Source organism: Vidua chalybeata, chromosome 3 (assembly GCF_026979565.1).
Source record: "Vidua chalybeata isolate OUT-0048 chromosome 3, bVidCha1 merged haplotype, whole genome shotgun sequence".
Lineage (NCBI taxonomy): Eukaryota > Metazoa > Chordata > Aves > Passeriformes > Viduidae > Vidua > Vidua chalybeata.
Window position 1 is genome coordinate 73,268,378 of NC_071532.1, and position 144,179 is coordinate 73,412,556.

At 41.7% G+C, this 144,179-nt stretch overlaps 2 protein-coding genes across 2 annotated transcripts; one reads left to right on the forward strand and one right to left on the reverse strand.

The window, feature by feature from the left end:
- The first annotated feature begins 6,136 nt into the window (after positions 1–6,136).
- Positions 6,137–64,602, forward strand: FBXL4 (F-box and leucine rich repeat protein 4). Its single transcript, XM_053938610.1, has 9 exons — positions 6,137–6,161; positions 12,029–12,200; positions 12,792–13,381; positions 22,284–22,629; positions 29,295–29,539; positions 37,698–37,911; positions 50,083–50,154; positions 50,858–51,170; positions 58,919–64,602. The coding sequence occupies exons 3-9, from the start codon at positions 12,873–12,875 to the stop codon at positions 59,080–59,082; spliced, it is 1,863 nt and encodes a 620-aa protein (XP_053794585.1). The 5' UTR covers positions 6,137–6,161; positions 12,029–12,200; positions 12,792–12,872; the 3' UTR covers positions 59,083–64,602.
- A 17,779-nt stretch (positions 64,603–82,381) lies between these two features.
- POU3F2 (POU class 3 homeobox 2) lies at positions 82,382–84,691 on the reverse strand. The gene has a single exon (XM_053939472.1). The coding sequence runs from the start codon at positions 84,624–84,626 to the stop codon at positions 83,319–83,321; it is 1,308 nt and encodes a 435-aa protein (XP_053795447.1). The 5' UTR covers positions 84,627–84,691; the 3' UTR covers positions 82,382–83,318.
- Between the last annotated feature and the right edge of the window lie 59,488 nt (positions 84,692–144,179).

Here is a 144,179-nt window from a genome sequence, read left to right on the forward strand (position 1 = left end):
ATGTGGCAGCAATGGATGAGCCACAGTCTGTTTTGTAGCCATGGAACACAGCTGACCTATAAAAATATCTCTGGTCATATGAACATATTGTAGAGAGTTTAAAATAGTTATGTGATGCTTGATGAGAGGATGACAATGCCTTTTTGTGAGGCTAAATGACATATCTCTGTTGAGATCAATATGACTCAGATGTGCAAACACTGAAGTACTGCACTGCAGCTGTATCTATTCCCCTGGTTTTTGTGCTGAAAAATGCAATGTGGACATTATACACATCTATCTCAAAGCTACCCATCCTCTGCTCCTTGCTGCCAGACAGTTCATACAGTCATTATATATTAAAATATTAAATCACTGATAAATTTCTACAGAAAAATTAATGGCATGATAAATGATACTTGAGCTGATTAACAATTACTACCAATCAATATCATAAGTCTGATAAAACACTAATTGTCCTTCTAATTGTTAGAACTTTCTTTTCATCATGAAATGACAATGAAACATTGTTTAAATGTACCTTACAGCTCTCTTGTTATAAGGAAGGAATCAATTGTCACTGTTCCTTGAGTGTACCTGCCTGTGATACCTCTCTGCACTGCTAGCAGGCTGTAAGGAAAGCCTAGACTAGAAACAGCCAGCAGTGCACCAGAAGCAGTTACTTTTAGAAATTTGACATTCAGAAGGTTAAAGCAGCAGGTCTGGTTTGAAGAAAGTAGGTGTTTTGCCAGAATTGCCTCTGGGAAAATTTTTTATGGCATAGACACCTAGAGCATTTACTTGTCTGCTGGAAGAGAAAAATGGTGGTAGCCCAAGGGCTAAGGGAATTTCCTATTTATTCTTTCAATTGTTATTCAGGTTTCAACGTTACTGTATATCTTCCTAAAATGTTGTATGGGTTTTACAGCCCTGCTCTTAAATTTCAATTGAATGCAGGAACAAGCTGTGCAGTGTCAACACAAAAGCTTAATAAGATTATATCTATCTCTGTCTCTTTAGATCCCTATATGAAGCCTATTGCTCGTTAAAATTAGCATACTATCCTTACTGGATCCTACTGTTGCTGACAAAGGATTCTGGTCTAAAATTTGTATGAAGATTCTTGCACAACAACCTCCTTGTGCACAGTAGATTTTGCTATCTCAGATTCCCTAATCCTCATTAAAAATCTCATAAAGACTTCAGTCAGCACATTCTTTCCAGGCTTTCAGATTACTGGTCGTATTTCTGCAAAAAGACAAAAAGGAAAGAAGAAAGATGTCTGACCACGATATGTCCAGGTAATACTGTATTTTGATAAATCAGGATTTTCTCACTCTTTATGCTTTTTTCTTAAAGCTTAATTACATATCATGTGGAGTATTTACACAATAAAGGCAGTGCTTAGCATTCAAATGCTGAATCTGATACTGTCATATAATTTATAAATATATAAAATATATTACTAGGGACTTTATGGGAGACAAAGCAAGACATCACCCTTGCTCAATGAATCTATAGCCTAAATTCTATGTGATCTACCAAGGACTAGTAACAAGCAGCAGAGACACAGACAAAACACAGCAGTTGTTTAACAGCATATAAAATTTAAGCACATACTTGTACTGTGGCACATTCTTCTCTTTTATCTTTTGATAAAATACAAGAAGATAAAAATAAAATGCAGTAAATATGATCAACTACACAATACAGAATTTTCATAGAATATAGCAGAGAAAGAGAGAATGCTACACAAAATATTGTTACATGGGAAAAAACCCCACAGGGTATGAAAAATTTCCTTTTGAAAAAAGAGTTCCAGCTAACATAACAGCCAAAGAATTGTTAGGCCTGGCTCATGGAAACACCTACAAACTTACTCAGTCTCATTGACTTAGTATACACTTTCTCTTCCATTTCAAAGAATAGATGTAATTTCACATATCAAAAAGCAGTAATGCTGATCCAAAAGGCAGTGAGATGCTTTCCATGCTGGGTTAATATCCTGGGAGGCAGAGGAAGCCAGAAAGAACAATTCACACCAGTGGCAATGGTGTTATGCATACGCACTCAGTGCTGCTTTGCAGTTAGCACTTGGCTAACTTTCTTGTATTAAAAATAACTCACTGATTAAAATGATTTCATTATTTTTAGGGTTCAGTTTAACACTTTAATATACAAAGCTTTGCAAAGTGATAACAAAATTCAGATCAGCTCCTGGCTGGGAGCAGGACCTGGTGACTTAAAAGTCGGCTAATTTCCTGCATGAATTGTTTACTTACAAAACGTTTTCTCAAATGATATGTTAGAAATAACAACACAGGTTCCCTTGTTTGCAAACTTAACTAAACTGTTACCTATTTCCAGTGGGAGTTGTCTTGTAAGTGTTTGCACGAGGCTCAGGTAAGCCCCACTGCTTCATCAGCAGATTCTTTGTTCTCACTATAAATCCCTCTGCTACGTATGCTTTTCCAACAACCACTTTGCCTGGAAAAGTGGATCTGGACATCTTTTGTGAGTGCAGAATATAAATGAGCCTTTGACCTCTAATGACCAATAGCTGGTGTGTGGGATCTTTACCTCCTCCTGTGGAAAGTTTCCCTCTAGACATTTTAATAGGTTATCACAATGGTGCTTTGGGATGAGTTGAAGTACCTGACTGTGGACTCAAGGCTTAGTCACTTGTCTTGGGAGCAAAAAGTAATCGAAATGTCACCAGTCATATCACTCCTTTATGTGTCTCTGGTATAGAAACAGACATAACTTTTTATCCATGCCACTTACATGGTCTTTCCATGCTCTATGCCTGTTTTTGAAACAACAATATTCCGACTGACTTCAGTTAAGATTTTCCCTCATGAGCAATACATACCACTGCTTATAATAATGAGAAAAACTTGAAGGAGAAGCAGGATGCTGTTACGACATGAATTTGGTGATTACAAAGTTTGATTAGCACAGGGAAGCCAAGCATCACTCTTATATTACAAACAGAAGGTTTCCTGTACTGCTCTACCAGTGTATTTCCTTTCAACACAGGGGACTACTTCTGGGACATATTCTATGCCTAGTTTTACTGCTGATGTGGATATAGAAATATGTATAAAGTGTTCATGTGCCATAGCTCACTGGAAATTATCTGTCAGCTCCAGATGTGGATAACTGTTGAATAAAAACAGATCATCAATTGATTTTTGCAAAGGCTGTGCAATGACAATTTGACAGTAATTTGGAGCACATCTTGAATTCACATAGCATGACTTCAAGACAGCAACCTAGACAAAAAGGACACTGTCACCCAATGTCCTCTATCTCCTTCAATAAATACTAGTCTTTCTGCAGTTTTAAAATGCTACATGCCATTGGGAAGCCTTTGTGAATAATGATAGAGTTGGTTTTGTAATTTCTCTAGCTTGTTAAGGATGTGTTCATACATAGCACATCCTATTTTCTTTCTGAAAGCTTGAGGATGGTCTATGCAAAGTGAAGAGAGATGTACCTCCAAACAGTGACAACTTCTGTGCCCCTTAGGCACCTATCATAGGAGTGAAGGGGATATGCTGGATCACCTGGAGGTATCCATGTCTCCCTGTGATTTATAGAATAAGCCCAGCAGACTAGACCAAACAGAGAACTTTGACAATGCTAAATTTAAGAGCAATCTGTTCCAGCCTCTGTGAGCTGGCAGATGAGTGGACTGAGAGAAAAACTTTTCATATCCATCTGCATTTTGCACTGATACAGAATTCAACCTCCATACAGTATTAAAATAAACAAAGGATAGGAATGATTTGGTCAAACACAGACTTCTGTACAGATATCTCTTGCTTGCTTTCTCTTTATAGCCAATAATAGACAGAAATAGAAATTTTACGTTCCTCTTCTTAGGTGATTGAATGCTAATAGAAGGGGTTAGATAATTTGTTACATTAACCAATTAAATGGGTTAGATAAATTGTGCCTTCCAAGTGTTCCCTCTCTCTTCACTTAATTTGAAAAGGGAGGATAGCATGAGAGGTACAAAACCTTAAATGAAAGCAATAACATAAACAAAATAAATGACAAAAATTCATTTTCATGCCTAACCTATTTTCTGACTCATCAAACTTATTCATAGTCTTGTTTCCAATTTTATTTGGTGTTAAAAATTCAAATTCTGAGTTGGACACTCCCTGGGAAGGTGGTTATTGAAAACACCTTTATAAATATTCTTATAGCTTGCATAGGATTGAGGCGAGGGTACATGAGGTCAAAACTATCACTGAAACCTGAAGAGTCTAGCATCCTCTTCCATAGAAGCATTGCCTTAAAATTTGGGGCTTAAATTGTTATTTTAAAACAGTACAGTGATGTCTGAGGCACATAAAACATGTGTGTATATATGTGCATTTCTGTATGTGTGCACACAGGTGCATGCAGGTGTATGAATCACCTATAAAATAAGCTGGTCATCCTGGCAAGTCTCTTGTGGAAATCAGAGTTGTGTGGTGGCTTGTCTGCCACTGCAGTTACCAACCAAAATTTATTCTATCCTAAACTTGCAGATTTCTGTATTTGAAATTTATTATAAATGCATAGAATTTATATTAAAGCATTATACAAAAAGCACCTTACATAGCAATTATTTACACATTTTCTGGATTTTTAGAATTATATTTGACCACCTAGGACAAGTCAGCAATTTTATTTTCTACTGCAACTGAACAAACCCAGGTACCATCTAACATGGAGCCTTGCTGGAGACCTGAGGAGACCAGATGGAGTAACAGTAATTTTAGTGATCATGGCAGAAGCTCTGACTGGAAGGGGTGGTTGGGAGAGAAAGCACTCGTGCACCACATTAAATTATATAGCACTTCCTTTGCAATACACAGGTAGCAACCCAAGAGGCACCACAGTGTGCTGGAGTAAGTACTTGTTAAGATCAATTAAAAACAGGGCTGCCCTTATGACATGCTAGGAACTCAAACATGACATTGAATACATAACCCAGCTGGCCTGGGTCTAGGGCAAGACACACTGCCTGGTAAAAAGCTCTGTGAGAAGCCAAGCTGGAGCTCATCATGAGTGGGTGGGCTCATGGCACTCACCTCACCATGGCCCTCATGTCTGCAGAGGTAACAGGACACAAAGCAGAGTGGGCCTGAGTCACAAACCGCAACACGGCAATACTTCAACACCTCGGAGGGAAGGGATGCCGTCCAGAGGGCCCCTGGCACACTTGACAGGTGGGCTGGTGTGAACCTCATGAAGTTCAACAAAGTGCGAAGTTCTGCACCCAAATTGTGGCAATCCCGGGCACACCTACATGTTGGGCGGAGAAGTGACTGAGAGCCACACTGTGGAGAAAGACTTAGGTGTGATGGCTGGTGAAAAACTCAACACGAGCCAGCAGTGTGCACTCATAGTCCAGAAAATCAATGGAGTCCTGGGCTGCAGCAAAAGCAGTGTGGCCAGCAGGGTTAGGGGTGTGATTTTCCCTATCTACTCTGCTCTGCTGAGATCCCACCTGCAGTTCTGTGTACAGTTGCGGTGTGCCCAGCGTAAGGAGAACATGAAAGTTTTGAAGCAGACTAGAGCATCCCCCCTAACAATGCTGAGCAAGTTGGGGCTGTTCAGCCTGGAGAACAGAGGGTTTCGTGTAGACCTCATGGCAACCTTCCAGTAGCTGAAGGGAAGCTGGAGTGACTCTGCATCCGTCCTTATTGTGACATGACAAGGAGTAAAGGGTACAAACTGAAAGAGGCGAAATTTATCTTAAGACATCAGGAAGAAATTCTTAACTGTGAGGACAATGAGACACTGGAACAGGTTGCCCAGAGAAGCTGTGGATGGCTCATCCCTGACATTGCTCAACGCCAGCTTGGATGGAGCTTTGGTCTACTGCTGGGAGTCCCTACCCATGGCAGCGGGGTTGGGGCTTGATCATCTTTAAGAGCCCTTCCAACCCTTGTAATTCCAGGACTCTCCTACCCCAGAGCCAACCCTCCGCGCCCGCTGCCCGCCGGGCCCGCGCGGGCCCGCCCCACGCCGGGGCTCGGGCAGGCGCAGCCGGCGGCCCCGCCCCCGCCGCGCCGCTTCCCCCGGTTCCCGCCCCCGCCGCCCTCCGTGCGCGGTGCTTCCGGCGGCGCCCGGCGCGGCGGCGGCTCCGGCGGCCCGGGCAGCTCCGCCCTCCGGACGGGGTAGGGTGGCGGCGGCGGCGCTGCCGGGCGGGCGCGGGGGGGCCGCAGCGCCGGGCCCTGCGGCAGCCCCGGTGCGGGGCCGGCCCTGCGCGGCGGGTGCGGGCGGCCGCGGGTGTGCGCTCCCCGTCCGCCCACCCAGGGGACGCTGGCGGGGCCAGGCCTGGCCGGTGCTGCTGTCAGGGAGGGGACGCGGAAGGCAGCGGTGGCACCGGGCAGTCCCGCTCGCATCTGCCCGCCGCTGTCCCTAGGCCTCGGCGGGAGCTGCGTCCCGGGGAAGGGAACTGCCCCCCTGGGGAAGGGAGCTACCCCTGCCGGTAGAGAGCGCGGTGGCCCAAGGAGTGGGAAGGGGTCGGGATGGGATGGAGCAGGGAGGAGGGGAGGAACAGTGCTGGGACCAGACAAAGCGGGCAGGGCTGGGTACGGGTTGTGCTCCTCTCCCCTGCGGGTCTTCGCCGCTGCTCGGTCCCTGCGGTGTTCCGCACTTACACGGCTTCACCCAGTTGCCCGATCACAACACGACAGAAAGCAGGATAGGAGCTGAAGTAGCGGTACTATTTTATTTTATTTTTTAGCTGTGTACTTTGGGGTGCTTCACTTCTTGTGGATTGTTATTTGCTACCAGTGCAGGCTGACAAATGGACATCAATTGGATGTGAATGGACATGATTAGGACGAGAGAACACAGTCTTAAGCTGTGACAGGGGAGATTCAGGTTTGCCAGGAGGAAGAATTTCTTCACAGAAGGGGTGACTAGACACTGGAACGGGCTGCCCAGGGAGATGATGGAGTTACTGTCCTTGGAGGTGTTTAAGTAAACATGGCACTTAGTGCCGTGGTCTAGGTGACTTGGTGCTTTTAGGTCATAGGTTGGACTTGATGATCTCAGAGGCCTTTTCCAACCCAATTGATTCAGTAATTCTGTGACAGTGGGAGATACCAACTACATCCGTGCAGTGAGGAAGCAGCTGACTGGCAAGTAAATGCTATACTGAGTGTGCCAGCATGGAGAGGCAGTATGATATCTCAAGAGAAAAGTGAAAAGACAAATAAGACAAATGCACGCAAATTCCTTTTTAAAAGCACTGTGGAGAATTTTTTTTTTTTTTTTTTTAATATATTGCATTAAGGGAACGGTTTAACCACAGCTGGAAGGGTAGTTGGTCAGAATGAAGTGGTATAATGCTGGTAACTTTAGGCTGTTAATAGAAAGGGCTGCCTGATGATTACTCATGTTGAGAAATAGTTTCTGTTATCTGGGAAAGCCACCTCCATAAGACAGGGTGGCCACTTTGAATGTGGAACAGGTGCCAAAGAACTTTTGTCTCCGTTGTATCTCAGTGCTAAACCACATGGTGAGTCTGGTCCTAGCAGGGATGCAGTCAGTGAAGTCATCTGAAATTCTTGGATTTTGCATGTTTTGGTACTCATGAAGGCAACACAAGATTTTAGATAGATAAAATTGCCATATATTCCAATATTTTTCAAACAGTAAAATTATTAGTTAGAATGTGTGTGAAATGGCTTGTTTTAGTGCCAGAATATATTATGGGAAGAAACACAGCAAATGGGGCCTGAGTTTAAAGTATACTGTAACAGCTTATTCATTTTTAATTAATAATAGCTTCTAGTTTCAACAAGTTGAGTGTAGATGTTGGTACAATCTAGGTAATTAACAGCAAGAGATGCTAACCTGTGGTAAAAGAACTCTGTTTTAGACTGTAATGTAAGGATCCAGTATTCCCTCTGTGCATTAGTGTACAAAGATAATTAAGAGATTTCCCATTTACTGCCTTTTATCTAAGAGACACATATTAAATTGTATTAATCTATCTTCAGAGATCATACGAGCCCTTGTTTTTGTCATTTATACATTCTTTGTAATTTGTCAATGTTGCTGTTTCTTTTATAGTCAAATGAAGGAAAACTGCTCACTGCTCCCAAATGTGAGATTAGCAAAGCTGGTGTAAACAGGAATTATTAATTCACTGGCTTTAAAAATCAAACCTCGTGTATGCATGACTAGCATGTACAACATTTGCTTCTCTTGAAATAGTACAAACTCTTGCCTATCATGTGCTTTTCCAGGGATGGCTCAGGGATGAAATGTACCATATTTTTTTTCCTAAATCTAGTGTCTGTTACTTGTTATGTTTTCACAGACATCCTTCATTTCACAGCCCTTTGAAATCTCAAGTATTTTTCTGTGTACTGCCCACCTTTTTTCGGCAGTCTGGTTGGTGAATAGCTCTGTCCTGTTTCTGCTTGTATGGGATAAAATTATGAGTATTGAGGAGTTGCATTTGCCAAACTAACCAAAATGAATAGGTGGAATCATAGAAGATCCTGAGTTGGAAGGGACCCATCCAACTTCTGGCCCTGCTCAGGACACTCCAACTCCGTGTGCCTGAGAGCATTGTCCAAATGCTTCTTCGACTTGGACAGGACTGGTGCTGTCACCACTTCTCTGGAGAGCCTGCTCCAGTGCCCAGCCATCCTCTGGGTGAAAAACATTTTCCTCATACCCAGCCTAAACCTGCCCTGACTCAGCTTCATGCTGTTTTTTCAAGTACAGGACTCATTAATTGGATAGGTTGCTTCAAAGCTAGAAAATAGATTTGTATACAAAAACTCCCTGTAAAAAGAGGCAAAATAGATTGAAGAGATCTGGTGCTTTTGAATGCTTTAACTTAATTAATGCCTTTTCTCCTGAAATCTGCACAGGAGCTGTAAGGTATTTTACTTTGTCAAGGTTTTCTGTACTTGGAAGAAAGAATACAGTGAATTACAGTCTTAGAAGCCTTTCTGTATGTATAGCATGAAGAAAAGAAGGGTTAGAAAAAGAGAGTTTGCCCATATAATTGAAATAGTTATAAATTAAATAATAGTCTGGGTAGGAGATATTGTAAATAATGTGATGGACTCTAATGTATTTTGAAAGAAAATATCTCTTAAAAAAATTTTGTTCCAGGTCTAGTCCAAAGTGGTTTTCTGGAGTCCTGTCTGTCTTGTAAAAGTAGAGGTAACATTTTGGTAGTCCTTTGTGCTAGTCTGACTTGGGGCCTGTGCAGTCTTGCTCCTTCCTCAAGCCAGCACTCACACAAGATGATTTGGGGAGAAGAACAGACTGAAAACTGGTTCTGGTGTTTCATAGCACTATTTCAGTCCATTTAATGGTATTGACAGGAAATCAAATTATATAAAAGAAACAAAAGATGTAGAAGGCTGCTGCTTGGGAGGAGGATAAAAAGACACATTTTTATTAGGCTTTAGTTTAGCATAATTATGCCTGTACAAAAAAAAAAAAAAAAAATTAATCATATACAACAGGCCAAAGACCCAGCCAGAGTTTGGAAGGGCCTAAGTGGATCTCTTTAAAATAATCAAGCAATTTGGGGGAAGGGGGAGCTTTTGTAATAAACTTTGCATGTACATGAGCTCCAGGGCTGTTTATCTTGATACTTTGCACAGACCTGAGTCTGCATTTTTATCTTTTTTTTGCAAAGTTAAATCCTGTTAATTAGAAATCAGCTTGACTTCTGGTTGTTCCTGAAAAAAATCTCTTTGTATCATCTGGCCCTACTGATCTGTATTTAATGTAATTCTTTCACTAGCTTATTATCCTTTAACCTCTGAAGCAATTTTTCATTTGTCTTTTTAACTCCACACAATTCTTAATGCTTCTTTTAAAATGCCAGAGGAAGAATTCCTATTTGCACTGTAGTCCTAATGATTATTTAATCATTCTTTTATAGTAGTTTTGTCTTACTTGTTATAAGCTACTATATCTGATATTGTTTTTAGCTCTTTAAAACTAATTTGCCTCCACTTCTGTTGTTTAGACTAATAAGTATACATGAAAGCTTTCTGCTCCTACTTACTTACTTTTGGCCCTGTTGACTAATGCCAGCCAAAATTGACAAAGTTGTGTCAGTGTCAAGGATTTCAAATTTTTACAGGTTTTACAAAATTAGCAAGTTGCTAGAAGGCAAATGACCCAAATTAACATTACTGCTAATGGAAAACCTGCAGCATGATTTCAGGTTATTTCCTTTCTTAGACCTGGCTTAAAGTGGCCAGCTAGCTGACGTACAGCTCTGAGCTGTTGGATGGTTTTACTGCTGTTGGACAAGTTTAGATTAGGAGCACAGCTGGGTTTCACAGCAGCCCCACACGAGCTGCTGGCTGTGGCCAGAGGAATTTGCAGTGCAGATGTGAAGTTGTGTGGGTTGCATATGTGAGATAAGTGATTCCCACTGATCTTCGAGCACCACATCTGAATGATTCTTAAAATTGAGATGCGTAGAGTCATATTTTCTGTGGAGCAGTCTTCATGTTAATCAATAAAATTTTAAGTTTGAAAGTGGTGTATATGCTGATCTAGCCATGATTCCAGGGCTTGATAGCAGAACGTTTCTTGAAGTTTAATGTCTGTTGGCATATTCTTTAAATAGATCTTGTTTTTAAGAGGGGAAAAATCCAGAACGAGAATGTATTTGTAATCTTTACTTACATCTTACACCAAAGCATCTCTGCTTTGAAAAAATAACCACTTTTGGTTTGGAGTTGTTTCTCTTTAATTTTTAAGGAGCAGAGGTTCAGGGTTGTGCTATTTTTTTTTTCCAGCGTCTTTTCTGAAAGGTGGCTCAGGTTGTTTGTGGGAAATGTGACATTATTGGTTCTTGGTTCTTGGCATTCCAGGGGAGCTTGAAGTAAATCTGGCATAATGTCTTATGCACTCCCTTCTGCACTGAGTATCAAGAGTAATTCATGGTCTTGACAGCTACATCAACATGTGAAACTTAACAAAAAGCCAATAATAGAAGAGGCAAGAAAGTGAGAATTGAGCACTTCATTAGTAAACTTACTTTCTGTAGTGAGTAAAATGGGCAAATATTGCAGCCTGTTACCACAAGTGCCTTTTTGCTGGAAACATTCACGCAAAAGAGAGCTGTTTGTACATCTCTGTGTGTTTCTGAGTATGGGAATAAGCAACTGACCCAAAAAAAACCCACACTGTGGATCTGTGTAGAGACTTTAAAAAGTTTCCATTTGTTTAATAATTTACCCTACTTTAAACTTATGCTTTCAAAACCGCTATAGTAGGGTCTCACTTGTACCCACTGCAAACATAAAATACGTGGTTTGTCTGCCTGGCAGTGGGAAGCATTGTGTTAGTTGTTACTTGAGGTGTCTTCTGCAATAGAAGGATCACATCTGTTGGTTCCGAGATTACCACAGTGTGTGGTAAACTAAGCGGTAACTCCAGCACAGGCTACTGAAGAAACATTTATTCTATTTTGAGACATGCTTAGTCATCCCTGTTTGGCCTCTAACAGGTTACAGGCATTACTCCTTATTCTCTCTTAGTAAAGCTGATGGACAAGTTAATGAGAAGGCCAGTTTGTAGAGCTGGGGGATGGAAATTCATAGCCTGAGCGTGTTGTGTAGTGGCAGCGGAAATCGAAGAATACACTGCACATTTCGTTGTGTGTTGGTAAAACTCACAGTTTACATCACGCAGGTATGGAGCAGCTGCTCAATATGGGACAAGCATATGTAAGAGGATCTTTATTAGTAGGGAATATGATACAGCCCTCCTGTGTCCTGTAGAGAACATTCAGCTATAAATGTTTCTTCACTGTTGTAAACAGAAAACTTTAGTAAAGTTACTTACCTTTCATTTAGCTTTTTCTAATTGCTGAACCTGTTTATTTGATTGTTTTACTTGTATTGGTGTAGGCTGTGTAAACCATATTGTTATCCTTAATTAATAGTATATTTTGTGTTGGGTTTTTAAAGTATGCAGATCTAGTACATTTTGTGTTTAACTGAATTGTTACTTTAATGAAAATATTTTCTTTTGTCAGAATTAAAATGCTTTCTATGGGGACTTCTGCTTCTGATGCCAGGCCTCTTTTGAAGACCTCTTTTGTTGCATGGTTTAAAGGAAGATGATGTTGTTAGTGAATTCTGAGCATCCTTCGGGAGGCTGATGACCCTTCTGTTGTTGGTGTATGCTGTCATGGACAACTTCAAACGGTAAAAGCGGTATTTTTCTGACTCTGTTTCAGATTAGTGCTCTGATAGAGGAAGCGGTGGGTTAAGTTTAGATTAACAGCTCAAAAGCTTGTTCTTTTGACTCTTAAAACCATTTACACTTTTATTAAAGAAAGTAAAACCATTCACAATGGTTTTAAGAAGCTGTGTTTTCAAAATGGGAAGGTATATCTTCAGATATGCTTTCACAGTTGTTTACAGCATGGGCCAAATTTCATTTCATACTTGAATTCTTTTCCTTGAGTCACTGCAATTTTTTTTCTTGTAATAAATCCCTAAAGATAATGCTTATTTTGACCATTAGTTTTTATGTTGCTTGAGAGCTGGTTTTGGCTAATGTTTCTTCATAGTCTTCTCTTTTTTTAAACAAAAAATAAATGTGAAGTAAGGTAAAATGTAAATGGGAAGTCACACTTAGTAGCTTCCAACTAAGCAATTGTCTTACAATAAAATACAATAATTTATGAATATTTTAGTAGCAGTACTTTGTTTAAGATGATATTCAAAATAGCACAATTTGCTTTCTAAGAATCCTGTATCTGCTCACTGTGTTTATTCATTCTGTTTTATCAGCTCTTTTTCAAAACACCACAGGCAATTAATGCAACTTATAAAGGACTCCTGACTTTTGGCATCTTCCTAAGTCCTACCTAGATGCCACCAGTGTTTCCCATGTTAACAGTTCTGAGCATGTTTTACTACATGTGCCTTCGGCGCCGAGCTAGGACAGCGACGAGAGGAGAAATGAACAGTCGGAGGGCTATTGAATCGAACACCCGAGCCTTACCTATCAACGTTGAAATAGTTCAGTATGCCAAAGAAGTGTTGGATTTCAGCTCTCACTATGGCAGTGAAAACAGCATGTCCTATACCATGTGGAATTTAGCGGGGATTCCCAATGTGTACCCTAGTTCTGGTGACTTTACCCAGACTGCTGTCTTTCGAACTTACGGGACCTGGTGGGATCGTTGCCCGAGCGCTCGGCTGCCTTTCAAGAGGACACCATCCACCTTCTGTAGCCAAGACTATGTGGAACTTGCTTTTGAAGAACCAGTTTATCCCACTGCAGTGCACATTCTGGAAACATATCATCCTGGAGCTGTAGTCAGGATTTTGGCATGCTCTGCAAATCCTTACTCACAAAATCCACCAGCTGAAGTAAGGTAATTTTTTTCTTCTTTATGCTTTCCTGTAAGATGTTAAATGCTACAAATAGGGCTGCTTAGTGAACTTCCTAATACTTATCGGTTTTGTATCTGACTGGCTAAAATTTTATTTCCTCATGTCTTTAAAACTGTGGTGACTTGTTTTGATAGCAACTTCAGAGATGTAGACATTTTTTAGGAATTAATGCATCTCCTAACATCAACTTTAATTTGTGTAATGATAGTTTTGGTGCTGGAATTTTTATGGGCAATAATTACTATGTCTGTATAAAACACTATTGAAAGTGTTTTACTGAGCTCTTCCTTCAGTAGGAAGAGAAAATTGTGTAGAAGAGGTTAAGGATTCGTGGCTGCTGTATCATCCTGCTTCAAGTAGCCATGGACTCTTTCTTCTCTGCATGCTTTAGGTTTCATGTATAGTACAATTAGGCACTGTAACTATTCTTATGGAAATAAAGCTGAAACCAGAAGCACAGAACAGTCAGACAAAAGGTGATACCATTTGTCTCATCTTTTTTGGTCTGGTCAAAGGGTGGTGAGCTGCACTTGTTTTTACACTCACTTCATCTAAAAGAAGCAGATTTGATCCTGTTGGTTTTCCTTATATTAGGAAGTCTTGATGAAATTCCAGTTGCAGGATCAGGAGTGTGGTAACGTGGGGAATGGTGAGATAGTAAAGAAAAACACTGTGTGTGCAGTGAAAAGCTCTTAGTAAGGAAGTGAGGAAATAGGAATGGAAGGAGAAAGTGAACAGGTCAAAGCAGGAAAACATTGGGAAAAGCCATCAGTATATGCAATTGATGTATTCCATATTAAAAAGAGATTAAATTATACCAAAGATATAAAGGAAGGGAGGGCTGATAGAAGAAATACTTAACAAAATGTGTCTTGTAAAGGTTAGTATGCCAACAAATACTATATTGCTATGAAATACACACTTTGGTGGTATAAGCAGTGCTAGGATGTTGGGTGATTTTTTACTGACTTACCTTTAACAGATGCCACTAAAAAGTATATTTTTAGGTCTACCTTACTATCCCTTGCTTTCTAATACTGGGCCATTGATGTTAATTCAAAAACCCTTGGAAAATCAGGTGTCATGGTTTATATTTATATAATTCCCAGTTAATATATTTTGTATGCTTCTGTCATCTGCTGTGGTTAAGTGCAGTTGCTTGTTTTACAGATCTAAGGAGCATATGTTGCATAGCTCTAAAGTAAACATCTGAATTCAAGGAACAGTGATAGGTCAAAGTAATAATAACAGGCCACCTAACTTTAGAAGTATGAGTGTTTTTAGCACTGTAATTCAGAACTTACTTACAGAATGGTGTGTGGTGAAGGCAGCTTTAAGACTTTCAAATTCAGAACCTAATGTGCAATGACTTCTGGGCAATTACTCTGTGAGCTTCCATTTTACTTTTTTACTTTGTGATGTAGATTTTATTTCTTTATGGTGGAGCACAGATTGGAGGAAATCTCAAAAATAGTTAACTGAAACACCTGTTTAATTAGGTAGACAAAAAAAGAGAAATTGAAAATTGTACAGAGAGCTAAAGGGAGATGGAAGTGAAAATACTAATATAAAACTTGGGGGTTTGTGCTTTATGACTTCTCTTGAGGTGTGGTCAGAGTGTGAGCTCAGATGCCCTTCTTCATATTAAAAGATAAAGTTTCTGTAGGATCTTGCTTTTTAATTTGCAGGCAAGAATGACCCCTGTCCTGCCTGCATAGGTTAATATTTCTGATTGGAAAAAGCTTGTCTCAGGCATCCTTGGAAGGAGTTGTCTGTGCTGCCTCTTCAATACTTGTTAGTCTTGATGCTAGGGAAGGTTAGAGAGACCTTTTCTTCTCTTTGCTTACTTTTGCTCTGCAGGACTTGTGTGTTTGGAGCTGCACATTTGGTTTGTCTCTTGTCTTCTAAAGGAGGCAAATGTCTTATGCATGGTGTCTTGAAGGGAAGATAAAGGAACCCTTTCTCCACATGAGGGATACAGTATTTTTTTCCTCTGTTCATTTGCCCACCTTTATGAGAGGAATCTGAAGAGTTGCAAGAGCGCAGTCTCTTTTCTGCTTCTGTTCTTGGTCTCTTGTTTTTACTTTCAAAAATTCTCTCAGATACCAGAATTCTTTTTTTTGAAGATGGAATGCTGCTGTAATCTCAGGTGATTCCTTGTTTAACTGATATTTTGGTCTTGAAGTGCTGTTTCTTCTGTTAAAAAAGGCCGTGACCTACTTACTCAAAAGGCACTTAGAACCTTGTTTTCCTCTTCTGACTATTTTGATAGTTGGTTTATTACCAATGAAACCTTTCAGTGCTGCTTTGTTTTATCAGCTGATGCTGTATGTGTTTCTTAACACCAGTATAGAAAGGGCAGGTCATTAGGAAAGTTCTTTTTCACCAGCTCCTACTTTTGATATACAGAGAAGGCCAAACTGTTGGTGAAGTCAAAACTGCTGAGAGGAAAAAATCCGTTCAGACTTGCCTAAATGTTATGTTTAGTGGATTATACTGCTCCAACTAGGTAATATTTTTTAATTTTTGGTTAATTTTTAAAACATCAGCTCATTCAAAACTTAGCTGTGTATAAAAAATTCTAGGCTACAAGTCTCTATGAGGAGCTAGTGTATCACAGTTCTTGCTCAAGGGAATTTTACGTATTTTTGTTAAAAAATGGCAAACACCCACGTCCTTGGTCAATGTATTACTCACTTTATGCTTCAGTTGCATGAAAGAACAGCTCATGCAGGTGTTCAGAAAATGGTCTTTGGTCATGTTCCTTTGTTGCTGGTGCACTGAGTACTGCTGTCGCAGCTTTGTATGATGCTGTCTCAGGTGAGCTTTATTCAGTGTCTTTAGAGGCTGGGTCAGATCTTCATGGAGTGGGAATAAGCATTTACCTCTCAGAGGGTTTGTAATTTTTTTCTAAGTAATCCTCATGCTTAGAACCTGACAGTTAGTTTGAAATTTTTTTCATTATGCTTTAACCAGCATCCAGCAGCTGGACGATTCTCTGTCATCTCATATCTTTTCCTGCTTTAAACACAAAAGGCATTATATCACTTTTCTGTACGTGAAACAATTTTTTAAAATCATAAATGTCAGAGAAACTGCTGTTCTAACACATGGAAACCTTTTGTGCTTTTCATTTGTGCCTCTCATACCTTGACTGGTGAGAAGTGTAGGTAATTCCTTAAACTATACTAACATTCCATGTACAGATTTGTTACGTGAATTACCCAAGTGCAGAAAACCCAAGAAAAAATTAATAGCCTGAGATTAGGGAAATGTAACATAAAGTCTCAATTTTTATGTGGTGAAGAAATCAATCTCTATTTTTGATTGTGTTGTGTTATGATTATTTTACTAGTGTTGCCCTGGGACTTTGTACACATTAGTAGAAGAGCACACTCTGTGTTTGTAGGGTTTGGTGACAATGCTGAGTTGTCACCAAGCTTCAGCCAGTGGAAGAGGCAGAGCTCTACACACGTGTGGTGGGGACAAATGCAGCATGAGCTGAACCCAACCAAGAGAGTTTTCTTAGTTTTTCACAGTGTATTAGATTGATGGGTAAGTCATAGCTAGCCTCTGTGATGAGAAAAATGGGGGTTTTTTCCTGGTTTTTCCCTCCTTTTTTACCCAGAAGGCTTCCTCTTGATGATTCCCTAGTGGCTTCTTCAGTCTTAGCCCTTTTGATACATTTTGATATTCTTAATAGTTAGTTGTTGTTAGTCTTTGTTTAAATGGGAAAGTAAAAAATAATTGTTTCAGAACATTTTCAACTTTTTCCTTTTATAAAAATAACTTAGGTTTTAAAGTTTGTAATATGAAACAAAAACATGATCCCTATTCTCCTGCTGTGGTCTTTTAAAATTTAATTTGACTGTTGTTTTTATGTCATATATGTTATAGTGATACTGTATATTCACGTGCTTTTATAAATCTCAAAATCAGAGATTCCTAACAAGTCTAGAATCTGTGGCTGTACTTGGGGTGATATTTCATAGCATATGTCCTTCCTGCTACGCAGTGATTGCTTCTTCAATAATTAGAGATTATCTTGTGATTAATTTTTTCTTGTTTGCTACAGATAAGGTGTGACACTTACTAAGTTTTTTTCTCATGGATGAGCTACCATGATCATTTGTCTGGGAGCACTTCCATTCTGTCTTGTGTATTCCTGTGGTTTATTTCTATTTAATTTGTGTAATTTCGTGTAATTTAGAATTTTGCAAGAAAATTGAGCATGGCTTAGTATTTCCAAGTTCAACTGTGTTTGCTGTATGCAAAGTTTCTTTCTGTTTCTGAAAGTCTTAAAGCCTGTAGAGGCAGAAGCTGCTACAAGCCAGAGAAGCAGGCTAATGAAGACAGACAAAAGGCTCCCTCTCCTTCCAATGGGAAATTTATTGTATTTAAGCAGCCTGGACAGGGATCAAAATGTTTTATGGAACCTCTCTCTCCCCCTGCTCCCCCTTCCCCTTAAAAAAGGGGAGTGCAATCAGAAAGGCAGTGTACTGAATGTAAAATATCTTGAGTTCTTACTTGTAGAGAGTGGCATTCAGATGGTTCTTTCACTCTACCTTTTATTCCCTGAGAATCTCAGATGAAAACACCCAAAACACTGCTGATACCATCAACACATTTGAGTGTGATAAGGAACCTTCAGGCCTGTATCTCACCTATGTGTAACACACAAGTTCTAGACATTTGCATCCTTACTTAAAACTTGTTTTGACATCTTCAGGCAAACAGCTTTTTCCTGTTTCGATGCCTGTCATAGAAAAATGAATTCTGGGTTTGTGGAATACAGTCATTTTTGAGAAGCTCCTAAAAAGCTCATGTAGACAGAGCAGTTACTTGAAATACCTTTTGCTGTTTTAAATGTCCTGAGCATTCTTGGAGTCCTGTCTGCTGTCTCTGGTATTTCAGAGTTGAACTTTAGGTAGAAATGAAAATTTGCTTCATATTTTCTCATAATGAGTAGATTGTTTGAACTCTGCTTATCAGCTTAATCTGAATGATTCTTAAATTGTGCTTATGATCTTCCCAGTTTTCCCTGCCTTTTGTGTTCATGAGCTCACAGCTGAGGTCAGGGGTACACTTTTCCAGATTGGTTTGAACTAGTGTGCTGAAGCATCCCTGGCATGTTTGCAGGCAGGAGATGTTTTCTCCTAGGTAATCTACAGATTTCTGCTGTGCAGTAATCGGCTAAGAGCAGCATGTGATTATAACTGTTGCACAAGCTGCATTTTCATCAAAGGTGTGGTTATATTCTCTGAAATGCCTTATGTTCTCCTTGTTGGTCTATCTGGAACTCTCACTTCTATTGGCTTTTAACTCAGCTATTAGTTTCTTGAGGCAAGGCATTTATTGGATTGCTTGTAGTGCTTTTTTTTACTTTCTGCACCTATCTCGATTTGACAATACAAGAAACCTCAGCAATTGCAAGCAAAGTTTAATCTTGTATTGCTGGAGAGAAATCTGATTACTTCTCCTAGAAGCCCCTTTTTCAAAGACTCTCTCTTATTACATATATTTCTTCCAGGTCTGCTCAGGCATCATCTTAACCATTAAAAACCTTTCCAACAACATTAGGTCAAGAAAAAATTAGGCAAGCTTTAAATATGTGCTGTCATTTGACACAGACCTTCCAGGTATGATTCTCAGCCTACAAATCACCAGACTGTATTTTTCTTCATGGTAAAGGAAGAAGGATGGATTTTTTTTTTTTTTTTTTTTTTTACCACCTAGGTGTATGGAGTCTCTAGTGTCAGAGAAAATTGAGTTCCTGTCTGTCTTCATGGGACAGAGAGAAATTTAATGTGGAAACTGAGTCTGTGACTGAATGGCTGAATTGAGAAACTCACTTAATGTCCTCCTTTTCTTCGATCACTAGAGAAAATAATACAGATGTTGCTGACTTTTATTCAGGCTTTGCCTCGCACTCCTTGCTGGAAAGACTGAGGCTTTCTAGCACATTGCTGATGAAACCTTCTTATCAAAGCATTCTCAGTGTGACATCTTTGATCAGCTGTTACTATGTATCTACAAGACTGGAGGACAAACAATGTACTACCTGAATTCATTTGATTCTACTTGATTTTTTGAGAGCTTATTAATTAGCTCGGGGTGTGGGGCAGGCAGAAATCCTTTGACTTCTTTAAAGGTATTTATTTGGATTCAGTTTCTCTTTGTTTTGGGTTAAATAGCTTATTGAACATTGTAAGCTTGAAACAGATGCAGGCAACCTTCTTAGGGAAACTGATTTTGATATATATCCTCAAACCATGACTGACTGTAAAAATGCATTTCTTATGAAAGATTTTTAGGTGGATTACCATAGCAAAAGAATGTTCCAGAACAGAAGAATGAAATTCTTTCTGAAGCCTCTTGGAAATTTAGACTTTTTTGATCCTGATGTGAATTTCTCACTCCCATTCTGATTACCTGCAGCCTCTTTAAGTGTCACAGTGGTGATCCTAGAGGAAGAGATCACTTCCACTTGTATTAATAGGTTAAGAGCCTGGAAAGGATTTACCATGCCTACACATGGGAAGGATTTACCAGCAATTACTCAGAGCAACTGCTATTACCTGCTTGTTTGTGGTGCCACCAAGGCAGAGAATATCATCAAATCAACCTGATAGACTTGAGTTTTTCCAGATAAACCAAGAACTAACTTCTTTGACATTAGATTGGTGGGCTGATGATGAAAAGTAAACAGTATGACAAGGACTGTGGAAAACTGTCACTCGTTTGGCTGTTCATCAGCATTTGGTATGCAATGTGGAGCTTCATAAGATTGTGAAATCATGCTACGTGTCTTCCATTTTCTCTAGTTTATTACAAAGATTGGAAATTGGCTACTGCTAGTGCTGGTTATTGCACTGCAATTTGATGAACCCAGGTCCCCAGATACATTATTTTTTTTTTGAGAGCTCTGCTGCTGCTAGATAATCCTCTCTCCAGGGTCCAAAAGGAGAAGTCAATAACAGACACATTCTGCTAAAAGTTGATGGTCCATTGTGTGTTAGATGAGTGAAAAAATAGCCTTTGAGTTTCCCTAAGGGTACTTTGAGTGGGTACATGGAAGTGTCTAAGCAAAATGTCAGATGGTGATCTGGATGTGTTCAAGGAAGGTCATGTGCCTTGCCAGCACTAAGTATTTGCTTAGAGAATCGACCTATGTGAGAGGATGTGACAGTGGGACTACAGCTGTTACTTTGCCATGAGTTGACATTCATTTGTAAATTAATGAAATCTTTTCTTAATACTATGTCTCTCTTATGAAAACTGTTAATTTTAGGGTAGAGCTGTCCACTCTCCTATGTTAGTACTCTGATGTGCCATATGCTCACTACTCTTCTATGTTTGTTTTTAGTTCATTATGTTTTTGGGTTTTTTTTTTCCCTTGGGACATAAGAGTTCTGCAGGTCTCCTACTATAAGGAACTTGGAGAGCAGCATGATGTAGGATATGAAAATTTATCTGTGCATACCTGAAAATGTTCATTGTGAAATGGAAGTTATGACCAATATTGATTAATTTTCTTGATTTTCTTACTAGCAAATATCAAATTTCTAAACCTTACTTATGCTGTGTGCAGTGTTTTAATGAAAATCCCTACATTTCTTTTGCTTTCTGTTGTGATGGAAAAAGTTAAAGCGTTTGTTTCTGTTGTGAGTTCAAAGTAGTGGTGTCTGGTAGGGAAGGCCAAGATGCTGAGGTGCTGGGGAGCAGATAGAGTGCTTCTGAAATTCATGTGGCAGGACAGGAAGTCTGAGAGAAATCCTTGGAGCTGGGACTAGGCTGATCAGAAATAGGTGGTGTACACGTGGAAGTGTCTGGATTAGTATCAAGGTAAGCACGTTGTCAAAGGGAGTAGCAGTAGTAACTGCTCGAGGCTTTCTTCTTCAGGAATTAACTAGACTTGAGGGAGGAAAAGCATGGAAAAAAGGGAAAAGTGGCTGAAGGATCTCCAGTCACTAAGTGAGGACCTATGCAGCTATAAAAGAGTATGTTTCTGTTTTCAGGCCTTTGGGCAAGTTTGGGAGTGCTGAAGATATAAGGAATGTAAGACTTGATTCCTCCAGATTACTCAGTTGGCAGCAGGTTTCCCTGTCACTTAGTGGAGGAGATCTGGGGTCTATGTGTGAAAGTAAGGATGTTCTGTACATGCCTTGAACTTCTGTCTGTCACTGAACCAAAGAGGAGAAAGGCTTTTCAGTTCAGCAGTTTGGAAATTCTGGCATCTTTTGCAAAGGACCCTTTCAAAAATGACTTGAAGTTTCTACTTGCTTTGCTAATTTGTCACTGAATTACTCGTAAAAGGAACGTTTTGCTTGCCTAGGCAGATAAACAAAGTAAAATTTCAATTTTTTTAATAATTTGTAATACTGTAATTTAGGCAGGTTTGATATTAAAGAGTCTGAGTGGTGTTTTTTTTTTTTTTTTCTTTTGTTTTGTAGGAAATAAGAAGTCAAATGACTCTCTTTGGGTTACATGGCAAGACTGTTCCTTTAGTACTTACGCTAACATGACATCATTGTGGAGACATCAGCAATCCATTTGTTTCAATTACCTTATCTGTGAGATGTTAGAAAAACCTGGGCACAGATAACACTAACACAAGTGACTATGAGTCTACAGCTTTGTTATTCAGTGGAGAAAATATGCTAAGGTCTTGAATTAGTGTGTCTTGTTAAATTCATCCATAGGATATTTATCAAATCTAGGGAAAGCATAAGTATCATAAATCATCTTTTCAGCCTTTCTTATTACTTGTTAAATACTTCTGACAGATGATGTTGCCCTCTTACTGTGCTCAGGAATTGCTTTAGTAAATTTGTTTTTAATTCCTGTACTGTATGTATGTCTTTTTTTTTTTTTTTTCCACAGATGGGAAATACTTTGGTCTGAGGCACCTACGAAGGTGAATGGTGCTCAGGCTCGGCAGTTCACACCTTGTATCAAACAGATAAACTTCCCCACAAACTTAATCCGACTGGAAGTGAACAGCTCTCTTCTGGACTATTACACTGAATTGGATGCAGTGGTACTACATGGTGTGAAAGAGAGACCTGTGCTTTCACTTAAGACATCAATGATTGATATGAATGATATAGATGAAGATGAGGATGAAGAAAAATTTGCCTGTGGAATGGACACCCTTAATAAACAGTTCAGCATTGTTACCCTCAGGGAATGGCCAACTAATGGATATTTTGATAAACTGCCTTATGAGGTAAGAAAAGCACGTTTACACTCTCTCATTGTCGTGATCATTAAGGGTGCAAAGGTGCTTTACAGAGTATTGGTCAGGATTGTTGTTTTTTTCCCAGTTAGTTCTTGCATTCCTTGAATCCCCTACATTTACTGTATAGGTATGCCTGAATTTTCTAAGTCTGTCTGCTTCCATGGGTGGATGTTAGGTATTTGCATAGTTACTGCACTCTTAATTCTCAAGAATCTTTGCATTCACACACAGTTTTTACCCCAGTTATTCTAGCCTTGAATTTTCAGCTCTTGAACTTAGAGGCTTTTAGCAGTTTTCTGCTAAATTTTTAGTCCTCGTGCTTGACAAAGAAAATATACAGAAGAGATATGAAAAGATTCAGTCAACATCTGGAAGTGGAAAGAGTTTGCAATAGGTTAAAAGTTTGTTTTCCTGTTTTTTCTCTTAGAAAACTTGCAGAGCTTTGTTCTTGAAAGTGCCATAATATTTTTATATTATTATTAAGTGAACTTTTTCCATCCAGCTAAGTTTTGAATTGTGGTGCAGGTAAAATATCTTATAGCTGGACTTCAGCACACTCTCTTCTTTTTTACACTTGCTACTTTTTATTCTGTCATTAACACAGAAAACAGTTGTGAGTAAACTCCTTCCAGATCCCCTGGCACCACGATGGTTGCAAGTGTGCTCAGAGTCTGTAGATGAGTATTTTCTTTCCTCTAATTTCCAGTATAATGAAATTGTGGAGTGTGATTGCTGAATACCATGTGCAGGTCAGGCAGTTCTCAGTGGGGTACAGCTGTTTATGAAGGCTGGTACCCTGACTGGAGTAAGAATTGAGAGATGAAAGAGTTATCTTCACCTCTCCTAAGAGAAACTGTTGGCACATCGTGGAAAGGAGCCTTTACTTGCTGGTCAGTCCTTTGGATTTGGGCAGACACGAGATTATTCCTGCTCTTCAGTGTGCTGCAGTCTGGCAGAGGCAGCAAGTGTTCATTCAGTGTGGGAACTCAGCAAATGCTCAGAGTGCTTGTGGCTTGATCCAGACTCGCTTTTGAAAGGGAAGGTGAGCTGTGCTGCCATGGATTGGAGGGTGCTTGCAGAAATGCCTCATCTAATCAAAGAGGATTTCGGTCTTACCACATCTTTTGACTCTAAGTACCCCAGTTTGACACATGGAGGCTGTGGTTGGGTGACCATGTGCCCTAGTAGCCTGCAGAAGTTTGCTTGTAAAGAGGAAAGAGAAAGGAAGAGAATGTAGCAACTCTTGTGCTTATAAAGAGGAAAGAGAAGGGAAGAGAATGTAACAACTTTCCTGTCTTCTCTTGATACTTCTCTTGAAACCAACCCTCTTGAGTTTGATTTGAGGTTCTTTTTGTTGTTGATGCAATGGAATAATAGATAAGGAAACTAACTTTATCATGAGTTAGCTTTAGTGGTGTTAGTTTGTTTGGTTTTTTCCCCAGAGTACACATGATGTTTAATTTATTTTACTGTTGATGCTTGCACAGCAGTACTGAAGTAAAGAAAGTACTTCGCATAATTGTTTGAAAGTTGAAAACATGTTGGTTTTAGTAATTCAAGGAAATTAATTGTAGATAAAACTTCATTTAAATGTAGGAATTTTTCTTGTTTGAAAAGGCTAGATAAATAGATTTGTAATGTACTAGAATATCAGAGAGATTGATTAATCTCTTTTCTGTTCCACGTGATCATAGAATCATGAAGGTTGCAAAAGATCTCCAAGATCATTGAATCAGACCATAAATGGTTGGTAACACATATTAAAATTTTAATTTAGGAAGTATTTGTGTAGTCTTGTTACTGCTATGAGCTTCTGTCTCCATGTACTTTATTGTGTTTTTCTGCTCTCCTTTTTGTCTACCAGCTTTCTTTTTTATCCATTTTTTAACATGTTTGGTTTCATGAATAAATTTATATGGTCTGTCAATACCAAGACCATTTTTTTTTCTGCTTTGGTTTAAAGAAACTGAAAATATGGGTGGAATATTCGTCAGAAAACTATAAAAGACTATTTCTGTACTGGTTTTGTGATAGCAGAAATCTCAGTTTCCTACTTTCTAGTCCAGCTGGAAGGGATGGGCATCAGAACAACAAAAATGTTGTACTTGGTGGTGTAACAGTTTTTTATCACATTGGATATGGAAGCAGTACTCTGCATGCTGTATTTAAGACTGACAAATATCAGCTTTTTAGGGGAAGTGTTCAAACTGTGGGTGAAGTAAGGCAATTGCTGACTCCTTCCGGTTTTGATTGATGCATTACATGAAAAATTGTACCTTTTCTGTAGGTGTATATTGATTGTCAATGTGTAACTGTCCTAAGTTTTCATAAACATGCCTGTTCCTTATTTGAGCTGTTTGAAGCTTTTTCATACTATCCTATGTAATTTATGTAATTCATAAAATATACAAGCTGAGTGGGTTTTGCTAAGTAGGCAGAAGTTCCTCCAGCCTTTTTTTTTTTTTTTTCTTTTTGCCTTTGCTGAATTTCTGAAACTTCCATAGACTATCCTTTCTTACGATATGTTGTTCCTCAAAATGGCATTAGGAACGGTTTGCTGCATTGTGAACTCCAAAGACATTTTAGGATTGCTCTTGTCTAAAAAAAGAGAAAAATGCTCAACTTGCCAGGGCACAGTCTTCTGTAGAAGAAACTGTAGATTTTTGGATGATCTTAGTGAGAGAATTTTCCTTCCCTAACCTTGGATGGTGTTAACCAGCACTTATTAGCTGTGAAGTACTTGTACTATCTATGATCTCTTCTACAGAACTACCTTAAAATTGAGGAAGGATTTTAGAGGAGAGACTTCATGTCCTTGTCTTCCTTCCCAGTTCATTGACCAGCTTGTGCTGCTTGTAAAGTGGAAGGAGTAAGGCCTTAGTCTTAGTTGGCTTTGCAGGAATACTTGAGGACTGAAAGGCCTGACCAAATTCAAAGCTTTTGGGAAATCTGAGGAATACCTGCCACAGCATCCATGTTGTGCAGTTTGAGACTCACCAAGATGTGCTGGCTACTAAAAACCCAGCTTATTTTTCTCCAGAGAGGAGAGTCAGAAGACTCTGCATGCTCCAGTCCAAAACAGGTTTTTTGTGAAAAATTTGATATAGAAAGATATAAATGACATCTTTGTCATTCCTTGAAGCTGATTTTTCCAAAAGCTGCCTACAAGCTTTATGAGCTGTTCATGTCTGCTGGTGTAAATGTGTACTATGAAATGTGTGTGCATTTGCTGGTGCAAGTTGTACTGTTGTAGAACCACAGATGTGTGTTTTCTTAAACTATACTGAGAAATGTCAAAAGCCCTAGAATACCTTCTCTCTTTGCCTCTTTGTGCACATATCCTTTGTCCTTTACTTGAGCACATTTTAATATCAGTTCTAATTAAATAGAGTCTAAGCTGTAGCAGCCCTAGCTGCAAGAACCAAAAAATTGCAAGTTGTTCATTTGTCTGTTTCTGAATGAGTGGTTTGCATAGGCCAGTGTATTTTTTATTGGAAAACCATTTCATCTTCATGTGGAAGAACCGAAAAAGGAAATTTATAGAAAGTATGAGTATTGTAGCTTTGACCAGCATCGAGACATTCTCTTCTGACAAAACAGTTGTGTGTTACTGTGCTCTAGCCACAGAAAGTATTTTATAAGTATAGATGGTTGTTGCTTGCTGTTTTTCAACAAAAAAGCTTAAAAAGCCAGAGAAACTTCTGGTTCAGTAAGAATTATTAGAAACTACACCATTGGTAAAGTTTTGCTCCTTGTACTGAGGAGTGGAAATTCTGTCTGTGCTTATAGGCAAACTTTGTAGTGGGTGAGAAGCTTTTTTTTTTTCTTTTAATATGTTATGTTTTTTTATTTGGTAATTCAAAAATATGCCTAGTTTAAAGCTGGCATGTGCCATATTTGACCTGGAAATGGCAGAGGAAGTACTCTTGTACTCTTAGTCCATCATAGCCTGAAAAGGTAATGAGTGTTGTATAAATTATATTTTGTTTTCTTTCTCATTTTATTCCAATAAACTTTGTTTTTACTGATTGGTTTATAAGAAAGTGTGAAATAATAATGATTGTCATAATTTTTCATAAAATCACAGTAAAAACTGTTGTTTGTGAGAAACTACATTATGAAATTAGCTTTCAAAGCAGATTCTCAGTTCTGTAGCATTCTGGGAATCACCACGAACACAGCGTAGCACAGTACAGCCCATCATGTCATGTACTCATTATGATATCAAGTTGTACTTTATGCTAGGGTACACAGACACAAAAAGTGTGTTCCTGACAGACACCAGACTCCAGGCTAATGGTGATTAATGGTTATTAGCCTGTACGTTTTGAACCTGTTCTTTTTGTTTAATCAAAAGCCAGGAAAAAGCACTTTATAACATAGGAGTATAATATCATAGGAGTGACATTTCATTGTATGTTTTCATTCTAAATATTATGAAGTAGAACAATTTCAGTAAAAAATAAAGACAATTTTTTTTGATTGAGACATGGGCAATTTCATCTCAGGTGTGGAAAGACATCCACACATGGAAAGTATTCTACAAAATACTCATTGAAGTCATCAGTTAGTGTAAATGGACATTCTTCAGTAATTTATAGTTTCATTCACCATTCTCTATTGCTCAGAAGTTACAAAATAACTTTTTTCTCATTGAATGAAATTTGTATTACTTTGCTTTTATCAGACATTGTCACATTAATTGTAGACATAAATTCTGCTAACTGTGCAGCCTCTGCTGAGCTTTCAGCTCTAGAAAACCTAGTAAGTAACCATGGGAGAAAAATCTGAGGGGAAAGGCATTAATAAAATAGATATTTAGCTGACTTACATAGTGCAGATTAGCTGAAAGTTTGCAAAAAATCAAGATATTAACTTGGGATTATGTCTTTGTTAGCTTCTAGTTATTTTGGATATTTTAGGTTTCAAAATGTCAACAGGTTCCTAAACGCCAGTTGGGCGCAAACTTTGCTGTTTATAATATAACTGCAGTTCCTATATGTGCATATATATATTTTTTATATATGCACATATATATATGTGTGTGTGTGTATGTATGCTGTTACACTGAAATGTCTGGGCTGGTCCTCTGCATCAATCTGAGTTCCAGACACCTGCAGAGACAAAAGTCTGGGCTGTTTTTTGGGGAAGAGACAAGCAAGGAGAAGAGAAGATGAAGGGCTTGAAACCAAGTATGAAAGAAACTGGAGTATATCAAACACTGTATTTTTGCTTTGGAGTTAAACTAAAATGTTTTAAGATACGTAGATCTTGTTGGAAATTTCAATACTAAATCTGGAGCTGAGTAGGAAGTAACATTTTCCATTTTGCAGGAAGTTGAATTGTTTTGTTGTTCCAAAAATGAAGGGGGGAGGAGGGGAGGTGGAAAGTAGCTGCATAATAAAGTGATGCATTGGAAGTACAATCTGTTTGGATCTCACAAAAAGCTCCATTTTCATTTTACGTCATGGATTTTATTCTGATTTTTGGCGGATTTGTCTCATGAATCCTTCTAAGACATTAAAATGAAACATGTTGGTATTTTGAAAGGACCACAGGATTCTCTTCCGTTCGAGTTGATTTGGGAGTTGTAGTTTTTTTAATTTACACTGATTCATTTCAGTGATTTACTGCTTCCCACTCTGCTTGAAAACAGTCAATTTAAGTTATATAACTTGAGTGCAGGTACTTACATCTGCTAGAGACACCTCTGGTAAAGTAAACATTAATTTTTAGATTTCATTTTTCAAGTGCATTTTCTCTCAGTTCCTAAGCTAAAAGAGATTCCTGTATTTTGTTGGGTGTTTTTATTTCCTAAACTGAGTATTTATGTCTGTGTGTGTGTTGATCATTCCTTGGAAGGGTAAACAGAGTGTGATGGGAGAGGAGGGATATTTCTTAGTTTCTGAGTGTGACATAAAAAACTGTTACAGTGACGCTAGTCAGAAAGAATGGTGATTATTCTGAAGCTGAGATGATTCAACTGATACAGTTAAAAAGGGGTTTTGCCTTTCAGATTTGACTCTGGTGTAGAACAAAAATGCTCTCAAAGTATTACAGCAATCAAGAGATTGTAAAAGGAGATCTCTTTATGTTGAATTTTTTTACTCAGTTGCATAGTCCAGAGGAGAGGATATAAGATAGAACACAAAACACTGATTTTTAAAGCAGGGAGAAGAGGAATAAATATGAAATTGATTTAGGGTGTGGGGAAACTGGGACATGGTATCGTTTTTCCATGTACTTTGCAAATATCTCCCATCTTAAAAACCAAATACAGAGAAGAAGGAGGATGCCAGTTCTGTGTTCTGTTCAATGAAAGAGCAGACTTAGTGAAAGGAAATATATAAACATAGTGTTTACTTATATATCACTGTTTAAATTAGCATGGGTAAAGAAACTTTTGATTTGAAAGCTTCCTGTCACTTTCATATGCTGATCTTCTTTTTCTTTTCTTGTTTAGCACGTTGTCAAACTGAGAAGGCAGCGCAGTTCTATTTAATAGTTAATCAATTTATTTAAGAAGTTACTTTTAAGTAAAAGGTTTTACTTTTCTTGATGTTAGAACGCATTTTCTTATTCCTTTGCAGTTTTCCCTTAATGTTTTACGTGCTATATGACCATCTGTGACTTTTTTCCTGTTTTTAATGTAGCTCATCCAGTTGATTTTGAGTCACCTTACAGTACCAGACCTGTGTAGACTAGCACAAACTTGTAAGCTACTGTATCAACATTGCTGTGACCCTCTACAGTACATTCATCTCAGTTTACAACCTTACTGGGCAAGGATTAATGACACATCCCTGGAGTACCTACAGTCTCGCTGCACGCTCATCCAGTGGCTGAATTTATCTTGGACTGGAAACAGGGGAGCCATCTCTGTTTCTGGATTTAGCAGGTCAGTGTTAAATGTACAGAAATGTTTTGACAAAGCTGCTGCACGGTATTTGAAACTTTATTAAAAGGCAAAAAATATCTTGGATTTTCTATAAAGGGTGTGATTGTTATGATGTAGAAAAAAGGAACAGCTAAAACAGTAGGAGTTACTAAATATAGCAGCAGAAGTCCATAGCAGTCTGTAGAGTCTGCATGTTCCAAGCTGCTTGTGACTGAAAGGCTTCTTCCAGGGGGAGCAGTGTTTTGCTTTCTTCTGGGCTTCTAAAACACTCTGCTAGAACTGAGCTATCAAAAATCCATCTCGCAAGGAAAATGTTTGTGGTTGTTCTTTGTACAGATGAGTCATCAGTAGGACTGTTTTAGAATGGCTGCAGTAATAAACTGATTGCATGCTCACATGATATGAGCCAAGTAATCACTGGAGTCCAATGTAAATGCAAATATTTTCATAAAAATGATTTAAAACATTAGCCCTGTTGGAAAACAGGGGGGTTGCATGTGCGTATTCCAATGAGCTGAAAATATGACTGTGGTGCAGGTCATTAAAATAGCAAATTTGCAGGGATTCTTCTCTGTATAACAGCCATGTTCTCTGCTTTCTTAAGATATAATTTCTTGCTTCTTTGCTCATTTGCATTAGTTAAACAGCTTCTATCAATGCATTTCATTTTAGCAAAAGTTGTTGCTTCAACTAAGGGGTAATCAGCAATGGCAGTTGAAAGCAGAAATTGACTAATAAGAAACAGAAATGTTTAATATATCTGAAAAAGTTTTCTTAAGTCTCATTTGTTTTCTGAATAAAATGGTTAACTCAAGTATGCAGACATTTTCTTTCCTTTCATGCCTAAATTCCTTACCTGAGGAAGTAAAATATTTTGAAGAAATACTTTGTCAAGATGGGAATGTCTCTTCTGTTTTTCTAGACCCTCCAGTATAATGCAAGAATCCTGTGCCTTTTTTGTGCTTATTGGTAGGGGGGAAAAAAAAGCATTGGCTAGTTGTTGAATTGGGTACGAAAATTTCTCCTAAATTTGGATTTCATGTTAGATACTTTATGCAGAGGATGAATATGCAAGCTTTAATTGAGAATTCAATTTGAAAATCATGAAGTGCCTGCTTTCTGATGCTTAGCTATTAAGTCTGTCTTTTGAAAACTTAGCATATGTGAATCTTTGTGGCAACTCTTTTTCATTTCCATGATTTTTTTCTTTTTTTTTTTTTTTTTTTTTAGTATACAGCACTGTGAAAAATCTTTGTAGTCTTGGAAGAAATTATTTCCAGATTCAGAGACTTATAAACTTTACAGTTCTGGCATTTCTGACTTCTACTTAGTTGAAAATGACTTTATTATTACTATTTTTTTTTCTTCAGTGCTGAATTACTAGTAACATGTATTAGTATACAGTGTTTTTAATTAATAAATATTCATTATTTGTCTATTAATAATCTGAGTGAACATTTTCTGTTTCTATTTCTTATAAGGGATTATATTTATTTGTAACAAATGGGGAAAATTTTTGACATTGTTGCAATTCTGAAATTATCTTAGTTTTAGGAAAAAGTGTTTCTTAGAAGAGATGGGTGCAGTCTGGGAATGGGAGATGCAGTTCAATCGTAAATTTTAAAAGCAAAGTTATAAGCTAAATAATTTGCATGTCTAAACTGTGCTTATCATTTTCCATTCCGAAACAAAAATTCTCCACTGTAACTAGGTCTGGTTTAAAACCTTTTTCTATTACAGAAATAATTTTGCAACCATTTCTTCTGTAAAAGTCTTTTCTAGTAAAATTTCCAACACAAATTTTTCTTTCGACAGTCTTTATCAGCATGTTTGTCAAATTTGCTGCAGGAGAGGAAATTTCCTCCAGGAGAGGAAAATTTGCTGCTCATTTGCTATGAAAGAATCTACTAATAGAGGAGACTCATTAGAACAAGACTTGCTTTTTACCATTTTTCCTTCTGTCCAAAACCAGGACACATATATTTTTGCCCTTTTCTCAGCATTTGGAGTTACAGTTGGCAGTGTTGAATTCAAAACTAGTAGAGTTGGATTAATTCCTACAGTTGTACAGTTTAAGTTAGGATTTCTGCAAGTCAGGATATGTTTAAATGCTAGTCTTGCTTAAATCTTATTTTGGAAAATCTCTTTCAAAAATGTTTTTATCTGTTGTTTCTTATGACAGTCTTAAAAGTTGTAGCTTGTATAAATTTGTCATTTTAAAATGTTCATATATGCATGAAATGATTGAAAATACTAAGAAATGATTAGAAATATATATTTTCTTCAAAAATGTATTAGAGTGAAAAGAAGGTAAAGGTAATTTTAGGAAATGTGACTGGAGCAAATACTGTATTATCATGAGAAGACAGAATGCTTCAGGCATATGAACATCCTGAGGCAAAGCTGAAGGTATTTTAACTTATTGATAACATCTATTCCTTAGGGCTAAAAATTACTATCATAAATTTTTCATTTCAGCATATAATATAAATTAACTAAACTTTATATTAGATTGAACTAAAAGTGTACAAAAAAAGTGAAAGGAGTATCTGAGCAATCTCAGGAGTCTGAAATGCAAAATGACAGGGAATAAGCAAAGAATTCATGGCAAGCATTACATAAGCAGCTCTGCATTTCTCTTGGCTTTGGAGGCCTGGTGAATCTCTTCATGCCAGGGGGAAATATCAGTATGGGTGTGTAGGACCTGGATAGGAAGAGTGAGTGGAGTTGATAGGAGGAGTAGTAAATATTGAGATGCTGAATAAATGCTCTGAGGTTTAAACAGCTCATGGACAATGACAGGAGTTCTGCATGCAGATTTCCTTGGATCACTGATAATGTCATTAACTTGTTTAAACACTATCTTTAAATATCTGAGGAATTAGGATTTTTATTTACATCTGACATTTTACTCTGTGAAAATGAATTAATAGTGTTTTATTTTCAGGTTAGTGATGCAGTATTTGCATGGCAAGCACATGCTGGAATATTTCTTTAACAGTTTTGTTGTTGTTGACAATTGACAGCTTTCATTGCCTTTAGTAGAAGTGTGTTCTGAAAATATTCAATTTGGTGAGGCTTTGCTAGAAGTCAAACTAGGAGGAGGGTCAGAGAAATTACTGAAATATACACCAAACAGTCATAGAAAAAGGAGTAATGTGTGACTTTACAGGGATTCTCAACTTAACAATCAGGCCTGTCTCTTGCTTTAATTTCCAGAGGTTTTTAGTAAAACTAGGGTTGACTGAGAGAAAGTTATAATGTTTGTTTTGCATGTTTTTCTTGATATAGTTTAATCTGTGTTGAGAAAAGCACAAGATCAGGTACTTGATATTCTACTTACTTCCATGCCATGTTTTAGGATTTACTTACCAAAAAGGAAGTGTAATATATGCTAGAGTAGAAAGTATCATTTTACCAATTAGAATAGCTAGAGGAAGGGAAAGTGATTAATTTTAAAACCAAATCACCTTACAAAGTCTCGCTCTTAAGCATGAATTCTTGCATGCACCAAGAGAACCAAGATGTGTGTCCAAATCAATTTGTCTGGCATGCAGTCTCACCATCCTGTGCTGCTCCTGTCCTTCATCTCCTGATCTGTGTGCCCTGAGAAACTGCCTGCACAAGTGTTCAAGGATGTCAGTGACCTGCTAATCTGACTTCCACCAACACATGCCTCTGTTCCAGCCCTTGTGATGCCATTTGTTATTTTTCCTTCTCCTACACCTCTATGTACCCAGTTGTTCTCCACTCTTACCAGCCTCAACACTTTTGTTACAATTACCTATGCTAAATGCTGCTGCTGTCGTGTAACATGGCAGTCTTGAAAGGAAAAGCATCACTGTGAATTTAAAAATATATGAACAGGTCTTTAAGAAGGATATTAAAATGGAATTCCACAAACCATTTTATTAAACACAAAGCTGTAATTGTAAGGCAGAAAGTCCTCTGTGAGTTTGTGCAAGCAATCATATAGATAGAGCTAAGTAAGAAAGAGGGGATCTCAAGATCTTGGAAGTGAAATGAGGAAGAATAAAATCCAGGTGGATTTTGACATTTTGCTTGTCTGGTGGCAGGCTCTGGAAACAGGAGACCTGAGTAGCTGGAGGGAGCATGTAGTTGGCTTGAAGCAGACATAAATGGTTGTTTTTATGAAATAATGATTCTAGGAGACTTATACCAAGGAAGGCCTGGCAAATGGGGTAATATTGTATCTGTCAAGTAACAGAGGTAACATCACTAACATGGATGCTAATGCAAGGTAACACCAAAAGGGAAAGTGCTAAAGAAAAAAATTCTGTCCGACCCTGTGTTGTTCACAAATGGAAATTGGTTCCCTTTTCCACCTTCTCTCTTGGATACCAAATTCAAATATATGTCAGTGAGTATAAAATCAGTAGTGAAGATTTTAATTGAAAAAAGATTTGGTAAAATCGGCATAATAGAAAACTGTTGTGTTAATTGCACTAAAGGAACATAAAACTATGTAGCTAATTGCATTTAGAGAGGATGAGTAGATGAAAGAGAGCAGGACTATGATCCCTACTTCTTACAGAGTTTCCAGTAATTTTGAACTGGGGAATATAGAGTAAGTGAGGATCATTAAGCTAAGAGTGAATTATAGGTTCTAGTTTGGAGGGAATGTGATGTGTAGTACCTGCGTAAGCACGTCTAAAGGTATTTTGAGAATTTCTTTTGGAGGTCTTACATTCTGACGTGAAGAGTACTATCTCTTGTACCTTGGATTTTAATTTTGGATCGCAGGATATGCTTATGATGTACACATGAATTACAAGATTGGAATTGTTAGTGGGCTAAGTGACCCTGTGATCATGATGGGTTTAACCATGAGCAACTATCATCCTGCCTGCTAATAGATATATTTGTATTTCAGGAAAACTTCACTAGAACTTGCTTCCCAAAAGCTGGAGGGGTTGAAAATAAGCAGCAGTTCTTGAGAGTAGGCAGGTGATGGAAAGTGGGATTCCTTTTTTTATGAAAAACAACAATCCCCTCCCCCCTGGGAAAAAAATTAAAAAAAACCAAACAGCAAAACAGGGCCCCCCTCCAAAAACTAGAAAGAAACAAAACTGAGCGACTAAAAGGCCTGAAATACTGCTGTCCAGAGTGAGAATAAACTCTAAGGGAAAGGCCCAATGCACTGTCTGGTAAAACAAATGTGCATGTTCATATTATCCTAGATTGTTCAGTCATATTTTATAGCAAATATGAAGGGATGAAGAGAAATCACTTCAGAAATGGTGTGTATAAAATATTGATAATAAAAACAAAACTAAAGGGATGGATGACTGCAGAACAGAGGAGAGACTGAGAACAGGAACCAGTCAGTCCTCAGTGATTAAAGGAGAGGTATGTGAAGAAATTTTGATTTGGGTAGAAGGTTCTTTTTTGGGTGTTGTTTTTTTTCAGATTAGCTAAATCAAGACAGTCACTCAGAGACTGTTAAGTCTCAGAAGTATGAAGACCGTGCCACATTTGTTTTGAAAGCATGAGAACTCATATTCTGCCTTGACATATGGCTCTGCGTGGAGATCCGTGTGGAAAGACAGCAGCAAAAAACCTCTATCCTGAGCAGTCTGTTTAATTCAAACAAAGATCAAGGTGTCCCCATAGAACTGTGCACTTCTGCCCAGTGTTCTCTGCCATGTGCTGGTTGTTGACTTCCTCAGATTCCTCATTCTGTTTCTTTTCCTACATGCATGTCTGCTCATTCTTGTACCCTGCTGCTGCATGTACCGTATCCCCCTTTTGTTTCTGTTTCATGTCTCCTAAGTAACCTTTTCCAGCAAGGCAGCAACCCACGAAGGGCAGTGCTTGTTGCTGTCTCTGTGTTTGGTCTCTGTTTCAAGTGTAATGAGTTTAAATAAAATGTTATGAGGATAATAACTCCTCCAGCTGGTGAGCCTGGGGTTCTTCTCCATGTCTTGGGGGTTAACTGAGTGTTTCCCTGACCTGGTAATGTTAACTTTTAATAGTCCTAGAAAGAGAAAAGCATTGATCTCTACTAACATTTATAACAGCCAAGCCCTGTTAAATTATATGGCAGTTAAACTAACATCCATTATTGTAATGGAGTAATTCATAAAATATTTATTTGTTAACAAATTAAAAGCTGGAGGTATAATAAGTGTTGACTGACAAAGTTTTATGGAAAATACCATCATTCAAACAAACCTGATAATTTGTTGATGAAAGAAGCTGTGTGAATGTATTGTTAAAGCACTCATTAAATAGAAGAATTGGCTAATTGGTAATCAGCAATGTATCCATATATCTCTGCTCTGATTTCCAGGGGATTTCCATCCTGCATTTCTCCGTAATAGTGTTGAACTCTATTGCTAGTCTAAAATAGCACTTAAATGTTTAAATACCTGATGTTAATTGTTGTGAATTGTCGTGTCATTTCAGCTCTGACATTCCCACAGGAAGGCTTACTAGTCTCTGTGAATTCACTGTATCCAGTATGGAAACTGCTTGGTGTTTTATTAAACTCTGACTTTAAAAGCTAAAATAGAGTCTAAATAGAGACTGCAGAGTTAGAAAAAAACAGTGGAGGAGTAGACTTGAAGACCATACATGGCAGAACTCCTATGGCTCTGGGGCTTATGTCTCCCCTTTTGTGTCTCAGACCCTCTCTTTGTTTCTGTTTGCTTAGGCTCATAGAAATGTTGGATGTTAGGGACCTCTGAAGGTCGTCTACTCCAAGCTCCCACTTGAAGTGCCAGTGTCCCCAACGCTAGATCAGGTCAGTCAAGGTTTCAGGTGGCTCTTGGAAACACCCAGGGATGGAGATGCCACCCTGGAATCTCCTTTTCCCTCTGTATTCTATAGGATCTACATAATCACACTAAGGCCATGTAATATGCAAGGTGAAAGGAATAAAGAAAGGTGATAATGAATGGCAAGTATGACTTGAGTAAGTAGTGAAAAAATAAGGAAAGGAGGCAGCTTGAAACTTGGATCTTGAAAGATGGATTTCAAATCTTGGGCTACTATTGGTGTCTCCTTCTTGAATGTGTCTTCTTCTAAGACCAGCAGCAATTTCATACTAAGCTTCAGCATGAACAAATGCTTGGGAAGGCTAATAACTTTTTCCTTGTAGCAATAGGAGTTTTTGTGCAAGCAGGAGCTTTGTGTCTGTCTGGCATTTTTATTACATCAGTTAAACCCAAGAAGTAATACTGACTTCATGGTGGAATTGTCAGAACCTGAAGCTGCTTTGTCTGAGTGAATGTTTTGTAGGATAGAACTGGTAAGAGAGCAGAATATTTATTAAGAGAAACTAATTCATGCTTGTTCACAAGTAGGTCCATTATTCTAGGAAATAACATGGGAAACTCCTTACAACATGTAGTTTAAGACACTAGTTTTTCTACTGGAGGAACTATCAAAATATAACTATAAGCATGGCAATTGTGTGGGCATTTTTATCTTATTAAATATCAAGCTTACAAGCCTAGTGATTAATTTATGGTTTGGAGGTTATCTTTGAAATGAAAAGTCACTAAGTTTATGTGGTTTTGGTTAAAGCTCAGATTAGAGATAAAAGAGCTTGGGATTCTGACATGAGATCTCTGACAGGAAAGCAAAATATAGAGACCATCAAAGTTTCTACATTTTGGGTCTTTTTTCATATGATATATTAATTTTTTATAATTCCAATGAAAGTCAAGTATTCCTCAGGAATCTGTGTTCTAGAACAGCTAGCAAGTGTTGATTCTAACTAGTTAATGAAAAGAATGAGATTTTTTTTTTCCTGAAAGTCTTAAAACGATTCTGAATAGATCATCTATTTAAAAGGATTTGTTTAACCTCATTTTTCTATTTGCAGATTTTTCTGAGATAAAATATAAAATTATTGGTGTAAACTTGCAGGCCATTGTCAAAATTGGCTTTTGGCTGTTCTAAAACATTTCAGACATGATCAGTGTTTTACTTTGCTCCATTGTCTTAGAATTAATATTAATAACAAAGCATATTCTAGCTTCCTAAACCAAAACAGAATTATCAAGACTATTGTCTTTTCTTTTTTGAAAGAAATTATCTTGTGGTTTACATGGTTAAGGTTTTGACAGTATTCAGACTCTCACCTGAAAGTATGTTAAATTTTCACTTAATATGTGGGCTTCTTTTACAGGTTCCTGAAAGTCTGTGGCTCTGAACTAGTGCGTCTTGAGTTGTCTTGTGGCCATTTCCTTAATGAAACATGCTTGGAGGTCATCACTGAAATGTGTCCAAATCTTCAGGAATTAAATCTCTCATCATGTGATAAAATACCACCTCAGGCTTTCAACCACATAGCCAAAGTGGGCAGCCTAAAGCGTCTCATTCTCTACAGAACAAAAGTGGAGGTAAGAACAGCTATTTTCAACCTTTGCAATAAATATTTTCAATCCTGATAAAGTTGGTTTGGGGTTTAGTTTTTTTTTCAATAATGAAGAAGTAAATTAGTGTTTTGAGTGTCAAGTCAGAGCTAAACTCGGGAAGTCCAAAGGTAGTTTCAAAAACCTTAGGATGTTTTTTTATTTTCAGAATGCTTTTGGCCTGCATGTTTTAACTTTCATGGTAGGTTGGTGACTTTTCACCAGCTGTTTTAAGCAATGTGGTAAAATTACAAATTTAAAGCTTTTCTTGTATTTTGAAGTGTACTCTAGACAAACTGTACTGGCAGATAAAATTATAGAATTATCATGTTTAATAACTTTAATTCTCAACATTCTCTCCTTTGAAATGATCTGCTAATTTTTAGATTCCTACAGTCTTTGTATATTAGCAGTACTTGAGACACAGAACACAAGTTTTTCATAAAACTTCTCATTTACAGTCTAAAAATTACTTCTTTATACAGTTACTTGACTGCCCAAATCAGAGTTGTTACTGCTTGCTGCAACACATTTCTTCTCTAAGATGAAATGAATTTGTGTACTAGGGCTGAGAAGTCTGTTGTAGTTTGCTACATTTTACAAATGGTGTATCCTGGTAAACTCAGCAGTTTGAATCAGAAGAATTCCATTCCCTCTCAGTAGCTACATTACTCATGTGTTACAACCTTGCTACCATGGTTTACCTGGAAGCTGTCCTACTTTTGTGTTGCAAAAGCTGTGCCAAAATGGGGGCAAACCCATGTCTCTGCATGTTTTTTCCTAGCTTCTAATTCTAGGTTAAACATTTCTAAAAGGGTTTGGTTGTGTGTGTTACTTTTGTTTGAGCTTTTGGTGCCCAGAAGTCAGGCTGTGACACTGGATTGTGTGAGGTGTTAATCTGCAGTGTCATGAAGGGACTGAAGCTGGAACAGTGGGTTCTGTCAACCAGATGTGCAAGGTAACATCTGAAGTTAAGACTACGATGTTGCATTCATAAATTGCATTCAGTTCACACCTGACACATGCATTAGAGTTAGTTGGGTCTTGTTGTCCTTTATTTGGTGAGTCCTAACTTTGTGCCCACGTTCCAGCTAGGTGTCTGTAATGGGGTGGGTAACACAAGGTAGTTAGATTAGAGAGTGATCTACCTAGTGTGAGTGGTTCTTACTGTGGGATGTGCAGTCACCATGAAACCAGTGGCCCTCAGTAACTTGTTATTTTGTGGTAGCTGCTCTCTGTATTGAAGCAATTATTATTTTCTTCAAACCAAAAAGAAAATTGGTGAACCCTGCATTTTTTGAATAGAGCTGTATTGGTGCCTTGGGTACATCTGTTCTGTTTCTACAATACTAGTCTTTCTGTTAATCTTGGATAAATCTCTTTATTTCATTTTGACTATTGGCTCTAATTCACAAAGCTTTTTTCAGATCCGGGAAAGATCATTGTTATCAGAGGTAGTGATTGTATAATTTTTTTTTTTTTTTTTTACTGTTGATTGATCAGAATCTTGATTCTGCTCAGGTAACTTCTGAAGTTTGAGACTTCATGCTTGTAATAATGCAGCAGATGAAATATACTCTGAAGTGATTGGTAACTGTCACTCCTCTGCTATCGCTTTGCTGAGCAGAGCTTGAAATTAGATTGAATGTAGGTGGTAAATATTTCCTGACTTTGAAGTCCTTACATTGTGAAGATTCACTTCTCCCTTTCATGTGTATGGACATGCCTCTGCTTGTAGCTGACAAGAACGTTCATTCATAATCAAGTTTATTTAAGATTTTGCTTCCATTTTATACGCATGTATGAACAAAAGGCACTGTTCCTAATAAACAGTGGAAGAGAAATTTCTGAAAATTTAAATAGGTGCATTTGAGATGATGCTTGGGTGTTACTTGTTAATATGAAGCCATTTAAAAATACACATTGTGCATCACAGGTCAAAAAATAGAAGGGAAAGAATGAAGATGTGGTATAGGATTTGAGTTAGAGCATTAGAACTACAAAAGTCACAGATTTGTAGAAACAACATTATCTTTCTCAACATAAGCTTCTCTTAGTGCAAATCTTTGGTTATCTGTACAAAATAGGCTGCTATTCCTTCTGTACTTTTCAGCTGGTACAGAAATGCTTGTTAGTAAGTGGTGGCTATATGCAAAAAAGGATAGATTGATCAAGCATGCTGTCAAGTGACTGAGACTTCTCTAAAACCTTTCAAAGAGCTGTTAGTATTCTTGATTTTTTGTGAAATTTCTACTGCTGTCTTCATTGTTGGAGCTTCTGAGGAGCAAACAGAGGAACAATGCTAATGATTAACCAAGAACTTGGCGTTGTATTGTTGCCAACTGGATCTGCTCAGTGAAAAGATTCTGAGGCTGTGAATTCACTAAGAAAAAAAATGCAAACTGATAACAAGTATATGTTTATTATGAGAAAATAAGAAGGTAAGGACAGAGCTGATAAGATGTTCTGTTAAAGTTCTGTCTCAAAACCAAGAAGAAAGCAAAAGAAAAATCTGTTAATTTTATTTAGACTGTTTTCCTAAATAATTCAGGGGCCTGCTTTTTTTCCTAATCCAAGCAATGAACAAAATAAACCACAAAACTTTCATGTGTTAGAGCACATCTGGGTAAATAGTACAATTTTTTTCTTTTGGTTGTGGATTTAGACATGTGATTAAGTAATGTAGGAAGAGATGAAGATTCTCCATCCTCTTTGTTAGTATGTAATAATTCTGTTTCTGGTTTTACATTATTATGCTTAATAAAAAATACAGAATTAACATTTTAATAAAAGAAATGGTATTTCTACCATATACACTCCCAAGTGCCTGCCCAGATACAGGATTTTCTTGCATTCTCTCCTGCTGTAGCCTTTCCCTTTACTTTTTTACCTTTTAATACTAAAAAAGAGGAAAAAAAGTTCTTTCAACATCTAAATTTAAAGTATTTGTTGCATTTTTTCTATGTATATAATTACTGTGACACTAATAGATAAATTCTAAGGAAACACTCTGTCAAAAAATTGACTACTATTAATGATTTTTTTAGGTGCATAGATTTTGAGGACAATGGAAATTTACTAAAATTAATAACATTAAATTGTCTGAGCAATTGTAATTACTGTTTCTTCTTACTTTAGCTATTTTCTTTGAATAGGTTTTGTATTTAAAAGTGTTGCCATTGTTTCTGTTATCAAAGCTCCAGTTTTTAAGTGCATGTTTTTTAGTGAAATGGGCAAGGCACTGCTACTTTGAAAGATTTCTGTACCATCTGGAGAATGTTGTAGTCTTTGGTCTGAACCCTGCTGATTCTTAAGGCCATGTGTAATGTTACTTCCTTGACATATTGAGTGTGAGGTTGTGTGTATAGAATTGTTTTCTAATGTCTGAACTGAAGCTTCCAATGCCTTTGAATGATTTCAACCTTTCTGTTAATAGGCAAGACCAGTGATTTTCAGTAACTTTTCAGTTACTAAAAAAAAGTGTCCTGTATGGCTATCTTCCTCCCCACCAAATGTGGCTCATTTTTCCACTGCTATAAGTTCATTAATATGGGTTCCTAAAAGTTGTTTAGGAACAAATTATTCATATGCTTGAATAATTTGTATCTTGCTTTGAGAAACTGATCTCAACCTTTCATAAATGTAATTTCTTTGTGCTCAATACCACTGTTATACTTGTGGTTTTTTTGTACTGGTGGTTTTCATATTTACTGATACATAACTCCTTAATGTTTATTAGTTGAGAGTGTATTCACAGCATAACTTAAGCACTTGTTGGCCTTGATACATTTGAAGAGTACAATGAACAGTGGAAGTATTATTGTATACAGCAATGCCCATCTTTATCCTTGAGCATGAATATTACCTTAATTTAATGCTTATTGTGAAGTATTTAGTCCATATGAATAATGCAGCCAAAAATGTATTTTAAAGAAACCAAAGTCACAATTGTAGTAGGAGAACTTGTCAGTCTTCTTACTGATGGGTGTACATTTTAATGTAAGATTATATATTTCATATTGCATGAAACTCTTATTTTCTTACACCATGACCAATCTAACAGTTAATGCTGCTGTAAAAATGTTCTACGGTGTTTTCAGAAATAACCTATTATAGGTCACATCATAGTTTTGAGAGCTATTGTTTAAAGAGTTTTCAGTTTGGGCAAAGTTCCATTGGCTTGGATATGAATCTTTAGGATGAAGAGTTGCAAGCAAATAGTGGGGGGAAAAAAAGGTGAAAGGCTCTAGCTGGAATGTGGATTCTTGGCTTCAAGTTGAGTCAGTGACAATTTTGTGATACAGGGCCTTGATGGTGCTTTTTGATTTCATGTCAGGCTCACAGCATGGAATTTGGTTGTTTGAGCCTGTAATGTGAAGTGAGGGGGAAGAATGAAGGTGTAAAACAGATTTGCAGACATAAGGGAGGACATAATTTGACCAAATAAAGAAAAATCAAAATACAGTAATTTAATTAACTGCGGGGACTATTACTTTCATTGAATTAATTCAGTAATTGCTGTGTTGCTATGTCTTAGTCCCTGCTGTGCCCCTGGCACTGCCAAGTAGCTGTAGAGAACAAAAAGGTGCCCCTGTATATTATGAATCCCAGCTTGCAAATTATACTGGGTCTGTTTCTGAAGAGCCAAGTTGTTCTGACTTTTGAAAGGCTACACCTGCACTCATTAATAAGGCTCATTCCACCTCATTCCTCTCTTACCTCACACTACGAGTGTTCACATTGCATCAGTGTTTTTAAATGTGTCATAAAATTTTGAAGACAGAAGTTTTACCACTGTCTCAAAAATTATATCTCAGAAATGGTCCTATAAACCACATGCATTCGGGGGCTATGGACAGCAAATTTTTAATGAATGCATTTCACTTGTCTCCCTTTTCATCATGTTTCTTTCCATGTTGTATCTTCCAAGGTGATAGCTGATGGATACTTGGGGGAGAATAGAATTCCTGTTCTAATGTCAGCTTCTAGTGCGGAGGAAAATTATCTGCTGCCATGTTTATTTTGAATCTATAAAAGAAAATTGACTGCATTAATGTCAGAGGGCATTACTCATTACCCTTGTGATTGTGGTATTTAAGGACAGCGTGGGGGCCTCATCCTGGAAATGGACTGGGTCCTACATCTCTTGTGAGCATTTTTCAGTCAGTTTGGAGATGCCAGCTGAGCCTGGAGCCAGGTGGTCCGAGATAAACAGTTTCCAGAAGTTCCTTCCCACGCTTAGCTCTTCTGTGATTCTCTTATTGCTGATGACACTAATTGGGAACTTAACCTGGGAGCTTTGTGTTCCTGATCTCTGACTGTGGCCAGTTGCGAGGTGCATGGTTTCTGTATGCTACACTTCTTCTATCAATAAAATTTGTGTAGTAGCAAGGTACTCATTTTGTAGCTGTGGTATGAGGATAGATACAAAGAAGACTGAGGTTCTCTGACGTGTGATACTAATAGGATACTCCACATAGTGTAAGGACTTGAAATACTGTACATAACATAACACGCTTTTCTAAGTTGCAGGAAGTTCAGTTTGTTACAAAGCTTAACCTTTTTTCATCTGGAAAATTTGAGGAAAGGATTGTGTAAGGTTGTTTAAGAGGTATAATCATTTCTGAGCACAAAGTGATTGGATACTTGCAGGGATATCTCTCTCTCTCTCTGGGACTATATGGGCATCTTGTTCTTCCAAAAGGCCACAAAAACTACATTGTAAAGGGTGAGGTGACCTCTTCTATTTTTTCCTCATGAAATAGCTTGGAGAACTGAAGAACTTAAGCATTAAACAAATTTGGCCACCATTTAGTTCTGATTTAACATAAGATTCCATGACATTTTCTGTAACATTTTATTTAGCTGAAAATTAACATTATAGTGAAAAATAGACCAATAGAAGGTGAACAACTTGAATAGCTCTGTAGACCTCTAGATCCAAGTAGAGTTTCAAGAAATAGTGTATTATGTATTTTGTGTGTTATTGAATGTTTGTGTACTCTTCCCAGATGTGGGTTTTTTCAGTAAAAAATAAGCTACTGAGAATAGGTATTTATCCTCAGAACTCAAAATCTTAGAAGCAGTCTGAAAATGAGTGCTTTCTGGGCAACCAACAGGTATGAAAACTTTTTCTGAAAATGAAGTCTAGTACTTTGTAAGTATCTAAAATTAATTTTGTGGTTTTTTAAATCTGGTTAAACCACTGACTCTCATGTGTTTATTACGATGCATCCCATCTCTGTAAACCTCTCACAGTACCTCATATCTTTAACATAATTGTTTTAAAGTATCATAGACCAAGAAGTCCAGAACTGAAATTATCTTGATGCCTTGAAATATTGTGGTTGTTGGGGCGAATGGGAGGGAAAATCAACCTGGAATCATATTGTACAGTTTCTCTGTTGCAGCAGATTTAGATGAAAATTGTATTTCACCATTACCCTACATTTGGTTTTCTGCATTATTAACATATTACATTCTCTTTCTGTTAAAAAAAAAATTGCTTTTGGAAACTACTGCAGCATGATTGTAGGTTTTTAGATGCAGAGGTATGATACCTCGAAATTTATGAACTAGACCCTTTTTTTTTACTTATGGGCAGTATTGGTTTGCCCTGTTGTACCTTCCAAAAGGCATGGTTCAATAGAAGTTTAGAGAATTCTGGCTTTGCATCCAATGTAGTTTTTAATTGTTGTGGTAGAATAGCAGATGCCAAGTAATTTCTGACTTAGTTCTTTCACAGACTGTGCCAAGAAAATCCCCTCACCCAAACAGTTGATTTTTGGCTTTCTTTTAGTGCTGTATAATGCCAAAGGGAGGAAAAAAATAAGTATTGTGAATTTTTGTAGATTTTTAATTGCTTTTGACAGTTTCAACAAGTTTGTATTTTACATTTGTATGGGGGGGTGTTTGTAATCACAAATCTTTGTAGCAATAGTGACACTCAGATTGATAGAATTGGTTTCTTTTGAGGACTTCTTGTTTGGTTGGTTGGGTTTTTTACTATAGGTAGTTCTAGTATGCCCAAACTTTTATTGCTGTAGTACCTATGAAATGCTATTTCACTGGCTTAAGGTAGACTGATACATCACTATTTGAAAATACATTTTAATTTAACAACAATAAGTAGCACTCATGGTGTGTTTGCTGAAGTTAGAGATGTTTTGGGCTAATCTGTTCCCACAGTTGTGTTTCTCTGGGTGAATCGACCAGTTCTGACATCCCTTGCTGTAAATTTAAACCTTTTGGGAACAAAAGGGAAGCTTCTGCCCTGATCATGAACAGAGGAACCTTTCTGTGCAGTTCTAAGAATATTACGACTTCTCTGCTAAAGAATCAGCTTCTGAGAATTATGGATGTGATTGGTGCTCTTGAGAGAGACATAGATTTCATTGGCTTGGCCTTTGTCGGCAGTTCTCCAGTTTTTCTTTCTTTCAGTATCTCACATTCCAAGAATCTTAAGGAATTCATACAACAGTTATTGACTTTGATAGGTTTTAGGAAGACAGAGTACTCAGACCACCCTGCAAAGTTACCTCCTCTTTACCCCTCCTCACTGAGGCAGGGTTGTGGGGATGGCTACTGAAGGAAATATATTCTACTAGTAACTTGGATTTTTAATGTTAAAAATACAAAATTAACTCCTACATAATTCAATTTTTTCTTCAACAAAAAGATTAACTGGAGAATTAGTAACTCTGATTAAAAACATAGCGAGCAAGGGAAGGGAAGAAGTAGTCTTTAATTATCTTAAGATAATTTTTAGATTCCTTTGTCTTAGCATTAACTTCACTGAAAAATTTGAAGAAACAATTGCAGAAGAATAAAAGTATTTTAAAAGACTTAGGCTCTTGTTTTATTGAGGGACTGGAAGAATTCCCAATTTATGTCAGACACAGTTCTTCTGAGAAGGGGAAAAAACAACCTGTTGTTTGTCTCCAGTAAAACAGTTACAAATTTAAAAGTATCTTACAAGATTTATCTATGGAAAATTAATTAAAAGCTGCAGACTCTTTCTTCCCTAACCCAAACCCAAAGCAAAACTTTTGTTGTTTTTCTTAAGCGCTTCTTTTAATCTTTCAGAGTCACACTGCGGTGCACTTATTTTCATGCCTTGTATGGTAGTGCAATTGTTATGTGATAGCCATATTATAGTGCAAAATTTGTATTTTTTTAACCCTTCTAATATTTTTTTAAATCTCTGGCTATTTGACAATGAAACTGCAATGAGTAAATAGTCAAATGTTCTAAGTGCATCTTTCACAGATGAGTCACCTCTGCCACAGACAGAAGGCTTTTCTGTTTGAACAGACATTGAGCTCAGGCTATCTGTTGGATGCTTTCTTTATCATACTAACATAAGAAATGATTTGTGCTTTCTGCTGGATCATGAATGTAAAAAAATTCTGGAAAAAGCCAAGCAAGATTCAGTTTTGCCAAGTGTATTGCTCTGGCACCAGTGTTTGGTTTTTGTGCTGGTGGGTTGTCTGTTCAAAGCAGCAGTACTTTTACAACACAGAAGTCAAAACTTTTGTGATGGCCAAGGCCTTTACAAAGACAGTTAGGATACAATTTAGTCCAATACCACCTGCTTATTTGAAGTATACACAGCACATAACTGTCTTCCAGTAAGTATTATTGTTTGCATCTGGGTATGTATTACCGAGTGGAGGACTTTGATGTTTGGACAGACCTGTCCCCTGTCTTGTGTGGAGTAAAGGATTTCAAGTGGTAATCTCATCTCTTGTTCAAGCCAGGATCAGCTCTGTTGAAGTCCTTTCTGACAGACATTTGTTGTACCCATATATAAAGATTTCAGAGAATCTTCAGGCCATCTTCCCTTTTTCTGAGGTTTATGACTAACTACTATGCCTTAAAATATTTCTGAAATCTGCTCTGTAAGGTTGTGTTTAGCAGCACTGTCATATCCTTCCGATCAGTTTGATGTCACAGTCTTCTTTCTGAAAACAACTTCTTCACTCTGTTTTCCTCATCTAAAAACCTCTTTCCTGGGAATGGAGGACAGGGCAGACCATTTTATTCTCCCACTTTGAACTTTTCCTGTTGTCTCTGGTATCTTATAAAAATAGATTATTTTGGTAGGTTTTGTTTTGCTTGGAAGGCAAAAAAAAAATTAGACCATTGAAGCCATGATTCTGCTAAACAAAAGTAAATGTTACCTAAAGTTTGTTTCCAGAGCGTTTTCTTGTGAGTTTTTATAATCATCCACTCTTCTGTCAGTCCCTTTAAAAGGGAGCAAGTACGAAGCTAAGCTTTGCCTTTGGTTCAGGGGAAACTCAAAAAATCTCCAAACTGTACATTTGTCTTGGCTGAAGAATGTTGTTAGATGGATATCTTTGATTTGAATGTCTCTGCTTGGCCAAGAAAGTGAAGTTAGACTCCAGGTTAAAGCTCCTCTTAGCTCCTCTTGCAAAGCACTCTAACATTGGAAAGTTGGCCGGTTACAGCTCCAGGATGGGGTGATTGCCTTGCTGTTCTCCTTCACTGAAGTAGGAGTGTTGTCGCTCATGTTGTTGTACTGACAGATGGCTTGACACAGACAGGTTATTACAATGCTCATCCTCCTATATGTAGTGCATATGGATTCTGTGAGCTGCCATTCTCTCCTGCTATTTTCATGTCTTTTGCCACCTGGATTCTCAACTGACTGAGACACAGCTAGGCATGCACAAAGGGTTTTTTCTTCTTACATGACATATGCAAAGCCCACCTCAGTTACAGAAGAACAGACACTGCGTCTGAAGGAAATCTGCTTTGCTGTGTGTGGGCATGTGTGCACCCCAGAAGAGGAATTAATATAGCCAGCGAAATGAATGTTGAGTATGTGGCTGTTTACTCTTGGGCTTGACTTGGCATGATTTGTGATGGTATGACAAAGTGTTCTACCAAGCTCCCTTCTATTATTCAGGTTTCTAGTCCTTTGTTTTTAAGTTGTTTTTGTTTTTTAAATAATGGTCTAAAGTAATAGATTGTGAAAAGACCTTTGAAAATGTAGACTCAGTGCATGGCAGTACAGGAAGGACTGTCTTAAAAAAGGGAGGGACTAAAAAGGTACTCTGAGAGTTCTATGACATTCCTGTTGAAGCTAACACATGGAGCTCAGTTATCTATCAAACTAGCTATGAATACTAGTCTTCCTCTCTATTTCACCCCACTCGGAAGAGGCATGGAATTGATCTCACATCCTACAACCTGTTCAGAGTGACTGTTCACTTTTGTATTGTTTGTGTCAATAAAGGAAAGAGATTGCTGTTTCCCATCCTTTCAGGCCAGTGTTTAACTTCCAATCTGGAAACCATTACTAAAAGACTTGGTAGAATGCAGCAATATATTCAGCTTTCCTGTGGAGACATCTGAATACTTGCAGAAACCTTGTTTGGAGCTCTATGTGCTGTCAGAGACTGATTTGTTTAGCTCCAATATTTAAGGTTTGCAGATAGGGGTTTGGGGATTTTGCTTTTAATTTGTGCATCTGAGTAGGTTCTGAAGCTCATAGCTTTCACTGAGTTGAATAGGAATGACTATGTCTCATTCTCTTTGAGTCTTTCATGATCCAAATGAACCATTTGCTTATTAAGCGCTCAATGTAAAATGAATTGGATATTTACACATTTACAACCTTAAAATATTCTTAATAACCTCTTGAATAATGACTTTTTAATGCTTGCGTTTCATTCCCTAGCTACCTTTTCCTTTAAAAAGTGAATGAAAGTCAAGCAAGGAAGGGACAGTGACTTTGTAGGGAGGGGAGGCTTACTCTTAGCATCTACTTTTAGGCTGCCTTTGGGAAATCAAATCTTAGAAGGCCAAGCTGAATCAAGATTCAGCATGTCAAGTGTTGGGTATTTATAATTGCTCCTTGGAGACACCTAAATTAAATGTCTGAAATGGCCTCTGTGAATACCCCATGCTACATCCCTGTTCTGTGTCTGCCAGTCTTTCCAGGAATCAGATGTTTCTTCTTGGTGATATGGCAAAGGATCATATTTCTGCCAAGTTCCATTGGAATGTAACAGAGGAAACTAAGTAAAGCATTTAACTACAAACTTTCTGAAAACAAGTAAATTTATATTTAAAGAAACTATAAATTATACTACTCCTGCATACAAACATTGTTGACTAGTGTTCTTGGTGTAATTGCACTCAATAGCAGTAGATTACTTTGTCACTTGTATATTGCTTGGGGTTTTTTTCTATTAGAAACTGTTGTATATCCTGTCGAAATGCACATATTATTGTTGTTAACATGTTGTGAAGCCTAGTCCTATTTTAAAGGTCATATAGATCACAAAGTCCTAATGGAGTGATGTTTTAAGTATGATGCATAGGTATTTGTGATGTGAATCCCAGATTATGTTCTTTTTTTCACACTGTGAGTGTTTCCAAATGCAAAACAAAGTATGTCTACAGACGGTGCAGAAGGATCTTTTCTGTATCTTAGAAACACAGGTAAAAACCTCTGAAGTTTCCTTTGTTGTGGAACAGACCAGCTGTGCACTTTTGTAAGGTGCAGTCAGTTTCAGGCTGAGCAATGTGCAGTGCTTTCTGCAAAGAATGGCAACTCTAAATGGCAGGAACAGGAGTGTAAAATACCCATTATATCTGTTTCAGTCTGTGTGATAGTAGTGACAAGTGCTCAGTGGCTGTCAGCATCCTTGTCAGCACAGAGCTGCCTTTGACATTCAAGTCCCCAGGCCAGCCCTGATGCTGTGCAGCTCTATTGGCAGCTCCATCAGGCTGCAGCTGACCAGCGAATGTCAGAGCCTGCCCTCTTCTCCTGGTGTGTGGCCAGCCCTCTGTGTTTGAGGCTGGCCTTGCCTGTTATTTGATCTTGCTGCACTTCTTCACCAGCTCTCCTATGGGAAATGAGCGGATAGGTCAGTGGTGTGTGGGTATCTTCAGGGCAGCACACAACCCCAACCAAAGTGACTTGCATAAAGGTTTGTAACGATTACCATTTCTTTAAGCCAATCAATGGGTAAAGTACCCAGAGACTCATTAAGTGGCATTTGAGGCACCTGTAAAAGAATTTTGAGCTGTATTTCAGGAAATGTGGTGACAGCCTTTAATGCCTAATTGACCTCTTCTCTTTGTTTCTCTTTCCATATTTCCTTCTGATGTGTTCCCCCGTGGCAGCAAACAGCCCTGCTCAGTATTTTGAACTTCTGCTCGGAGCTGCAGCACCTCAGCCTGGGCAGCTGTGTCATGGTGAGTGCTTGGACCATTCAGAATGTGTGGGGGCATTGTGTGTGTGTGCGCACTTGCTTTGGAACCAGTCTGGGTTTGTTTCACAAAGGTGTGTTAAATGCGAGGTTGATACAAGGCTCTACTCTTTTAAAAGGTCCAAGATGAATGCAGGTCATATATTTAAGGGTTATGTACTAGTTTAGTAGGCCTGAAATGGCTTGTGGGCTTTCTCAGGGTTCTTCAGCCTTTTTCTAAGTTTTTGGGCATTCTCTATATGCGTAATCACTTAATAAGTAATTAATAAGACTTTCATAAGGAGATGCAGCAACTGATGGACTTAAAATGGAAATAAGTACAGTCTTCAATCATTCTTCAGTAGCTGCACTTCCTGTGGTCATAAAAGCTGTTGTAATCATCTTTTAAGGGGAAAACAACTGTGCAAAAAAAAAAGTTTCTTCAAAGAAACAACTTTTGCTGCAGTTTGATCCTCAGTATGAAGTGAATTTAAAACCAGCTGAGTCTGGTGTTTATAGGAAATTTATTTTATTTTTGTCTTTTATAAAAGTAGATTTCACTGTACCATGCAGTGAACAATTTTTGTAGCTCTTTAGAAATTACAAATGCTTGAGAGAGATGTGTTATGTGTGTTAGGAAGCAAACCTTGAAACACCTCTGTATGTCTGAAACGATGCTGCACATGACGGGGTGTCTGCATTCCTTGCAGATTGAAGACTATGACCTCATAGCAAGCATGATGGGAGCAAAATGCAAAAAGCTTCGCAGTCTGGATTTGTGGAGATGCAAAAACATAACTGAAAGCGGGATTGCAGAATTGGCTTCAGGCTGCCGGCTTTTGGAAGAACTTGATCTTGGTTGGTGTCCTACCCTTCAGAGCAGTACAGGCTGCTTCACAAACCTTGCGCGCAAACTCCCGAATTTGCAGAAGCTCTTTCTTACGGCCAACAGGTCCGTGTGTGACACGGACATCGAGGAGCTCGCTGCCAACTGCACGCACTTACGGCAGCTGGATATATTGGGTGAGAGAATGGGGGAATACTGGTGTTTGTTTTACGGTGTGTAAAAGCCTGTCAGTTAAAAAGGAGTCCTTAAGACAAAATTGTCCCCTAGACATATTTGTTAAATAATTATTTCTTAAAATTACGGTTTAGCACATAAAAAAAAGAGGGACGTTTTGCTCACTGCATGATTTCTGTCTCAGAAGCCCATGGATTTATACCAGCTATGTAATTTGACTGCTGAGTATGAATTGCTTAAACTGGAATTTAAGTGCAAGATTTTTTCCACCAACTTTTATTTTCATGACCATCAGCTTTTTTAACTGAAACCTTTCTCTTCTGATTATCAGAAGATTCCATTTTTTTTCATTCTCTCTGGTTTTGTTTGTGTTTTTATCTCTGTGAAGTGTGACAAAGTAGATTTATAGCATGAGTCAGTGATCAATAAACAGATTTTGCTTTTGTGCAATAAATATTTGTTATATATTATATAATATATATTATGTACTATGCAATACTGAATTTCTTCCTCACTTTTATCGGTAAGTGAATTTGAGTTATTAAAGATGAAAGGTTAATTAACAGCAAAACCTAAATAGACTTTCTAGTAAGGTGGGAAGGAAGTGATGAGGGTCAAAAAGCATAGCAAATCTGGAATTTCTAATCCTCTGCAGTTTCCATAATTGAAAATATTTTTAGAGAGTTAAAGTAAATATACTTTGAACTCTTGAGTAAGGACTTTGAGAAGTGTAGTTTTGTGTGATGCTGAATTTATTCTTTTATGGTGTCATATGAGGTTTTCTTTTTATAATAATGTAGGACAGCAGGGCTGTTTGTGACATCAGTGTGGGAGAAAATTCTTCATGGTTTACCAACTTAGTTTCACAGGATAGCTGAAAAAGGAAGATTTAAATGAAAGGCAATAAGTAGTTGCTCTGTGTACTTCTAATGTTTAATAATTGTAATGAAAATACTAATTTGGGTTGAGAGGGATACTGCAAAGAACTGAGAGCCATCAAGGTGAATAATTTTCCGAGCAAGTTTAAGGATTTATTCTTATCAGCATTTCTAATTTCAATGTATTTACCATATGGCTTCAGATTGGCATTCCAGCACACTCTTCTATAATGGTGAAGAGTTTTACTTCTGACTGAGACAGCTGCCTTCTGACCAACACAGGAAAGACTTATGAACAGAAAAAAACTTACCTCCACCTAGTTCAAGTTGTAGATATGTTATGTTTATGCCCCCCAGGGGTACTGTCTTTTGTGTATCTTTAGGAGAATCTGCTCTGCAGCTAAATTACCAGGGGCACACTGCCCTGTTCAGACATTAAAAGTTTCCAAATGGTGTAGGGAATTAAGTCTCTAAGAAACACTTGTGCCCCTGACCACCCACTTCATGTGTTTCTGTTACAATGGCCTTGTGTCTGCCCACAAAGTGGTCAGACCTTGTTACTGCAGCAGAGGCTTCCCAAAGAATAGTTTGGCTGTGTTAACCTTATGGACAGTCTGTTACTTCTGTTGCCTTTCTGACAGCAGTGAAGGCTTGCTGCCACATTTCTTTAGTGTTTGAATTCAGATTTTAATTCAGTTGGACATCCTAATGATTTTTTTTTTAATAATGTGAAAGTGGAAAAAGAGTTTGTTCTGTTTCCTGGGTGCTTGCCAATATTCCTGAGTCAGATGCATTTTTAGTCAAACTTTTGCTATGAGATTGCATGTTGCATTCAGATAAATCCCCTCTAGGGGATATCCAGTTGAAAAATCTGAAAAGAAATGGACTTACCATGCTTTTTTGGCAACAGCGAGGAAACTGCATTAATTTTTTTGTCCGAAGGTAGTAACCACTACAGTCTGTGGTTACAAGAAAGAGCTGTCAAGTAGAACCACATCATGTCATCTGCAGGTAGAGTTGCTAGGTGTTCCCATGTAAGTGCAGAAGTCTCTGTTGTTGGAACAAAGAGCAAGTCTCTCACTGTGCAGGAGTACCAAGGAAGTCAAAGATTTCTTGTGCTCTTACTTTGGGCATGTGATACAGGGCCATCCTGTTACTTTAAGCTGCATGAATGTGTAGTATGTTTTTGTCCTTCAGTAGAAGTGTGACAACAGGTCTGAAGCTGTAAGAGGTCAGAGCTCAGCTTTGCAAGAGTAACCTTGAACAGTGGGTCTTCTCTGTGATGTGAATGAATGAGAGGTTCTCTCATTATATCCTTTGTCATCTCCCAAGTTAAGAAATGTCTGGCTTGCATGTGCATTGTGAAGGGTGTAGAGGTATTGCTGCTAGGTTAGCACTGTGTGCTGTAAGGGACTTCTTTTGCTTCAACAAAGCTGTGTAAAAGCGAGGTTTTTTTCCTGCATACAAGCACTTATCCAAGTAAGGGTCAGAATGTCTTTCCTTCACTGTAGTCACCAGTGTTGAAGATACTATACTGGTGTCTCTCTGCAGTTGTTAGAACTTATAAACTTGTCAGAGAAAGCTTCTTGTTTCAGCTATAGGTTATTTATCATCACAATAGCTTCAGGGGTGGAGGAGTCTAAGCCTCTGAAAGAAAGCTTGTTGAACTGTAAGGGATGAAAAACGCACATTATATATAGCCTGAATGCTATTTGAAGGTGATAGGTCCTGAGGCTTGCTACCCATCTGTCCTTTACCATAATTGTTTGGCAATTTCCTTGTTATAGAGTCAGAGGACTCTGTAGAAGATGAAAATTGCTGGTTTTCAAGGACTCTGTATACTTACTGGCCCATGTAAAGCATTGTTGGATGTCAGGCTGTGTTTGTGCTGTGTAAAACATAGAAAGTAAATTTCTGTTAAAAAAAATCATGGGCTGGTCCATATCTGCTGTATCATAGTTTGGAAGAAGCAGCATAGTATGTATCACTGAATGCATGAGGATGTGCTTCTCTTGAACTTTTAGTTCTGAGCTTTCTTTTACCCACTACATCCTGAACTGCTTGCTTACAAGTATCACTTCCTCCTCAGCCCACATCTTTTCCGCTGACATGGCATGGTTCCACCCTCTGTCAGAACGATCCAGCTATGATCATCTGACAGTTCTGTAGTGATACAGTACATCAGCCAGTGCTATCAAAAGTTAAGTGGACACCTCTAGACCAGTAGTTAAAAAACTAGTCTTCAAACTGTGATCAGCATTGAGCAATGTGACAAGTCAGATGGCAACCTGAATTGACAGTGTCAAAAGCTTTTCTTGCACATCACATCAGCTGCTTAGTTCTCTTCCTGTGGGGTTCTCAGCTGCTGCCACGAGGGAAGAGTAAATGGTATTAACCTAGCTCTGCAAAAGTTCCAACTGCTCTGTCCTGCACAAAAAGAGTAATGAAAAGTAGACACCCTCGTTACCACAAAATTCATGTATTCCTATCTACATTCCAACACCTCCCACACCTTCCTGAGCAACAGAAAACCCAACTGCCCCCTTGCCAGCTGTCAAAGTTTTCAGCTTTATCTTGAGAACATCAACACGTAGTTAGTCAATTCAAACATGAAAATGTGTATTGTAGCACATTAAAATTTTGAATATGAGTTCTGTGCAATAGATTGAATAGAACGTAATGAATAAAAGGCTAGTTTGGCTGGACTAGGGAAAGAAAGGAAAGAAATGTAAGAATATTTGAGGGAAGAGTGCTAGTTATTTTCAAGAGGTGGTACTCCGAAATATTTTTTGGTGTATAGTAGTATCTCTTGCCCTAGAAATTTGGGTTCTGCAGTTTTTATAGCTGTCCTGCACAGGTCTCCTAAACAGCTATAGAATTTGAAGACTTGGATATATGATGGATATCAAATTATTTACAACTAATAAGCATAATTGTTTGAGCAAAGAGATCATTACTCAGAGGTGCCTTTTACAAAGGTGATACCAGAGAATTAACTGAACAACAAAATTAAATAGCAGATTTTAATGTTTTGGTTATTTATGTATTCTGAAAAATGGCTGATTAGTCTATGGAGAAGTTGTAGTAAATAATAAAGATCCAAAAGCCTCCAGACTCTAGAAGAAAAATGCTCTATATAAGTAATTAACTAGCAGGCTACGTTGTCAGTCTTTCAAAAGCAAAGGAAAATGTGCTGTATTAAAATTCTGAAATGCTTTTGAATGGGCTTTTAGGATACATACATAACTAACTGCACATTGTATAAATAAAAGTAAGACTACAGATGATGTGCGTTTATCCTGTGGTGTGAATAACCAAACCCCTACTGGATTGCTTTTAGAAAAAGGTATTTCCTAACATAAAATTTTAAGTCTGAGGAGGGAAAAAACCCAGGTGCAATAAAACATGCAATGTAGGATGACCTACTTAGTTGCAAATCTATTAAAAGTCTTGGATGAAATGATAGGAGAACTATCAAAGTTCAGGTAGGAAGGAATGAAGAACATCCTACACAAAAAAATCTGTGGCTAGGCATCTAAATCTAGAATTTTTGTAGAAACACACGTTTGGATCTTGAAGCATAAAAGCTGTGATGCATAAATGAGGCTGGGTTTAGATGAAGGTGCTGATGTAGTAGCAATTTTAAGTCTTGGTGGAAAAAAAGATAAGTAGCATAATGTGTTGTTCCTAGAGTTGCATTTGGAATGGTAGAGCAGGTCCTTATGGTAGAACAGTGATACTGTGGTAAAGTGTGTGGTCAAATGAAGTGAATAAATAAAGCATGTTACAGAATTTCTGTGTAAAGCTTTAGGGACTGTTGCATGAACCACCAGACGGTTCTGATGATGGTGATTATATAATGGTAAGGGAGTTAAAAATCACAGTGATAATGACAAGCTGAGTCTCTGTAGAGGAGATAAAATTTCGGGGCATTATAGCAAAGACTCTCCTTGGGTGATGTTCAATAATGTCTCAAAGCAACTAACCTGAGAGCCTGCCATAGGATAATTGGAGACCACATTCAGATACCTCCTTGCTTATGCAGAAGAAGGGAGACTAATGAAACCATTTGGAGTCTTTCTGAAATTGAATCCCATTCAGAGAATGAAAATAGGAAGATGAACTACAGAAAGTGAAACAAAATCACAGTAAGGCAGTATGAGGCATTAAGGAAGCACTGGCTAGAGGTGAATGATGCTGTGTTTCAGCTGTGTTTCAAGTTTACAGGAGTGCCTGAGCTTGTAGATAGTCAGGTGTGAAGGCTCATCCCAATACAAGGCTATTGCAGGACAACTGTTGTGTGTCCATTTGTGTTCGTGGTGGAAGGGATCAAGCAGGCTGCTACATCAGAGCCCTTCTTTCCAGGAGATTAGCCTGGAAAGCTGCCTTAAATTGGAATGCCAATACAGAAAGCTTTTGAGCAAATCAATACATTGAACAATAATAAATTGTTAGGACTAAATGGTATTTATGCAGTGATTCTAAATGAGCTCAAATACAGGGCTCTGGAAATCTTAGTTCTGGTATGTGATCTGTCTCTTAAATCAGATTCAGTGCTAGAGTAATGCAGGGTTAGAGATATGGCACAACCTTCTGTAAAGGGCTGAGGTTAGGAGCTACAAAACAGTAAGATCATCTTTTGCTCTGTGTACACCAGTGGCAGCCATGAGAAAGTCAGTCAGTGGACATACAGAGGACATTTCCGTATTTTGAAGAAGAGCTGCATCCCAGCAAAGGTAATATTAGCTTTGTCTCACCCGTCCTTTAGAATTCCTTGAAGTTCTTGGTGATTGTGAGCACTACTCCAATCCGTAGAAGATTGGATTTTCAAAAGCTTTAGTTGTGCTGCTTTTGTAATTTAGCTGTCTTTTCCTGGATTATGAGTGTTTCAGAGACAACAGAGGACAAGAATGTATCATCTCTTTTCTCAGTGTTGTCACTACTGTGGTTACCAAGGGTCTGTTCTGAGTTGCTTATAAGTAGTCCAGGCAGAGGGGTAGATAATGCCAGCGGGTAACACAAAGGTATTCAGGGTAGAAAAATCTTATACTGAAGAACTTAACACTGAAAAAAGGCAGAATGATCTTGTGATACTTATTAGGCAGGTGATAAAGCAGGAGGAAGACATTGAATCAAGTGCAAAGTAGTCACATGAGGCAAAATAACATCAACTAAATATATAGGGGACTGGATTTATATTAGCTTCTGTTTTGTAGGAAAGAGATCCTGTGGACAATTTTTGGAAAACATCAGCTCATTGTCCAGCATCGTTCTAATGGGAATAGAGAAGATTAGGGTTATTTAGACATGAAAAACACCATAGGACCTACTATAAAATTACTGACTGTGTGCTCAGTGCACTGTATTGTTCTGGTCATCCACTTTCAAAAGTACTAAATTATTGCAGAAACAACACAACAGGGGCCATTTTGAGATGCAAGGGAGTCTGGAAAACAGATGGCCTTGAGGGAACAGAAGAGATGTGCATGGGAGTATGAATGATTTAGAAATAGTGAATTGGGAATGATCTCACTGCTTCTTTCATTGCACCTTAATTATTGCAACTAATAGGTTGGAGTTTTTTGTTTGGATTTTTCTCTTTTTTTTTTTTTTTTTACATAATGTAGTTGAACTATGGAACTTGTGAAGGGGCTACTGTGTAAGTATGAAGAAATTCAGAAAAGTAGTAGAATTCATGAAAGATAGCTTTAGAAACCCTAAAATGATAATTTTTGGCAATTGAGAAGATTCACCAGTGAAAAGCTACTTCAAAAAATCTGCTGCTTTTTTTTTTGCAGGGGAGGTAAGGAGTGTAGGGAGCATAATTGGCCCTAGCCCTAGACAAGATCCTGAACTAGATGGCTTTTTGGGGTGCTAGTTAGCTGCAGATGGAGCTGTGTGAGTTGAAGTGTCTGCCAGCAGTTTTCTGCAGTAGTGTTGGATATATAAACTCTCTAGAGGGAAAGCTTGACAAGCAGTTTAGCCCACTCTAGACACCCAGGCTCAGTTCACTTGCCTAGAGTAACCTGCCAGGCTTGTAGCCTTTCCTGTAAGGCATGAATCTCCTGCTCTGGGTCCAGTGTCCTGTCTGCCAGCTGTGTGTGGATGTCCTGCATGGTGCAAGGTCCCCAAGGGGCACTGAGTACTTCAGACAGCTGATTCACACCCCAGTGCCCAGTCAGATGAACCAGGTGCTAAGCACCATGGACTGGACTGTCTGGATGTCCATCAGCTGTAATGGATGTGTGGATTTGTGCTTATAAACATTGATTTATTTGGTTTCTGACTGAATCCTATGCTTGTTCTGACCCTGTGTGACACTTGGGAGTTCAGTCACTGTGGTCTTGTTTTTAGTAGGGTTTAACTAGTATTTTGTACATATACTTATGTATGATCAGCAGTCTCTTGAATAACTGCCCCTGCATGTGTATAATACCCACACTTGCTCTGGAGCCCTGGGAGCCTTGCTGATGCCTTTGGAACTGGAGTAGCCCCTGATCACTTGTCTGCTGTGCTGATGGTCTGTGTGCTCAACAGGAGAGCATGACTCTAGCATCCCATGCTGCTGCTGGTCCCTGGGAGGTCTTGTGGCTCTGGGTACCTGGCTTCTGTAGTAAAAGATTCCCCTTGAAGTTATAAAGTTGCCCCCCAATAGGAAATGATGGTGACTTAAGTAGTTAAGAAAATACACTAGGCTTTCTAAAGGTAAAAATTCTGTGTGCTCTCTGAGAAGCTTTTAATTTGAAAACTCATTTAAATAATCTAGATAAAAGTTGTGTTGTAGTAGCATTTTTTGACACAGTATTAACAGCTTAAAACCCTGCACTATTTTTGGTAACTTTACAATTCTGGTTTGTTTTGTTTTTGAACAGGAACGAGGATGGTGAGCCCTGCATCTTTAAGAAAATTGCTGGAGTCCTGTAAAGACCTTTCTTTACTCGATGTGTCCTTCTGTTCACAGATCGATAATAGAGTTGTGCTAGAACTGAATGCCAGCTTTCCTAATGTGTTCATAAAAAAGAGTTTCACCCAGTGACTCCCTACATATGCTGCTGTGGAAGTCGTTTGACAGAGTTGTTTTCCTGTAAATTTGTGCTGATGGTTTTTTTTTTAAAGAGAATATAAATCTGCTATAAAATAGTAGAAACTATTAATTATCTACACAAATGGGTAAAATGCATTTAAATGTATTATGTTTCTTAAAGTTGATATTGTAGCTAAGAATTATTTTACTCTGTTAATTGGTGGCACTGCATGTTTTTAAATACTTGCCATATGTCTGGCTTTAATGAGAAGCAAATGAATGTCTTCTTAAATGTCCCTTCATGGGGTGTTATACACAATACACTATATTAATATCCAGGTGAAAGCAGAAGTTCGGTATTTATCAGTAAGGAAAATATGGGTGCTTCCTTTTCATGTGTTTGTGTGTGTATATATAAATGTATACATATGTATTTGTATATACATACACAGATATTGTAGCATTCTAGTTTGGCCTGCAGCATAAGATTTTATCATCTGGCCTATTATTAGCTATTTGAAAACCAGTTTAAGTGTGTATAAGAACAGATAGAAAAGGCACTTTGTCTTTTTCGAGTTTTGGCAGTGAATTGTATCTGATGCAGTTTTCTCACTTCCTTCACCTGAAATAGATGTAGTGATGTTTACAGTCCAGCCTAAGCAACACAACAGATAAATGCAAGAACCTGGACCACCTGAACTTAAAGCAGAATTGAAAGATAAAATTGACAGCTGCTTCTTGCTATTGAGACACAAAATTTAAGCCAGGTACTTAATGTCTTAACTGGTAATGTGTAGAAAACTCCGGGGTAGTTTTCTTTTTCAAATTTTTGTCATGGTTGAAACTTGATTTCTGAAACGTCTGGTTATTGTGCAGAGTACCATGAAAAGTAGAACTTGGGGTAATGTGTTAGCAACTGTCCTTTCACTGGCATCAAATCTACTGTCAGGTGTAAAAACAAGCATCTTTGTTCAGTAAAACAGCAATGAAAATATAATGGGTTTGAAACAAGGGCAATACGATTTGATGATTTTAGGATCACCAGACCTTAGTACTGGATTTGTTTTGTTTGGGTTTTTGTTTTGTTTTGTTTTTCCAAGAGGAGAGTAGCTCAAAGTACTATTGCACTCTCTCTTTAAGACTGCTTAACCTCTGGAGAAGGAAAACTGTGTTGATGGACAATTTCTGGAAGTTTCTTTCTTTTGCACTTTCTTGGATGAAGCTTTTCTCTTTTTTTCCCCTTGAATACCACTGCTCTGTACAGCTTTGGTTTAGAATTTTACCTTTTTAGCCATTGTTGATGTATATGGACCATAAAATATAGGCTGTCTTTTGATACTGATTCTGTTATTCTTGTACTGATGGCACTTATTACCTACTGGAATAAGAAGAAAAATACTTTGTCTGAGAGAAGTACAGTATTGTACTGAAGATCAGTGACAAAGAACACTTCAGTTCATGCAGTAAATAAGCAACTGCTACTAGAGGACTGCTGCAAATCATTAAAAATCTGACAATCTCTGTGACTCCTGAATGACTGCTTTGAACTCTTTGTGCTGGTGCCAATACTTTATAAACCATGTCATGAAACAGCTACAGAACATTTATCTGATTTTATTGAAAGACCTAGTTCTTCAGATTTTTAAATTTTGCTGAATCTCTGGGGAATTCCAGATCCAAAGAAGGGCATGCACAGTTGGCTTTTTGATTTTTTTTCCCTCCACACAGATGGCACTATGGGATTTCCAACTAGTTTATGCCATTCCATTTTTTTTCTTCTTTAGAAATCAGGGCATTGTCAGAGAACTTTAAATTGATTTACTTTTTTTTCCATACTGAAAGATGTCAGCTTTGGTATGATTCTCTGTGAGACCTCATTTCTCTCAATCATGTTTGGGTTCATTTGTTTTTCTGTGAACTTTTAACTTTTTTTAATCTATATTTTTCATTGTAATTATTAAACATTATTCTAGTTACATGAGAACACAGGTACAGATAACGGGAGTTTACAAAGAACAGAGTTCAAAACAAATGTATTTGTTGTAAAACTTCACTTCTCAGGGGTTGTTCTGTGTTTATCTCCTTTTTTTCCTATAGAGATCCATTTTGTTTGTTTTTCACTGTAAATACAATGGGATGTGGATGAAGTGATAGCCATTGTGCCTTCAAACTGGTAAACTTGGTAGATAATAGAGTTTTTCTCATCAATGAATCAAATAATAAGTGTTTTTGTAATCATGTACATGTAAAGAGTTTCATATTTGAAATATTGGTTGCTTTTTAGGTAGCATAAAGGAGGTTTAAATTGAATTTTTGGAGGATCTTTTCTTTCTTATGATGCATCTTCTGTTTGAAAATGTTTTTTCCAGGTATTCTCTATTGTCACTTGGAAGATAAATTGAAGTTGACCTTTTATTTGGATTGTTTAAAACTTGGCTATTACCAACATATAATGAATTCAGAGAGCAAAGAAGCAATTGGGAATGACTTCCATCTATAGTTGTAGATTCAACCTTCAGTCAGAGAGTAAGAAGCTCTTTTAGCTATGGCCTTATAAGTCCCAAGAAGTCTTCCAGCAAAACAAAGTTAGACCAGACTTGACATTTGTAATACTTGTAGGATAAAGAAAACAACCTGCTTTTAGACCTTCCTCATATGTCACAGAGAAGCAAGAATAGGACGCTGTCTCTTTAGTTCTGCTATCTTATACTTGTGTCTATTTATTTATATATATGTATGCATAAATTATATATACACACATATACGTTCATATGTTTATATGAATTCTTTGGATGTGTGTACATACATAAATATATATGTATAAATCTCAAAGTTTTTCATGTAGGAATTACTTTTGTAAAGTGAGTGTAATAGCAAAAGGTGTTTCATAGCAGTTCTGCTTTCAACTATTGCTTTACTCTACCTGGAGACTGAGTTCATCTCCACCCATGCAGGAGGAAAAGCCTGGACAGATGTGCTGAATTTCCAGTGTTGCTTTGCCAAAGTGCCTTTTGATTTGCTCGTGGATGGTGTTACAGGGTATGAAGAGTGAATGCAAAGTCCCATAACTACTGTGGACTGTCTCCTTGCAAAGCAGTCATATAGAGGGAAACTTATATTCTAGTTTCATTTAATCCAAAATGAATTATGTCAATTCCTTCACTGGATTAATTCAATTACTCTTGAATTGGGTCTCAGCTCCATCACTAGACTGTCCCTCAGTCATGTTATTTATATTCTTCTGTTAAGGAATATTCCTTTTTCTTTACTTCTGTTGTTTGATTATCTGTCTTTTTGAAGCTTTGTAGAAGATGTGCTTTGGCACTAAATATTAAAAAAAATATGGCTATCATGTTCAAAAAAAAAGGGGTTTACTCTGAACTGCTCCTGTTTTTAAACTAAAGGGGATCTTCCTCTGTGTGAAATTGATGTGGGATGGCCTGTAGGTAAAGATGTAATTTCTTGGGTAATTTTAAAAACTAGTATGATAACTTTACCATTTAAAGCATCTTCTTAACTCTTCAAAGCTTTAATTCAGTAGTGTACTTACTTGTATTCATAATTTTGAGCTGTCTGGCTACATAGCTGTATAAAATGGATGGGGTTTCTGTTCTTTAAATTATACACCTGATTAAGTCATGCTCCATTAGTGAGCATGACTTATATAGAACAGTTTTGCATAGGAGCTTATAATCCTCCACATACTTGGAGGTCCAAGTTTCAGACAAAAAAACCACAAACAAACAAAACCTTTGTATTTCCTTAGAGCTCTTATGCTAAGTTTTCCAGATACAAGATGTCCAGTAATCATGGTACACAGTGAGTAGAATTCATCTCACTGAATGTTAGTTCTCTGAAAGTTAGACATCTACTTCAAGGAGGAATCTGGGCACCTCTGGGGAGTTATTAATCTCTTAAGGCAGACATTTCAGGAAAGTAGAATGAATCATGTTCTAGAGAGCCTCTCTGGAGACTGTGGAAGCTGTGATTTAGCTCAGGTTAGATACTAAACTGAGATTAATTCCATCCAGTGCTGTACTACCTGTCTTGAAAAACAAGACTGAAACAACATCCATTCTTAAACCTTCAAATCCTCCAAATTCCATCCAGAGAGAAGCAAAAAAAAATTCTGAGGAGGAAACCTTGAGGAATTTTCTTAATGCCGGGATCTGCTTTTGCTCCTTGCTAATACCTGTGGTATATAATTTGTTTTATTTTGTTAGTTTGGCTTTTGGGTTTGGGTACTTTGGAAATGCATCCTCTTTCCCTGTACCAGAATCTCATGTACCTAACTGGCTGTATGTATAGTTCCATAAATGCGTGAAGTGAACAGGCAAACATAATTAACTTATTGCCACTATTTTGATAATATTTCATAGTGCTCTAATAAAGACTGAGTAGTTTAACTGCTCTACTGTCATCAGAAATGTCACCCACTGTGCATTTGCAAAAATTGTGTGCTGAGTCCTGGTTCTTACTGTGTATACTTACTGCATCTTATGGGGTGTATTTCCCATGTCACATCAGCAGGACTGCTAAATTTACAAAAACTAAATAAAATGTAGCATTTTATTATGAGGACTATGGGAGTGACTTTATATGTGATTTACATGTTCATTACTGCTCTTTTACAGTGATTCTGTAAGTTATAGCTTTTGAAATTATGAGACTAGAAATCCCTAGTTTAATGTATCTGCACACTCTGTGTCAGATGCAGTCAGTGTTTTTTCCCAAATGAAGGCATTAGTCCTTCACTGAGATGATGATTTCTGTGATTTTTAGATATCTGACTTGATAATGAAATGCAAGAAGGTGCTCTTTAATAAATTTTACCAGCACAGGATAAATTGTGGTAACTGACATTTGGAAGGGCTGAGAAATGAGTGTTGCATGTTACAGATCCTCATGAGCTTCAGAGAAGGGCACCAGCAGGAAGAGTCTCATTAAGAAGACTCAGCCTCTGAGTAGGAGGCAATGGTGAGATTTTCCTTTTCAGCTAATGGACTAAATACTTCTGTTTGAGTTACATAGCTCTGGTTTCTCCTTGTCTTGTTTTCATTTAAGGATGGTAAATGGTGCAGTTAGGACAGACATCCTAAGCTGAAGGACATCCATTGTGAGGAGTGAAGTTTTTCTGTTGCATGTTTTGTTTCAACTTTTCTAAAAATAAAAGAATAAAAATACCCTCAACTATTTGAGTAATCTATTCCCTAGCTTCTGAAGAAATGCAAATGTCAAGAAGATTGAGAAAAGGAAAAAAGGGTACTTATCCAGATTTATCTGGAAACTCATGGAAGGGTAGCCAGAGCTATTTATAGATGTGAGGAAAGTAAGTGCCTTGCTCTAGATCAGCTGTTACCTTTCCCAGAAACATAGCTTTCCACATAGAATCACATGCTCATACTTCTAAATCAAGATTTACCATTTAGATGCTCTTAATGTTGACCTTTCGTGTACATGTCTGTGCAGTAAGTCAGAATGTCTCTTTGTTTCACTTTTATCAACTACATAAAAATAGTTTTTCTTTGCCTACCACTGTGAAATCATGTTTTTTGTTACTTAATGAAACTATTTCATGCATGTACACACAGGTGCATGTAAAACTTAATTGCTCCAGTTTTTTGCAACTGGTCCTTTTCTGAGGACAAACTGCAGTTTGGGGGTAAAAATGGTAAAGTCTCTAGGGAAGGTTCAAGGGAAGTCTGATCAATGTATCAAAATACCTGATGGAGGGAAAGAATGAAGAAGAGGGAGCCAGATTCTTCTCAGTGATGCCCATGAACAGGACAAGAGGCAATGTGCACAAACTGAAACACACAAGATGACACATTTTATGGCACAGGTTGCCTAGCAGAGAGCTTGTGGAGTCTCCATCCTTGGAGATCCTCATCATCCTGGGCACTGACTGGCTGGCCCTACTTGAGCTGGTGGAGGCTGGACTAGATGACCTCCAGAGGTCCCTTTCCAGCCTCATCTGTTCTTTCTTCTATGATCTGAGATACACCTGTGGTTGGTTTCTTTGCTTCATTGTACTGATTGCTGAAGAAGATAGGGGGAGGGGGAAAAGAAAGAATACTTGTCATAAGGAACTTGTCATGTTGAGAACAGACACAAGAACCTTGTACATTTCCTTTTTTAGTTATTTTAGGAGAAATAACGTATCTCTCCATTTAAGTTAGCAGGAAAATCTAGATGCAACTTAACTGGAATAAAATTTTGGTAACATTTTCAACATGTACGAAACATACAATTGCTTTATGGGAATGTGATTGTCACTCCAAAGCCTGAAAGTTACACCAAGGACTAAGAAAAATAGCCCTGTTCTTGGGCACTGGCAGTAGTTTCTGGGTAGAGACTGAGTTGTCTATAATACACTAGGAATGGTTTAGTTTGTATATCTTTAGTATTTGTTTGTGTAGACCTTACACTGAATTGGGATTGCCATGGTTTAGGTGACAGTTATTCCTGCTTACTCTGTTGGAAACTGAGTATAGGAGTTACCTGTTCACAGTGTCAAATACAAATGTTCAAATTCAGGTGAAAAAGAGAACCAAGTTTATGAAACAGTGAGATGTGTGAGTGTTTTAGGGAGGTACCATGTATAATTGTGGTGAGTTCCCCATCTTTTGTATATTTACTGTTTACCATTGTCAGGAGTATTTGGCTCTGCTCACCATCAGAGATGGGTTCCCTTTTATCAGACCTTGATCTCTCTAGATTTTTGTTTAGGGCAGTGCCACAGATTTTTGCACATACCCGCTGTTCTGAAATGAACAGAGAAAATAGCTGGCTTGGGTAGAATTTGGAAACTAATGGCTAGTCTGTGCTAGAAGTTATTTTGGAATAGTTACTAAAAGTAAATTAAAATAACCAGGAATTGATATGTTCACAGGGAGACCTTGCACTTTCTGAGTTAACTTTGGCATACAGACAATTACAGGTGCCCTTCAGCTGTCATAGTGAAATCTGTGATGGTGGTCTTTCTGGATTTTGTTAATGAACATAAAGCCACTGCAGCTCTTCAGCATCTTGTGGCATTTTGCATTCATGTCCTTGCCAGGCAGATGGTGGAGTTGAGGGTTGTGGAGATTGGCCTAGCTCTGGAAGTGAGGTGTGTGAATTGCCTGGGGAAATTTCCTGCTTGCATTTATTCATATGTGCAGATGAGAAGGAAGGGCATCTCCAGACTTTCACATTTAAATACCTAAATCCAGCACCTGGATTCATTTAAACATAATAGGTCTCTCTCCCTGCCCCCCATCACATAACCAGCAACAAAATACTTGCATTGTATTTATGATTTAATAGTACACTCAATTTTCTGCAGCAATAGGACTTTGAGTAATGTAACAAGAAACTAATTTCTGTAAAGCTGGAAGAGAAGCAATAGAGGGAATAGTTCCAGACTCTATCTGTAAATACCTGTGCTGTGCATGCTATGCCTGTAAGCACCAGAAGCAAGTTATGCCTTTTTGTAATAACAAGTTGAGAAAGGACAAAAGGGATAATTTCCTCCAAGCACATTTTCTGTAGCTGGAGGATATTTATATCATTGAATTTTAAATATCTAGAGTAGATAGTAAAGTTAGGACACTATTTTCCTAGGGTCTGTCACTGAGTAGATAGGTTCTTCTGTAGGGTAATTCAGACCAGATTAGTCTTCAATTGAGGTCTTGAATTGACCTTTGGAAAAGCAGAGGTTTGTGTAGACCCAATAAAATTTCTGTTGGAAGCTAGCATGAGTGGATTCAGAGTAAGAGGTTGCTTATCCCTTGGTGCTCTCTATTATCTCTCCCCTGGCTTGACTTGCTTCCACCAAAGGGCACCACTTGTTTTGCTCTGTTAGTTGAACTGGGTCTAATTTCTCCCTACAAAATATCTTGGTTAAAACTAGAAAACTGCTTGTTTTCTAGTAGTTGTCCTTTTGGTTGTTAGGGGTTTTTTTTACCCTCCTAATTTGGCTATTAAAGCAAGCAGAAGGAAGGGGGCATTTAGCTTCAATTAAAATAATAACAAGCAGCAGGTGGGAGCATGTTGGTCGTGCAAATGCTTTAATTCAAATTAGCATAAATGAGGATAGCCACTCTTGATTGTGATCCAAAGCTTCTTAATTTGTACATAGTTCATCTCAGTACTGTGCCACAAAAATGTCCAAAATGAGGTTGTTTATTTGCACCTCATGATGGTGGCTGAAGCCCTAAAGTATAAAATGCTACTGTGAACATATGAGAATGTTCAGGTCCTAACTGGCTTCAATAAATTCCCAAAAAAAGATTCTTCCTTCCAAACAAATGTTGGAAGTTTTAGATTAGAAAGGCTAATAAGAGCATATTTAAAGTATGGTGAAGGCAGTGGTTAGCAAATCTAAGCTGGAGGGAGGGGCAACAGTTCTTGGATGAGTTTTTCAGGACTGTTTTCCTGATCTTAAGCTGCATTGGCCCATGAAGATAACATCCACTCCTTTGCAGTCCTAAATATAGTCAGTATTCCAAGAGCTCTTTCTCTATGTGCAGACTTAGATGCCAAATCTGTTTTCTGTGTTTCTATTCAGTAATTAGCTGATCCACTTTTAGTTTTGTCCTCCTCTTAGTATACTAGTACTGTTTATCTTAACATCTATATTTATTTTTAATACTCCTCTCTGAGACTTGTGCTTTCCTTTTATACTTAGGCAAGTATTTGATTATATTCAAAACGAGGTTTTTCCTCTGCTCTGTGTTCTGCTTGACCAAGAGTAAGTGGAAGATAATGTTATTGGTGTGTTCCTTCTTTTCAGATGTGGCTGCTGTATAAACCCAAAGGTGTCTGCTTTTGCAGTCACAGCTCCAGCATGGATCCCTGGCTCCTCCTCATTTGACTGTTGCTTTTGGGGTATGAATTATGGGTTGACTTGAATGCACACATACACACAAAACAGAGATGTTAGCCCTGTATTCATGAAGGATCTCATTTATTATGGAGAAATCATCTAATGCCTTATATTGTTAATTCAAAGATAAAATCTTATCTTTAAAAGTTAACCAATGATTTCTATTTAGGAAATTAAGTCTGTTTTCTTCTGCTATGTTGGATCATTTAAAATATCATAATACTGTGTTGTGCAGTTTACTCCATTACTGCCAGTATAAAGAAATTGAAATTAATGTTCTCTCTGAGTTGTCAGTGTCTGCTAATTCAGAGATGACAGGAATGTGTTAAAATATAGTCAACCTATAATATTTATCTTGCTTTGCACTTAATTTGGTTCCCTTTGACTGTGTTGCAAAATGCCAAGTGTACATAAAATAATGAATAAATAAAAAATAAATTATTTGTCTACATTAATTGACCTTTTGTGCATTCCTTTAAAAAAAACAATGAAATACAACACAATATGATGCATTCCAAGGAACAGTTTGGTTATGTTTTTATATATAAAAATATATTATATATATATATATTGAAATAAGACACCCTGGATGGTTTTTGGATATGATTTCATAACCTAGCTTCTTCTTCTTCTTCTTCTTCTTCTTCTTCTTATTATTATTATTATTATTATTATTATTATTATTATTATTATTATATTGTATTATTTTTTAGTGGTTAGCTTCCTCTAGTCCTATGAAAGCACATGGAACTAGGTGTGTTACACAAAATAGATGCTTCACTGCCTGAAACAGTTTGTGGTACAGAGCAAGAGACAACAGATGTATGTAGACAGATGGGATATAAAGCAGAATATGGAGATTACAATGTACCAAGAGAGACCTCCAAGAAAAATATAATTGTTGACTTTCTTTCAAGAATAATTTCCTAGTCTAGTGCAAATTATGTTACCATAAGGTATTTCTTAATCTCTTTAATTACGTACGTACTGGTACGGTTGCTTTTAAATGTGGAGCTTAAGTAACATAATAAACTCTGAATTTAGCAAAAATGTTAAAGGCTCTGCAGCTCTGAATATGGGCACCAGAAGGGGACAGGTGATCAGCTGGACTCTATTTGTCAAGATCAACCCAAATGTTGAATTGAAAATGAGCAACTGCTTTGCTAGGAGTTTGTCCTCCTTTCGATGAGTTTTCTAAAGTGGTTTTATGGGTTCCAAAGTTGATGTTGATTTAATCAGTGCCCATTTTCTTCTAGACAAATTTTTTGAGTGTTAGGTTCTCCTGATAGTGTTAATTGTTCAAGGCAATTAACTTAACCAGATACAGAGCTTTGAGTTTTCTAACATCTCTAAAGAAATTCTTAATAAGACTTTTAATCTCCAGCACCTCCTGAAGGGTTCTGCTTTTGTATCACAGCTTTGCCTCAGGCCAGTTTAATTTCAAATGTGCTAAAACTGTCTTCTACCATCAACTTAGAGCTGCTAGTGCTTACAATTATCCAGAAGTGTAAGAACAAGATTGGGCCTGGCTTCTGTGCATTTGGACAAAACACAGCTGACTTTTGACACCTGCTAAAGTACAGTTTCAGGCATTGTTTCTGGTGGCCCTGTTTCTCATGATACCTGTTTCGCAGTATTGAAAATTCACACAAAAATCTGAAATGTGTCAGGTGTCTGTCTTTCCCCTGTGGGGCACTTCAGGTAATGGAAACAGTTTAAAAACCTACACAAATAAAACCAGATTTCAAAATATTTCAGGATTTGCAGACTTTAGTGCCTGAGAGCCTGTAATATGCTCTTTACATTATTATTTGGCAGATCATTATTTGAGCAATTTAAGGAGTTATGTGTTCTCCATGCCCATACTTTTACCTGCTCTGTGTCTAGACAGAGAGAGGAAAGTTCAGTGTTCTATGAAAGCATTAAAAAAATGCAAACTTATCTCTGTTACTTTGCAATGCAATTGGCAGTCTTGACTGAAATTTAAACAGAACGCTGCAGATCTGATACCATGCATGCTGCAACTGTTTATTCACTGGTAAAATCAAATGTCATTATATACAGCATAGGCATTTATTATTACAAACAGATTTTAACATAATGCTTTCCCTTACAGTTTTTTAGAGCTAGAAATAAAAATGCCCTGATGCCAGGCAGTTTTGAACTGACAAGTATCTTCGGAAGTTAAAATAAATGCAGCAGCATTTTTTTAGCAAGGTCATGTCCAGCCCTCTGGATGCAAATGCACAAACAATTTCAGTTCAAACTTCAGGCCAATAGGTCTCTAAATGCAGTTGGAGCCCAGTGATGCAGTCTCCATAATTTCTTTGTGAAAAGGATGAATCATGCTTTGATTCAGCCTTTTTAACTGGCTACAAGCTCAGGGCTCAAAGTGCACCACAGGCAAAATATTTAAAAAAAAAACAAACAAAAAAACAGATAATAGGCATTAAATTGTCTGTATTTAAAAACAACACTTAATGTGATGAAGATGTGACTGGCAATCTACTTAGGTTATCTTTTCTAGTACCCGTGTCTAATAATAAATGTTAACATTACTGTAGCACAGAAGGCCTATCATAGAACAACCTAGAAGAAAATTACTGTGTTGGGAATAAACTTCAGAGAGCTTACTGTGTGGTATCTCTATTTAGAGAAATCTTCGTTGTGTTTTTGCTATTGCTTCTGCTTAGTAATTGCAAAGGGTTTGTCTGCAAAATTATCTAACTGTCACAGGGAAGGTTCATTGAAGGTGATGACATGCTATTTTCAACATATGCCCAGTTTTTTCCCCATAACATTCATTGATAGACTTGATGCAATGCCTTACAGTAACTTTCATTCCCCCAGCAGATATCTTTTCTAGAGCCCCTACCTAGTGCTGAGTATAAGATGCTCCTCTTTTTAAAAGGATTTTGGAAGGAAAAAAAAAGTGGTGGGACATAGCCTTCAGATGCCCTAGACTGTTTTTATCCATGCTGTGGCTGCTGCTTGCCCTGGAGAGGAGTTTTAAAACAGTTCTAATTAATTTTCCATTTGTGTGTTACCAGGTAGTATTTACTGTATATGTTACTAATGAGACTCATGAAGAAAAATATTACGCAAAAGTAAATCACTATCTTTGAATTGGCTAAGAGAAAGGATTTGTAAGATCAAAATATTGTGGGCACTGATCAAACTGAGAGATCTACAATGCTGCTCTGATTTTTTTATATCTATACTTTTAAACAATTCAGTCTTTTCAGAGAATTACGGCAGCTTTCAAGTTAAAATATTGATTGGTGGGTGTTCTGCTGCTCTCCAAAAGGTGTAGAGGCTTTCACATCTGCGTCTCCTCCTCTCAAAGTGGCAGATCTTCGTAAAGGAGGCACGGATTAAGGATCTCCAGCTAATGATTCAGCGCTGTCTGTCCCCTGATAGGAAGAAGTCATTTGGGAGGGGGTGGGGTTACAACCCCTCTTTTTGTCTTTTCCTAAATATACAGTCCTTAGGCAGTTTTTACATCTTTCAGTTGCCTTAAATATTGTAGGAAACTAAGTGAACACAGTCTCCTCTCTCTACAAGGAAGAGTACATGTACTGCCTTGCTCCCTAGCATATCTTTTTCCTCAGAGTAACACTGTCTCCTTACAAAAAAGCACGTTTCCCCAGAAGTCTTTTAAAATAATGAGCTTAAATTTGGAAGAGTGAGGGAATTCCAGCTTCTTGCATCTTTCTGTCTGCTGCTGAATGATTCATATCTGTTGTGGTTCTGTTCACACACAACAGCAGGGTCTATCCAGGGAAAGCAGAGGCTGTTCCCTCTGACCGAGAAATAGCAACGCTGTATCTTGTCTCAAAACAGATATGAGAAAATGGTCCATATTCCCTTGGGATGCTCTTCTGTATTGGGTAACAGGCTGGAATTGTAACATTTCAATGAGGCTGTTATTCTTGTTTTACAACACTCACAGCTGCTGCGGCCACTGCCTCTAAGGTCTCCTACAAGCTCCAGTGTCCTTACCCCTGACTCTCTGGTTGCTGCTGAATTTTACCTTAACTAGAAGTCATTCAGCACATGTAAATGATGGGGCTTTCCCCTGCCTATGGCCACGTAGGCTGCATGTTTGGGACTAGCAGCAGCTACTGCAGCTAGCCTTATTTCCTCTGGTGAGAGTTACGTCCGAGTCTGGCAGTGGAGCAGTGCTGGAATGTGGGAAGCCTTGGATTTAGGCCAAGGAGGATTAACTGAAGGTGCAGCTGAGGCTTAGCTGCTGGGTTATGTGTGTGTTCTCGGGGTGAGCCCCCTTCTGCCCTTTCACTAGAGGTGTAGAGGCAGGAGGGCAAGAGTCACAGTGCTGGGCCAGGCAGGGGAGAAGGAGGTTGATTTCAGCCTTGTGGGTAGAGCCTGTGGGAGGTGAAGGGGAGTGAAATCAAGCCTATGGATATAAAACCACAAGTGGCCTGGCCCCTACTGTGGTTGGGCCTGTATTTCTGAATGGTCAGCTGGAGAGGAGGCAGGACCAAAGCCGAATGGACTGAGCACCTCTCTGCAGGTCCTCTGAAACACTCACCTCTCTTGGCTGGCTACACAAGGCATGTGGGCAGGCTGGGTTGTCTGTCCTCTTTGTTGCCCAGTCCAAAGGGGCAGACATGCATGATTAAATGAGGGACTGCTTTAAGCTAAAGGTATTGATTCCACCCAAAATTAAAAACTTCTGATTTGGGAAATAATATATATACTGAGCATGTATGCAAAATTAGTATGCAAAAGGCCAATATTCTCCAGCTCCTCAGACCTATTAACAAATAAATCAATCCTTACTTATCAACTGGTTTAGGAAGGGTCCCTGGGACAAAGCCTGCTTTTCCCTTTGGAGGCTGAACCTTACAGTTTTTTGCCTACTGTGAACAGAGCAATCTCCACAGGTAGGACAGACACAGACTTGGTCTGCAGTTGAAGATGTACCCATAGCTTATTTTTCCAATTCCTGCTGCAGCCATAGCATCTCGTTTCTGTTATCTGAACAAGTCCAGCACTGATGTTCAGCTGGAAAACAGGTTATGTTCTCCCATGTCTGTTCAGTGCTACAGTATTGGCTGCCTGTAGTGTGATTAGCTCTGTGCAGAATGCTTATTTCTTTCTAAAACTTAATCTGTCTTGGGTGTTTTGTTTTGTTTTGTTTCAGCTCAATTTGCTTGTTGAGTTAACAAGAGACTCTGAGATCGTGATATGTCACTTATCAGTTTTCAGTGCAATGAAGTCTGCTGCAGCAGAATGTCTGAATGTCTTGGGTTCTTGATATTCACAATATTTTAACATTTTCAGCACCTACATACACAGCGTGGCAAGTGGTAGTTACAAACCGGCGGCACTGAAATAAACACAAGATGTAAACCTGTGTGGTCGTACCAGCCCGTGCTGCCGCAGGGTGTGGGCCCATGCAGAGCCGAGCTCCTGACGCATCCCAGACGGCCTGGGTGTAAAAAGAGAGCACCCAGCCAGCACAAGAAACGCCCTGCAGGAGACCAGGGCTGTCCCCAGATCTCTGTTCCTGGGAAATGGGGGTTCAGCCACCGGAGGAAAGTTTTGGGGTGGTTGTGGTTTTTTTTGGAGGCATTTGGTGACACCGGTCTGGCATGTGGGGTGGTTTGCCTTCAGCAAGAACAGAAGCCAGTTGGTGAAATGGTGGGATTTGAGCCCCCTGCCTTCCCAGAGAAGGGAGCCCTGTGGGAAGGCGCTGGCAGAGGTGTGCTCAGGGCCCTGGGACCTGCCCCAGTCCCGCTGGCCCGTGGATGAGCGGCGGACAGGGAACAGCTCCTGGAGGCTGCGGGGTGCCTGGCGCTGGGCTCGCACCTCCCTGCGAGCCTGAGGGCAGGAGCAGGAGCTACCCCGTGGTCACAACAGCCCCTCCACGGGACCACACCATGGGTCTGCTTCTGCGCCACGGAAAAGTGACAGAGCTTTGTCCTGTTATCCAACGTGCCTGAACTGGAGGAGGGATTGCCAGTCTGAGGGACTGCTCACCTCCCCAGTGGGAGGAGGAGGGGAGGCAAATAGCATCTCTCCCAGTTTTCAGGGGCATGCAAATAAACCATGGATTTGCTGGGTGGTGTTTTTTTGTTGTTTTTTTTTTTTTTTTTTTTTATCCCATTCAGACGACAGGACAAGCAACACTTTTAACATGGGACTTCGATGTTTCTGTGTGTATATTTTAAAAAATACACACAAATATACAGCAAAAAAAACCAAACAAACAAACAAACAAACAAGAAAACATCCAAACATAAAAACAAACAAACAAAAACCACCCAAACAAACAAACAAACAAAAAACCAAAGCAAACAAACCAAAACCAAACCACCAAAAAAATTTAAAAAGGAAGGGAAGACAACAAGCGTACTCACGACTTTGTCATCCCCCTCCCAGAGGCACCACGAGCTCCAGCGACCTCTCCGACGGGTGTCCCCGAGGCCAGCCCCGCCGTCCTTGCGCGCAGGGAGAGCGCGGGCTCCGGGAGCGGGCGGGGGGACGCGGGATGCGCCGCTGCCCTTCCCCGCGGAGTTCCCGCGGCGGCGCTGCCGGCCGCTGGGGGGCGCCCGCGCTCCACGCGCGGCCCCGGCCCCGCTCCCGGCCCCGGCCCGTGCCCCGGAGCGCCGCCAGCGCTGAGCTCGGCCCGCGGAGCGGGGAGAGACGATGCTCCGCGGGAAGCAGAAACAGGACCCCCGCCTTCAAACACCCTCCAAACCCCAGCACTGCCCGTTCCCCGTCAGCCTCGACCCTGGGGGGAAAGTCGGTCCCCAGCCACGCCAGCGGCGGAGTCGTTTGTCGGAAGCAGTGGGAAGCAGTCTCGCCCCTTCGTGCATCTTGCGGGATTTCTCCTCGCGCAGGCAATTGGCAAAGGTTAGGAAGGCGTCTTTAGATCCCCTATAATCCCACTTTAAATATTAAAAGTATAAGCAGCCTAGGCCCAATATTTACCTATGTAACTCCATAGATTTCCCTCCAGACCTGGACTTCTAAGAATTTAAGGGATGGTTTGCGTTTCTTCCTATTTTTCCTTCTCCCACCTCTTCTTTATTTTCCCCCCATCCCTTCGTATTTATTTAACAAACTAACCTGAAGAGGAGGGGGGGAAAGCCAACAAAAAAGGGGCAGTATTTTTATGACCGAGAAATAGCCATTCTCCCTGTCTGTAACGTGAAAGGAAGGCGAGATTCCATCCCCGCCGCCCGCTTTGTCACCGTCTGGGTTTAAGTGGCCACCGCATCAACACAAAAGGCCAACACACACACATCCCAAAACTCGACATAAAACCTCAATTGGCTCAATAGTGAAGATGGGTATTTCGATAACGAAATAACCTCTCTGCTCTGGTGGGGTCTGGGTACCACTCTGTACCCCCACCGTGCTTCAAGCGGCAACTGCCAAGGAAAAGGGGGGAAAAATCCCTCAAGAAAGTGTTTAAGATAAAACTAAGTCTCAAACGGGATTAAGGTTTTAATTACAATTCCCTATCGAAGTAACATATTTGATGAACTGATTCTATCAATTAATAGTAACCTTAATTTAAGACTTATGAACTAGCTTTGCGTGAAGTATATGTCAGACTATTTTTTTTTTCTTTTTAGAAAAAAAAAAATTATAAAGGTTAATGCTACAACCACAAAGTACTAAAGCACTAGCAGAAGAAATTGTAAAGAAGAAACGTGCTGTTTTAGCTAGAAGTAATTACTTGTGTATGCTTTGGGGGTGTTCTGTCTGGTAGTGGTGGTGGATACAAAAAAATGGAAGTTATTTTAGAAAGGGAAAATAGATGGATGTTTCTACCCGCCAACGATATTATTTCATAATAATTTTGGCCCACGCTATATTAAAGAGAAAAACAAGGTAATTGGAACATGCATCAACAGTTTTCCATGAAATAAGAGTTAAAAGAAGTAATAGAACTAATCACTGTCTCCTCAAATCAAGTAGAAAACATTTCAATGCACTAATTAGAGTAATTAGAATAATAAGACTGCCTATATGTGGTAAGACAATGTGTACAAACAACTTTATTTAATGTATACTGGTAATCAGCGATGCGTGCGTGCTTGAATGCTTAGTGCAATAAAATTCACCCCCGTCCGCCCAAACAATCAAATACAAATTAGTTTAATGATTGTGCCTGCTTGAACGTCTTAGAAATCCACAGGCAGAGGGAAATAAATAGCACCATCCTTGTTTGTACGTCTCCCCTACTGACCAAGGAGCTGATGCTTCCATGGACTTGGCAATGAATGACTGTAGACATGAATGAATCAAGGAGGGAAAGAGAATTAATGAATGAGTCAGGCTGGCTAAAAACAACTCCTAACTTTTAGACGAGCGCCTCTTACAACTCCCGGGACGGGAGGAGACGGGACGGGGAAGAGGAGGGGAGAGAGGTCTCGTCATCACTTTTACAAGCTGCCTCTGCCTGCCAGGATTTTACCGCCGTGCGAGGAGGAGGGGGAGAAACACCGGCCGCCAACTTCCTACCGGCCTGCTCTCTTTTAAATCCTTAAAAATTATATCTGTGCGGACAGGCCCAGGGACACACGGGGCAGTACAGCTCAGCCCGGCCGGGCGGGACGTTGCGAGACGGCCGGGAGAGCTGCAGCCGGGCGGGAGCTGGAGCCCGGCGCTGGGACGGCTCGCACCGCCCCGGCCCTGCCGGAGAAGCGAGGGGGTTCCCCGGGCGGCCCCACGCCCTGCATCCCCACTCGCGAAGGGATGGCAGAGCTCCTGCTCCGGGCCGGCAGCGGCTCTGCCCCGGCAAGGGCACGGAAGGGCTCAGGCAGACACGGGCCAAAACCGCGGTGTTTCTGGGGCGAAGGGGTCCTGGCACCCCCTCCCCAGACGCCCGCGCCGCGGCCGGGGAGCAGCGCCCGCCGCCGACCCGCCGCTTCTCCCGGCAACGCTGGCACAGTTTCGGCCGCTCTCTTGCCGCTGTCCTTGCCCCATCCCTCTCTCTCTTTGCCCGCCGACGGGAGGGCAGGGTCCGACGCCTGCGTCCCGCGGGGATGCTCGGGTCTGGCGACGCTGGCACCGGGCCGCTGCGGGGCCGGGGGTGCGGGGGAAGGGGCTCCGCGCCGGCACGGGCGGCCTTCCCGGCCCCGAGGGCCCTGCGTGAAATCCCGGCATACTCGAGGCACTTGGCCGAGTTTCGGAGGTATTTACAGGGAGTTTGCAGGCAGAGATAAACGCTTCGAAGGAAGAGACCCACAGCGTGGGCCAGGCCACGGGCCGAGGCCGACTGCGGCGTGAGAATCCGCACGCTGCAGCTGGGACTCGCCTGCCAGAGAGCCCACTTGTTTGGTTTATAGCTTGATGAGAAGTCGGGTCTGAAGATGAACCTTTGCTTTTTGCTTTACCATTTCTGCTAAAGCACACTTTGGCTTTGCTCTAACTAATTTTCCCAGGAGAAGTGCCCACTCCCCCAGCATCGCCCGGCAAACTCCCTTCTGCGGCACATCTTCCTACATCCCCGACGGCAGCCCGGCCATGCTCCGAGCACAGAGTGCCAATTTAGCGTCTGCAGCTCTGAAAATTTGGATTTTTATCTTTTCCATCTTGAGATTTAAAGCCAGAGAGGCAGCCCAGGTCGCATTCCTTCCGAGACGCACAATAAATAGACACCCGCCCGCAGGAGCAGGGGAGGCGGGGGAGCCACGATTCCCAAGACAGACCCCAACGCCTGGGCTCCGTTCTGGAAGCAGCAGAGGGCCGTCGCTGCCCCGTCCACCGCCAAAAAGTCGCGGGCAGTTTCCTTCTTTCCTCACTCCCTACTCCCTGCTCCACAAGGTGCTGCCCAAGCTCTGGCTGGGGGTCCCCCATGCCTGCCACCCTCCCCCAGTGCTGTATCTACGGCCAGAGGTTTAAGCTGGACTAAGCCCAGCTCTCCCGCCCGCCGGTGATCGCTCTCCCCCGGGCCTCATCGCCCACCGGAGGCCGTCGCCTCCCTTTCCCATCCTCTGTCCCCCTCACCGACGGCACAGCAACAAAGAGCCACCAAACCTCCAACAACGCGGCTTGGGACAACCCCGAGGCCTGGGGTCGCCCGGCAGGCAGGGGTAGGCAGCCGAGGGAGAGGGTTTTCCCCCACCGGATCAGCCGGAGGGCGGGGAGCAGCCCCAGGCTGGGGCCAGGAGGCCGGGAAGGCGCAGGCAGCCGGGACCGTCCCACCCTACCCCCGCGGCCCGGCGACGGCCAGAAGCGCGCTCGGAAGCCGAGGCACTGGAGAAGGGGACATGGGGGGAGCCCCGAGCTGCCACCAACAAAGCCCGACGGAGAGACACCGCGGCCTCCGCACTCGCCAAGGCTCCCACAAGCTGCCCAGCCCGAGAGTAACACCTGGCTGGACACTATCCCGGCCTGCCCCGCAACCTGGGAAATCTGTAGGATGATTTCCCCTTCCTCTGCTTCTCGCTTTCCAAACCCCGGCCCCCACTGCCCACTCTCAAGAAAGACGGCGCAGCCGGGCGGCGGCGGGAACTCCCCGGGCAGGGCAGCACCGACTACTGCCTCTCGCCCCTGCGGGGCTGGAGACACTGGGGGTGACAACCAACACTGACAGACTTGAGGATATACAGTCTCCTCTCGCCTTCCAGTTTCGGCCTCCACCAGAGAGAAGAGCGAACCGAGCAAACAGGGCTTTTGTTGTTGACATCTGACCTAGGACAGAGTGTCCCTGCCTGGAAATGAGAGGGAGGGAGCCCGAGGAGCTGCCGCACACCCTGACATCCATCTAAAGCAGGAGCATCCTATGGCTGCTCCATTTCCCCGTCTCCTTTCTCTTAAAAGAGAGATCGAAAGAGATAAAAAGAACGACCCCCGAACCAGCCGGCCTCCCCATAACCAGTCCGGAAGGACGAGAGAAGTCGCTCCCGTAAGGTCAGCCTCTCGCTGGGCAAAGAGCCCCGGAGGAGCAGCCCCGGGACTCCTCCGGGGCAGGCCCGGCCCCGAACACCGACCGGCCGCGCCACCCCGCCACCGGCTGAGCCGGCCATCCCCGCGGCACGGGCCTGCCCCGCCGAGCGAGGCACCGTCCATCCAAGTCACCTCCTGTCCACCCGACACGGGAGCGCTCCCCGATAGCGGGGCCCTGTCGTCAAAGGCGAAATATTCCCTGGGCGCCCACCCGAGTGTCCTGCAGAGGGCAGAGGCTGCTCGCTTTCCGCAGCCCGTTCCGCGGGCTATTGACCAAGGACTTTTAAATCCATAACCAGCTTCAACATTTTACCCGTCAGCACGTCTGCGGTCACAAAACACTTCTTCTTTCTGTCACTTCTCTTCGAAACTATTGATAAGATCATTTAGCTGAATCTGTTCGGGATGAGTGTAATATTGACTAGAAGTTAGAAAAGATGATTAAATCTAATAAGCCTAGAAACTATCGTGAAGGAGGGGAGGGAGGGGGGAGAAGAGCAGGATATCGCACTTAGGAACCCGAGCCAGCCAAGAAGGACCTGAACACACCGCCGCGCCTGCGAACACTGCGCAGTTGGATGTCGCTTGTCAGGGCGCCAGCCCCGCGGGTCCCCAGCCGGGACCCCTCCGGGAAAACCGACCCGCTCGTCACCGCACGGAGCCGCAGACACCTAACGTGAAACCGGGGCCATCGCCGCGGGGCCCGGCCCGGCCCGAGGGTGCGCAGCCCCGCTGGGCAGCCGCGTTCTTCTTTCCTCCTTCAAACGGTACTCCCATCATTAAGCCCCGCCTTTTTGTTTTGCCTTTTTCTTTCTCTCTCCCTCTTTTTTTTTTTTTTTTTCCTTTTTTTTTTTTTTTTTTTAAGGAGTCAGATGTTAAATTATAAAAAGGGACCGAGAAGAGTCGAACCTCTTCTCTCCCATGCCTTCCGCCAGAACATGCAACAAACTTGAGATCTCCCCACCAGCATCAAAGGCAGGACAGCCCTACCCGCACAGAAATCAATGCTCCGAAACACACGGCTGTGGTTCATCTGCGAAGAGACACAATGAACACAGCTCCCGAGGCTCTCCTTCAAGACCCTGAAAGTTATAAACCTGGAACCTCTCGGTATAGGCATCAAATTTATTCCAAAAATTCCATTAAATAGAAAGGAACGGTGGTGCTTTTACACAGAACTCAGCTCAGTATAAGTACTGGGGACTTCTCCCTCCAGATCTTAAGAACTGTGCAAATCTGTGCTATCTTTAAAAATAAAATAACGATATTTCAATAATTAGAAGAAACTATGAAGGTATTGTGCATTTCTGTTTTATGTAGATAATAAAATATTACTTTAACATAAATATATAAGGATCTCTGCGTTTTTATTTTTCCCCACAAGCACATCCAAATGTACCAAAACAAAGTATTTTTAAAGAGACTGAACAAAAAAAAATTACATCCCATATAGATTTTGTTCACCTACTCATTTAAAGCTACAGAAAAACAGTTTCCAGAACCTGTTTGCTTTAAAAGAAATAAATATACATTGAGGCAGGCCACTTAAAAATGATATGAAAATATTTCCCTGGGTAGCATTAAAAAAAAAAAAAAAAGAAAAATAGACAAAGAAAACATTGAAACTATTTCTGCATTTCAAAGGACAAATATTAAACATATATACATAGTGGTAAGGTTTGCGTGGTAACTTTTTTTTTAGTAAACCTATTTGGAGTTTGAGGTTTTTTCAAACAACCTCTCAACTCCGTTGTCTGACCTTACGCACATATTAATAAGTGTCTGAAAGTTCATTTCCTCCCTTTACCACTGGATCTGCCCTGATCTGATTCACTTCACTAGGCGCTAGTCCTCAACACTTTAAATAACAAGCAGCTCAACACATAAACAAACAAACAAAAAATTTTATAAAACCAAACAAAATAAAAAAAAAAAAAAAGAAAAAGAAAGAAAAGAGAAAAGCTTGGTGCCCGTATCTTTTTAACAATTGTTGGAAAACCAGGAAAAAGGCTAATGCATGTGCCTCTTAGAAATCATCATCTGTCTTACCAAGAAGAAAGAAAGCAAGCAAGAAAGAAAGGGAGAAAGAAAGAAGGAAAGAAAACCCAGTGTCACAGGCATTTTAAAAGACAATGAGAAACATATTCTAAAGCCTTAGCTACTGAATGCAATATTTATAGGAGAGTTCTGCGAGAGAATGCTTCACTGTTTTTTCTCCATAATTGTCCAACACTCAACTAAGTAAACTTTTAGATTATAAAAATGCTTTGTCTCTATAGCACCCGTTTGTGCTGACTAAATGATCCCTTTATGAATTTATAACTATCATAAAGTTCCTCTAATGTATATGCATAGCTGTGTGTGTGCATAAGTACACAAACACGCACGCAGACACACGCACATACATGCGCTGCTCCGAGGTCCCGCTCCTCTGCTTCCCTTCAGAGCTTTTTGTTTTCCTTTTTTTTTTCCATTTTTTTTTCCTTTTTGTCCCCGTGGGTTTTTCTCTTTTTTATTTTGGAAAGTTAACCATTTCTCATCAAGATAATGTCACGAAATGCACTTTAAAACTATTAGCGAAGGACGGGGGGTGGGAAACACGGATTGAAGAATGGCATTTTTTCCCCACTTCATTTCATTCCCCAGTGAAAGACACAAGGCTGCCCAAGTTAAAACTGGTCCTTTCCTTCAATAAATTATACCACAATCTGACCAAAGGACAAGGGGAGGATGGGAAGGGAGAGGGGCTGGATACAAATAGAAAATAAAATAAATATGGAAAGTAAAGTGAAAAAGAAATGCACACGGTCTCTATGGAGAGGTGGAGGCAGCGTGTGTTTACAGGCAGGTGTAAGCACCCGACCCCCACCTCGGGCCCAGCAGCTCCTCAGGCTCTCCCTGGCTCTGCCTTGACGTAAAACTGCTCAATAAAAGAAAGTTTAGAGGCTGATATCGGCCCGGGAGGCGAGACCGGGGATGCCAAAGGCACGCAGGGGAGCCGCGGGAGGGCGGGGGGGGGCGGGGAGGAGGGGAAGGAAAGGGCGCTGAGGGGGCGGTGGTGGGGAAGCCAAATAATTCCCTTTCCCCCCAAAGAAATGCCACTTTCTCTGGGAAAACTCTGGAAGCATATTGTTCCCTCTCTGCCTTCCCCACACCAGGCCTTGCTTGCCCGCACTGACACGGTCTGGAAGGGTTGCACATATTTTTTTCCTCCCCCTTTGGTTGCGCCTCGACCCCCGGACACACTGCCTGAAAATGAAGTTTACTTTGTTGATTTGCATTATTCTCCCTTCTCCAAACTCGACTCTTGCCATTGAAGGCATGTATTAAACAATTACGAGAGTCACATCTCTGGAGAATGGAAGCTGGAGGTGCATATATATGTGTATATAGAGAGATTATATATATGTGTATATATGTATGTCTATGCACGCATGCATATGTATACATAAACACACACATACTAATTCTTTTTGCCATGGTAAAAGGAGAAAATAAGCGTTACACGTATTTAAGAATACTTGTTTATAACAAAAGTTCACATATACACATAAAGCAAAGGCTAAAACACAGTAACATATTGTAGACCGGTCACTGGTTGACTAACGCTTACTGTGGAAAATGCAAGTCATTTGCAAAATTAAGGTCGGAAAGGAAGGGGAAAAAAAAGAAAAAATAAACATTTTGTTTATGTAAACTTCGATTTTCTTGCAGTGCAAATTGGTACGGTTAAATACTGTCTACATCAAAAGGGATAGCTTTTCAGTTCTCTTCCTTTTTTTTTTTTTTTTTTTTTTCCTTACATATATTCATACAGGGGATCCACAGAAAATAAACACAGCAGCATGTGCCAACACCGAGCGACATTCCACAATGCAATCTGCCTTTGTGTGGCGGGAGGGGGCTCCGGAGGGGACCCGAGGTGGCTGTGCCCCCCTTTCTCCTCCGCCCCCTCCCCGGCAGGGCAGCGCCGTATGTTTTGGCCAGCGAGTGAGGGAGTTTTGTGCGAACCGCTTCGCCCTGCGCCTGCCCTGCCGGTGCCCGCCGCTGCCCTGCCGGTGCCCGCCTGCCTGCCCGTGCGCGGTACCCACTCCACTCCCGTGCACGGGCACTCGCCTGGAAAGGTCAAAATACAGCATCACACCTCCTACAGTCTAAGGGACAGTGTGGTGCAGGTGCTTTGTCTGTCTATCTGTCTGTCCGCTGTGATTCGCGCTCGCCCTCTCGCTCGCTCGCTTTTTTGTTTTCTTTTCTTTTTTTCGCGTTTGTTTCTTTTTTTTTTTGATTTTTGTCTTTTTTTTTTTTTTAAAGATAGGAGAAAATAAAATTTAAAAAAAAGAAAAAAAAAAAAGAAAAAAAAGGACAATCAAAAGTTGGGGGAAGGAGAGGAGGAGGAGGAGGAGGAGGAGGAGAGGAGGAGGAGGGGCCGGGCGCCCCCGCCGCGAGTTCACTGCACGGGGGTCTGCACCCCGTGGTGCGGCGGCGTGTCCCTGCTGGCCCCGTACACGTCCTCGGCGCCCGGCAGCGTCCCTCCCGGGGGAGTCATGCGCTTCTCTTTCTGTCTCCTGTTACAAAACCACACTCTCACCACCTCCTTCTCCAGCTGTAGGCTGTCCGCGAGCGAGGTGATCTCCTGGGCGGAGGGCTTGGGGCACTTGAGGAAGTGGCTCTCCAGCGCGCCCTTGACGCTCACCTCGATGGAGGTGCGCTTTTTCCGCTTGCGGCCCTGCGCCGCGATCTTGTCTATGCTGGTGGGGCTGCCCGAGGAGGAGTCCGCCTCCTCCAACCACTTGTTCAACAAAGGCTTCAGCTTGCACATGTTCTTGAAGCTGAGCTGCAGGGCCTCGAAGCGGCAGATGGTGGTCTGCGAGAAGACGTTGCCGTAGAGGGTGCCCAGCGCCAGCCCCACGTCCGCTTGGGTAAATCCCAGTTTGATGCGCCGCTGCTTGAACTGCTTGGCGAACTGCTCCAGGTCGTCCGAGGTCGGCGTGTCCTCGTCGGAGTGCGGGTCGTGGTGCGGCGGCGGCCCGGGGGGCGCGGCGGCGGCGGCGGACGGTGCCGGCCCGGCCGCCCCGGGGTGGGGGCCGTGGGGCGGCGGCGGGTGCTCGGGGCCGTGGTGCGGCGGCCCCGGCGGCGGCTCCTCGTGGGCGTCGCGCAGGCCGTGGTGGTGCAGCCCCGGCTGCCCGGCGCCCAGCATCCCGTTGACGGTGAAGCCGGGCGGCTGCGAGTAGAGCAGCCCCGCCTGCGCGCCGTTGGCCGCGGCCATGCCGGGCGGCAGGTGCGCCGCGCCGCCCGCCCGCCACGCCGCTGCCGCCGCCGCCGCCGCCGCCGCCGCGTGGTGCCCTCCGCCGCCGCCGCCGTGGTGCACCAGGTGCGGCGCCCGCCCCGGCGGCGGGTGCTGCGGCGGCGGCGGCAGCTCGTCGCCGCGCCCGCCCGCCTGCACCACCGCCGGCTTGATGTCGGGCTGGCCCAGCGCGCCCGCCGACCAGGGCGCCTCGCCGCCGCCGCCGCCGCCGCCGCCCCCGCCGCCGCCGCCGCCGCCGCCGCCGCCGGGGCCGCCGTGGGACAGCGCCGCGATCCACTGGTGAGCGTGGCTCAGCGGGTGCCCGTTGCTCTGCAGCGCGTAGTCCGCCTGCACCAGGGCGCCGGCGTCGCGGTAGCCGCCGCCGGGCTGCATGCCGCCGGGCGGCTCGGCGTGCACCATGGGGGAGCCGGAGGCGAGCAGGCTGTAGTGGTTGGAGGCTGCGGTCGCCATGACTCGCCGAGCCGCACTGATCGCGCCGGTTAAAGGCGCCGCGCATTTGACAGCTACTTTTTCGCCTCGGGCGCCGCGCGGCGCCCGCGCCCCCCCGGCCCGCGCGGCGGGGCCCACTGCGAAGGCACGCGCGGCCGCCCCGCCCCGCCGCCGCACGCCATTGGCTCCCCGCGCCCTGACGGACGCCGGCGCTCCCGGCGACCGCCGCCGCCGCCGCCCGCCATTGGCGCTCCCCGCCGGCCGCGCCCCGCCCCGGCCCCGCCCCCGGCCCGCCCCCGCTCGAGCCCAACTCCGAGGGGGAACGGGGCGCGGGGGAGCGGCGGCCGCGGGGCCGGGCGGGGGGAGCGTAGGGGAGGGAAGGGGCGCGCCGCCGCCGGCCCCGCCCCGCCCCGCTCCGCACCGCCCCGCGCCGCCGGCGGGAGGATGCTGCCGCTGCCCGAGCGCCCGCCGGCTCCTGTTGCTCGCGCCCCGACGCGCGTCTCTGCGCGGAGCGCGGCCGCGCCCGGAGTGGGTGCTGCGGGCCGGCGGGGTGCTCGCCTGCCCGCCCCCAACTTTCTCAGCGCCGCCTCGCAGCCAGCCCCGCCGGAGCGGCCCGGGAGCGCCGCTCCCCCGGGGGCGGGGAGCGGGCGGCACTCTGCCTGTCCGCCGGCCCTGCCCTGCTCCCGGCACCCGGGGGTCGCCGGAGCGCTCCGCTCCTCCGGGGATGTCGGGGCTTCGCACCTCGGCGCTGCGGAGGTGGTTTTGTTCCGCTTGTCCCGTCCCGTGGGGACGGGACGCCTGCGGGACCGCCTCAGCGGCTTGGGGACTCTGCATGGATGCGGAAGATGGGCATGAGAGGGCGGTGGAAAAGGAAAAAACAAATAGGGAAAATAGAGGGGGAAAGGGAAAAGAAAAGAAGTTGCGGCCCGGACAGGAAGGAAGGAGACCCTGGAACTGGATTCATTTCCTAGGAATGAGCAGCGCCAGGCTGGCCGACGCGAAAAGAGTTCGCTGCCCATTTTTGAGCTGAAAGCCATAGCTTTGTCTCGAAAATAAACTGCTCACGGGGGTAGGTGCGCGTCGCAGGCTCCCACTATCTTCATCGAAATAACACAATAGGGCGGACCGGGGAATTTATTACTACTAACAAGAAACAGCTTTCTTCTGCGAGTTGTTTATAAATCATCGTGTTTAACGTGAGCGCTGGAAAGGCTCCTTGCCTGGAAATAGTCCTCTGCGTGGGGGTGTGGAGGAGAGGGGGGGATGGGCTCCTGCACATAAACATATACACAGCAGCAGCATAAACAGGATATCCAGTGCCCTGAGACAAGGGGCGCAGCAGGAGTTACCTCGTTTCGTTAGTTTAGCGGCGTATCAAGAGCTCCTTCTGCCGGGGGGTGGGGAGGGGAGGGAGGGAGGAGGAGGAGGAGGAGAACGAGAGGAGGAGGGGGGCGCAAACTTTGTCCATGAAAGAGTGGAGAATCTTCCTAAGGTTTTTTTTTTTTTTTTTTTTTTTTTTCCCTTTCTTCGAGATGCAGGCGAAGGAAAGAACAATACTGCCTTTTCTTGCGAGGGTTGCGGAGAGAGAAGTCTCTGAAGTGAAGCTGTGCCTTTTGTTTCCCGTGTGTAAACAACTGGGCACCCAGGAATTTTATAATTTGATGCTCATTTTCTCGTCTCTCTCCTCCCAATTAGGTGTAGACCAGTGAGTTGAAACAAAACAACAGGGCAAGTCCGCAGCAGGCTTCTGCCAAAGCATCGCGGGGACCGTCCTGGGAGAGCCGCTCCACTCTCCGCGCCCGGGCCAGCCCTACCGCCCCGTTCCTGGGGCCGCCGAAGCTCCGCCGGGGGTCGCTTTCCTGCCAGCCCGCCTCCAGGTCCGCTGCCAAAAGTTCTTGCGTGGACGAGACACGAGGGGCCACTCCACGCATCATTTTCAGAGCGAGGTTTTCAGGCGGGCGCCTCCAGCGTGCGGTGCTCGCTGAGCACGGACCTACCCCGGTGGTCGCCCGAGGGACCTCCCTTGTGCCCCGGCCCCACGGCGTGTGCACGCCCCACGGACAGCTGGTCCCCGTGGAGTGCCCACGGCACCGCGCTCCCCGCGGCTCGCCTCGACCAGGAGACGGGACACGGGGTCAGCGAGATTCAGCCAACACTTTTCTGGGGGGAAAACCCCTCCGGGCCTGCCCCAGTCGTGCAGTTCCTGTCCTCTGTCCCGCCCGGCCCTCTGGCAGGTGCTGCCTACTACGGTCGCCGTCCTGCGTGCCTCTCCCCCCGCCGCCCCAGCGGCACATCTCACGGGCTGACGGTAATCACAGCCACCGAAGTAGCACCGCGGCCTTAGGAGGCGGACAAAACCCCGTCTCCCCGGCAGAGCCCCCCGCCGTCCTTCCTGCCCCCTCCCCGGCGGAGCGCACGCCTACGGAGGCGCAGCTGGGAGCAGCGAGGAGCGCGGCCGGTGCATTCAGAGCCGCCGCAGACTCCACCTCCTCGTCCTCCCCATCATTGTTAGCCCTGTCATTAATACCGCTCCTTAAGCATCCTCCGCTCCCATCTCCCCCCGTGGAGAGGAGCGCCGGGGAGCGGGGAGCGAGCGCCCGACCGCCGGTCTTGTCGCCTCGCCGCTGCCCGCCGCGGGCTCCGGCTCCGGTCGCCGCTCAGGTCCGGGCCGCTAGGGATGTAAAAGAGACAGTCATGTGGCCCCTTTCTGGCGGAGCTGACCCCGCGGGATTAGAGGTCTCACCAGCCTTTCTTTCCTTTTCTCTGTTCGCATAAAAGCAGGTTGAAGGTGATGCGGTGTCTTGGGCAGACACTGCAGTGTTTTGATTCAGCTCAGCCCTTTTCACTGTTCAAAGCAGCTGTTCAAATACTAGGGCTGCTTACTTTGACGTGAAGAAGATTTTCAAACAACCCCAAAAGCTTTGAACTGACAGGCCTCCTTGATATCTCCTTCATTGCAGTGCAGCTACTCGAGAATATTCGCTATAAAATACATAGAGCGCCACTTAACTGGAGCTGAGTCCTGGCTGGGAGGCGAGGTGCTGCATACACATCAGGTGCATCCAGAAGGACGCGGGAGGGTTGCGGGAGTCCTCTGGCCGCCCCCCGCCGGCCCCCCCCCAGCTCCCCACCTGGGGTCCCTGGCCCGCCACCCGCCCCCAGCTGCCGCGGCGGGCTCCGGCTGACGAGATGTTGGGCTCCCTGGTGTTTCAACTCCGTGCGTGCCGGAGAGAAAGCTGCATTTCCAGCAGCAAAACAAGAGCACGGCTCGTTCCTAGCGAGCCTCGGCTTTCAGCCGCCGCTCGTCAGCCTCCCCGGCTCGGGGGGCTGGGGGAACGCTCCCCAAACGCGCGCTCCTCTGTGCGTTTGGATGCGTGCGGCTGTAGGCTGGGGAATATATATTTGCATATGCCTGTTGTGTTTAGAGGGTGAAAAGCTTTTTTTTTTTTTTTTTTTTTTTTTTAAACTCTGCTCTCCAAACCTTGAGATAGACGCAGCTGAAAGGAAAGGAGGAGGGGGAGAAATCCCCGCGCCTCCTTTCCGCGTCTCTATTATCTACCCATTAGATGTTGTTTTAGGAGGAAATGCTCCAGGAGTGCAAAGACGTGGAGAGTCGCTCAGAGAATTGCTGGGTGCAATAAACGTGAGACTCCTGGTGCTCGCTTTAAAGGCCAACTTGGAAGATTTGTGCTTATTGCTGGGGCGCATTTAATGCACCTTTTGTGAGATGGGATTGTTTTGATCTCTGCTTCCTTTTTAACCTTTCTCTATGAGGTATTCAAGCCTGTGCTTTCGTGTGGCTCTTTCCAGTGTTGCTCCGAGGAGTCTGATTCGGCGGAGAGACCCAAGACATGAATGAAACTTCAACTTTAAGGGCCTGCGGAGAGACAAAACTGAGGCCGGGGCTTCACAAGTGATTGCTTTAAAAAAATCCAATCTACACAAAGAGGCAGCTGGCTGCTTTAATGAAAACTGCTTAAAGCGGCAAGAACCGCAGCCTCAGGGATGTATTTATAAGATGACTCAAAAGCTACACTTTCAAGTTGCTTCTCCTCGGGGTAGATATAACAAACACATTTAACTAAGAAATCTAAACAAAAAGGACAGAAATTGATAACTTTGATTGCACAAGCTCACATTACCCATTGAAATTAAAATCCTCCGTCTAAATAGATTTCTCCACCTATCTCTAGAGAAAACAAAATCTCTCCCTGCATATATAGATATACACACGTGTACGTGTAATATCATGTACATTTTTACCCTGCTAGAATACTGATTATCCCAGAAGATAGAACGTAGAAAGGTGTAGAATTAAAAAAAAAAAAAGTTCCTGTAAAGTTTACATTAATGTTCATTTCCAACATTCCCCACAACTCTATTCTTCCGGCCGCTTCATTCATCTGAGAATCTGCTATTTTATCTGCATCAGTGTTTAAACTATTGGGATATAATGTTCTAAGTTCAGTATTTGAAATTAAATTATTTGAATTCACGGATATTAATCTTTTCCCTTCATCCTCCAGTTCTGAATCTTGTCATTAAAAATGATCCACCCTTTGTAGTCCGCAAGTGAATATTTTATAGACAGATACCGCTATGAAGACTTCTAACGCAACGTCAACCAGTCAGACTTAGCTGTTGCAGGGATTACTTTGAGTAATTTATCAAAGGCAGGCTGCTAAATTTTGAGTGGTGAATATGAGGCCTTGGGGGAAAAAGAAGCAGAAGAAGCAAACGAAAAAAAACCCACGAATTCCATCAGTATACGAGATAAATTCTGGTTGGAGTTAATACAGCTTGTTTATTGAATTCTTGGAGACAGCCCCAGATGCGATTGGTGCAACGGAGTTTGCAATTTAGTGTTCAAAACCATGGCTGGGAAATGACCGCCCCGTGTTGGAGCTGGAAGGGCGTTTCTGTTGGCATGAAAAGCAGGTGAATTGGAAGGAGAGGAGAGGCGATTCAGCCTCTCTGGCTCGGGAGACCGGTCTCACAAAGGTCTTTCCAAAGCCTGCTCTGTCCGCAGAGTTGTGCAGGACGAAACACAGCAACAGATTTTAGGGAAAAAAAAAAAAAAAAAAAAAAAAAAAAAAAAAAAAAAAAAGTACCCAGCTTTCTCTGACAAATCTAACGGTCGCTTTTCTGTTTGTTTTGTCAATGCTCACGCCTGATGGAGAAAAACAGTAATCCTCGGGAAGAGCTCAGATAAATGGTATCCCTGCTCCACCGGGCGACGTGATCCTCCCTCCCCTCTTACAGCTTTCAGGGCACTTTTGGGCACGACTCCCGCTCCTCACTCTGAGAAGCGCCTTCTTAGAGGGCTCTCGGTCGCCACTGCCCCAGTCCGCAGCGGTGCGGAGCGCTCCCTCCGGTGCGGAGCGCTCCAGGCTGGGGATGGTGCTGCTATTCGGCAGAAAAGAGGCGAGCCCGGGAGCTGAGCCCCACGGGGGCCGCGGGCAGCACCGCTCCGGCCCTGGGCGGCCCGCACACGGGCGCGGGGCTGGCGGTGGCCCAGGGGCGTTCTGCCAGCCCGTTGTCAAGGCGGGTTAGGGAATCGGGGCCCCGGCTGGGGAGCGACTTCTGTGTCCCCCCCGCTCTCAGCCTCCCACGTGGGGGTCGGCACAGTCCCGGCGGGGCTGAGCGGGATTTGCACGGGAGCCTGCCTCGGAAGGAGAGGCGAGAATGGGCCGGGGGCGGGGGGGCTGGAAACTTTCTTTCGCTTGGCGAGGAAGAAGAGGAGCGAGGCGAGCAGGAAGGCTGGCCCATTGTCCACAGAGGGTGCATTTTTGTCAGGCTGGCGTTGGTTGCTATAGTGAGGAGGGAAGGGGAGAGAGAGAGGAGGGAGAGGGAAAGAAAAAAATACCCGACCCTAAACCAAACAGAGGAGCACAGTTCGCCTTCCTTCGCTCACCCGACTCCAGCCGGTAGCGCTCCCCGCTCCCAACCAAAATAAGAGCGGGCCGCGGGCCGACCCAGGCTCCCGGTGAGGCGAGGAGCCTCCGCGGCCCCGGCCCCGCGGGGCAGCCGCCCCGCGCCCGCCGCCGCGCACCCTCCGCCGCCCGGCCGCGGGGAGCGGCGGGCCCGGCCCGGCCCGGCGGGGTCCGAGCGCTGCTGCCTGAGGAGCAGCAACCTCCCAGCACGCGGGATGCCCCGAGTCGCACAGCCCAACAGCACACCTGATCCAGCGCCTACCCACTTGGTCACAGTGGCTTCGCACCCCGCAGAGCATCCGTGACACTGATCCTGACACGGACTGCGGGAGGCTTTGCAGGGTGTCCTTTATTTTATTTATTTAATTTTTTTTTGTGCCTAAATAATTCAAAGCAGGGGGAAAAAATAACTTCTTCCGATGCAAATGAGCAGCTCTTTAATTTTAAAAGAGACTCTTATTTTGCAGCAGTGTTTTTTGTTGCCTTGCTATTGAACTTTGAAAATAGTGTGGCGGGGGAAGGCAATAATGAAGGGTCTCGAAGGCTTAAGATTTAGTTAAGTGAGTGACTCAAGATTGCACAAAGAAAGTTAGTTACTTAGTTAATTGAGAATTATTCACCTTCTGAGATCGGCGCAGCAGTTTGTTCAGATGACAGTGCGAACTTGGGGCGGGGGAAAGCAGGAGGCCGACAGGGGAGGAGGCAGGTCTCACTTGTGAGGTTTTCTTCTCTCTCTTCTCTCTCTCTTTTTTTTTTTTTTTTTTTTTTCCTCCTCCCAGGACAAGTTAAATTGCAACTGAAGGAGAGAGGTCAGTATCTTTTCAAATCAATCTCTCTGTCGGTTTGCCTGTGTCCCCATCTATTCCCCGTAAAGGGAAAAGCTCCAACTTTGTTCCTCCATCTGTTCTGTATCATCTGCAATCGACAGTTCTTTAGATTGCATGCACTTTTGCTCCCGATGAAGTGAAACTTCTAAGATGTATAGTCACTTATCTGAAATAAGGAAAAAAGGGAAGTCGTCTTTTTCAATCTTAGAGGAGAATTGTTTTCTTTCCGTGCAACTGTTTAGTCTCCCTTCCTTCCTTCCTTCCTTCCTTTCTTCCTTCCTTCCTTCTTCCTTCCTTTCTTTCTTTCTTTCTTCCTTTCTTTCTTTCTTTCTTTCTTTCTTTCTTTCTTTCTTTTTTCTTTCTTTCTTTCTTTCTTTCTTTCTTTCTTTCTTTCTTTCTTTCTTTCTTTCTTTCTTTCTTTCTTTCTTTCTTTCTTTCTTTCTTCTTTCTTTCTTTCTTCTTTCTTTCTTTCTTTCTTCTTCTTTCTTTCTTTCTTTCTCTCTTTCTTTCTCTCTTTCTTTCTCTCTTTCTTTCTCTCTTTCTTTCTCTCTTTCTTTCTCTCTCTTTCTTTCTCTCTTTCTTTCTCTCTTTCTTTCTCTCTTTCTTTCTCTCTTTCTTTCTCTCTTTCTCTCTTTCTCTCTTTCTCTCTTTCTCTCTTTCTCTCTTTCTCTCTTCCTTTCTCTCTTTCTCTCTTTCTCTCTTCCTTTCTCCCTCTCTCTTTCTTCTTTTCTTTTCTTTTCTTTTCTTTTCTTTTCTTTTCTTTTCTTTCTTTTCTTTTCTTTTCTTTTCTTTTCTTTTCTTTCTTTTCTTTTCTTTTCTTTTCTTTTCTTTTCTTTTCTTTTCTTTTCTTTTCTTTTCTTTTCTTATTTTCGAATTGTAGTTGACAAGTTTTATTAAAAAAAACACTTTACAAGCTACCACTTAATGCATTATTGACATTTTTAAAAAATGCTTGAGAGAAATCACGTTAATGAAGAGAACATTTGTAGTAATTTGGTGATAATTATCAGAATCACCAAATATTCGCAAAGGCTTTAACATTACGTGTTGGAAGAAAAGCAAAACACATTACTTTAATAGTCTGATATGCAAACTATGGACCATTCAATTACATGGCTTAATAATGCATACATGATGTGATCTTGTTATTGGGATAGGAAGGGCTGCAGTAATTCACTCCAAAGACCAAGTGTGCTCTTACATTCAGTAAAATCCATTGCCATGGATCAGGGGGCCCTGCCAAACTACATTTAAGAGAATAAAAATTAATGACTGAGAATTTGAGCGTTAAATTAACATTAATTATATGACCTGCCTGCTGGAAAGATTAAATTTCTTACGCCCTAATTAGATAACGTCTCCTCATACATCAAACAATTTCCATTTCCAGATTTCAGGATTAAAATGCAGGCTGGGGAGACTTGCTCGGTCGCCGGCAGCCGGCGGCCTCACGGAGAGTTCCGGGCCCCGTCCCGCTCCTCCCGAACCCCGGGGGCTCACCGCGGGCTGGGATCGGGGCCGGGGAGCAGCTCTGGGTCAGCCCTTCTTTAACTTGAATTTCCCTCACCCACCGCCCCGGATGTGGTGGCGAGGCGAGGCCGGGCGGGGCGGGGGAGCGCGGAGGGTGCGCGGGTGCGGAGGGAGATGCGGAAGCGCCTCGCCCGCCGCCTGGGGATGCTCTGAGGAGCCGCCCGGGCACCCACGCTGCCCCAGGGCCTGCCTCCGTCGGCCGCCTCACGAGTGCAACTAATTTCACTTTAATTGCTTTTCTCAAGAATAAAACCTCAGCGGTTCTCCCTCCCTCCTCCACGCAGGCACACGGGATCCTGCCTTTTCCTGCCCATGAGAAGCCCCCTCTCCCCTGCTCCTTCACCCCTGCAGCCCCGCGGTTACCCACGCGTAACCCACGGGTCACGGTCACCCCAGGCAGCAGCCTGCTGCTGGCGCTCGCCCGCGCCCGCGTCCCCTCCCCGCTCCTCCGCCTCCCTTCCCCTCCCGACGGCGCCCGGGCCACGGAGCGGACACGGGCGTGTGCGGCGGGGCCGTGCCACCGGCGGGGCCAGGCAGCTCGGTTTCAGGGCTTCGGGTTTCAGGGTTTTAACCTCGACTTCTGCAGGGGAAAAATAAATTGGAAAAAAAAAAAAAAAAGAGAAAAAGGAGAGGCGGGAGCGTGCGGCAGGGGGGATGCGTGGGTGCTCACCCGCGGGGTGGAGGATGCCGGGTGCAGGCGACCCTGTCGGCTCCGTCCTCCTGTCAGCATCCCCAGCCTGGTGGTGGGATACTGGCTGTGCCTCGATGGTTCTTCGCTGTGCCTTTGTGCTGAGCGTCCTGGAAAGCTCCTGAAGAAAAGTCCGAGAAAGCCAAACTAAGACAAACGTTACTACCCAGAGGCTGTTTTGGGAGAGCAACTGTGCAGCAGAGCTGAGGTGGCCTTTGGTAGCTTCATAGTTAAATGCAAAATTCATAGCAACCCCCTACCCACCTCGAAAAACTGTGAGGAACAGGAATCATAACTTCATAAAATATTTCCTTGTTCTCATTTCATTCTATAGTACCAGATAATTGTTTTTTCAACTCAATTGAAACTCAGTTTCTGTTATTGCAGTGTTACTGCTCTTCCATGAGCTTCAGCATTTGTCAAAAACAGCCATTTCTTGTCTATTAGTGTCTCTTGCCCACTTTCTGGACTGGATTGATAACTGTTTATGTTTAATGCTATGTTAAGTAACAGCTTCGAGAAATTGAGCAGGTGAAGAGGCTGTGGAGGAGATAAGAGTAAATTGTCTTGTTCTTCAGCCCTGATCTCCAGAAGCACCTCTCCTTCAGGTCTGAAGCCTAGGCCATGCAGTCAGACCAATGCTAAAAAAAAGGTAATTATTCCCCAGGGAGTTAATCTTTCCAATAAATAACAAATACCTTTTATCTTAAATTTGATGGCAAATAAAGTTGGATAGACAGGGGACCAGAGGCACTGAGGGCAGTAGAAGTTAGCTTGTAGCACACAAGCAGTCTGCAAACTTGACCAGCATCTTCAGCAACACATCCACCCTCCAGTAAAAAGAACCTCCACCAGAAACAGTTGACAAACACATTTAACTGAAGCAGATCCAGAAACCACACAAAGGAATATTGTGGCAATCAGCTAAAAAAGTAGCAACCTGCAGAGCTCCCACTGTTTGCCACTCTTTCCAGCTTTAGAACAACTGATTCTGTAGGAACTTACTTTCTGCCTCTGGTCAAGCTGATGTGTGTTCCTCCATATCCTCCTGTCAGCTTCAGTGGCAGAGCTGAAAAAAGAGGGCAGAAGTGACTGGGTAGTAGTGGTCTTTAACTAGAACACACTGGCACTTCTCTGGTTACCAAGTGACTGCAGTGGCAGTGCAATAGCCTATTTGTTATAAAAATCTAATAATTGGTCTACAAGTTTTGTATTGCGAGGGGGCTACAGCTGACATAACTGTTTCTCCCCTGAAAATGCAGATGTGGATGTGGTGGGATGCCCCTTTCTCTCTGCTGTGGCGAGTGACAGCTTAAAGTTTAATTTTAACTATTTGTAGTCCAGCTTACTTTCTCACATTTGTGTAAATCCAGTGGTTAGAAACAAGCTAAATCACTCCCTTGCTCTGGATGCAGGGTGGGCAGGGACCATGACTCAGGCACTGCTACAGGTGACGTGACAGTTGCACTCCTGCAGCTATGCTTGCCTGTCTGGGGGTGCCAACACCAGTTGGAACAGCAGGGATTTCTCTGCTGCTCCCACACACAGCCCATGAAAGGCAATCAGTCTTCACAGGGAACAGCTCAAATAATTCATGTACCATAATAATTGTATATTCCCACTAAAGTGACACTGAACAGTTGATCCTTCAAGAAAAAAGATTTGCCCATCACCCTAGATAATTGCTGAAGTGTTACATTTCTAAAAAAAAAATCCCTAAACCTCCATGATGATATGCAAGTACGTAAAAATTAGTGGTGCTAACTGAGCCTAGAGCTCCGTGGCTGAAATGGGAGTCTCTCTGCACGTGAGCTGGGTGGCAGAAATGAGCCTGGATCCCTTCCCTTTGCCTGCTAGACCATTCATACCATGAAGACTGGGTCGTACATCTCCCCCCTTCCACTTTCTGCTGCGCAAACATATGGTTGGTGTTTCCTCAGTGGGGAGCCCCCAGCTGAGAGCACACCTGTGGTATAAACAGTAAACAGGAGTAAAGAGTTAACCTGCTTATGCACACTGAGAGAGGTGAGTTTATCCACTTTTATTTACTGCTACACTACCGGACTGCGCTTCAGCATAAATTGGCTCAAGGTGCCTTGTTTCAGCAGTTGTACAGAGAACTGGCTTCTTAGTTATTCTGTAACTCAAAGGTGTGCAAAATCACTGCCTAACTGGGAATAAAATTATCATAAGCACAATTATGCCTGTGCTGAAAGGACAAGGTCAGAAGAGACAATCCAGAATGTCAACAAGACTAGTTCATGATGGATTGTCCCAGACAAAGCTGTCTGATGTTATATATCACAAAAAGTTAAAAGATGATGTAATTTATATGTTAGACTCATTGTCAATTCACACCCAAACCCGAGGAATGGCAAAATCCATTGTTCTACTTTCAGCCATATGGCATGTTTTGGGATGTGTGGTAAGGGTGGTTAGCAATACAGAATTTTTATCATTGGCATGTCAGTAAAGCATTTTGTGAGCTGACAGTAGCTTCTGTGTTTGGCACCAGTAATCCTGGGGGACCCCGTGTCAGTGTGTTTTCCCTGCCATGGCTTCACAACAACTTGCTCACTGCTCAAAATAAAAGATCCTCATGCAGCCGAAAGGGTCTCTGATTTAGTCCTTTTGCTCCAGAGTTTTGGCATTGCTGGTTCAAATCTTTTGGGATGGTGAAACATGCTTAGGCAGGACTATTCAAGGGCAGTTTGGTGGTGCAGTGGCTTCTACCAGCTCTCACAAATTTCTTGCAGGGTTTCTTGTACTCCTCCCCCATTATTACCTTTCTTCATTTTTCTTATAGTCATTTTTTATACTATACAAACATATTCATCCAGTAACTATCCAGAAAAACTTGGTCAACATCCAGTGCTCATACATTATTTTGAAAGAGGATTGTATTCATGGCTGCTGACAAAAAATAAATGCATTCATTAAAAAATCTGCCTGTTTTAAGGGTAGGAGATGAAGACCTCACTCTTTTCATTGCCTCCTATCTGAACACATTCTGGTCATTACAGGTGGGAATGGGAGAGCTGCCCCTTGTTATAGTTGTATGATACTTCCAGTTAAAAATTTTTGGTTATAATGTTACTAGATTGGATCAACAAGGCCCAGATTTTCTATTGTCACACAGCGCTTTAGGAATGAGAACAAAAATTTTTATCTTGTAAATTTTAATCTACAATAGGGCAAAGAAAAAAGTCTAGCGAGCGGGGAGCAGATTAAAAGGGACTGGCTTCAGATGTTATGCTATGTACATAGCATAACATAGCTATGTACATAGCATAACAGAGCTAGCTCTTCCAGACACATCTGAGATCACCCAGCTTGATGCTATATGTCCTGTAGGCATGCTGAAGGTGGAAACTGGGGCCATTTGGAAGTGACATGCCTTCACATTCCAAGTGCATGCACACAATGAGTATGAATGGTTGTTCCTCTTGCCTAGGAGTGTACAGTCCTGGACCTTTCATTGGACTGTATTTATCATCTAAGGTTGGTCTGCAAAAGACAAGACCATAGATACTGCTTCTTGATTTGAATGTAATTTGTAGATAATGTATTATATCCATAAAGGAAAATACACATCCTACATATAGGTCCGGTGTGATGTGGTAAAAGCAAGTTAAACAGCTTAGGACACCCACAAGCCCTCTTCCCTCCCTTGTGTTTGCTGAAGGTACACAAAAGAGACTAACAATACACTTCAGACTAGATACCTAGAGGGAGACTGAAACTCAGGGTTGCAATACCGAATTTTTATATTCCTGGTTTTCCAAGGGAATTCTCAGACTGGAAGTGCACTCCAGGTTATTGCAATTTCAATCCTGATAAGCGGGCACCTTGAACAGGGCATGCTGGCAGGCCTGAGCCTGCTGATAGGAAATGGTCAGCAGAGACAGTTGCTCGTTTCTTACCAGGAATTGCTCTCTGCTCTTCCCTGGGTAGCTCTGGAGAGAAGGATGCAGGCAGCAAGGCTGATGGTAATATCCCCTAACTCCTGACGTCTGCAGTGCAGGGGCCATTGGCAGCCAAGAGGAGGCACAGCTCATCTGCTGTGCTGCTGTGTCTGCTCTGGGAGGAAGTGCAATGCCTAGGGTAACTCACTCAGATACAGCTGACTCTGCCACGGATGCTAAAGTTAAGCAAAATTAATGTGACACCCTAGTTAAAAAGCTAGGCATTTCCAGTGATAAATAACAAGCTTCGAGGATGTAAATTTTTGAGCATGTTTGTCTCCAGGGATGAATCAGTGCCCAGCCATGTGTATCTAGAAAGTTGAGCCAGTGTAGTTTTCCTTCATATCTGGTGCTGTTGATGTAAAGGATCAGAGCTCCTAATTGTGTTTTTATTGTGTTTCTGTGTTTGAATCAGAGTTGGTAGCAACCTCAGGCTGCACTTTCAAAAAGCTTGAATCAGCAAGTGAGCCCAGTTTTTTTTTGAATAATATTTTTGAATTCAAACACCAGAGCAAAGCTGCAGGTTTCTAGGGTTTCATTTTCAGTGAGGCAGGAGGAAACTACCTTTCTTGCTAATAACTGGTTTGAATGGGATCTTGCAAAGTATCTACTGAAAGACTCTGTTCACAAGACTGGGACAGTTAGAAGGGATTTTGATGAGTGGGAAATGAAGAAATATGTATGCATATACACAGGAATATTTGTCTCCCACACCTGAGATATTTTTCTCTATTAGTTATGGGTGAGATGCCTTTTCTGCTTGACACTGCAGTCACTTCAGAACATTTTTTGGGCAATGGGTCTGTGAGGCATACAGATAGAAAACCCCTGAAAACCTTTTATAGCTAAATTAAGTATTGGTATCTCTCTCAGGACTTTATTGCAATATTTTTTCCTCCTTTAATCTCCTACTCTTCGATTTATGTAATTAAATTACAATCTCAGCTCTTGTGAAAAATAATAAATATGGCTTCTATACATTGTGATTCTAGAGGGATGTTTTAAAAAGTGATTTGAAAGTACCCTGAATGTGCAGCAACCAACAGAGAAATAGAATGAAAACCACATTTATTATTAGGAAAAATCTTGAAACCTTTAACCATACTTGTCATTTTTAAAGTTGACTTATGATTTAGATTAGACATTAAGAACAGCTTTCTAACTTGCAGTTGGAAAGCACAAGAATAGATTGCCTAGAGTGACAGTGGGAGGATTTTGGAAATAGATTGGAAGAATGTCTGCTGGGAATGGTTTAGCTGCAGTCCATCCAGCCCAGTGCCAAAGGATGCACAAGTGACCTCTAATTCCTCCAAGCTCGTTACGGTCCCTGAGCGCTGGCAGAGGCCCCTCTGCCAGCACCGGCTCCGCAGCCCCGCTGGCTTCTGCCGAGGTGCCGGGGCTGGCCGGGGCAGGGGGACAGACCCCCGTCCTTCCCAGGACGTGTGCGGAGCTGGGGAGTGCCAGTGCTCACGGGAGGGCTGTCATGGCTGGGATTCACCTCTCGCCCCGCCTGACCTTTCTGCTTGACTTCTCCGAGCGTATTTCTGGTTATAAGCGGCTCCTCCGGGCAGCCAGGAGGGAGGCAGGGAGTCACCTTCTCTGCAAATGTTATACATGAATAAACACCTTCCTGGGCTTACTTAACCGCAGTCCACTGTGTGTCTGGCTCCCTGCTGACACACCATTAGCATCTGAAGCATCTATATTTCCTGAATCGAAACAGAGATAACTTATCATTCTCCAGCTGCTTATCTCAGACCTGCCCTGTGGATCTGGTGGAAAGATTTCCCCATTAGCACATAACAACAGGTGCCTGATACTCACTTTGAAATGTTCCCCTTTTTGAAAATAAGAAGGTTTGGGATTCTTGCCTTCTACTTTTTGCATCTTTTTTCCATCTCTGTGCCCGTGTAGCCCAGTTTATTACTGGACTGTTGTCCCATATCTTGCTGACAGTGCTATCAGTTCCATACAAACTTGTCCCCCGAAGTCCTGGATATGTTAGCATCATCCTTGCATTGCAGTGGCCAAAGTCAGTGTGCCATTTAAAAAGGGGTTAAGTACATGTTGAGGAAACTCTTTCGGGAGCTATAGGAATATAGAAGTACAGGAACAAGCATCCACTTACTTGCTGTTTTCATATCAGTCTTTTCTCTCAATAAATCCCTGGGGTATCAAGTCAGCACATAAAGTGCTATGCATAGGTTTACTTTCTGGAAAAAGGGTCAGAAGAGGCAGAAGTGCCCACAGCAGCCAGTCTGATGGAGGGTGGGACTGTAGAGGGGCATACCCTGGAGACATCCCCTCTTCCCTCTTCCACAGAGTTTCACCCTGCTTCCCAAGGCAGCCAAAAGTGGCATCTCTGGAAACAGCTTTTTCAGCAAGCTCTTCAGCATCCTTTCTTGTAAACGTAGTAGACAGGGGTGTGTTTCTTCTCCCCACTGTAGCCTGGGGTACCAGGGAGCTCCTGGAGCACTTGGGGCTGCACACAGGTGTGCTCACTGATGCAAACTTCTCTGTGGAGCCTGGCCCCAAAAGGGTCTGACTCCTCTCAGGCATTGCTCATGTAAGCTGCTGCCTCAGCCGTGGTCCTCTGTACTTTACTGGAGCTTTTTAGGGTTCCTTCTGGTTTAAAAATGTTACAGCTCTTTTTAAATCATGGCTTTAGGTAGGAAAATAGACATGGTGCAAGGAAAGGAGAATATCAGGGCAAGAAGTTGAACCCTCTTCTTACTTTCTGAGTACTGCTACCCCTAAATCACTTTTTTGTCATGCAGTGAAATCTTATCCAAAGCACTGGAAAGGAGCACACAACTAACCACAGAGCTGAGATTCATTGGCTGGAATTTTATTGTAAGAGATATGAGGAGCTTGATAGACACACTGGTGCTATCACCTATAGATATGTTCCTTGATGCTTCTCATCATGAAATTCTGCTTCCTCTTGCTTATGTAGTTGTGCCATCTGTCTTGACTTGAGTGTTTCAGTGCTTGATGTTTTCATCCAGATCAAGATCCAGGAGACAAGTGAAAATATAAGCAGCCTATCTTTCATTTCGAAAGAAAAGCTTCTTGAGTTTGCAAAGTTGCAAAGTTTGCAAGGGGAGCCTTGCAAATGCAATGAGAAAGCTAAAACACCTCAATGACAGGTGCCTGCTTTTACTGGTATTTTAAAAAAGCCCCAAACAACTAATTTTTACAACTAATCTATGAGGCTTTTTGTACATGGCCTGATTTGTATTTTCTTAATGCTCAGGACTGGTAGTATTGCTTATAGCTCTGTCAAACTTATAACAATTAAACAGCTTTTTCTGGCTAGTCTCTGACTCAAGGCAAACTATCCTGGAAGCAGTCAGTTTCATGGTTCCATGGTTTCAGAGAATGAAATTAAGGCAAAACTGATACACTTGGAACATCCTAAAAATTATCACTGTTGTCTCATTGTGAAAGTCTAGCACATCGATATTTGGTACAGAAGTGCAGAATTTTGATTTTAACCAAACTCTGATATTTCTGAAAATGTAAGTTTACAGCTGATTGTTTATCCTGGGTCAGACACAGTCCTTGCAGGCTCTAGGTACCTTTAACAGACTTCAGCTTCTCCCCTCACCTGGTCATGACCAGGCTCTGGATGGAGAAAGAGAACCCAAGTGAGTGGGCTGGGGGAGGTCTTCCCTGCAACCCCTGTTTGTGATGGTTTTATATTTCTGTGTTTCTGGGTAGGGGAATAGCCAGTAAGGGTTGCTCTCTTGTGGTCTTATAGGAGGAGGCAGGAGTACTGGGAGGGGGAGAACTACCAGAAGTGTGGAAAGATGGTGGGAGAATGGGGGTTCACACAAAGGAAAAGAGGAGGAAGGTGAAAAATCAGGATGAAATTAAGAGGATGAGGGAAACATCAGGGCCCAAAATAGGACAGACTATGACACTGAAGGGGGATAGAGGGAAAGAGGCCAAAGTGTATGCAGCTCCCTAAGGAATCCACAGCAGCATCCAAGAGTGCCATCTCCCTGCATTTGTGTTCTGACTTGCAAGCAGTAGTCTTGTACATGCTCCCATACACCCATGCTCTAATGCACCTCTGGTGAGCAGCACTTCAAAGATAACAGCCTGTTACTGTCATTATTTCAAGCAACAGATGATGTCACTGACTTAATTGTGAGTGGAGGACTTAATTCTCCTACCCAGTGATACGTTTATTTTAAAACAAGTCATAAAGTTTTCCTCCTCCTGAACTCCATCTGTTTGAGGGGTATGAAGGTTGAATAATTGAGCCTTCAAAAGTTATAGGATATCAGAATTACGTTTCTTCTCTTGTGTATATAAATTAAAATGTGCTTGTGTGATTACATATGTGATCCCAGTTGACTAAGACTGGTCATCTAAAGTGGAGCGACCTCTTGGGAGGAATTGATAAAATGATCAAATTATTTTTAGGTTTTAATTCTATATGGCAATGAAAGATGATAACTAGACATTGTGTGTGCATTATTTTTATTCCAAGGCCTCCCTTATAATGTGGGTGGAACACTAATAGCTCTCATCAGGACCAGAAATCTGACCTGTTACTTGCTGGAACACAAGCTCATTATACTCAGTCTTCTGGCTGGAAGTGAAAGAAAGTATCACTCTTTTAATTTGTTGGGGAGAATAGAGAACAGCACTGTGGAATGAGTTATCCTCATTGGGTATCCCAAACTTCTAAAGTGTAGATGAGCCATGGACACTGGTTAATGCAATATTGCTCCCTGTCATGATGGCTGGTGCTCACCCTGATCCTCCAAGATATGTGGTTGCTGGAGTAGGATGGAGAAGTTTCTGATGGTCCAACTTGTCCATGAGAACGGGCAAGGAGCAGCTGCAGGACCATCATAGCTAGGGCCCTGGTTTGATGGCTGTTTGTCTCCTCCTTCTCAATCACTTTGCAATCAAGCTCCAAAATGACAATTTGAGGTGGTCAGAGTGAATGTAACTCGTGGGAACAGAGTTTTAGTATTTTTCTGGACTTATAAGCTTAATAATTTCCAGTGAGGGCACAGCAAAGACAGAAGTCTTGGTTGCACACTGAATATTCAACACAGTTCTGCATTTACTAATTTTTAAGCAGAGACGAGCCATTGCTGCACCAAGGAAAATTAGGTTTGTCAGTTCATTCACACTTTAAAAACAATCTTATAAATCTGCATTCTCTCCATCCTACCCATAACTCCTCTATCTCCAACTTTGCACAACACAAGCCCCAGGTTACCTGGGTGCCTGCGGTACATGCAGAACACATAGTGATCAGTTCAGTTGTAACGCAGAGCATTTCCAAAATTAATTACCTAGAAGCAAATATTAAATGACTATTCTGTAGAATACAGGAAGAAGAATTATTGCAGAGGAGTGAATGAAGGCTGTTATGAATGTTGCCGTTGTGCTCTGGGGTGCAGCCTCCCCAGCCCCCCTGAATGGAAATGTAATAGCAACGAGAGCTGATCTGCTCTCAAGGTTTAGATGTGGGCCTGATTTCCAGCAGGTGGGTGATGCTGGTGATCTGATGTGCCCTGAATTAAGCATGTCTTTAAAGTGGGTTTTTCTTTTCTTTCTTTCTTTCTGAATAGAGACTTCCAGTTCTGTTATACTGAGGCTGGCAGTGGCTTCAATTAACTCTGGATGTGGCTGCAGTACCTGAACATTCCCTCTCTGGCCCCACACTTCCTCTCAGGCTTTGCCAAACTGCTGCAAACAAGTTTATTATCTTTTGCCCTGATGTTTTATATATCAGTTAGGGTGGGAATTCTGTGTGTGAATCTTAAAAAAAAAAGAAAAAAACAAGAAAGAAAATAAAGAAATTACAAGAAAAACTGAAAGCCGTACGCTCACAGGTGTAGGTGGGCTTAGGTAACAAGGATTATATTGCAAAATCTAATATGAAGATGGGTTATATCTAGCCCTTGCAAAAATTAAAAAAAAGGAAATCTGATCAGCATGGTCAGCAACTGAGTTTGACCCAAAGACTTATGGAATAAAGTGTCATTTGCATTCCTCTTCTGCAGTCTCAAAGAGGTAATAAATAGTGCAATAGAAAAGAAGTGGCAGTGGAATGACTAATTTTAAAACTTTTTTATATTAGTCTCTTTTCAAAAGGAATAAAATAAGAAACTGAGGGTAAACAGTTCTTTTTAGTATATAAAAACATATAAAATGAGCTATAAGATTTATGTTTTTCTGCTTATGTGTTTATACTTTGGTGACAGCAAAAAACCATGAGAATGAAGACGTGACCTTCACTTTTTTTTTCTATTGTGCATTTCACATACATCTTTTTTTTCCTAAGGGATCTTGGTGTCAGAAATCCCTTGCAATATACATGATACAGGGATTTACTGTGATACAGTTTTACCAAATAACAGACCATTTAGGAGACTGTACGTGCAGTAAATGGAACCTAAGGATTGTATTATGTAGTAGAAGTTAAAAATAAGACCGTCTGTCTGCTTCTGGCTGTGGTGTTTGCCTTCCCAGCAAAATGCCTGGCTAACTTTGTGCCTGCCACACAGAGCTCAGGGAGCAGTGGCTGTCTGGACTGACTCTACTTTGCTGGCTCCTTCTTCCTGGCACCTGGCATGGCCACCAGGGACCGGGGTTTAGAAGGGTTTGCCTAACGCCTTGGGACCAGTGTTTTAAAAGAATTTGACTTTAATGTACATATCTCACTCAGGGCCTGGATTTTCAGAAGAGCTTTGCTACTGGATTCTGGGCTGCTTGGAAATGTAGGTGTTTTCTGTGGGTGCCTATACTGGAGTAGACAGAGGCAGGCCTATGGAGAGTTGCAGTCCATGAAGTGATCTCTGCCCCGAGGGAACACTTCCAAAACAGCAGCCCCAGCCAGGATGGTATCCAAACACGAATGGTGCTGTGTGTCCTGCTGGCTGAGCCTCCTCTGGGCACTGCTCAGAAATGCTGTCAGAATGAAGCAGAGTGCTCAAAATACATTTAGGGTGGAAGACCCACCCTGAATGAAGGTCACAGGCCTTTTGCTGCTAATTGAAGGAAGGTGAGGCTTCTTCTGATGAAGAGTCAACACTCATTACTGAAAGCTTTGAATAAATCTTTGAATGAAGATTTATGTCTGCAGCTACAAGCTCGTTCATCTGTCTACGTACCTTACTTGTGTTCGTATGGAAAATGATGAAAAAAGTGTGTTCATAAGGACTCTCGTAGGTTGTACAATGCTGTGCTGAAAATTTTATTACATTGATTCAAATACTTCCTGCAGTTTATGTAAAGTAATCTTTCTGTATCTCATGGAATTTGCATCCTGGGAGTGATTGATACTCTGAGTGGGATGAAGCCGACTTCCATTCCCTACCACACAGGTGTGTGATGAATCCTGGTTTGAGGTGTGCTATTATTTACTGCCAAGGTTATTTCATAAATTCAGTTTCACACTTCTAATTCAGACTTTCATGCTTTCTGTGAGGAGAGCTCTTATTAAGCCATCATTTCCTGAGCAAACTAATCCAAACTAAAAAGGCACCAGTAACAGACTGGTTTTATTCCCCTCCATAAATGTGTGAAATATTGGTTTTTTGTGCATTAAAAGTGTGATTAGGTGAGATGGCATCTTTGGACAATGGACAAGTGCCACTCTTCATTACTAACTTTACACTGTGTGTGGATCACTTTTAGTTTTCTAGGTGATTTGTTAATGGGATTGAAAAAAACTAACACACAAACTGCAAAGAGGAAAACCAAGTATGTAAAACTACCACAGAGATTAGTATTAATTTTCAGACTATCTGAATATTGGTGTATGAATATCACTTGCTGTTAAAAAGCCAACACTCTCATGAAGCAATTCTTTTCCATTTTAGGAACAGGGAAACAGCAAAGCTTCTTGGAGAAGAATGCACTCAGAGAGCATAAACTGTTACTGCTGGCTATTCAACCGCAACCACTGGATCCCCCGTCTTTGCTTTACCACCAAAAAAGTGTTTGTGGCTGGCCAGGTAGTTGCAGAATTCAGCCTTTATAACCTCTTCCAAGACCAAAAACAGGGCAGAACTTTCAGAAACAGGAAGGATGTCTGGTCTTTTTTTAGCCTAGAAGCAGGTTATAGAGGATGAGAACACACTTATGGGGTAGGCTCAGTCATGAAACAACTCTTTTTGCACATTACCCTTCAAGCTCAGCTTGGAATAGCCTGCCTACTTATTTGGTCTTGATTTATTTGGAGTCTTTCAGGCATCAAAAGAATAGAATCATCCCCATCTTTTTGTTCTCTGAGGTATAAATTATACAGTATAGTATTTTTTTTCTTTTAGACCTTTATTTGGAGCAGTCAGAAGGTTTTGTGCCCTGAATCTGTGATCTGCAACAATTTCATTCCTATATTCTTGTTCCCCATGTGTCTGTCTACATGTGAGGCAGAAGGGCAACTACATGGCTCCAGCTGTGCCATGTGAGCTGAGCAGGCACTTTACAGGCTGGATGCTCAGCACAGGAGTAGACATGAACTTTATAGGTGCTTTTGTCCTTCTGCTAAGTCTGGCCTCATGCAGCACTGTTTATACCTTGCTAAGTTGTTCTGGGTACAGTGACTTCTAGCTACACCCCCCACAATGTTAATTTGGATGTTTAAGGCTGTTCCTTAAGTCCTTGTCTGAAAATATTAAATTTAAAAATTTTTCCACTATTTTAAAAGATGAGACCAATAAAAATTTCAATTGATCATCCCTCTCTTTCTCTTTTCCTGAATACTGCTTTAGGTGTGCATCCCTTTGAATGCATCTCACCTGCTTTCCATACTACATTCCCACTGTTTCCTTTCTGCACAAATACAGGAAATGTGATTTCCAAAAGCAGTGGCTCACTAGGCATCTCTTGTCCATAGTCACTGTGTCAATAATCTTTGTTATGTGTTTCTTTCTTGGTGGTGGGGATAGTCCAGGCAAAGTAGGGACTTGGCTGGTGCTGGGTGTGTAATGCACTGGCCCCTGCTGATCAGAATTGGTGGCAAGCTGGGAGAAACTAGGAAGCCACTGAGAAGGGAAAGATCTAAGCAGGAACTAATTGCCTCACCTCTGTCTTCTGAGTTGAGGACCAAAATTAGTGACATTGTCATGGTCCTCTAGACCTGTATAATTAGCTTTCCAGCTGGTGTCTCAACCATTTTCTTGGCTCTTACTTTTGTAGGCTATTATCTGACGGTGTGCACATCTTACTTTAAATTTCACCTTCTTGAGAAGGAATCTACCAGTGTCTGACTGCCCATTTGTCCTGATGACAGGGAAATTTGGCACAGCTCTCCAAAATAATCTTTGCAGCACAGAAGCCTGAAGCGTGGAAGTGATTGTGGTGTGAGTCCAAACCAGCTTTTATTACAATAAATTATCATGTTCTATGTAAGTAAGAAGTAGTTTATTTTTCTTCTGGTTTGATGCAGACCTTCAACAGTTCTTTCACATCTGTCTTCAGAAAGGATAATTTGTATGGGCAGTGAAGTAAGAAGTGGGCTCAGACACAGATATGAATTTCCTGTACAGGTAGTAGGAGTCCACATGGGAAAATTAGTGCAAAGACCACTCATTCTGAAGATGTGAACATGGCTAATTCGCTGTCTATTTTACCCCTTTTAAAGTGAGAATATGTGTGGCACTTCATTAGAATGAATGCTTGGCATTGTTGTCAGAGTAAATCCATATACTTCCCTTATATTAGATCACTGTTTTATTTCAAGAGTTACATGCATACAGGATGACAGCAGGCTGATTTTCCAAATTGCTCTGCTTTGTCACTGTTAACTCCCGGCATTAGGCCATCTAGAGACTCTGTTCCTGAGGTGTGCTCTGCCAGTTCCAGAGCTGTTCCTCCAACTATATCACCTTTCTGAAGGTCACTTGTACTTCTACAGTAAGTGCCACATTAAATTTTTTTTTTTCTTTCATTTCTTTTTCATAAATAATATTTTTTAGCCCTAAAAAACACGCTCTCTCACAAAATAGTGCTCTATTGAGAAACAATAGAAAATAACCTATCGAGGTATGGGGCTTATCATTGCCTCTAATTTCTTGATTCCTGTGAATAGTCTAGCACAAGGATCCTATTTTAAAAAATGGTATTTTGAATAAAATACTCAGAATTTTTTGGTTTTCAGTATGACCTGTCTCGCACACCAGGAATCACCTATCAGGGTAAATATTTTCCAAGCAGCAGAGAGGAAGGATTGGAAGTGCTGAAGAGGCAGAAGTACCGAGGAAGGGAAAAAAAAAAATTGCTTTCTGTTTTGCCGATAATTTCTTGGCTGCCAATTTCCACTTAGAGCTGCAGATGTTACATGGGAGTGGAAACTTTCAGATAGTGTCACACAACTCTTGAGATTCACTGCCACTGAAAATATAATTAGAGATCTGGTTATCCAGCTAGAGGTCAGAAAACCAGAGTTAATTGCTAACCTGTTTATCCTACTCAAGGGATAAAGCACATAAATACAGTTAGAAGCTGCTTAAAGCCTAAGAGACCTCTGCTGAAATCCTGCTGCAGGCTTAAGGTAGCGGTTTTGAAAGTGCCTAAGAGAATGAGAAGTGTGGGATTGCACACAGGCTCCAGTACCCCACCCGTGCCAGTACATCCAGCAGCCTGTGGTGGTCCTGCTGAGCCCACAGCCCCATCCACTGACAGTCTCCCTCACCCCTCCTCCCCCACCAGCCAGGCACAGTCCCCCTGTTATCCAACATGGAAGGGGCAGATATAGCCTAAGTAACTTAAGAGGGGAAGGTCCTTTAGAAAACCAGACTTAGGTACTCTTGAAAAAAGGTGCCTCAGACTTTTGTTTAAGCAGCTGGGGTTTACAAGCCCAGTCCTCCAAAGCCTTGCTTATGTGAATAGTCCTTGCCCTTCAGCCCAGTGTGGCTGAAATTAATGCCTCTTCACATGCCCCTTTCATGCTTAAATGGCAGGAGCCACAAGTCACTTCTTTCCTGTCCTTTCACCACCTGATTTCTTACATTAAAACCCTCCCATATATCTATTCTGAGCAGGCAGTGAAATCCCTTATGCCTGTACAATGCAATCCACTTTCAAATGGAAGATTTTTTGTTACCCCTCATTCCTATTAAAGTAACTCCTGTGAATATAAAGACTTTGCTTATCAAGCCCACAAAATGCAGCCAAAACTGAACAGGACATCCATGGGGCTGGAGCAAGTCCCTCCACCACTCCCTAAGGGCAAAGTTCTTTCCAAGTATCTTCTCTCTCCTTAGGAATACTTCTAGGCTACAGCACTTGTAAGAAGCCAGAAGAATTATTTTTATATCAGGGAAATGCCATTTTATTTTTATTCCACTCAGACTGGAAAAAACCTACTTTTTTAAAATCAAAAATTCGAGAAACACTTTCCTCTAGTGCACGTTGAGCATGGTATTCCTCTCCCCTCATTTTCACTATTGAAAAACCAGCAGCCTGGGTTCAAGCCACTTGCCTGGGCTCCATCAGAAGCTATTGGGTATTCTTGGAGGGGAGTGCTCTCTCTCCTGGGAGAGGTGTTTAGGAGAAGGGATGCAGGGAGCTCCCAGCACTCTGCTACATGGCAGATAAAAGGGCAGCTGCTAAGGTGAGTCTCACACAAACCACAAGGGTTAGGAGCAATTGTAAATTGGGAAGGTTTTGCTGGCATCAGCTGAGGCGACATTTCTGCCCTTGCATTCAGGATAATACTTAGGTATATGACAGAATTTTAAGTACCTGGTCACTGAGAGCAAAGAAGATTCAGAATGTGCTTTGGCTCTGCCCTCTTGCTGACATGCTCGCCCTAATACACCATAAGAGAGTACTGGTGCCTGTTGCTTAATACAAACATGATGGAGTTGTTGATTCATATTATTTAATAAGAAGATGACTGTTCTGCATTGTCTGTTTGCATCTTAGGAGCAGTAAAATGAATCCATTAACTTATTAACTTTTATTTTGAAATCTTTCATGGAACTGTCATCTTATTTTGATTTGAGTAAGCGATTCATCTTTTTTAACAACTGTTTTTTTGGTCCAGGGAGACTCATGTACTTCTGTTAATAGGTCAGAATTACGAGATGTATCACTCATGTTCAGAATCTTTTTGTAGTGTATAGCTTATTAATAATAGATTTGAATATCAAAAATAATGATATGCTGTTTCAGCATTTAATTTTGGGGAAACATTCAGAAGATTTCCCCCTTGTACTGGCACAGTCAGTGATGAAGACAGAGGGAGAGAACTGTACTGTAGGTGGGAGCAGAGACACTGCAGCAGCTAATGTGAGGTTGAGCTTTAAATTTTTATGACAATTCATAAACTATTTTTCTAGTTGAGACTCTGGCTAATCGCAGCCTTTCCCTGACAATTTCCTTGTTCAGATTCTCATGGATTTAACAGTGTTCGTGGGGGGTGAGCCGGGTGAGATAGCTCGCTCTTGAAAGCTGCTTAAGCTTGTGTACATTTTTCTTCAGGAATGTCATGTCTTCAGCAAGCTGTTTGCAGGCGACTGATTCCTCTCCTCTTAATTCTTGTCTGTCTAATGGTTTTACTAGTAGAGGGTGGACATGTGAATTCAAAGTGATGGCTCAGAAGCCTTTATTCTTGGCAAAATTCTACTGGGTTGTTATCTTTTACATCTGGTATTTCTCTGTGCCTCTTCTCTCATCTCCTTTCCACCCCCAGCCCCATCCCCATCCCCTTGGGGTCCTGTCTAATGCTTGCCATATCTTCCTTTCCAGTTTTACTCTGTGGGCACTGCAAAAACTCTTCTCATCTCCCACCTTGATTAATGTCATCTTTTCCTTTTTACATCCACACAGCAACTCTCAACACTCAGCATCTCCTCACCTTTCCCTCCATCTAACTCTCCCACCCCTCAGGGAGAAAGAGAAGACACCACAAATATGATTTTTCTAGTCTGAGACTTTAATTTCCTCAGCTCTGATCTTGCCAGCAATAGCTCTTACACTGCAGGTGAGGACTCCTTTTCTAACCCTTTTCACTCGTGGGGAGCTACTGGCAGCCTCCTAAGTCGCTGCTCTTCCCTTTGGAGGGTAGAAAGGACTTTCTTCCTCACCACTGGTGTAGGGTTGGGTGACTCAAGGGCTTGTCCACTGTTAGACAGTTCCTTGGATCTTTTTTGGCTTGATTTCTACACTGCCAGCTCTGCATTATCCTGGCACTGGTGCCCTGTGTGATGGTGGCTTGGTGTTGTACCTGCAGGGTTTGATGTTGTTTTCCATACTCTGCGCCAGGAAGATGGACAAGGTGGAGCAGAGAGTGCCTTTGGCTATGTATCCCAGTGATCCCTGTTAGGATCAGCATTCTCACTGGTCTTTCCCATCACATTTTCCCTTTCACCTCACACCTTGAATCTCTCTGCCAAAGCCCCACTCTCCACCTTACTGAGTGCAACTTTCCTGTCCTCAGTAAGATATAGGGCAGCTCCAATACCTTCCTGATCGCTGTTGTGCCTTACTCTAGCAGCTCCTGATTGCCAGTGTCAGCAGTCTGATGGTCCTTTCTCTGTGCAGGGGCTGTCCTTTCTGAGCCAGCTAGTTCAGCCCCTGCCACCTCACCTCCACAAGTTTCAAAGCCATTTCAGCTGAAAACCCTGCAAAAATTGTCACCTGCTTACAGCTAGGACTGTTAAACCCTTTAAGAATCTCTTTTTTTGGATGTGCTTTTAAAAGATGTTTGGATATATCCCTGGCTAACTCTAGCCTCCAGAGGAGTCTCTCTAACCCCAGTTCCTGCTGCTCTTCCCGACATCATTCTCCCTCCTATAATTCAGGCTGCTTAGTTCCACCTTTTAGCTGCAACCTGCATGAAACAGGTGCTTTTCCTCTCCACATGTGTGTCCTTCAATTACTTTTCCCCAGTGAGTATGGAAAGTCTCTGGTGATTCATTGCTTGGCATGGGAAGGGAGTGAGTTCCCACTGCCTCCTCCCAGTCACCTGCTCCTCAGGGCTTAGGATGCACCTCCTCTTCAGCCAGCTCTGTCACAGGGGCATTCAATGGTAGGAGACAGACTGGTCCAAATCCCTCTTAAGATGCTGCAGAGTGGCATTGCTGGGGTGTGTCTGCCAGTCCTCCCACCTTCCACAGTGCCAAGAAGAGCAACCTTGTGGAGGGAGAGCACATTTACCCCAGGACAGTGGCACTGGCAGCTGTCGAACTTGCACAGCCAGAAAATTGTGTCCCCAGTGCACACCTTGGACTCCAGTGTGGCCACTTTGTTGGAAGACATCTGCAAGTTAAAACATCTCCCAGCTGGAGCAAAGGACTTTGTCATGGAGAAGTGTTTAGCTAGAAGCAAAACACTTTAGTGCAGGGACTTTAAGTGAATTTATGCTTTTAGTAAATTTAAGCTCCCACCATGGAGCTTCAGGTTTGATTGCTGTGTTGACTACACAGCATAAAACACACAAGAACAAAAAATTGATGTATGTATAATGCCCATATGATAAATGCTGCTGGCCCTGAGGTAACAAAGTGAAATTAAAGGCAGAGCAGAACTTGTCCTTACGGCTCCTTCTCCACCTGCTGCCCCTTTTCTCCCACTGCAGTTCTACCCTGTGAAGGATTGGTGCCCAAATATTCTAAACGTTTTCCCTACCCATGTTTTGCATATATAACACATATGCCTTACGTTAGTGAGAAGCTTTAAAATTTTTGTGTGGCTTACCTCACCCTCTCAACCAGGAATTTCATAAATAAATCACTGTCTTTCAAACCTTTTTTTGCAGATTGCATCTGTCTAAAGCGTGTGCGCTTCAATAAGTGTGCCTGACAGAGAAATTAAAAAGAAAAATCATCTCCCAAACAGAAACTATAAGAGGCATGTTGAGCTAAACACTCGCTGCACATTATTACAAGGGGAATATGATTTGAGAAAGAGTGTTTAGAAAGTAAAGCTGACATTTTGTTTCTCTGAGCTCAGTGGGCCAGAACTTCACCTGGGGTAGACTGACACAAGTTCATAGAAATCAGTAGCTGATTTGTACTCACTGGGACCAGTTCTGCTGTAGGGGCTACTTTTTTTCCTAAGGAACTAAATATTCCTTCCTAATATGTCTTGCTGTTGGTGTTTGTTCAGTTTTCTGAGTAATTCAAAAGGGATTGTTCAAGACTGTTTTCATTAGAAATGAAAAAAACTAAAAAAAAAAAAGAGTTTTAGAAGCAAAGCATAAGCTTTTCCTGGGAAAAAAAATGCCAACTAAATAGATGTCTTATTAAAAAAAAGGTATTCTTTTTTGTTAAGACTGAAAAAATTCAGCTGAAAGTGACCCCACATTTGATCTGGAAATCCTGTGCCAATGCCTGATGGGAAGTGTAGTTTGGGGATGTAAAAGCTCTGCTTCCCTCTGTACGCTGTGTTCCCTCTCTTTGCAGGGTCTGCACCCTGACCAGGACAGGAGCCTGTGAAGCTCCTTGAGTGAGCACAGTCTGCAAGGCCAGCCCAGGAGGCACTGCCATGCCCCTGAGGTTTGGCCAATTTCCCTTCAGCTGAAGAGTCACTGACTTGAGAAACCCCAGAATATTTGCCATGGTGTCCACAGCCAGCCTCTGAGTAAGGAGCAGGCCTTTTTCTTACTTCAGAGTTGGCACCTGTGGTTCATCTAGCTGAGCAGTGATCATGAGCCAAAGTGTATTTTTGGCAAACAATAAGCCTTTATGCCATACATGTTTTCGTTTGGAAACACTGTGGATAATCTGAGTGATGCTTATTTGCTATAATACCACTACACACCAGGACCTTAAAATGACAAATGCTAAATTTGCCCCCTCTTTAAGAATTTTGTTTATTGCCAGAGGGTGTTAAAATCCCTTCTGTGGAAAGGAGTAGAGATTATTTATTCCAAAGGCAGTTTTACTTAAAACCTGCAGGAAGGATATTTTTCTGTGTTTTCCCGGATTCTTGTTTGCATCATGCTCAGAAATACCAGTATAAATACTAAATATGCAGCCTTCTCTTTGTTTTTCAAGTAGACAACATGGGGTTGCCCTGACTGCTTCCCACTGGACTCAGCATCCCTCTCTGCCTCTCACCTTGCTTCAGCTGTGTGTGAAAAACTCTGCTGCTGTGGCCTTGAGATCACCAGAAAAGCAACATTGCTTAAAGAAGGCGTGTTCATACTTAGAAGGATCTTTGTTGCATTTTAATTACTAGATCCCTAAACCCATAAATACACCCTAATGCTAAAATCAAATTTGAACTTTTAAACTTGATTTTAAGGCTGCCTTTTTTTCCCTTTCCTTTGCTGAATTGTGAAAAAATACTCCAACAAAAGTCTGCATAGTGATTGTGCGCTGTAAGTTGCCGTGCTCTTTTGCATAAAAGATTTTCCATATTACAGCAGGGGGCCTTCCCCTGGTATGTCAGGAAGAAGAAGAAAATTCATTTCCTACACCCGCCTGTCATTTGCCCTTTTATGATTGAACCGTACACCGTCAGACAACCACGAAAGTGACAAAAGCTTTTGCAACTGAATACATCTGATAATTGCAGTGTTTGGCTAAATTTAGGACTACAGCAGTTGATACTGCAGTGTCCAAGGGAGAAAATAAAAAAAAAAAAAAAGAAGAAATGGTGTGTAATCCTATTTTACAGTCTGAGAGTTTAGTGATTGCCTTACATGATCCATCACCTTAAATGGTGTTTCTATTTTGTTAATCTTCTAGACTTTAAGGAATCTTTTTTTTTATTTTAAGGAATTTTAATATTATTGATTTTTTAAATACAAACCAAGACTGTAATCACTTCAGAGAAGCAGGTCCACATGAGATTACTTTTTTTATTTATGAATTTTGATGTAAAAAGTAATCCACATTTGCAGAGCTCTGAACAATGTGTCCAATCCTTGGGGTTCATGCATTATTGGAGCATGAGGGATCTTCCCAAGAAACAAATTTGTTGTAATGGTACTGTAGGAAGTTTTGGAAAAGTGAGAGAGTTTTGTCAAACAGAAGCCCTACACAGTATTTTTCCTTTATATAAGGGCTAGGGTAGGGTTATGATTGTAACACAATGATTATGTGCTGTCTTTGGAAGTGTCCTGTGCAAGCATGTTCCAGGTGCTTGTGTTTACCAAGAATACTGTATTTATTCACACGAAGAATATGAGAATAGTAGGGGAAATGGAATTGTAGAATAGTTCAAGGAAACAGGCTCAAGATTTTGCTGGATTAATACAATTATTTCAACAACTCAAGACAATTTCATCTATAGTAATTATTACATGACTTGGTTAAGCATAATCCAGCAAAATATGCACCACTTGGGGGACCCTGCTATGCACCTTGTCCAGGCCAAAGCTCCTGTGAGAGGTTTTTCATAAGCTGTGTAATGCTAAAGCTTTGAAAACCCTACCAGTCTATAGTCAAACATGAATCAATATAACTAATAGTATTAGACTGATATTACAAACAAATATTTTTCTTCCAGAGCAGAAAAATCTTTCCATCAGACCATGAGAGGGTACTGAAGTGAGAAATGATTTTATATGTAGCTCTTTTCAATGCTTATCATTCTTATATGTAGCTATTTAGTGTTTTATGAGAGTAGTTTGAAGTTCTTGTTATTGATTTGATGTATTTCAATGTATTTTCATGACCTTTCAAAACACATTGTTAAAAATTTTATATTTACTTTGTTACTGCGTAAAGACATTGATATAATGAATATTTAGCCCATATGAATCCTTTTTTTTTCCTCATCCCCACCATATTCATAGCAGTCAGGAACACTGTCCCTTCCCATTCCTACTGAATTGGAGAGAAACACCAGGATCTAAGAGGCGTGAAGTAAACGAGGAAGGGGGTGACAGAGGTGGCAGGCACCAGTGATGTTGGAGGAGGGTTTTTAAAAATATATTTCAAGTTCCAGATGTAAGTTTCATGGCTATTAATTCATCAAGAAACTTAGAGGACAGTGAAAGCCTGTTTGTATTAGTGTAGGATGGGAGAGAAAAAAGTGCTGGGTGGCTGAATAATGGGGTTTTGTCAGGCCTGTTTCAGTGGCACCAAGAAGGGATCAGAAACAGCTTCAGGGTATTTGTGCTGATGGGACCTGATGGGATATTGAGGCTTTCACTCCTCCTCTAGAACTTGCAGCTTTTAGTTCCCTATGAAAATAAATGATAAAGTGGGCCAAGAAGAAGAAAATAGAGGTCTCAGGATAAAGTTGTCAATGGGACTGTAGCAGTGATGTAAACCCAAGCCTTTGACTTTGATCATGGTTGATGATAATATTATTAATATGGACATTTCACACTCCATTTTTATTGCAGATTGTATCTTTAAATATTTAAAATGGGCCTTAAAACCTGCTGTTATGGGAGATTGTCATGTCCTTTGGATATAGTACATACATACAAGAGCTATGGCACACACTCCATCAAATATCCTCCCTGGAATTCCATATGCAAATTACGAGACACTAAAATGTGAAGTATTATGTTTTTAATGTAGAGTATGTAAAAATTATTGTTTGGGCTGCTATGCAGCTTTAATGAAGGATGGACAATATTTACTATCCCCATGTTAAGGTTTTGTGGTCTTGGATCTTGAAGGCTGAGGTGCCTCTGGTTTCTGGTGGGGCTTAGTCATCCTCTGCACAATCAGAGCTCTCCTACACGATGTGCTGCAGCACAGGACGAGTCCCCATGCCCAAATGCACAAGGGCTTTGCTGAACTGAAGTTCTAACCTTGCCAGAGGTGACGTTCAATGCAGAGTGGATTGATTTGCTCCCTTGGCTGCGGTTGAGTTGAGAGCATTTGTAAAAAGGAGCTATAGGCAAGGAGTGAATGTGCAGCCCTAGCAGATGTGGAGAGCCTGTGGGGCTGCAGCAGCTGGAGAATGGGCTATGGAGCTGAGGGAAGAGGAGCAACGGGGCCCAGGGGGTCCCAGCTCACCCTTGCAGCAGTCATACTATGCATATTTTTACACTCCTTGTGCTCCTGGGCTTGGGAAGTTGTTGGGAGCCTCAGAGCCAGTTTGAATTTGTGGGGTGAGAAGACCCAGCTTCTATGAGCTGGCTGAAATGGGCCTTAATGTAGCTTGTCAGCATCAAAGGGGTGACCAGCTGCTGTGGCCCTGACAAGCTAAACTCAAACTCAGCATCTCTGCACTCGAGTCTCTTCTGCTTGTCTCGCCAGCCTGAGCCGGGCAGATGGAGGGCACACGTCTTGCCAGAGGTCAGACAGTAAGTCAATAGCTTTACCAAGCTGAGATGCCAGGACCTTTCATTTTCTCAAACCATATGCTCCTCTCTTTTACATCTTCTGGGAGTGGCAGATGGGCAGAAGCCACCTCCTTTCAGAGCAAAGGTGGCTGGCAACAGTGTAAATGCCACTACAGCCTCCCAGAGAAAACCTACAGGGATTTCTTTGCCACTTACACAATAGAGAGAGGTTTGGGGAGGGTGGGAACAATTTATAGCATCAATTTAGCTTCTCTTCTAAGTTTACTGGCACTGTTTAGTGTAGTGGAATGCCACCTCCTGATTTTTACGCAGTAAGGTTTTCTGGAGGGTTGGTTGAAATACACAGCTCAGTAAAACTAGTGGACATTAGCTACTTCTCTGGAAATCCTGATGGGTATTCATGGAGTAACCAAAAGATTTTATACTGTCAGATCAACAATGTCTGGATGGACACAGTCTCTGCCCTTCTCTGGCTGTCACTTAGTCCCCTTCCTGCAGCAATGTGATGAGGCAGCACTGGAAGATGGTTTCCCAGAAATTCTGCCTGATTGGGAAGAGGAGTTTTCTTTTTGAACCAAAACTTTGTGCCTTACTTGGCTCAGCTTCTCCACCCCACAACCTCCTTCAGGATCCTGTGGGCTGCTCTCTCCCTCTCTCTTCCCCAGACATTGGCTCTGTTGCTACCACCCCTCTGCCCTCTGCAACCTCTTCAGGGCTGCCACCACCCCTAGGCTTGCAAAGCCCCTAGGGCCCCGGGGGCTGCCAGAGTTGGTCTAATGGCTGTCTCCAACACAGTGTTTTAGAGACATCCAAGGCAGCTGAAGCAGGGCTGGAACTGGCACAAATCATCTGCAGAGGGACCAGCAATGTGGGCTTTGTGGTGTGGCATAAGAGGGTGTCACACCTCTGAAGAAGCAGGAACCCTCTTGCCCCCTAAAAACCAACAGCAGCTTTCCCTGGGAGGTTTGTATTTTACAGGAGGCATGTAAAGTTGCTGTCCTGATTATACAGCTGCTAGCCTAGTTCTGGGAAATGAGTGCATGAAAATGTGTGCAGAAAATGAGCCTTCTAATAAGGCTCAAAGACTTTGAACTTCCCCTATTGTCACCGTAGGTCTTCCCCTACTTGCTTAGCAGAGGGAGAACTATTCAGCTACAATCAAATAATGCAAATGACCTGAAGGAAATTCATCCTAGAGACACTTGCTGGATAAACTGCTAATATGGTTTCCTCTCTTTCACTATTCAACCAGAATCTAGGATGACCTTTCCAATGAAACATAAAACCTACAATGTGCGCCCTTACTAATGTATTCTAATGCAATTAGTTCATACAAAAGGCTTGTTAAAATTGCAGTATCTGCTTTCACCTTTACAATAATTGCTAGTGATCCCAAACCATAAGAGTTTGTCATTCTGCAAGGCTCCTGAACTGTAAATAAAATGGAAAGTTTATTGGATAACTCTCCTGCCTGTCTCCTAAATGGTCCTGCTTTTCTTACAGAGGTGTCTGCATGAAGCCTACCAGAGGCTTAAATCTAGCTCAAGAGAGAGGGTCAAAAGAAAAGGTATATACTGTAGTCAGGCATTAGGGCAGGAGACATACTGTCAGTTTCCATAATTGTGCTTTTTGAGGGGCATGAAAGGAAATGCTAAGGTTAATGAGAAATAAGGAGGCTTAGAGTGATGCTGGGTGGTGACTCCATTTTGCTGGGGAATTAAAGGAGGGCACTCCTCCCTCAGTTGTGTTCATCAGATTGCAATCCCTTCTAAATAGTTTTGTCACAGAGAAAAACCAGTGAATAATTACCTCCTTATAGCTCTTGAATTGTGCAGGAAAACTGCCATCCCAAATGAATGTCCACTATTCCATTTAGCTGCTGTGTGACTGATTTCTAAGGGCTTCTGGAGGAATGTGACACTTGGGTGGGTGGGATGGTGCCATAAGTAAGGCTGGTCCATTAACCAAAGCCAATTCATCAGGCTCACCAGGCTGACACCAGCATCCCTGATTGAGACAAGCTTGTCTGGCTTTCCCTGGTGCTAAAAAAATCCACCTGGAATGGGATGACAGTACTGCAAAGTACCCTGAGCACCTGGGCTCTTCAGAAGGATTTGAGACAATGATTTTGGCCCATAAAGTGAATGAAAGCAATGTTAGTTCAGTAATTCTATCACAATTTCTCCTGTCAATATATACTGCCTGAAGTGTCAGAGCCAGAAACAGGTATGATCTTGCCCTTTTGCTCTAAATTGTTATTGTTACATGAATTGCTGCTGTTATTTTGGTAAACCTTTCTTAGCCTGAAGTCTTTTTTCTTCTCAAAATAAAACTTTGCCAAACTTTGCTACAAACACTGTCACTGTGAGGCACTGAAACAATGTTCCATTTCCGTTCCCCTACTGCTGGCGTGTAAAGTCACAGGAAGGGAGCTTTTCCAAGGGATCAAGATGAGGCCAGGGAAAACAGTTCTTTCTTCAATCCAGTAGCTCTGTGTGTTCAACTACACCAGAACAAGGGTTCCCTCCTGCTCTCCTGTGAGATTGATCTAGAGCTGGCTGTGGAATTCTTTGGTAATTTTTGGAGGTAGGAAGCCCCAGATGAGGTACCTAAGTCTAGGAGAGGACTCCCACAAAGAACATAAGGCCATGCAAAGATGGTTCTCTGTGGCTGATTGTCTTCCCCTACCTAGAATACTTCTTTAGGAGGGTTTTGGGGCATGTGCACATTTGCCGAGGATTTGCAGCCACCTGACTGCCCTACCCCTGCTATGGCTGCAAGCAGGCTGTGGGCACATACAAGTGAGCACAAGCATCCTCTGTGGCACAGACTCAGGGTCTCCACTCCAGACTGAATGATGGCCCAAGTCCTGCCTTGTGCACTGGAGACAGGCTTAGATATTTCTTGCTCCATTGTTTTTTTCTTCAGATACTGAAACTACCTTGTGCTCTGCAGCCAAAGATCCATGCCTCCCACGCAGCAGGGTGCCCAGGAATTTTGATGATGCAGGGCTTGAAATTGCTGCTAGTGTAGCCACAAAAGGATTCACCTACAGTGAGTCACAGTCTCAAGTGAACCCCAAGGATGAGCAAAGAGCTGGGCTGAAATACTGCTAGAGCTGGGCAAGTGGTTTTGTTACTCCTACCTAGACTTGCCCTGCTGCAGTTATAGGAGCTGAGGAGAAGTTTTGTTGAGACAAGAGCTGACTCAGTGTGCACCTTGTGTAAACCTTGCCCCTTTCCTTTGTGTTCCAGTAGGTTTGGCTGAAGAATTGGCAGATTACAGCTGATATCTCGGTATATGTTGTCTTTTTATCCCATTTGTTTGTATAGGTTCTCAGTTACAGAGAAAGAAATGAATGCTGTAAGCACACAATGAAGAGTTTATCCTTCTTTGTTATGAGCTCTTTACTATTCACATTCTCATGTGTCCTGTGTTTTTTGATGCAAAGCCTTACTGTTTAAACAGGGAAGTGCTGGGATTTATTTATTTTTAATATCAATATTTAATTGTGGGTAGTTCCTAATTATCTACTGCTAATTTACAATGGGAAGATGAAGTCCTTGATTTGACAAGCTGCCTTCTGAAGCCAAGAGAAATACTGTTGTGCAATAACTGTGGCCTGCACACGCTAAGAAATAGGTTTTATTTGTATTTCCCTTAAGTGCAGTATCTGCAATGGCTGACTTGAAAATCCCTCCTCAAATATATTGTCAAACCACAGTAACACAAAAGTATTTGACCTGGTTTTCTTTGGTTGTTGTCATAAGGGGAAAGGGAGGAGCAGGTTTTCAGCAGGTATAAATGGATGAAATCAGTGCAGGAATACAGCCGGGGATCTGATCCTCTGCCGTCTGGAAGGGAGGAAAGGAACTCTTTACATTTTGCCCCTGAGGCAGAGGTAAAGCACTGCCTGTTGCTAGAACCTGTGATGAGTTGTGCTGTTAGTCCAGGCACTGCTTTCCCAAAACTGTGTGCCCATGCTGGTGGTGGGAACTGCAGGGATTTCCCTGCCTGGCACTTGGATCAGCTCATCCCAAACTAGATGAGGCTTTGGGGGTGGCAACACGGGGATCTGAGCTCGAATAAAAGTCAGAGCTTGCAGGACCACGTTGGTGGTGAAAGAATCTTTATCCTTGATCTGCAGGAAGGATTTCCTCGTGCTGTTTTCTGTGCAGAACAGATGGGATGGGCATCGCTGTCTGTCAGGTGACACGCCAGCTCGCAGAAGGTGTGTGATGAGAGAGGACCCTGGGTGAGGCCATTCCCCAGGGAGCTTAGAAGGGAGCGCGTCCTGCTGAAGCAGCACACATTGCTGCCTTCCACTGCTGGGAAGTCAGCGCTGGCATCACTGCAGACACTCCCCACCAGTGGATGTTGCTGCAGGCACATCAGAATTTCTTAATGTAGTGAAGAAGAAAGGGGAAAGAGGACAGCAGGGAAGAGAAATCAGGGGAAAAATGTATAAAAAATTCACTACATAAATTAGCTGCGCTTCTTGCAGCAAAACTAACAGTTTCTTTTGAATGTGAATTCTGTTGCTTCTCTTAACTAAATGCCTAAAGGAATTGTATCACATAATATACAAGGGTAATTATTAAAAATGCATAAATAGTCTTGTAGGTACAAAAAGTTGCAACTTGTCTCCTGCAAAACATTAAAAGGTTTGCATATGTCAATGAATTACAGGCTGTTTGCTTTTAATCGCTGCTATTTTGGGAGTTCCTGTAAGGATGTTTTTAGAAGAAACACATTTGGTAATTGGAGGAGGCTGCCCCATTGTAATGGGCAGTTGAAACCCAAAGGAGGCCTAGCGGGGATTATTCAGGGTGTCTAACGGTTTTGGCTCTGGCTTTGGGTGTTAAGTATCGGCTAACATGTTTATGCCTGGCCTTCAGATGTCCAAACACAAAGGCTCTTTTCTTCTGCTCCTGGCAAGAATCCAGGCCAATCTTAGAATATTTGCCCATCCTCCTCTTCTGTATCCGACCCATCATTGAGGACAGTGTTTCTCTTGGAGTTTCATCTGAAAAACACTACAGCAAAGGAATGTTCACTGACCCAGAAGCCCAGTGACAAGAAGAGGGAATTATATGTGTATGAATGTCTGCCTTTGGGAAAAAAAAAAGCACACGGAAAAAGAACTACAACAAATCCAAAGTTTCTTTCCAAATTGAGCCACCTGGATTTTTTTCTTTTTCAAAGTCAGTTCTGGTGGGATACACTTATGGTGTTTTTTTTTTGGTTTTTTTTTTTTTTTTTTTTTTTTTTTTAAGCAAAATATTATGTTAAGATAGCCTGCTTAGCATTATAGCTCTGGGATGGAAGAAATGGAAAATGTGCATTCGTGTTCAAGAGCACAGACATCAGTTCAGATTGATACTTGGAGATTATCGTGAACTAGAATAATGTATTTATGACTAGGGTCAAAGGGATTACCTACATGAATAAGACCTAGCTGGATCAGGCTCTGCTGGTTACAGCCAGCCAGGAATGGATAATGTGATATGAAAACAGACCTTTTTGGATGTTTTTTTTCAAACTTATACATGTTTCTATCTCCGCGTTTGAAGCTATTAAAAGCATTTGATGCAGTCTTTAAATTTGGTCAATATTTTCTTTTAATTGCATATTTTTGACCCAAGTCCTGTAATTGTTTCTATCTCTGTGTTTGAAGCTATTAAAAGCATTTCATTCAGTCCTTAAATTTGGTTAATATTTTCTTTTAATTGCATATTTTTGACCTCAGTTCCGTAGTTCCAGGCAATAGAAAAAGATGAGTGCTTCTTGTAAGTAGCTAGAAGCCAGTTTCTAAGGACTTGTGTTATTTGCAAGAGAAAGGATCACCAGCATGAACACTGCGAGATCAGTCCCTGGGTTTGTCGTATGATCACTCCAACGTTCCCATTAGCAAAGATCAGGCAGAGAAAACCTGCATTCAGCTAAGTCCTCATGTTTCCCAGCTATGCAGCTCTGCACAGTATCTGTAACATATCTTCTTGGTTTAAAGACTGATGTGCTACAATGAATGGCAATGATAGGGTACAATAAATGCATTTTACTGGCTAACAAGATGGGAGAGAAAATGAAAAGCATTCTTAAGTCTTAGTCATTGGCTTCTGTATTCAGGCTTTGTTTCAATAAGCACAATTCATCAGCTGCTTACAAGAAGTGTTTAGTTATTGAAAGTATTTGCATTCTGTGTACATGTCCTTCTAATGTAGTTAATGAGTTTGTTTTTATTACAGATGAATCCTGAATCTTTTGATGTTCACACAACTCTGTCTCTACTGAAAGGACCTCTCCTTTCCTTAATCCAGATTACCAGTCAATGCATGAATTTCAGATTTTTAGCAAGGAAGAGCAATGGAAGAGAAGTTAACTGACAGAAAAAAAACTGGAAGGTAGGTTGCTCTAATTACACAGGTAGTGTTTCCAGCACTGTTGTGTCTGCCTTCTCCCATTAAACAGTGATTAGGATGGAAAGACTGAAGGGCCAGCCATCATTAACACCCTTACAAAAGTTGCTCCCTCCCTCTCTGCTGCTGAAGCAAAGGCAAAAACTCCAACTGATTTCAAGAGGAGCAGGATTGGGCCCTTAGGCTGTACATAAGTGTCTGTGTTGGAAAAGAGAATGTACAATGTTGGGTGCTTCTTATAATATAAGATTAGATTAAATCCTTTCAGTGCCCTGAAGCACTTAGTGCTGGGCTACCTGTGGCAGATAGTGAGTGAATGCCTGTCAGCATGGATCATCCTCTCAGCATTCTCAAAATGTACAATTCTCGTTTTGCAGCATTTTAGAACTTTAAAAAAGTAGAGTCTAGGGGAAATAGAATGTAACATCAAGACACAGAATTCACAGAATGACTAGATTGGAAGAGACCTTCAAGGTCATTGAGTCCAACCCAGCCCTAACACCTCAACTAAACCATGGCACTGAGTACCATATCCAGTCTCTTTTTAAACACATCCAGGGATGGTGACTCCACCACTTCCCCAGGCAGGCCATTCCAGTATTCTGTCACTCTTTCCATAAAAAAAAACCTTTTTCCTTATATCCAACCTGTATTTCCCTTGGTGCAGCTTAAGACTGTGTCCTCTGGTTCTGTTAGCTGCTGCCTGGAGAAAGAAACCAACCCCACCTGACTGCAGCCACCTTTCAGGAAGTTGTAGAGAGTGATAAGGTCGCCTCTGAGTCTCCTTTTCTCCAGGCTAAACACCCCCAGCTCCCTCAGCCGTTCCTCACAGGGCTTGTATTCCCAGCCCCTCACCAGCCTCGTTGCCTCCTCTGGACGCGCTCAAGCGTCTCAACGTCCTTCCCAAACTGAGGGCCCAGAACTGGACACAGCACTCGAGGTGTGGCCTCACCAGTGCTGAGATCAGGGGAAGTTTGACCTCCCTGCTCCTGCTGGCCACACCATTCCTGATACAGGCCAGGATGTCGCTGGCCTTCTTGGCCACCAGGGCACACTGCTGGCTCACGTTCAGCTGGCTGTCGACCAGCACCCCCAGGTCCCTTTCTGCCTGGGCACTGTCCAGCCACACCGTGCCCAGCCCATAACACTGCAGGGGGTTATTGTGGCCAAAATGCAGGACTTGGCACTTGGACTTATTAAACTTCATCTTGTTGAACTCTGCCCATCCTATCCAACTGTTCTCTGCAGAGCCCCCCTACCCTCCAACAGATCGACACACGATCCCAGCTTAGTGTCGTCCAGTGCAAATTTACTAATGAAGGACTCAATCCCCTCATCCATGTCATCAGTAAAAATATTGAACAGAACTGGCCCCAGCACAGAGTCCTGGGGGATACCACTGGTGACTGGCTGCCAGCTGGATGCAGCACTGCTCACCATCACTCTCTGGGCCTGGCCATCCAGCCAGTTCCTAACCCAGCAGAGTGCTCCTGTTCAAGCTGTGGGCTGCCAACTTTTCCTGAAGGATGCTGTGGGAGCAGCAGTGTCAAAGTGTCTTGCTGAAGACCAAAGAGACAACAAGACAAAAGGACAAGTAGCTTCAATTTTTACCTGATCATTGGCACAATCAAAGAGTTTTACATGTGGAGATACCTGACAACCAATCAATGAGCAGTCAGAAAACCAGTTAGTTGATAGTCTTTTTGTTGAGGTACATGAAAATTATATGTAGCTAATGTGAGTGAATGGTTCACCAGGCAAACATATGCTGATCAGGTGAAAGGAATTTCCCCTGTCCCATCTCTAATCTGCCTGTGAAGGAAACTTGTCCATGTCTCACTAGCACTCAATGGCCACAGCCCAAAACATGTCCCCTTGCCATCAGTCTTCAGGCTGGCTGACAGACTCTGTACACCTGAGCTCCTGGGCAGAGGCCAGCACCCATGGCCATCCCAGCTTCAGTGATGACACAGCCATAGTAGGAAACCAAGAAATATGGTGATTTTACCTGATTAGAACAAAATAGAGCATAGGAAAATAACTACACGCTAGCATGTGTTGTAGGAGCCTTCCTGGAGTGTTTGGATGTCCAAATGTTATTGACTTTGGACAGTTGACAGGCCCTACCCCTGGTGTGCTTCTGTGTTTGAGGACAACGCTTTGCTTTTTGTTTCACACCCCATCTTCCCTTCATGGCCACATTGTAGGGACCGGACATTCCCCAGAAGCAGGCACACCTTCATACCAAACCTCTGGCCAAAGCCAGTAGAGTGCAATGGGCTGGGACATGTGGCACAGGGTAGCTTAAGGGAGCTGCACTTTATTCTCCCCCCACCCAGTGTGCTTTCAGCTCTCTTCCCTTCATATCCCAGGCTGTCCCCAGGCACTGGCTGGAGAGTGTGCTGCTACCTGCAGAGCTGGACATTTGTGCTTTGTCCCTGCCTAATTTGCAGGTGTAGGCACTTCACAGAATGATGCTCAGATGCCCTTACCAACCCTTCACTCTCTGACAGACGAGAAATCTGTGCAAGGCTGATGGCTCCTGGGCTGAGGTTACAGAGGTGAACCCTGAAGACCCCTGCCCTGCATTTTATGTTGGAGTAGGACAGAGTTGAAATGAGACTAAGTGTTTCCACCCCACAGTATCATGACTGGAATTTTGAGCCATTAATTTTTTTTTTGAATTAAAAGATGCTTTTTACATAAGTAATATACAATAAGTCGGTGAATACCAATTAAAAGCATATTTCACAAAATTAGACTTTCAGTTGCCTGTTCTATTGAATATCAGTAGGTAATAAGCTTTTCTCATTTCCCTGAGCATGTAATTTTTCCCTTGAATTCTTGAGTCACTGCTTTGATCACTTCTTGATTGCTTAAAGGCTGTGAGTCAGTAATTTTTCCCAGTTTCGTTGTCACATCAAAGATCTTTGAGGGGCTTTCTCCATTAGAAGGCAGCCAAGGTTCCTGGTTGACATAGTTCATCACCATGCCAAAGCTATGCTGCACAAATGAAAATAGGGAATAATGCAACACTTTTAGCCATTCGTGTAATCACTTGAATAATATGTATCACCTCCTTAAATGGGCCAGCTGCTACACAGCAATATTTTTTTTGCTTGAATTTCTACACTTGAAAATATGGAAGACAAACACTAAACAGGAAAGGTGATTTTTATCTAGATATGCTGATGAGTGGAAGCAAAGGCAGTTACTTTCCTCCATTTAGAGACTTTCACCGTTGCTTTATTCAGGCATTTATGACGTGAACAATTCCGGCATTGAAAAGCCTCACGTTTTTACAGAAACATCATTTAATGTGATAACATGAAAAATAAATGATTTGTGCAGGATTCTGACTTTCAGTTTGGTACAGGAATTTGCATCTCACAGTGGCAGTTTTGATCAGCTGAAGTCATTAATGTGGCTCACTACAGCATGCCAGGTCCTGACATCCTTTGTCCACTTTGTCTTGGGTTCCTCTTGGGCAAAACTCAACAGATTTCCAAAGAAGCTGGATCTGAGAAAATTGAAGGCCAAATTATCACGGACACTCATCAGAGTTTTCCTTGGTTCACAGGACAGCTGCTCTGTCCTGTGAAGGCTGTGACACCAGAGCCTCTGGACTTTCATCTTTGGATGTGAAACCCTGCCCAGCCCCACGGGAGCTGCCTGAATCTTCTTTTTCCTCCCTTGGAGGGAGAGTCAGGGTGTGCACAAGCACCCTGTCAGGATGTGTTGGGGTCCCATATCCCACAGAGGGAGAAATGTGTAGGTGAAGAGGCTTGCTTTGGAATGACCTGAAAGCAAAAGCTCTCTCTGAGGAAGGGTGTGAAACCTGTGGCAAATTTAACTTCTTCAGGAGCTGCAAGTACTTCCAGTGTGAACTTCGCTGCCATCATCCCTGAAGCAAATAAATTACAATGGGAAAGCATTTAAAGGGACACTGTCACCTTACAGCTCCTATGTTGAAAACAAACAAATGCCTCTACCTGTGTTACAAATCCCACCTTAACATTATTAAAAGTGAAAGAATTTTTAAAAATCCAATTTACTTGTCACTCTTTCTGCTTTGTTTACTGGTTGTGTTTTCTCACCGTGGACAACAGAAATCAATGAAGTCAGGTTTGCCTGTGTTTGAGTCACTTTCACTTTTAGGTTTTCAGGCTTAGGGTGGAAAGTTCAGGGGAATGGTTATTTCATCAAATACAACTGTTTTCATTTGCAATTAAAAAAATCAATGGCAACGTTTTCATTCAGACGTATGTTTGTAAAAGTCTGCTTCTGTGAGATTTAAACTTTGGACCAACCTTGGCAGTGTTCTTTGAAAGATGTAACTAAGTAAAAATATAGTGGCAACAAAAGAATTCTTTCCATTATCATGGCAGATTGGAGACCAGTTATGCAGCAGGACTCCATCTTTATAGGTATCGCAAAAGTAAGAGATAAAATATGGTCACAGCCTCTGAAACAAGGGGCAGATACATCCCTAACAAGAAAAAAGATAATGAGATTCTAATATTCAGCACTATGAGCCATGATTTCAGCAACCCAAGAAACCACAGTTGCTGCAGATAGCATTGCAAAGGTTTCTCTGGAAAGAAATGTGAAAGCAGATAAAGAAGTAACTTTGCAGATATTTACATGAGATTCTCATAAGCACAAGGGGCAGCTTTTGATCAAAGGATATAAATCTGGGTGAATCTAAATGTGGTTTTTTTTCCTACACTGGAGTTCCCTGTTCTGTGCTACTTCAGGAGGGCTCAATTTAAGTCTTCATAATGGTATGCAAAACTTGCAAAATGTATCCCAGCTGGGGCATGCTCTCTAGCTAAGGCTTCCTTCTTGCTCCAGCAGGACTTCATTTCAGGGAGCTGCTGGAAGACTGAAATCCAGAATAGCAAGTGCTGTTTGCATTCTGAGAAGTAGCCCCAGCCTTCTGCTTCCACCCATGTCAGAAAGGATTTCAGGACTGGGCCTAAGGCTTCTGGCCCTGAATCTAAATTTCAGCAAGTGTATGTGATTTGAATAATTAAGAATTGGTCTATTTATTAAAAAAAAAAAATGTAGAGTCAAAACAAAGAATTTGCAATCTGAAGTATTTTTTTTTCATTCATAACATTTTAATGGAAGTGACATTAATTCCAGTGAATAGGTTTTGTGGTTTCATATTGGCTGGGATGTACCCCAGGTGTGGCAGAGTGCCCCTGGGGACCCGAAAGACTCACCCTTCTTCCTCGCTGAAGTGAGAAGTGCTTGGACACAAAAGTCTCTACCCAGCATGATGAGGCACTGCTGGTCAGCTGGCCAGTAACTCACATGTATGGGCTGCTCATTTGTGCTGTGTTTGGCACACACTGCATAATTCTGCAAAAGTCAAAATAGCAGAGGTAGTTGTTAAGGGACAGATTCTTCTTTTACTTAGAGATGTAATGAAGCTCCTAAATCAAGGCTGAAAACAATAGAAAATGGTAGCTCTAAGTTTCAAATACAAAGCATTGGGAGATGCCTGTGCCAGAGTCCTTTATTGTTCCCCTTCTGGACCAAGTGTTAAAGGTCTCACCTAAAAGGAGCTGCTTTTTGTTTAAAAATGCTGAGAGTACACATCTCATCGAGTGAACACCACTTCATCAAGGAGCTGTCTGCATGCCTTTCAGTCACTGCTCCTCCTGACAAGCTCATGTTCTTACAGGCAGCATCTAATTGCTATAAATACCTGCAACGTATCATTCACTTCTCCTCCTTAACATAAAACTTTGGCTTTAGAGGAAAATTGGATCTGTTATTCCTGGTGTTTCTTAGCCTCTTGCTGTTGCTAGATGATACCAGGCAGGGTGGCAGGAGGAGGAGGAGGAGATCAGGTTGCTTCCAGGTAAACTGGCAAATGCTTCTGCAGACCCGGCAGGGGCCACCAGGTCTCCTCTAAGGCTATAGGTATCATGGGGAGGGAATTCCCAGACAGTGAACCCTCTTGTACTGGCAGACTGGGAGCTGTTTTTAAAGGGGGGAGAAATGGGGGATAAGAAAAGAAGACCTTGTAGAAAATTCCAGTCTCTATTCATAAGGCTTGTGCTAAAAATGACCTCGTGTTTCATAGTGCAGCAAACAGAGTTGAAGAATGCAGTCTTGTGGCCAAGAGGAGGGTGTTTCAGTGACCACTTAGGAATATTTGAATCACACAGTGGCTTATTTTGCTGTTCTTTCTTATTCCTGACAGCACAGTGTTTAGAGAGGCTCTTTGAGTGGGATGAAGACAGTAAGATTTTAGTATGGATAATTCAGCTGCACTCTTCCAGTTGTACACAGCTTAGCAGAAGGAGGGACCATATTTTTGGCCCTCTAAGACATCTCATAATCTATCTGTGTCTGTCTGTCACAGATTCAATCCTTTGAGCTATGATCCTAAAAGCCCTCAGGGGCCAAACCTACTGGGGAATGAAGCACTTAACACAGGGTCTTCTGCAATCGATACTTCAATACTAGAAATGCTTTAAAAATACTTTTATTTGCTTAAAAGAGAAAAGAGCCAGTACAGATGAAACCTACTCATCCCTTACTTTACTGCTATTATAAGCAGTTTCTACGAAGCTTAGAGTGTCCAGTGACATTTCTCTTTGGGTGACACGTTTGGAAACTTCACAGTTCTTTCATTTTCACCACACAGAACCAGTTACTGTATCTTTCCAAAGCAAATGGGCATGTGAGCACCAACTGGATTGCCTGGTTTCTCAGCCCAGCTCCCATCCAAAACTCTCTAAGAAGAAAAGGCCTCTTGGTTCTTACAGCCAGTTTCAGGCTCTGACACTAGCGATGACCACTTGCTCAGCTTATAAATCCAGAGATCTGAAACCTGTGTCAACAGTGGTATGCTTAGGACATGACAAATATAGCTTTTGACCATGACGTGTCATTAGCTGCTCAGTCCTTAGGAATGTTTCAAACTGCAGTATTTTTGACTTTTTCCTTGCTTGCAGCTTTGCAGAGATCTGCACTGGGATGGAGGTTGGTGGGAATTGCAAACTCCATCTCCTGTAACAAAAACTCTTGCAACTGCCTGCTCCTGGCTCTTTGTCTGCTTTTTGGAGAGGCCCTACTCTCCTCTGTACACATAAGAGATTTCAGCTGAAACACAGGTCTCCCCTCTGCTGTCTGCCCCCTCTTCCCAAGACTTAAGAGGAAATCGAATGCTGCAATATAAGCATGCAGGTTACACTTGTATTTAGTTCAATGGCCTCTTCTTTCTAACAGTTTACTTTGTCTCTTCTAATTCAAGCATGTCAGTAGCAAGTATCATATCTGTGACATCGATAATAAAAATCCCATTGTAAATGCCGGGGTGTCATTTTCCATTCTGCCTAAACAATCCCGAGCTTTGTGCCTTCTGGAGTGGCCCCTGTCTTTCACAGGTGACATTTGCAGATGGGGATCCGCATGTGTGAGGCACGCAGCTAAGCGGCTCATTTCCATATGGACAGGCTGGCATAAGGGCACTTTGTGTCAACCAAGAGGCCAGTCTGCAGCAGGTGGAAATTTGACCATACTGGATTTACCGTGAGGGAACAGGGCCTTCTCCCTCTTGAGGAGTGCCAGCCTGGTGGAGGCAGTGGAGGAGCACTGCGCAGTACCTGGCATTTTCGCGTGCAACTCCATGCTCTTTGTTTGGAGGGGAAAATCAGGAAAACCATCCACAGACTTGTGTGCTTTGACTCTGAAATCTTTTCATTGACATGTTTTGGCCTAAGGGCGCCTAGGGAAGTCGACACCTCACTTGTGTGGAAAGCAGCCAGTGGTGGCAATTCCAGAGCTCTAGAGCGGCTGGACCACTCTACAGGGTCTCAGAGATGTGGAAGATGCAGCTCCCAGATGGACAGGGCTTATTTGGAAAGAACCAACACTTTTTTGGCATCACCACCGTGGCTGCTTCTGTGGCTCTGTCAGTGTTGCAGTGGCATTGTGGAAAGGACAGTGCTCCCTCCTCAGAAGAAAAGAAGTGAATAATTTTTAGAAAATGTGACCCTTGGGAAGGCTTAGTTTACGGAGTAGGGTGTCAAAGTTGTGGTTTTTTTTGTGATCTTACCCTTCTTAGAATTATGTCATCATTTATGTACTCTCCTAAATCACACCAATTACTCTAAATATGTACAGACATATACCAAAGTAGCTAAAAAAGGAACAATTATGATACTATTTGGCATGGTTACAGCATCTGTGAAAAAGACATCTTTTATGTGTAACACAATTTGTCCAGAATTAATGAAAATATCCAGGGCTGTTTTTATGAAGTAATTTGTCACATTAAACTAAAAAAACCTAAGGTTATGTTGGACATGAAAAGAAACTCCGTGAAGGTCAAAGCAATTAAACATTGAAACAACCCATCAACCCAGGGGTCATCGAGGCCTCATCTAATGAGAACGTTCAAACGAGAGGAAATCCTGCAATCGTCTCTACTCATTTCTTCGCCAGGTTAAATACCCATTTGAAGTCTTGGCACAGCAGAGCCAATGGAAAAATTCCCATGGGCTTGATTTGGCCTGTGGTTTTTTTCCCTTGGATTTGAATAAAACCTTTGTATTTCAATCAGATCTGAAATAATTTGCATCTTCTATGAATTCCTGTAAATCAAAAGACCAGTAAGGAGCTTAGTAGTATCATCTTCAATAGTTTTTTCTTCCTTCTTCTGTATAAATATTAACAGCCAACATTTTGTTGTTGCAAATAGATTCAGATTTAGTTGTTTCTGAGGGGATCTCTGTGTGTGCTGTATTCACAATCAAAAAAGAACTACTGCAGAAAGTTTCTTTAGAAGAGAACACTTCAACAGGAGTGTTTATATTGATCTGGCAAGATTGATATCAAGTGTGACTTTAGCACTCAGTCAAATATTTTCATAGTTTGGTAATCTTGATAATAAAAAGGACTCATCACTAACTAACTGAGAATTTGTGTGCTGCCCTAACCTTCTGGAATTAGATATAAGAAGACTTATAAATACCTCTCCTTTAAAACTGGTTTTGAAAAATGCCAGGTAAGCTCATACAGATTTGTGGAAAGAACTATGTGGGTCAAGTGCTACCAATTGCTTTGTGAGCCTCACATTGGAAAACTGCTTTATATCTGGTAATGACAGCACAGCAGAGAGCAGTTTCTTGATGCTTCTTCCCTTTTATGCTTTACTGCTTTGGTGTTGTCATTAACACTGCTCCCTCTTGTTTTCCACTCTTCTTTCCTATTCTTCTTGGTGTATGTATATATGAAAAGTGTATGTTACTGGGGTATCAGTATTATGTTCCATAAGCTATAATTTCCATTGGCAATTCCCTGCTTTGGAGCAGGTTCTTTTACTAAAAACTGACAAAGCCAAGGAAAAAGGAACCAACATCTTTGTGAAATATTTGTGCGTTCAATGTATTTTTATATTAGACAGAAGGATAAAAGACAAAATAAGTGCTTTGGACTATGTACCCTAATCTGTCTGTGTACAGAGGTCCAGGGGATTCTGTGCAGGGACTGGGAGTTAAACCAGAGCAAGTTTGCAATTCATTAGGTGGTGATGAAACATAGCTTTTCATTTGTAGCAGCTGAAGTAGTGATCCGGTTAGATTAGGAACATGCATTGTTTATGAGACAAAATCTGGTGTTTTGTGCTTTTTGGATAAGTGGGATATAATACATTCCTCTTTTCTACACTTGACTGCTCATCAACTTTTATTTCAGAGGGGAAAAAAATTGTATTTTGTAGTGTGGAGATGGTGGTACAAGTAAAGACTGCAGCAATCCCTGATGCGGATGTTTTATAAGTGATCACCGTATACAAACAGGAAATGGCTCAAAATACACTTCATAATGATTTATTCATAACTTCACTAATTCTCCACTGCTAAATAGTGATATCAGTGCTCTAACCATGTCAGACTTAATTCGTGTCTTGGTTTCCTTCCATAGTTGTTAAGTTTGAGGGTTCATTTAATGTGCTTTCTCTGGCAGAACAGCAGGCACATGGAGCTGGCAGTGATGAAATGTAGTGGTACAAGGACATGGAAGTACATTTAGGAAAGGGAAATTTCAAAATCTACTTCCCCACTGTCCGAAGCTCCACAGAAAATCAGTCTGAGACACTGATTTTCTTGAAAGAATTAGGATTTAGAGACGCCACAATCATTAATATTGTCAGTGCATAAGACAGCTCAGCAGTGTTTTATGTCTGAGGATTTTTTTTTAATGTCCTGTCACTGCCTTTACATGTTGCAGGTACATGGCTCAGCCAGGTCTCAGGCACCGTCTGCAGGGGAAGGAAGCAGCTGACGTGTTTCTGAAAAACTGTTCAGCTTTAAAAGGAATGTTTTTAGGGCTAAGTGGGTGTCCCTCAAAAGAGAATAAATCAGAAGGTTCCGCCAGATTAAGAACCCAGCATTTTGAACATTGCTGAAAAAAATACTCTAAAAAATGTTAACCGAAAGTTTGCAGAAAACGGGCAAAGTCTGGACTCGTGTTCACTCTGCCAGGCAAGTTCACAGCCCTGTGGAGCAGGGCAGTGCAGAGTGGGGGTACCCAATGCATGGCAGGAACCACACTGTGCTGTGGCAATGGCAGCATCGTGCTGGCAAAAGGGGTTCTGCCCAAAACAAGAAAAGACAATCAGGGAATGTTTGTTTCCCCCAGGAACTGTTCTCTGCCCCAGATATGGCTTCTTCAAAGCCTGCATTCGGAGCTGGCAGCAGCACCTTCCTGTCATCTCTTTCTTCAGTGTCTGCAAAGGAATGCATTTTCCTCTGAGATGGTACTTATTGTCTGCTTCTCCTGCCAGAGAATATATGCACTTTTAGGGCATGATTCCTCTTATCTACTACTGCTTGAGGAGAAGGATTACTTTTTGGTTAGATAAGTCACACCCCTAAGCGCTTTTGGAGATCTATGTTTTCTGGGGCTTATATTGACCCATAAGGTTTTTCTTCTTTTCCTCTTTCCAATATTTTCCTTCTTCTTTTATTATGCTGTAAAGCCTTACAATCTGAAAGGACAAGTTTTACATTTAATTTTTGGTCTTTGGTCTTATCCAGCTTAAATGATTCCATGATTATAAACGAACACAGAACAATGGCTGACTGAAACCTGGTACAGGTTCTGTGACCAGGTGCTGGTTCTGAGTGAACCAGAGATGAGGAGATGCCTCATGAGCTCAGATTCACCCACACAATCCCAGAGGGAAGCTTCATGTTCTAGCTTTCATTTTCAGTGGTTGGCTATGGAAATAGAAGTGTTTTTTCACAGCTTGTTCTACCCCACCGGCACAGCCCAGTTTCTTCCAGCTCCTGCCTTTTTTACACTTGGTTGATAAAATTGTGAAGTGTAAAGCATATTGAATTTTGCCATTTTACAAATGGTATTTATAGATGGAGCTAATAACAGTCTTGGAACCAGGCAAAGCAGGAGTGCAACCCATGCAGATAATTTCAGACAACAGGGAGTAGTGGGCACCGATGTCTCAGGGGTTTCCAGGAGTAACTGGGGAATCTGCCTTGTTTCGAAACTCTCCCTCCGCCAGTCACTAAATGGAGGAAAGATAATGAGCTTTTGTAAGAGGCATGGGACTGCTAATAAAAGCTTGTCTTGCTGACATCCCTTTATTGAAATTATTACGTGTTCCTTTTCATGTTGAAGCAAGATTAAAACAACCCTAGGATATTACTTTTTTATTGGAGTCAGAAATATACACATTGCCAGAAGAGACAAAAATCTAACCCAAATTCATACCTACAAGTTGGAGGTGAGGATTTAATCATCTTTTCCAACAGACACCATCAGACAAAGTGATCTTTTAACAGGCTGACATTTTGTTGACAGAGATGGACAGAGACATTGAATGATCTCAGTGCCAAAACTGAAAGAATAATGTAGCTGGATCAGCAAAATGTCATGGTTAATAGTATCAAAAGCAACCAAAATAATTAAAAAGCAATAGGTCAGTCACATTGCCACACTCTGAAGACTGTAATAAATAATTAAAAATTCAAACCAACACAGACTCAGTATTATGGAAATCAAACTGGACTTCAGGGAAATGTTTTTGTGACTAGATGGTCAGACATAGGACCATCTTTCCTTTCAACCTGTCCCGCAATTCTTTTCCAAGCTCTTGAGCAAGAGAGGTTAAAGAGAAGGTGACAATCCAAGATGATTAGGAGACAATGGCAATTTATTATGATACCTGAATAATAGCAACACAATTCAAAACAGATAAAACAGAATCACAAACAAGATGTAGGATTACCCACGTTGAAATAAAAGGATCAAACACTCACAGAGGCATTGATTGCACTTGGGGTTATTTTGAATCTGGATCATGTAAAGCTTTTGCATGAACTTAATTTATTCCCATTAGCTCAGAGAATGTCAATGGAGAAACTCCAGTACATCTAATTACATGTGTGCCTAGATGGTTGTAGCATCAGACTGTAGGGTGAATATGACCAACACAAGTTGAAATAATCAGCTAAAAGTCAGTCAGAGAAGAGACATGGGATATGCAAATAGTTAAAATGCAACAGGAAAAGGCAGCAAAAATTTCTGCAGATGTTTCAAACAGGAGCTTTGCCATGTAAGAGAAAAGAGATCTTGATAACTTGAAATAACTTAGTAGGACTGGAAGGCTACCCAGGCTTTTGCTTTCCAAAAGTGACACTGTCAAACATTTGAGTGCATTGTCATCTAATTATATTTTATAAAACAAAATTGAAATTTGCTTTTGATTTATTTTTCCCTTATTCAGTTCCAGAGACACAGAAATACAAGTATCCCATGAAGATGAAATACTGAGTCACTGAGATTACTGACTTGACATGCCAGGCACTTGGCCCTGCAGGCAGCAGGAGGAGCTGCATTTGTCCTGTGTGTTGGAGCCATTGTTGGAGCAATATGTGCTGCCTCCTATAGGTCCCCAAGCCAAATGGGCCTCTCTGGCCTTTTTGCAGTCCACAGTTAATTTTCACATGATTAGGTGAAACAGGAAACCAAAATACAGAAAAAAACCCCGTTCTGTAAGTCCTTACCCATGTAAGGAGATTGTACCTTACAGCCAGTCTTAGCAACAAAGCAGGTATGAAAGAAAGCAAAAGATGCCTTTTGACATCTCCCTGAGCTTGTCCCACTAGGACTGTCAAAGGAAAGTATATCAAAATCCCTTCTGATCCAGTTGGCTCATTTATCAGTTCTTTTCTTGACAAAGTCACCATTAGCTGAATGATCCATTTCAAGATTGGTGTATAAATCCTGTTTAACAATTTGTCAGTAGAATGGAGGAATTCAAAAATCTCTTCAAAATCATGAGTCATACCACTACTAGTTTTGAATCAAAGTTTAAACAGGGTAGAATACAGAAAGACATAGGACCAGGTTTTATGTCTCTTGCAATGGCATCCATTTGAGTTATTCCACTGAATTCAGTTGAATTCCAAACAGTTCATGATTTCTGCTGAAGCTGAATTTGATTAATAAACTGATTGTTGGTAGACAGCACAGCACATTATCCTTACTGACACCTTGCACATTGTTTTCAGCTGCACATCCCAAAGCGCACACTGGACACTGAAGATCCTAGTTGTGACCTTGATGCCAGCAAACACATAAAATATCAAGACTGATACAGAGGTTTTTATGATGTTAGTAGGAATATGTAGGTGTCAAAGCCATAAGGGACAGGTGTCGTAACAAACACAGTGGGCCAAGTTCATGCTGATGTTGACCACGGCAAAATGTCAGCACAGACAAGATCCGAGACTGGTACAAGTGGCTCAAGAGGTAACATAATGATTCTATACTGATGAATCCCTGAAAACTATCAGTGCAAGAGGACAATATACAGACACTGATGAACCAAAACATTGCCTGCACCAGCATCTTTCTGTTATACAACCTTTAAAAGCCCATTGGAGGAGGAGGGTGTTAGCATGAGAACATCTGGAGAGGTCATAATTCTGCTCTTCTGCATACATCCCTCACATCCCTTGGTCCTCCAGGCTTCTGTAAGTTGCTAACTTAAACAACTTGCTTTGATGCCTACATAGTGACTTCCTGCTTGGGTCTATTCATCCAGTTTACAGTTGCTGTAGAACTTACACTGGACATCAGATTTTGTTCAGCTGCTCTTTTTTTTTAAAAAAAAGAAATTCCCAGGAAATTGATTCATAGGGAAATTCCTGCACATCTTTTCCCCCAGTTTAGCAATCTTATCCACAAATCAATTATACTAGATTGTGATCACATTTTATTTAAAGAAAAATGATTGGTTGGAATTTTGATTCAGAGAAAAGCACAAGATACTGAGAAATCTCATGTCTTGCCAATAAAAATCAATTAATGTTGCAACTACATAAACAGAATCAGAAAAGAGTAGTACCCCTGTTCCAGTTTGTCCCAAAACAGATATAGCAAGATACAGTCATCCTCAAAATAATGTGTTACTTTTATTTTTTTTTTCAGAAAAGGTGCTTGCTGCAAGCAAAGCTAATAAGTTGCTCTGTTAGCACTGAGATTTACAAAAATTGATTTCCTATTGCACTGTGTCTTCTGACTGGATCCTATGGTGTCTAGTAGGGCTTAAGGAATGAGCAGAGTGCATGTGGGGGTTGGGATGTTTTTCCCTCTCAATACCATCTCTGGCATCTCTTGGTGGGCATAAGCAGCCCACCTGTAGCTGCCTTCTCAGAGATGGCGCTGGAAAGGTCTGTCTCTTCTGCCATTTGCTTCTCTGCATGAAACATTCAGGAAGAAGAGTGGCTTTGAACATTGTGCACTGCTGTTGGATTAAGCTGAAAGTGCTCATGAGTTCAGGAGGAAGGTGGGGTAGAGGAGCAATGATACCTCTGTCTTTTCCACCCACAAGAACACAATTTGTGCAAAATCTTCATGACCATTCACACCTTTTTTTTCTTAAGAAAGCTAGATTTAAAAATTCCCATTGACTTTGCAGAGCTCTAAGCCAGGACTGTTCCTAGATATCCCCACAGGGTCAGCTGGGTTGATATTAGAATTACATTGAGAGTTACACTAAATGCATTGAGCATCATAATGATGGGTGTCTCACATGGGGTATTATCCTTGCGATAGATAATGAGTATTTCCAGGCTGTGCAGGACAAACCTGCAGGACATTGCAGGGACACAAAGGATAATGGGGCTGAGGAGGTGAGATGCATAAGCCTGGTGCAGAGGAGATCATCCCAGGTGTAGTTTCCAATGTCACATCCACCTGACACAAGGAGCAGGAAGAAAAGAACCCCTTTGGGTCAGCAGACAGAGGAAAAGCACGTGGCTCAATGGGTTAAGGAACAGGCGAGTACAAGCCCAGCCCAGAGGGTGGTGAATGAATGAGCTTCCTCCCCCTCTCTGTTCCAGCAGTGATCAGGATTCCTTTCCCAGCCCGCCCCCGGGATTCCTTCGGCAGGAGGAAAAGGAGAAAAGCAAGCCCTTTCTCTTCGTGGGGCGCAGCGGGGGCACGGAGCAGTGCTCTCCGCCCGCGCTTCCCCTCCGCACCCCTGTGCTGGATTCTGGGTGCTGCAGATTGAAGTTGAGAGCTGCTCTTATGGAATGCAAATACATTTTCAGGACTTTTTCGTCCATTGAGGGCAAAGACAATCCAAGTGAGGAAAGGCACACGATTGAGATTCAATGTTTAACATGGTCTGTTCAAACAGAAAGATGAATTGAGACCCCTTTGAAAATGTGGTCCTTATGATTCTTAGAGCAGAATAAATAAGGTGACTGCAGCTAATATTACTTTTCTAACCCTGTTGCCTGGGGGTTTCAGCACATTTGTGAACCTTCCACACTTACCTCCCTTAGAACCCACCTCTGAAGATGGCAAGTATTACTTTCTTCATTTTGGAGGGGGGATCTCTAAGTGCTGATGAAAGGTTTTCCCCAAATACTTCAGGAAACCTGTAGTAGAGAGAGGAAGCAGAATAATTAGAAAAATTATTGAGAAATATTATTTTTATTTGAAAAATTATTCTGCCCTTTCACATTTGTATCATTGTTTCCTTTTAATTCAAATAACTTCAGAGATTTGCATTGCAACAGACATTTTCTAACATCCTGAGCCCACTGAAGTGTACCAAACCCACTGAAGTCAAAAGACCATCCTTAGGTGAAGTTGCTGTGTGAACTTGTCCTAATTTGGCTTATGATCAATAAGACCATAAGCCCACAATAACACGGGGGCCAAGAGATTGTAAACATTAATCTTGACTCAGAACTGTTTAGGATCATTGGCCAACCCAACAGAAAGTCAGTGTATATCTCTGTAAATGTAATTTAACTTAAAACCATTATTTTCTTCACATCATTTAAAATATCCTTTAAACTTTCCCGGGGAAGAAGAGGTCTTAACACAGAGGACATAGTTGGAAATGCATTTCTCTCTGGTGTATTCTGTATATTCTGTCTTCTGTGTCAGTAAATCCTACTGTGGTTCACAATTGATGTAAAAGCAGACCTTGGTTTTCTTCTTTTTTTTTTTTTTTTTTTTTTTTTTTTCATTTGGAGGATGATTAACAGTGTGGCATGCTGGCCAACAGCCAGCAATACCAATCGTGCTTTACTGGTTGCATGTGTATCCCCTGATAGACAACGTTTAAAAAAAAATTAGAGGGCTGAGTATGAGCAAAGTCACAGTTTTGGTCTTTGGATCCAATGGTGGAAAGAACTGTATGTGAGCATTTGTGACTTTCTCAAAGTTTTCAGTGCTGTTGTAAACACTTCCAATTTAAACCTAGGTCATAAATCAATATCTTCTTAGAGGCATACCCATGTCTTATCTGGAGATGCATTTGTGTCCCTTAGCCACATGTCTACAAGAGTCCATTTTGGGTCAAAATATTCCAAAAGACCATCTTGCATGTGCTTCTGCCTGTCAGCTGGAAAGCAATCTTCTTCCCCTTCTACTCCCCTCTTCTCTTTCCATAGCATATTCTGGATAAAATTGGTGCTGAGGTTTATGGGGAAAAAACAAAGAAAAAGGGTAAAACTAATAATCTGGGTAATAACTGGGTAGTAGTTTCTCCTGCTGCAGTAATTTCAACATATTGGCTGAGCTTGGTATCACCTTCTCTGCAGCTGGTTCACTGAAGAAGCAGGTGTTACCAGACTTGCAGAAAGCTGATTTGGGACTGCTGAGATGCCTTTTTCCCTCCATGTGGGAGACCCTCATGTCAGGCATGTGACAATACTGGTCAACATGAAACCCTGTGTGACCTGAGAGACCCAAGTGCTGGGGGGTGGTGTCGTGGCTCACTTTGTGTTCTGCTCCTTGCTCCAGCAAAGAGGATCACTGTGGGGAGTAGAGGAAAAGAGGCCCTGGAGTGACCTGCAGGTATGGAAGGAAGGAACTGCAGGGATGCATTCCCAAAATGTCTGGTTTAGCACGTCTGGTTGTATCGGTGCAGCTTCATGGAAGATGAGACAGTTGCACCTGTTTACACCAGAGATACTTTTGGAATAAAAGACACAAAGAAGCAAATCTCAGAGAAGCAGAAATCTAGAGACAGAATTATAGATACTACTGAATCCCCAATGTATTTTTAAACTTCATTTTAAAGGGAAAACAATGGGAAAAAGCCTCAAAGGCACATATTTAAGTATTAGTTTCAAAGTAATACCTCCTCAGAGATCTGACTTTATCACTAGTGAAAGGAGAAAGCAGAAAATGGAATTGTTTTTGTTGTTCTATCATGTTTATGACATGACAAAAACGTGGAGTTCTTCTGCCTTTTGCTTTTCACCTTGTTGAACTGCTGTCAGACTTCTGTAAATCGTTTGCACCATAAACAAGCTTTGTGAGTGAAAGGGCAAGTGCTGAGAAAAGCCAAAGGCAGAGATTTTATATTGAATTTTTTCTTACAGAGATAACTGACTTCAGCATGGACCAGCTTCACCTAGATCTGGGAAGAAAAGCCAAGCATCATTGACGACAACAGCATAATGAAGCTCAAGCAACAGCAAATGGGCTAAGACTCTTAATGTGTTGGTTTTCTTTTTAGGCAAAGAGTAAGATAATTGCAGCTGAGAGGATTTGGTTTTGAGCAAGAGCTACTGTCTTGTTTCTCCTTAGCATTTCAGCCACAGATGTGGAAAGACTGACATCCCTTATGCTGGAGTACTACCTGGAAACTGCCCGCTGTTGTGAAGCCCTGACTGTTACTAATTGCAGTGTAATTGTAATTACTTTGGAGGACTATCTGTCCATGCACACCAGTGACGGGATACAGAGATAGGAGGAGAAAAGGATGCATTTTGCTTGCACATGTGGCTGTTGCAGTGTCAGGATCTAGCACAGCAGGCAATTCTGTGCCTTTGGCAGAGAGCCATCACGCAAAAAAAAGGCATCGGCGCATGGCAATGACAGGCTGGGATAACCAGGTCCCATGGGGACTGCTGCTTGTTTCAGTACAAAGTGAGAGGCTTAACAGAATGTGTGTCTGTTTTATCTTGCTGGGTCTTGCTGTATAGAAGCACGGGAAGAAGGCTGGAGAGGTAGGGCCACACGAATAAATGCATCTTCTCACTGAAGATTGCCTAAGTTTGGTTTGTTCCCATAGTGTCCTCTTTGCAAATATGGTACTCCAGACAGATGGAGAATAGTACTTAAGGAGCTTGAGAGACATTACTGATCTTAATGGATAAACCCAAATCCACCTGTGCTGAAGCCCACTAAATCCAGCAACATCTCATGCAAATACCTGCAGGTTAAGTTCAGCTTGTGCCTCCAAGGGAGAAATTTTTGTGATTGGTCTCTTCAGTCGTTCAAGGTGCAAAAACCTTTTTGTCTTACATGCTTAGCTCTGCTTTGGTTGCTATATCTGGGACCTTTTAGAAAATATGACACAGTCCAGTACTAATTACTTTTCTTTAAACATCTTTTTTTTTTCTTCCCAGCTTGCTGCCACTCTTTCACCACTGCTTCAGTATGTCTACCTGATTTATGTAACAGGGGTCTTAATGTAACAATGAACTTTTAAAAATATTGCAATCTCAATAACTGACAACAAAAAGCACAAATAAAAATCTTAGAAATGAACACAAAAGGCACAGAGCCTGAGTTTAACTGGTGCTATAAAGTCTCAGAGGGCTGTCCACTGCTGGGTGCTCTTGGCTGGGTATTCTGCCTATGGAGAGCTTAAGATTTTGACACCAGGGATTCTATCTATAAATCTGCTATAAATATGGAACTCAGATGAATTATCTGGTGTTTTTACTTTCTTACTGGGGAATAAACAGAGGAAGGGCTGGGCGAGGCTCCTCCACCTGAGACAGATTAATGATAGGAACTTCTGCTGATGGGAAATTCAAATAGAGATCATTAGGGGGAAAAGGTGGATTTGACCTAGAGAAAAGCCATTTTTCCTATCTAGTCCAGAAAGGGAGAAAAAGAAAAATTGAGATGTGTGTCTGATGAAGCTGATCAGAAGTTCACACAATTAAAGGACAGGTTATAGAAGAAAAGATTTCTCAGGAGATGTTGGCAAAACACAGGTGAAAGACTGACCAAGCACGTCCTGCCCACCAGCCAGAAAGGCATCTTCCAGGTGGTCTGAAAGATGTCAGGGGCAGAGAGGAAGACCAAAAGGATCTGGCTTTAGCAGTATGTCTCTTCAAACCAATGGACAAGGTGAGGAGAAAAAAGACCAGAAGAGGAGAGAGGGATCACAAAGATTTATATTCTTTAGGTCTGCACATTGCTATGTCACTAAAGACGAGACAGTGTGATTATGAAACTCCTGACTATTTCATCTCAGATGGCTACCTAAGGTACATGGCATGAATTCCTTCCTGGAGATGCTTGCTTCTCACCATGGACTGCATATGGAGTCTTGGTAGAAGGAACCCTTCTTTCAATATTCCTAATTTTTGTCTCCAAATAACAAGTCTGTGGTTTTCCTGAGTGAAACTGGCAGTCTGAATCTTGTCCCCAGCATGTTTCTTAATTATGCTACAACTGTCAAGTTATAGAAATGCTCCTTGAAGAATGGTCTGAAAATAAAGCTAAGAATAAACTCAGACGTCTTGCTGAAGCAAAGCCTAAGTACTGATTTTTAAAGGCAATACCTCAAACACCTTTGTCTGAGCCTCTAACTGATTATGAAGTGTGTGATGATCATGAAAAAGAAATAATATGCATTTATGGGGAAAGAAGTCAAATTATGATTGGCACTAGCAATCTTTGGATCCCATATGGCTTGAGAGTGCTCTGATGGGTTGCATTGATATCCGCTTCATTCAAACAGGCATCAAAAATGCCTTTACATCCCGTTTCCAGGAGTTGTGGCTCACTCCAAAGGGAGAGCTCAGCTCAAGCCCGGGGTCAATTCTGCAGCCACTGGTAGTGCTAAGGAGAGGCTGGCAGGAGATTTGACAGAAATGTACATTCAATAAAATCAAAAGGATTTTGTCTCCCTAAAGGTTTGTAAGAAATGAGTTTATAGATAACTGTTTGCCCTATGGACATCATTCTTTAACTTTCACTGAGGCAGCACATGCTGTTATCCTATAGATATCCAATGAAGCAAATGATAAGGAATAGATGATCCTGGCCAGTTCTGTAGCACATTTAATTCTTATTTTAGGATAGATCTTCTGTGAAACTTGTATCAACTTCAGGGTTATTTTTAATGGCTTTATGGTTTGCCAGCTACTAATGGTATTTCTTTGGAAGCCTCCAAAGCCATCCCAAACCTCCACTTTCAGACTTTCATTTAACTGTCTGTCTAAGAGCTTGTAACTTTGAAGACAAAGTCCCACAGCTTTGATCTTCTTGATCCTTTGACTTCAGCTGGACATTTGGATTTTTCTGTCTCACCATTATGCAATTGAATTACAAGCATTTTCTTTCAGAATCAATGTCTTTGATAATTTTCTACATGGCTTAAAACTCGGAAATTAATTGATAACATAGTCTTTTTAAAGCCAAGTTAAAGATTAAAAGTTAGTTTCTTAGTGAGCAATAGAGTAATTCCAAAA

Excerpts from the sequence above, each read along its gene's own strand:
- POU3F2 (XM_053939472.1), bottom strand. The coding sequence starts at position 84,626 with ATGGCGACCGCAGCCTCCAACCACTACAGCCTGCTCGCCTCCGGCTCC.
- FBXL4 (XM_053938610.1), top strand. The coding sequence starts at position 12,873 with ATGCCACCAGTGTTTCCCATGTTAACAGTTCTGAGCATGTTTTACTAC. Across the intron at positions 13,382-22,283 it reads AATCCACCAGCTGAAGTAAG|ATGGGAAATACTTTGGTCTG; the intron begins GTAATTTTTTTC and ends TTTTTTCCACAG. Across the intron at positions 51,171-58,918 it reads ACGGCAGCTGGATATATTGG|GAACGAGGATGGTGAGCCCT; the intron begins GTGAGAGAATGG and ends GTTTTTGAACAG.